Raw genomic sequence first — 144,179 nt, forward strand, 5'->3', positions numbered from 1 at the left:
CCCCCGCCTCACCCACCCCAGTCTTTTACTTTGGTGCAATACACCAACTCCAGTTCAGATTCTACATGTGTTTTCTGATCTTGTTTTTCAACTTCTGCCTGAGAGTGAGATCAGCCCATATTCATCCTTCTGTTTTTGACTTATTTCACTTCACATGATTTCTTCAAGCTTCATCCAAGATGGGCAGAAAATGGTGAAGTAATTTTTAATAGCTGAGTAGTATTCTATTGTGTAAACATACCACAACTTGCTAGCCACTCATCTGGTGTTGGACACCTGGGTTGCTCCAGGTTTTAGCTGCTATGAACATAGGTATACACAGCTCTCTTTGGATGAGTGTTGGGTTCCATAGGATATATCCCCAGGAGAGGAATTGCAGGATCATAGGGTAGGTCCATTGCTAGCCTTCTGAGAGTTCTCCAGACTGCTCTCCACAGAGGTTGGACCAATTTACATTCCCACCAGCAGTGTAGGAGGGTTCCTTTGTCCCAATAACCTCTCCAACATCTGTTGCTGCTACCTTTTCTGATGTATGATATTCTCACAGGAGTGAAGTGGTATCTCATTGTTGTCTTTATTTGCATTTCTCTGACAATCAAAGACTTGGAGCATTTCTTCATATGTTTCTTGGCCTTTTGGATCTCTTCTGTGGGGAATATTCTTTCCATGTCCTCTCCTCATTTTTGGATGGAGTTATTTGTTTTCTTCTGGTAGAGTTTGGCAAGCTCTTTGCATATTTTGGCTATTAGCCTCTTGTCTGATGTATGGCATGTAAAGATCTTCTCCCATTCTGTGAGGGGTCTCTTGGTTTGGGCACTGGTTTCTTTTGCTGTGCAGAAGCTTTTTAATTTTATGTAGTCCCATAGGTTTATATTTGCCTTAGTCTTCTTTTAATTGGATTCGTTTCATTGAAGATGTCTTTAAAATGTATGCGGAAAAGAGTTCTGCCAATATTTTCCTTTAAGTATCTGATAGTTTCTGGTCTAACATCCAAGTCCTTGATCTACTTGGAATTTACTTTTGTGTTTGGTGAAATATAGTGGTTCAGTTTCATTCTTCTGTATGTTTTACCCATTTTTTCAAACACTATTTGTTGAAGAGACTCATCTTTCCCCCATTTAATAGTCTGGGCATCTTTGTCAAAGATTAGATGTCCATAGGTGTGAGGGCTTACTTCTGGGCTCTCAATTCTATTCTACTGGTCAGTGTGTCTATTCATGTTCCATTACCAAGCAGTTTTAATTACAATGGCCCTATAATACAGTTTGAGATCTGGGAGTGTGATACCTCCAGTTCTGTTCTTTCTTCTTAAGATTGCTTTGGCAATTCTAGGTCTTTTCTGGTTCCAGATAAACATTTGTAGCATTTTTTCTATTCTCCTTAAAATGAGGCTGGGATCTTGATAGCATTAAATTTGTATATGGCTCTGGGTAGTATATTCATTTTAACGATATTAATTCTTCTAACCCATGAGCATGGAGTATCTTTCTACTTCTTTGTGTCTTTTTCTATTTCCTTGAGTAGTGATGCATAATTTTCAGTATACAAGTCTTTCACTTCTTTGGTTAGGTTTAATCCTAGATATTTTATTGTTTTTTTTGTTGTTGCTATAGTAAAAGGAGTTGATTTCTGGGTTTCAACTTCTTCTAACTTAGTGTTTGCATAGAGGAATGCCACAGACTTTTGAATGTTAATTTTGTAGCCTGACACCTTACTGTATTGCCTGATGATTTTTCAAAAGCTTCTTGCTGGATTCCTTAGGTTTTTCTATGTATACTATCATGTCATCTGCAAATAGAAAGAGTTTTACTTCTTCTCTTTCAATCCCTTTAATTCCTTGTTCCTGCCTGATTGCTATGGCAAGAACTTCCAACACTATGTTGAATAGTACCTTCTAATACCTGATCTTAGGGGAAATGCTTCCAGTTTTTCACCATTGAGTATGATATTGTCTGTAGGTTTGCTATATATAGACTCCGCTATCTTCAGGAATTTTCCCTCTATTCCCATATTTTGCAATGTTTTGATCATAAAGGGATGTTGTATTTTGTCAAAGGCTTTCTCTGCATCTATTGATATGACCATATGGTTTTTAGTCTTACTTTTATTGATGTGGTGGATCACGTTGATTGATTTACGTATATTAAACCAGACTTGCATCCCTGGGATAAACTCCACTTGGTCATGATGAACAATCTTTTTAATATACTTCTGTATCCGGTTGGCTAGAATTTTGCTCAATATTTTAGCATCTGTGTTCATCAGAGATATTGATCTGTAGTTTTCTTTTTTGGTTGTGTCCTTCTCTGCTTTTGGTATCAGAGTGATATAGGCTTCATAGAAGCTGGAAGGGAATATTCCAGTGTCTTCAATCTTCTGGAAGACTTTTAAAAGATGAGGTATTAGTTCTTCTTTGAAGGTTTTGTAGAATTCATTTGTAAAACCATCTGGTCCAGGACTTTTATTCTTGGGAAGTTCTTTGATAACTGTTTCAATTTCATTGGCTGTGATGGGCCTGTTCATATTATCTAGTTCCTCTTTACTTAATTTTGGAAGTTGGTAGGTATCTAGGAAATCGTTCATTTCTTCCAGGTTCTCTAGCTTGGTGGCATAGTTGTTTATAGAAGCCTTACATGATATGCTGAATTTCTGTGGTATCTGTTGTGATATCTCCTCTTTCATTTATGATCTGGTTTATTTGGGTCTTCTCCCTTTTTTGTTTTGTGAGTCTGGCTAAAGGTTTGTCAGTTTTGTTCACTCTTTCGAAGAACCAACATTTCCTTTCCTTGATCTTTCGTATGGCTTTCTTATTTTCTTTTTTTTACCTTTTTTTTTTTTTGCTATTTTATTGTTGTTGTTATTGTTGTTGTCATTGTTGGATAGGACAGAGATAAATGGAGAGAGGAGGGGAGACAGAGAGGGGGAGAGAAAGACAGACACCTGCAGACCTGCTTCACGACCTGTGAAGCGACTCCCCTGCAGGTGGGGAGCTGGGGGCTCAAACTGGGATCGTTAGGCCGGTCCTTGTGCTTTGTGCCACCTGCACTTAACCCGCTGCGCTACCGCCCAACTCCTGGCTTTCTTATTTTCAATGTTATTGATTTCTGCCCTAACTTTAGTGATTTCTGTCCTTCTGGTTGCTTTAGGGTTCCTTTGTTCTTATTCTTCTAGGTTATTAAGAGGTGCAATCAGGCTGTTTATTTGGGCTTTTTCTTCTTTCCTAATGTGTATTTTTATGGCTATGAACTTCCCTCTCAGTACTGCCTTAGCTGTGTCCCAAGTATTTTGAGAGCTTGTATCTTGATTTTCATTGAACTCTTGAAACATTTTTATTTTTTTGACCCAGTAGTTAGTTATTAAGTACTGTACTGTTGAGCTTCTACATTCTGGCAGTATTAGTAATCCTTTGTAGATTGTTAAGTGTTAGTTTCATTCCACTGTGGTCTGAGAAAATGCTTGGGATGATTTCAATACTCTTCAAGTTGCTGATGCTGTTTTTATGGCCTAACATATGGTCTATCCTTGAGAATGAACCATGTGGACTTGAGTATAATGTGTACTTCAGTTTCTTAGGTGAATGACTCTGAAATGTCCAATAGTTCTAGTTTATCTATCTTTGCATTTAGCTCCCTCATGTCCTTATTGATTTTCTACCTGGATGATCTGTCAAGTTGAGAGAGTGGTGTGTTAAAGTCCCCTACTGTTACTGTGTTGCTGTTAATATATTGCTGTAGCTCTTTTAGTCAATGTTTGATGTATTTAGATGGTTTCTCATTGGGTGCATAGATGTTAATAATTGTTAAGTCCTATTGATTGACTGATCCTCTGAGCACTAAGTAGTCTCCATCCCCATCTTTTTAAATTTTATTTATTTTAAAGTCTGTCATGTCAGATAGGAGAATATCTGTTCCTGCCCTTTTTTGTGGGCCATTGGCTTGTATGATAGTTTTCCATCCTTTCACTTTAAGCCTGTGTTTGTCTTGTTGTGTTAGGTGGGTTTCCTGTAGACAGCATATTGTTGGGTGGTGTTTTCTGATCCATTTTCCTACTCTGTGCCTTTTGATAGGTGAATTCCAGCCACGGACAGTTATTGATATCAAAGACTGAAGATATTTTAATGCCATTCTTGTATATTTTTAGAGTGTTCTGATATATGGCCTATTTATGGTGGTCTGGGAGTTTATATGAGAACTTTCTGAACTTCTTTCAGGTCAGGCTTGTTGATAGTTGATTCTTTCAACTGTTGCTTGTCTGAGAAGGTTTTTATGTCTCCATCTAGTCTGAATGACAGTCTATCAGGATACTTGTTTGAAAGCCTTTCTCACTGAGCACTCGATAGATATCTTGCCATTACCTTCTGGCCTGTAGTGTTTGTGTGGAGAAGTCTGCTGCAAATCTTATGGGTTTTCCTCTGTAGGTGACTCTTTGTTTTTCTCTTGCAGCCTTCAGGATCCTTTCTTTATCCTTATTCCTTTCCATTCTAAATATGATGTGTCTTGTTGTCGTTAAGTCTGGGTAAATTCTGTTTGGGACCCTCTAGGCTTCTTGAACCTTTATGTCTTTGATGTTGTCTAGACTAGAAAAGTTTTCAGCTATTATGTCCTAATGAATGCTTTCTTCCCCTCCCTCTTTGTCTTCCTCTGGTAAGCCAATAATGCATATATTATTTCTTTTGAAGTCATCCTATAGGTCTGTTGTTGTTTTCAGTATCTCTTAGTCTCTTTTTGAGATCTCTTACTACTTAGTTGACTCTAATTCATCCTCCATCTTGCTAATTCTATCTCCAGCTTCATTTATTCTATTCTCTCTTCCCTCTACTGTTTTCTGGAGTTCATCTCTTTTGTTCCCTGTTATCATACTGTTTTAGCTTCTTCAGCTAGTTATGTTCTTAGCTCAGCTATTTTAGCTCTCCAATTACCTTGAGATAATTAGTGTTTTTTTTTTTCCAGAGTCTCATTTATTGTTTCTGCATTTCTGATGACAAGTCTTTTAAGCTCTTTACTCACTTCTGTGACTATTTCCTTAGCAAGCCTTTGGATGTTTACCTCAGTATTTTGTGGTTCAACCTTTGGGGGGGGGCTTTTAACTGTATTTCTGTCCTGGTTCATTTCTCCAATATTTCTTCTTGTTGGTTTAACCATTCTATACAGTATATTATAAGGTCCCTTTCTCAGTACTTTTCAAATTCCTGATCACTCTTGCCTGGACTGACTTGTGTCTAAGTAAGGTACTTAAAGAATTCACAGTTGTGGAAATTGACAGTTGTTTCAATATTATTACAATCCCTCAGTTGGAGCACAGAGTCTGTTAAAAGACTCTTTTGTTTTTTTTTTCTTCCCTGTAGGCTATGGGAGCCTGAGGGCTTTTAAACTGTAAGTAGGCTTCTTAGCTAAATCACTCACTCCTGACCCAGAGATAAAGCAGGGTGGGGGGGAGATAATACAGTGGTTATGCAAAGAGACTCTCACACCACAAGGATCCAAATTTCCAGGCTCAATTCAGCTTCTCTGCTAAGCCGGGCAGCACTGGTGAGCCCTGTGAGTTTCTAAACACGTCCTGTTTATAATCTGTATGTTCTGAGGCAATTATTCACCACTTTCTCATCAGGAAAACAATGTGGAAAGGCTCCTTCTATACAGCCCCACTGCTAGGCCACCAAGGTGTAGCTCTTATCCTGCATTTCCTGGTCAGTTCTCTGTTCCCAGATGTCAGCACAGGGCCTTCCCCCTTCTCTCATTTACTGGGTTACAGGGTTGTCCTCTTGTAACTGGCTTCTGATGTGTAGAAGCTTTTTAGTTTGGTATAGTCTCATTCATTTACTCCTGTCTTTAAAAATTTTTTTTATATTTATTTATTCCCTTTGTTATTTATTTATTTACTAGATAGAGACAGCCAAAAATTAAGAGAGAAGGGGGAGACAGATAGGGAGAGAGACACCTGCATCACTGCTTCACAACTCGCAAAGCTTTCCCCCTGCAGGTGGGAACCAGGGGGCTCAAACCTGGGTTGTTGTACATTGTAACACATGCACTCAAGCAGGTGAACCACTACTGAACCCCTTCCTTTCTCAATTTCTGTCTGTCGTATCAAATAAAGGATGAATATATATATGTATATGAATTATACATATATTAAAAAATGGCCACTGGGAATGGTAGGTTCATCATGCAAACACCAAGGTCCAGCAACAAACCTGGTGGCACTTAAAAAAATAAAAAGTAGGCCAAAGAAATAGATAGTTTTATAAAGAAGAGATAGACATAACTCACAGACATAGAAGTGCTTCACTTCACTTATTATTACAGAAACACAGATTAAGTGGTCTGGGAGGTGGAGCAATGGATAAAGCATTGGACTCTCAAGCATGAAGCCCCAAGTTCGATCGCTGGCAGCTCATGTACCAGAGTGATGTCTGGTTCTTTCTCTCCTCCTCTCTTTCTCATTAATAAATAAGCTTTAATTAATAATTAATAATCAATAAATAATAATTAATTAATAATTTTAATTAATAAATAAGCTTTAAGAGAGAGAGGGAGAGAGAGAAATGCAAATTAAATCTACACTGAGATTCCATCTCACACCTGTGAGAGTGGCCTGCATCAACAAAACAAGAAATGACAAGTTTTGGCAAAGTTGTCATGCAAAAGGGATTCTGGTCCACTGTTTGTGGTGGGAATGAAAACTAAAGCAGCTCCTCTGGAAGTCCTTTAACAAATAAAAATGGAATTACCTTATGATCCAAGAGTACCACTCTTAAGCATGTATCCAAAGACTATGTAAAGACTATTTAGTAGTGATATATGCACCCCTATGTTCATAAATTGTTATTCACAATAAATAAAGAGTAGAAATAGCCAAAATACCCTTCAACAGATGATTTGGTAAAGAAGTTGTGGGGTATATATTCCATTTATTACTACTCTATAATAGAAGATAATACTGTGTTCTTTGGGACAAAATAGATGGAACTGAAGTAGGATCTGAGCGGGGATAAATTTTCAAAGGTACTCGGTCTCATAAATCAATTCCTTTGTGTGTTGGGAGGCGGGGACCTGTTTTTCAGCTCTTTACTTACTTCCCTAAGCATAACCTTCAGTTCCATCTATTTTGTCGGACACAATAGCCAGAAAGTGGAAGCAGCCTAGATACCCATCATAGGATGACTGGCTAGAGAAGTTAGGGGATATATATTCCATGGAATACTACTCTGTGATTAAATAAGATATAAGATAATAGTGCGTCCTTTGGGACAAATAGATGGAACTGGGTGTGATTATGTTTAGCAACATAAGTAAAGATATCAAGACAACTACCAGATGGTTTCACTCATAGGTTAAATCTAGAGACATTATTTACATGAACTTGCCAGAAAAAAAAAATCCAAAGAAAACAGAAGCAAGCAAACTGTAAGACTAATGAGAACTATGGTGGTTATCTTTGAGAGGTCAGAAGGTGAGGATACAGAACTTTGGTGGTGTAATCTTACAGTCTTATAACAAACTATTAATAACAAAAATTATTTTAAAACTGTGTGTGAGAAAGAAAATGGGGAGCAAAATTGGTGGAGAGGGGAGTCAGAGGTTGACTTAGGCCAGACAGATACTAAAAACCATGTCCTTTCCCCACCTGAAAGACATAAGCAAAGTCAACCCAAAGATACCCCAGGGGTTCTGATCACAGAACTGAAGTTACCAGAGAGACAGATATAAGGGGGTGGAGCCCCAAAGGATGGTGTGGGTCCTGGAGATGATGGGGGCATAGGGCACTTTGATGTTGGGCAGTGGTGTGACCATTAACTTTTTTTAAAGTTTTTTATTTATTTTCCCTTTTGTTTCCCCTGTTTTATTGTTGTAGTTATTGCTGTTGTTGTTGATGTAGTCATTGTTGGATAGGACAGAGAAAAATGGAGAGAGGAGGGGAAAACACAGATAGGGAGAGAAAGACAGAAAAAAAAAAGCTGAAAAACAACTACAAGACAGTTTCTCTCATATGTGAAATCTAAAGAACTGACACATGAACTTGAAAAAACAAAAACAAAACAAACAAAAAAACCAGAAGCAAACAAACTGTTTCTAAGACTTCGTGAGAACTATGATAGTTATATGTTGTTTTCGCCGGGCTGGCTTCACGGGCGGGTAACAGACGACCAGGGACTGATGGTTGAGCTGTAGGCAGTATCTCTTTATTCATGCAGGACACAGCACAATCTAAGCCGAGCTAACCCAAACTAAAGGTACCGTAAAACTCACAATGCTGTCTTTATATATACTTGCCAAGTAGGGTGGAAACAGGATGTGACATAGAGAGGGTGGAGAGAAAAGTGACTGGTGAAAATCAGAGTGTGACAAGGAGAAGGGGTGGAGCAGGTGAGAATTCTACCACTAAACCACCAATGCCCTGGAGGGAAGGTGGTGCTTGTTAACAGAGGTTATGTAAATAGAATGAAGTGGTTATGTAAATAGAATAGTGTTAAGCAGGGGAGATCTAAATCAAATGAAACAGAAGGAGTTTTTAAAAGCAGAATTAGAAGATACCAACAGTTATCTTTGGAAGGTGGGAGCATAAGAATACAGAACTTTGCTGGGGGGACTATAGACCCTTTAATCTTACAATCTTATAACCCATTATTAATCACAAATAAAAAAAAAGAAGAAAAACTAGTTGTATAAATTTAATTAAGGAGTGTTCCTTCCTCCTTATTTTTCCTTTTCCTTTCTTTTTTCCTCTCTTTTTTTCTTTCTGGAAGAAATTGTGTAAAAATGGTATTAATTCTCTAAGTGTTTTTTTCAGTGATGCCATCAAGACCTAGGGATTTATTTTCTGTGAATTTCCTAATTATAGAAGAAAACTGCTTCAGTATGATGATGTAGGGGTGTTCATGTAGGGGTGTTCAAATGACATTTCACATTGGGCAAATTGTAACAGTGTTTTTCAAAGAATTGGTCCAGTTTTTTTTTTCTCTAAATTGCTGAATCCATGTGTAGAGTTGTTCATAGTACAGTATTCCTTTCTTATTCTTTTGAAGTCTGTAGTGATGACTTTTTTCATTCCAGACATTTACAAGTTGTGATTTTCTCTTTTTCTTTGTCAGTTTTGCTAAAGGTGTGTCAATTTTATTGATCTTTTCAAAGAACCAGGGCTTTGTATCATTTATTTTTCTCTGTTATTTTTTATTTATTTTTTTTTTTGCTTTCAGTTTCTTTAACTTCTCCTCACAACTTTACTAATTTCCTTTTCTGTTTGATTTTTGTCTATTTTGCTTTCGAAATGGAAACCTACAACATTAATTTGAGACTTTTTTTCCTAAGGACTTTATTTAATGTTATAAACTTCCTTCTCAGCACCGGGTTAGCAGTTTCTCGTACATGTTACATACCGCGCCATCATTGTTTAGTTTAATCGTATTTTATCTCCTCAAAGCTTCTGGTTGAACTCATGGGCTATTTAAAAGTTTCAGATTTCCTATCTGAATATCAAAATATCTGCATATTTTCTGCTATCAACTCCTACTTTGTTTCCATTGTGATTAGAAAACACACTATAATTTTTTTTTCAAATTTGTTGAAGCTTGTTTTTTGCTTAGATTTGGCATATTTTAGAATATGTTTCATAATCACTTGAAAAGAATGTATACTTCACACTTATTTTGTTGTTGAATGAAGTGTTCTACAAATAGCAATTATATATATATTTTGTAATTTTTTTATTCTTCAATGGAAACGCAATTATATTTTTTTTAGCTGGTGATGGTGTTGAACTATCCTTGATGGTTTTCTGCGTTTTTATTTTTAAATATATTTAATTTGGATAGAGTCAGAAAGAAATGAAGAGAGGAGGGAGAGATAGAGTGGGAGAGAGGAAAGTGCCAGCACCACGGCTTCACCACTTTTGAAACTTTCCCCCTGCAGGTAGGGACCAGGCGCTTGAACAAGGCTCATCACACCCTGTATTGATATGCCAATGCCCAGCTCCTTTCTTTCTATTTTTGTCTGTCTTACTATTCTCTAGCTATATAAAACTTCGATACATTTTTAATGATTTCTAGGCTTCAGGTTTCTCCTTTGTAAAACAAGGCTAATAATTCTTCCAAGCTTATAGGATTGTTTGATACTTGTGTTACATAATGCTTATATAACCAACCAGCACAGTGCCTGGCCCACTGTGAAGGCTATATGCATGACTTTCTTTTCATTGTTGAGCAGAATCAAGCAGAAATTTAGTATATGACTACTATATTACCCTGGTGACATCTTTTATTGTACAGGAGAAAATCCTGTGATCACACGTCCCAGAGTTTACCGGCTTTGTTGATAGAGTTTGGGAATGTGGCCACAATAGTTGAGAACGTTGATGAGGGTTGGCAGCTCTGAGAATTGAGTTCATGCCAAGCTCTTGGGGTATAACTATTATCATGCCATTGTCCTTAAAAACTTGTGACTTACCTTCTGATAGTCTTTCAGAGGAGAAGAGAGAGAAGTAAGGGCATGGTTAAAGGCCCCACGTGGTTCACTCATCTGTCTTCCTTGGAATGATCAAAGTTACCTGCTTACCTGTCACCTGAGTAGGATTCACAATTCTGGAGCTGACAGGTATAAACAGGTTCAAGCCAGCACTCCACAAGTCACTCAACTGGAAGAGCCGGTGTCAGGAAAGAGAGAACTGCAAGCTCTCCAGAAAGGTCTAAATTCATGGAACTAAAGAGCTTCCCACATTACATTCATACCTTTTCAATTTAAATGTCTCTTCTCTGGCTCTCACCCACAAATTCTTACCCTGTTTTAATGTCCATTAACACTTACACTTAAATGTGTGTCTCCTTTAAATCTCTGAAATCCAGGAGGTCAGAGGTCACATCTGTTTAATTTACCAATAAGTATAGGGCCTTGCTCTACATGCATTTACATGGGTGTGTATGTTTTGTGCTGATTCATTGAGCTCTTGGTGCCATACCTGGCAGTCAATACATACATGCTCATTGAATAAATGAATGGACAAACCAGAGTCTAAGGTAGTTATCCAGGTCAGTCTCCCACTACATGCCTGAACCCTCCTTCAAAATTCCTACCAGATTTATGCTAGTACTAGTTCTACTGACAGACCTCTCTGTTACCCCAGGCTTCCAGTTCATTTTCTTTTTTAAAATTTTTAAAAAATATTTATTTATTTTCCCTTTTGTTGCCTCTGTTGTTTTTTATTGTTGTTGTTGTTATTGTTGTTGTTATTGATGTCATCATTGTTAGATAGGACAGAGAGAAATGGAGAGAGGAGGAGAAGACAAAGGGGGAGAGAAAGAGAGACACTTGCAGACCTGCTTCACTGCCTGTGAAGCAACTCCCTTACAGGTGGGGAGCCAGGTGCTCAAACTGGCATCCTTATGCCGGTCCTTGTGCTTTGCACCACATGCACTTAACCTGCTGCCCGACTCCGGACTCCCAGTTCATTTTCTTTTGACTTACAAGTTATTAATATTGAACTAAAATGTATCTCCTTGAGATTTCTAGTCAGTACTATTACTGTATTCTTTTAAATAATATTTATTTATTTATTTCCTTCCTTTTGTTACCCTTGTTTTATTGTTGTTGGATAAGACAGAGAGAAATGGAGAGAGGAGGGGAAGACAGAGAGGGGAGAGAAAGACAACTGCAGACCTGCTTCACCACTTGTGAAGTGACTCCCCTGCAGGTGGGGAGCTGGGGGCTTGAACCAAGATCCTTACATTGGCCCTTGTACTTTTAACCTGCTGCGTTACCGCACAACTCCCACTTACTGTATTTTTATGGTCACAAGAAATGAAGTCTAGGTCCAGCTTGTGAGAGAAAACCTTGAGATATTTGATGTTAGTTCTCATGCTCACCTTTTCTCCGAAAAGTAATCACAAAAATTAGATACATACTTGTTGAGTACTTGTTGCATGAAATAGACTAGAGAACACAAAAATGAAAATATTTAATGTTTGTCCTCAGCAAGTTACTGGACTTGCTGGAAGCCAAAAATATTAGAAGAGAATGTGGTAAGAACTAAGGTTAATGGAAATACAAGAAAGGGAGCCCCCAGCTTCACATAAGAGTGTTGGGAACTCTCCACAGATGATAGCTATAGAATGTGTTTCAAGCAGACTAAAGAAGATAATCTAATAAAAGGATTTATGCAAAAAAAAAAAAACAAACCTACAGATACAAGAGCATAGGGTGGGAATTCTAAGTAGCTCTTAAGAGACCATAAGTCTGGGGTTAACAAAGCAGTCTAGCTTATGTTTGTTGCCACAGAAAACATATGAATACATTCTCAGTCTCAAAAGTATGCCCATTTAGATGATAGATTATGTGGTTACTCTTAAGTATACCTAACACAGAGTCTGAGGGTGAGGTTAAAATGGAAGAGCTGAAGGTGGGAAGGTTACAGGTGCTTTATGAGCCAAATTCAACAAAGCATTGAGTTAATTTGATTCTTCATGGTGCCTTTCCTTTAAAGTCATCTCTAAACAGCTAATTCACAGATATATTACTACACCTATTGATCTATGATTAGTGTTATGTGTTATATACGGAAGACTTACCATGTTAAGTGCTTTGTACTTAGTATAGTCTACCCAACCTCTATGAATATATATATATATATATATATATATATATATATATATATATATATATAGTAACTGATAGGTACTATCTATGGAAAACTTACCATGCTAAGTGTTTTTCAGATAGCCCGGAGCATGGCCTAGCCAACCCAATGGTTAGTATTGTTTATATATGTCTGGTAACTGAGTTTTAGTCATCAGGTTTTGGATTTGATTTATTTGTATGTCTGTGAAGTTGTTACCAGAGATAGTACTGGGCAATTCCATTGGGGTATTCCCAAAAGATAAGCGTTTGGGGCCAGAAACAGCCCTGTTAACTATGAACAATTCTTTCACCTCCTCCTTTCTTCTTTTAATTTATTTTATCATCACCAGGGTTATTGCTGGGGCTTGGTGCTAACAATATATAAATCCACCATTCCCAGCAGACATTTTTTTCATTCTCTAATTTTTGACAGGGTAGAGAGAAATTGAGAGAGGATGGGGAGATGGAGAGAGGGAGAGAGAGAAAGATTTACATCTGCAGGCCTTCTTCACTGCTCATGAAGCAGACCCCCTGCAGGTGGAGAACAGGACCTCCAGCCAGCATCCTTGCACTAGGTAACAGGTGCTCTTCACCGGGTGCGCCACCACCCTGTCCCTGAACAACGTTCTTTAAAGGACTGGAATGAGTTCAGCATTGGAGGAGCTTGTAAAACTATTCAAATCAAATGATTTGAATAACCATTCAAATCTAAAATCCTGCAATAATCAGGAAGTGGTGAGTTAGATGTTTAAGTGGATAATCAGTGGAAATGGTTTAAACAATTAGGATACTTGAATCACATGAAAAATGGGTAGTAAGAGTGGGAAGCTGATATAGGTCCTAGCGGGTAGTTTCCTCTGCATTGACACCTGCAAGATCTGTCCCTGAGTGACAGGTAATGTGAGTTCCTCGTCTCTTCTTTCCCCTGCGACACAACCCGACAGTTTGAAAACCAAAACCAAACCTAACAGTTGTTTTTACACAGATTCAATAGGATAAGCTCCAGGCTGCTTTTGCCACTGGGAATCCAGTTGGCATTGGATCACAGGGCTTCTGGAGGGCTTCCTCACCCCAGCTACTGCTTTTTGACATTTCTCTGCTCAGAGGGGACATGAGGAATAGAATACTAGGAATGTTTATGCCATTCAGCCTATTTTGTGTCTCCTTGATCAACCACCTGAAATCTAGGGCTTGTTTGGGAATCTAGGTGGGCAGCATTCTAGAATCAAAAACTACACGACTTGAACAGTAGAGATTTATAGTGCCACAGTTATGGAGATTAGATGTCTTGAAGCTGATATGCTCAGTGCTGCAGAAAGGCAGACACTGTCAACGTCAACTTTTAAAGGAAGGGAAACACTCTTTCTTGCCAAATGAGTGCACCATATAGGCCAGAGCTCCTTCTTCAAATCTGCCTCCCTCTTCCTTTGCTTCAGGAATTATTTATAGAGGGAGAAGTGGGATTGGGATCAGGGTGAGTGCTAGGAAACCCTGAAGTAGGTTCTAAGGCAAACAGTGTCGAGATTTGAGGCCATCAAGTCCTCCTGTCAGTGGGATCATGATGAGTTTTCTGTGAATTTCCTCCTAAAACTAAGCTTGTAACTTTTCTGATAATTCTGAAGGACCAAGCAAGCAGGAACAGGGTTATGGTTAAGAGGCTCTAGTTGCAGTTCTTTTGTTTTCCTTATTTCAGTTTTAGCGCGCTAGTTTTTCTCTACAGAATGCTGACAATGATCTTTTCCGTAGCCTCATTTTCTCAGTCTCAGACAACCTGTTCTTCCAGGGCCATGCCAGCTAGCCCATGTCTTGGGGGCCATAGTTTTATTCTGAGAATAAGGAGGCGGCCGGACTGGTTCTCAATGAGCATGACAAGAAAGAATCTGTTACCTACCTCTACCCTAAGCTGCTGATTTGTTGACAATCTCCATGTTCTTTGGCTTATAAAAGCATTGTCTCCATCTATGCCTTTATCATCACATGGGATCCTCTGTATTCATGTGTCTATTCAAATTTCTCCCCTTTTCAAGAAATATATATCATTCTTAAATTATTTTATTGGGGGGGTAATGTTTATAGTACAGTTGTTGACACATGGGTAAAATTTCTCATCTCCCCACAAATTCCCCCTTTTATAAGACAGCATTTATTTTTGAATCGCTCCCATTCTAGTATTACTTTATGGTAACTACCCACACCTGCAGTGATCCCATTTCCAAATAATGTCACACTCCAAGATGCTGAGGATTAGGACTCCAACACATAAATTATTTGGTGGGACACAATTCAATCTACCAGCCAGGGTAGAGAGAAATAGCATTAGCATGAATGTCCCCATTCTGCTGTTTACTGCTATAACCCAATTGCAATGTTATGGGAAGCAATTAAGTCAGAGAGAATGACCCGACAATGGTGTCAAGGGAGGGGTGTCCCAATCCTTGTGTAAGAAGTTACAGATATAGCTCAATAGATATGGGTTAGTCAGCCTGGAGCTATGAAAGTAACCTTTGTCTTAGGGCTTCTAACATGTGATCATCCAGGGAAGGAGCCTATTGACCAGAATACAGGGTAACATAGGGTGGCTTTAAGAGTTTTAATCTGTTATCTCACTTTCCAACAGTCCCAAGTTTGTCACTGTCCTTCCTAAATTACCTTGTCTATTTATTGAAGAGTCCAGGCTTTGCATGTGCATGACCTCACCACTCCAGGCTATTTTTTCTTCTAGATGGAGAGGAGCACGAGGAAAGGATAGGGAGCGGTAGAGACAGTGCAGGACCAGAATCCCTCTGGTGTCAGGGCACCTCCCAAGTGCTCTCCGGGCTCAGACTCTGGCAGTGTGAGTGACAAGGTACTAGCACTCCCTGGTGATATGTCTTTTCAGTCTCTGTTGTTTTAGTTTAGGACCAACTTTTCATCTTTGTCTAGATAAGTACATAGGTCATGGAATTAGTTTCCAGACTTGGACTTCCCCCCAGCTGGTTCTCTGTAGCTTGCAGAAGGATTGCTTTCAAAACACAAGTGTGCAGCCTGACTGACGTCACAGCTCACATGGGAGGATGCCTGATTTGCCATGTGCACAACCTAGGCTTGAGACAGGCCCCACAACACCAGGGGGTGCTTCTATGCTATTGTGTTTCTCCTCTTTCTGTTTCTATCTGGAAAAGTCAATGCAATGCTTATTTAGTGCTTTTGGGTTTTGGCTAAAGATCAACATAGTACTATATCCTATAAGACCTGGAGAGTTTATAAAGGAGACTCACAATCTGCATCTGGACTTCAGTTACATTTCTTGAAATACAACTGAATTGGCAGTATGCTGTTTCTCTCTCTCTCTCTCTCTCTCTCTCTCTCTCTCTGTGTGTGTGTGTGTGTGTGTGTGTGTGTGTTTATGCACATGTGTATGTGTACTGGGCACTTTATATTTTTATTTTTTTAAGATTTATTTATTTATTTTATTTATTAGATAGATACAGAGAAATTGAGAAAGGGGAGGGGTAAGCTAGAGAGGGACAGAGAAAGATAGCTACCTGCAGCTCTGTTTCACTACTGGTGAAGTTTTTCCCCAGCAGGTGAGGGCCAAGGGCTTCAACCTGGGTCCTTGTGCACTGCACTGTGTGCACTTAACCAGGTGTGCCGTCACCAGACCCCTCTATTTTATATTTTTCCAGTAGTGATTTGGCAATGGTGTATAAGATTCTGAGGTTACAAGGGTTTAGTTCCACACTGCATCCAGTACCAAAGTATTTTGTTACCTCGTCTGGGTGGTGATCACTGGCATTCACTCCAAGAACACTCTTCAAGTTCTACTCTAAATGTGTGGAATTACCTATCCATGTGGTACATTTCAAATTAAAAAATAATTCAAAACTGAATGATTTACTTGGTCATATGCCCCTTGATGTCATTTTAAATCTCTGTACAGCCATTATAAGAAAAGATAGTAAAGATTACAGTATAGGGAGCTGGATGCGCACAGGTTAAGCGCACATAGCACAAAGTGCGAGAACCCATGCAAGGATCCCTGTTTGAGCCCCTGGCTCTCCACTTGCATGGGGGGCGGGGGGTTGCTCTATAAGTGGTGGAGCAAGTCTGCAGGTGTCTATCTTTCTCTCTCCCTCTCTGTCTTCCCCTCCCTTCTCAGTTTCTTTCTGTCTTATCAAAACAAACAAACAAACAACAACAACAACAAAAAACACTAAAAAAAAATGGCCACAGAAGCAGTGGATTCATAGTGCAGGCACTGAGCCCCAGTGATAACTCTAGAGGCTAAAGAAAAAAAAATTACGATATGCAGTTTAAATGGTTTTTGTCTCTGTGTTGGAGGGTGGGGGGAGATAGGATGGACAAAAAAAAAAAAAAGATTAATTTTACAAATTGCACCATAGCCACAAAATTGTTCAATTTGCAACAATAACATGGTTCTACAACTTTGGAAAATTTCTTATTTATTGCATAGAGACAGAGAGAAATGGAGAGGGGGTGGGGAGGTAGACAGATAGCTGCCGTACTGCTCTACCTCTTGTGAGGCTTCCCCCCTGCAGTTAGAGACTGGAGGCTTGAACCTGGGTACTTGCACATTGTGCCAAGTGTGCTCAGCCACTTGGTCCCTACAATTTCTTTCTTTCTTTCTCTCTTTCTTTCTTTCTTTCTTTCTTTCTTTCTTTCTTTCTTTCTTTCTTTCTATCTTTCTTAATTTTTAGCACCTTTTGTCCAGAAGTTGTACTGGCCTGCTGCTTTTGGCTATGAATGAAAAGTTAAGAGTAATTAATATGCTATCTCAGTCTCCAGGGCCCGGAAGAGCAAGAGGTGCTGCTGGGTTTCAACACTGAGCACCATCATTTCTGTTTTCAGGAGGGCGGCATTCCTTTCTGAAGCAATAGTTTTCCCAACATAGCTTGGGCAAACAGAGAGATGAAGGCAACTCTGTTCTGTGCCCAAAATGTGAATTATGAACAAGAGGGTAGATAGAAAGAGGAAAAGTTGGTCCAGGGAGACAGCATAATGGTATCACAAAAGACTTTATATCTGAGGCTCTAAGGTGCCAGGTTCAATTCCCAGCACTATCATAAACCACAGCTGAGTAGTGCTCTGGTGTCTCTCTCTCTCTCATTAAAATAAAATAAAATAAAATAAAATAAAGGAAAAGAAAAAAGGAGAGGAAGAGCTCTCTGTTGACAATGAAATGGAAAGTAGTTTCTATGAGGCAGTGACACTTCCCTTAAATAGGCTGTTTTTTGGGATGCTGAAGCTGTTTCCATTGGGAGGTGTTACAGACACTCTGTGTTCCCCATACTTAGCTTTACTTCTTCTTTCTCCATATCCCTAAACACCTTCTGATTCACCATGCAGTTTACTTAGTATGTTTGTCTTCTTCCTTCCACTAGAAAGCAAGTAGAGTGAAGGCAGGGGACTTTTGTCTTGCTTAGTGACACGATTCCATCCTGCCAGGCTAGCTTTGTGGGCGGAAGAGAGAGACGACCAGGGACTCATGGCTGAGTGGTACGCAGTTTAGTCTTTATTCATGTGGAACGCAGCACAATCTAAGCTCTCTCTAATCACAGTCCTGTCCTTATATATCCTGAGGCGGAAGAGTCAGGTCCCAAGAGGAAGTAAGTAGGATAGGGTGTGGGGAGAAGGAAAAAGCGTGTAAAATGGTGAGGATTAAACCAATGCCCTGGAGGCAGGGCGGTGCTTAGTTAACAGTGGTTATGTAAATAGAATACAGTGTTAAGCAGGGGGGATTAAACCAATGAAACAGAAGGGGTCTTAGAAACAGAATTTAGAAGCATACCAACACATCCACAAAATTTTGACTTAGCACGTGATAGCTGAATAAATGAAGAAATAAATGGATGAATGAACCTGAGGTCTACAGTGTCAGATGGAAACAGTCATTGCCTGCTTCACCCCCTGCAGACATGCGCCTTGATCCACCTGCCCCGCCAATCTGTCCTTACAGGATCACACATTAGCTTCTCCCTTCCATGCCCCTTACTGTCATCTCGTGGCTGTACTGACCTTTCAGCACCCACCTCGGGGTCTTGACTTGTACTGTGTTTACAGGCACAACATTATTCCTGCCCTTCTCAGCCTGGCTAACTTCTGCTTATCCTGCTTTCTCAGCACAAGCCACCCAGATATCTCTGCCTAGGTCAATGCCCATCCCCACCTCTCCAAGTGTAGAAACAACTGTCCTTGTCTAAAATACAATCAGACAAACAAAAAACATATTGGAATGTTAAATTCCATTTGTAGGGTGCTGAGTGGTGATGCAGCTAGTTAAGTGTACATGATCCATGCACCAGGACCCAGGTTCGAAACCCCTACTCTCCACCTGCAACAGGGAAGCTTCATGAGTGGTGAAGCAAGTATTGCAGGTGTCTATCTGTCCCTCTCCCTAGTTTCCCATCCTTTTTCAATTTCTCTCTGTTCTCTCAAATTAAAAAACAAAAAGTAAAAGTTTCCACTTGTAAAAAAAGAAAGAAAGAAAAAAATGCTTTTCAACTGTTTGTGGTGATAGGTGTCTTCTCTCCCTTCCTGAGCCATGAGCTCAGGGTACAGATGCTGCTCAATCATCAGAAGTTCAGCCCCTCAGAGTGAGTCAACTCCAGAAACCGGTTCTACAGGGCCACTCAAGGACCACAGCCTGAATTTGAGGTTACAAATTACCCACTTGGTCCTCTGTTTACACAGGACTTGTGTTACCCTAGGCCTTTTCATTGCAACCCATCTGTGTCAACACTGGGGGTGGTGGAAGGGAAAAAGGACACCAGACTCCCCTGGCATTCTGGCCACACCACTGATCCTCAGCACAGGACCAAGACAATCACCCTCTCCAATCAGACCGCCTTGTGACTGTGATCACAAGCCTTTTCAAGGAGCTAGGAACAAAGATTGAGTTTCCAAACAGAGACTTCTGGGAAGTGGACACTGTGGGGTATGGAGCTTTTAGACCAAGAGTTAGAGAGCTGCCTCTCAACTCTGCCCAAGCTTCAGGTAAGTAGATTAAAATTCAGACAGACAAATGGCACACCCAAAGCCACACTGCATGTGAGTCTTAAAGCTGGCACAGGAAGTCAGAGAATTTATCACCACCACTGTCCTTTCCCACCACTACTAACACTCATTTTCAATTAAAAAAATGTTAAGAAAGAAAGAAATCATACATTTCACTACATTCTCTTGGATCTGGGCTTCTGGAGTGAAATATCAGGAGTACTAGATTCAGGCTCCTCTCACTGTGGGAACAAGTCATCTAAATGAAAAGGAATGAATAGAGAACTAGAGGTGATGCGGTGGATAGTGCATTGGATTCTTAACATGATGCTCTGAGTTCAGGGCCCCAGCGTCACCTGAAACCAGAGCTGAGCAATACTCTGGTAACAACAACAATAATGGTATACTTAAATAGACAAAATTTATTTATTATTGTCACCAGGGTAACTGCTGGGGCTTGGTGGCAGGACTAAAAACCCACTGCTTCCAGGAGTATATTTTTCTTCCTTCCATCCTTCCTTCCTTCCTTCCTTCCTTTCTTTCATTCTTACTTTTTCCTTTTTTTCTTACTTGTTTCTTTCTAAGTTTTTATTAGATAGGACACTGAGAAATTGAGAGAAGATGTGGAGATAGAGAGAGGGCGAAGGGGCCAGGTGGTGGCACACCTGATTGAGCACACACATTACAGTGTGCAAGGACCCAGGTTCAAGACCCTGGTCCCCACCTGCAGGGGGGGAAAGCTCTGTGAGTGGTGAATCACAGATGCAGGTCTCTCTCTCTCTCTCTCTCTCTGTATATCCCCCTTCTCAATTTCTATCTGTATCCAACAAACAAAGAAAGAAAATTAAGGGGGGGCTTTCAGACCTACTTCACTGCTCATGAAGCAGACCCTTGCAGGTGGGGAGCAAAGGCTCAAGCCCAGGTCCTTGTGCTTGGTAATATGTGCACTGAACCCCCTCAGACAAAAGTTTTAGTAAGGACCTGGAACATAAAATGATAGTTATTCAAAAAAAATTGTGTGTTCCAAAGTCCCAGGTTAGTTCAGAGCAACACTGGTCTGGAGAGGGAGAGAAAGAGAGAGAGAGAGAGAATATGGAATTTAGCAGCTCTTTTCTAGTGGTGTTCAAAATGCAGATTCTGGGTCTTTCAGTTCCTAGGTGTGCAGGAGACAGTCCTGACATATGGATTTGAGCAGCTCCATGGAAATTCTAAGGTGCAACTCTAGTGCGGGAAGTATAGACCTAGATGACGATGCAGTCCCTGCTCATTTGAATACAGACATTAGCTCTAGAACTATCTAACTGTGCCGGAGTGTGTCCTGTTGTCAGTCCACAATGGCAGTTTTCAAAAAGACAGCTCAGCTACCTGGGCACACGGCAGGGCAGTGTGGGGGGTTATCCTGAAATAGTGTTTACGTTTTGGTTATCACACTGATGGGACTAGATGTCCTGGCACTGAGTCATGGGTGCTAGATATCCTTGCAAAGGAACCTCCTCACAGTGGAGGGCTGTCCTGCGTCCTACTGGTCTTTCTCAAATGCTATGGAGGCACTCTTGGAGGTGGGCAGTCAATGTGCTGTCACATGAAGAAACCTCAGTTTCACAATACATAGAGCAAATGTAGATTTCTTTTAAAACATGGTTTTATTCTACATTCTTCCTGGAGAGCAACTACCATGTTGAAAGTTCCATGTAAGTTGTTCTTCACTGGACCTTTACCATCTCTTAATTCACCTTTTTGGAAAATCACATCACCTCGAGCAATGCTGCTTGCATAGTAACTGAGTCACTAAGACAACAACTTTCTGTTTGTCTGTATTTGCAGCTGTCCTCTTTGCAATGAATGTACGCAACTATATAGAGATCCCAACAGCCCATATTTCGAAATGTCAAGGAAACTATGACAATCAAACCCACTAAATATTACGTTCTCTTATAAATGTTTACCCACTATATGTCTATGCACCTGCTAGTTTTATATGCAATTGCAAGATCTCATATTTCACTTTTTAAGTTAGAAAAGCTATAATGCTTTAGAGAAAAACATTATATAAGGGGTTGGGGAGACAGCATAATAGTTAAGCAAAAAAGACTCTCATGCCTGAGGCTTTGAAGTCCCAGGTTCAGTCCCCAGTACCATCATAAGCCAGAGCTGAGCAGTGTTCTGGTCTTTTTCTCTGTATCACTCTCATTAAAATAAAATATAATAAAAATATATAAAAGAATTATATGCATAGGTAGGTACATAGGTAGGTACATCCCCTGCTTATAGTAGATATATTTTTAACTCCCATAAAGAGAGAAAATCACATTTGGTTCCTTTGGGACACAATGATCAGCAAACAACAGAAGCTATAGGAAATCAGTAGATATGTAGTTCTTAGACAAATGTCAAAAAGGTGTAGGCTGCTATAGCTGGAGAAAGAGACACATAAGAAGGACGAATCATCTGTTAGGACCAGGCCCTGCTGGGGATCTGAGCCAAATGTAAAGCAACAAAGTGAGAGGGTTGGACTGGTCTTAGCCAGTCACAGAGCTCAGACTGTCATCTCAGCTGAACTCACCCAGAACACACAAGGAGGCTGGCCTATCCTGCTAGACCATGTACTGCAGATCTGCTCCTCAGAGTCCCTCATGCCCTCAGGGCCAGACCTATCAGTCTCCTGCAATTACGGTCACAGTCTTAGCATAGAAGCTATACACTCTCACGTGACAGAGGAGGAAGTCCAGGTTCACAGAGAGATGAGCTTGCCTGAGGCCAGCAGTGCTCCTTGAGGGATTCTGGTCCTTCTCCCTTCTAAGTGCTTTCACAGAATGATCCCATTAGGCTTCCTTCTGCCAGAGAAAGCTTGCATTTATATGTCTTTTTTCAACTGATTTAATAATGATCAACAAGATCATAGGATAAGAGGAGTACAGTTCCACAGAATTCCCACCACCAGAATTCCGCATCCCATCCCCACCCTTAGAGGATTTCCTATTCTTTATCCCAGGATCTTTATGTGGTGCAGACAGTGGGAGGTCTGGCTTCTGTAATTGCTTTTCTGTTGGACATGGGCATTGGCAGGTTGATCTATATACTCCCAGCCTGTTCCTATCTTTCCCTAGTGGGGTAGGGCTCTGGAGAGGTCAGGTTCCAGGATACATTAGTCAGGTTGGCGTTATGGTAGCATCTGCAACTTGGTGGCTGAAAAATATTAAGATATAAAGCAGAACAAATTGTTTAATAATCAGGAATTTAAAGATAAGAATATAGAAGATGAGATTTGGGGTCTCCATTTTAGAAAAAGCTAGTAAGTCTATTTTAGATATATTCCAAGGGGCCCATGACTTTGCTATTTTTTGCCTAAGCCTGACAGCTACATACAGGTGGGATAAAGGTATTGTCTAGGGAGCTGGTGTCAGAGTTGGAAATAGGACTAGATAGCTGGATCAGGGAAGAGAGTAGATCCCAAATATGGGAAAAGTATATAAATATTGTTAACTGTAAACCCCATTGATTTTATCTGGAGCTCATATTCAGTAGAGGAGCCTGTGTAACTTCTGTATCCTTGTAGGTTTGAGCTCACATTCTGTAGTCATGGCCAGGAACATTCTAGGTTGCACTCCTTTCAGGACCTGTCTTCCTTGAGTGGCAGAGTATGTTGACCCAACCTCCCTTCAGAGAATGGAACAGTCTCTACCACTGATGACCTACATTGAGGGTGAGGCCCTGTAGAGGCCCACAAGAGGGTCCACTATGTTGCTCCTCATGGCGATGACCAGTGACAGTTGAGAGGGATTTGTTAGAAGCCTAGGTCCAACACGCCTATGTGGGAATCCCAGGATTCCTTAACTAGGGCTCTGGATGATGGGGTGGCCTGGTAGGGACCAAAAGAGACATCATTAAAGTATGCTGGTCTCTTGTCCTTATCCAGCATTTGTATTCCTCACTTTGTCGAGGTTGGCTTTGGAGTAATTGAGGGAAGTGAAACAGGAAGTAGGTGAGGAGGGTATCCAGGTCTAAGCAGAAACTATTTGATTAAGTACTCTGGTGCTTAATATAGAAAAGTGACTTTTTTTTTTTTTTTTAGGTCTTTCTACTTGCTTGCTGCACATATTGAGTCACTGCAAACTGCTGTGCACTTTTACATTAGGTCTATATTCTCCCTTAACTTATGGATACATGTGCACATGTGTTCTGTCTCTTGGGCCCTGGTCTATATCTAGGTTCTGTGGCTTTGTTAGGAAGTGCACCACTGATATGGAATTGAGGAGTTCTTTGAGCTAGGTAGGAATGGCCTCACCACAGTACTGGAGCTGAAGGGCTGATATTCCATACCTGGTGTCTCTGGACACAGTCGAAAGTGAAATGTGTCGAAGTGGTGCTGGTTGCATTGGTTTGTTTGAGCTCAGCAGATGCAGGATCAAATGGTATGGATCGAGAGACGTGTGCAGGAAGATGAGCCATGCTCCGGAGGTTCCAGGACTGGGACAAATATGGGTTATATGGAGAATGGGGAAGGTTCCTGCTGGCTTAGAGTTTAAGAAGGCAATAGAGAGTTGGGAATTTGGTTTACTTTGAAAATCCCATGGTTAGGATTTGCTGTATCTTTCAAGACCTCACCATGATTTATGCCCTTTACTTCTATTTATATATAGCTGTATCATATACAGTACATAATCAGTTGTTTCTGGTCTCCCTGGTCTAAGATTATAGGTGATTTAATATTTCAAACAAATAGTCATTGTTAGAAAGGTAATTTAAGTCCACTGTTAAAATTCAATCAGGTTATCAATTTGAAACCTTAGGTGCTTAGATTGAAGGACTATATGCTCAGAACTGGAGTCTATGCATCAAAAAGTTCGAGACAGTCAATCTATTTTTCCCCTCTCATATTGAGTAAATAGCATTTTATAAGACTATATATTAATAGAAGTGTATATTAACATCACTCCTGCCACCAAAGGTCTGTGTCCCTACCACCACCACCCTATGGTGAATCTGAGAATCTAGCCTTACTTTCCACCCAGAGTTTTTAAAAAAAATTTTTTATATTTATTTATTTATTTATTCCCTTTTGTTGCCCTAGTCATTTTTTTATTGTTGTAGTTATTGTTGTTGTAGTAACTGATGTCATCGTTGTTAGGACAGAGAGATATGGAGAGAGGAAGGAAAGACAGAGAGGGGGAGAGAAAGACAGACACCTGCAGACTTGCTTCACTGCCTGTGAAGCGACTTCCCTACAGGTGGGAAGCCCGGGGCTCGAACCAGGATCCTTACGCCAGTCCTTGCACTTTGCGCCACCTGCGCTTAACCTGCTGCGCTACCGCCTGACTCCCCCACCCAGAGTTTTTTACTTTGGCACAATACTCCACACTCAGTCAAATTCTACTTTGCGTTTCCCTTTCTGTTCTTCTTTCTCAACGTCTGTTTACGAGTGGGATCTTTTTGGATGGGTATGGTTGAGTCCTTAGGATAAATTCCTAGGGAAGAAATTACTGGGTCGTAAGGAAGGTTCATTTGTAGCCTTCTGAGGGGTTTCCAGACTGCTCTCCACAGGGCTTGGACCAATTGACATTTCCATCAGCAGTGTAGGAGGGTTCCTTTGTCCCCACAACCTCTCTAGCATTTGTTGCTGCTGTCAATTTTGATGTATGACATTCACACAGGGGTGAGGTGGTTATCTCATTTTTGTCTTTATTTGCATCTCTCTGACAATCAGTGACCTGGAGCAATTTTTCATGTCTGTTGGCCTTTTGTATCTCTTCTGTAGTAGATATTCTGTTCATATTCTCTACCCACTTTTGGATTGGGTCGTTTGCTTTTACGATGCTGAGTTTGGTGAGCTCTTTTTATAGGTTATCAGCCTCGTATCTGATGTGTAGCACACTCTGTTTTGGATGCTTTGCTGGGACTGTGATTAAGCAACCTGGGTAGCAATAGGGTTCTTCTTCTAGCGTTTGCCCTTCTTCCGTAGCCAGTCAACAGCGTCAGGTTGAGCCTGATGTCTGCTTGTGGCTGGCTTTGAAAGTGACTGGGATCCATGTGGATTCAGTCGCCTAGGAAGGATCGTCAGTTTCCCCAATAAATGGGGACTCACGGGATGCACCACGAGAAGGTCGATCCAATGCATCCCAAGGGGTGAGAACTACCTTGGGAAAGGACGGTTCCCTGTAGGAGGTAACTCTTGCTTCTCTGAAGACTTGGCGACTGATTTTTGGCAGAAATGGCACTGGTTCCATGTGCCTCATGTCCCCCCTCTCCTCCCCCCGTAACACGAGCATCTCAGGGGTGTGTGCTGGGACCCGGGGCCACCTGTGCCTCCTCTCCTGCTGGCCTTGCTGCTCCCAGTCCAGGACTCTGTTGCAGAATTTAATATATGTGACTCACTGGACCTTGCAGTTCGTTTCAGGGAAGAACCTCAGGGAACCCGCTCCCTGGCCTGGGTCCCCCGTGTCTGGCATGCCCTTAGTCTCTTCTTGCCCTGGTGGCCAGTTGTGTTGTGTTGTGCTCAGTCTTGTCTGCTGCTGTGCACTGGCTTCCTGCTGCTTCTGAGCCAGGAAGCAGAGCAGTGCAGCCTTTAGGAGCCCTCTGCTTGCAGGGGCCTTCCCTGTGGACTTCTCTCTAGCTCACAGGCCTCTCTGAGGTGAGCTTCCCCCTGGGGGAGCGGGTGTTCAGTTCAGGAAGGGAAGAGTGTGCTCCCAGTGTTTAGTGTTGGGACTGTTGACTGGCTACGGAAGAAGGGCAAACGCTAGAAGAAGAAGTGTTGGGACTGTGTGTCTGTACTTGGGAGATGGGGTATGTGGGTTTCACTAACTTGGATAACAGCTACTTTAAGCAGAACCAGATTTGTGGCTATAGGATGCTTTATTTATTTATTTTACATTTTGTAAAAATATTTAATTCATTTTAATGAGAGAGAAAGATACAAAGATAGAGACAGACATACCAGAGCACTGCTCAGCTCTGGTGGTGCTAGGGACTTCAGCATTAAAACCTTTTGCATTAAAATGTCTCCTCAGCCTCTCAAATTGTTTTAAAAGAGGTCACATATGGGGGAAGATCACCCTTCCCCCCTCACCGCACCCCCCCCCCCCCCGTTCCTTTCATTTCTTTGCCACCCCAAGCTCCCAATTAGTGGAAATTTCAGTCTCTTGTTGGTTCCCTAGGGGCATTTTTAGTCTCTCCCAGTCTTTGGTTATCATGGAAGACAGCAAAATGGCACTAACAAGCAATTTGGGGAACATTAGTTCCCTGTTCCCGCCTCCCTGCACATCTACTCACCTACTGCCTCAAACCACTCCAAACGAACACACAATCTTTTCTAAATGAAAAAATTTATTTCAACTAGAGAGAGACTGACCGAGTACTGCTCAGCTCTGGTTTATGGTGGTGCTGGGATTGAACTTGGGACCTTAGAGCCCCAGCATGAATGTCTTTTGCATAATCACTATGCTTCCTCTCCAGCCCTGCAATCTTTTTTTTTTTTTAAAGAACTTATTTTATGTTTTTATTTTACTTTTACCATTATTTTCATTTTTTTATTTGTAACATGCTATCTTAATACAACGGCAGATTCTCTGCAAACAGTGTCCAGGAAAATGACTTTTCAAATTGATTGCATTGTGCACAAATATCACCCCAGAGATCTTCAAAAGTAGATTCAGATTCAGTAGAACTAGGGTGGGGCTCTAAGAACCTGCCTTTCTAGCAAGTTTGCAGGTAATGCTAATGTTGCTAACTAGGTAAGTTCATCTGGAGCCTAGGCGTGGCTGGCAAGGTCATAGCAGTCTCCCATCAGTCAGTGAAGCCTTTTATTCTTTGAACTCCTAAAAGCCCTATTGCCAGATTGTCTTGGGGAGAAAAAAGGGGGAGGTTAGTTTAGCCAAATTGTCTTCCTTTTTCATGCCCCTCTTCTCTCTAAATTGTAATTCTCTTTTTTACTTATGTGCCTTTTGCTCTCTGCTGTCCTGTTTTCTCCCTGGGGCCCATATATCTAGAATGTGAAAAACTGATAGTGAGGATTTAGTTTCAGTTTGGTGTAATGTAATTCCCCTATGATGACTGGAGTTTTCTCCCTGATTCCTTTTGCATGCTTTATCTCTTACTTCCTATTTGATGGTAATCCCTGAAGTTACTCTGTACACCAAGAGAGTGTAGCTAGAGGAACAAAGGGGTTTGAAGTCACACACACACACACACACACACACACACACACACACACACACACACACAGAGTTTCTGGGCTCTGTCATGAACTTCCAGGACTTAGGTCCCTCTCTGTCTCTCAGTTTCTTTGTGTATATATTGATGTGGATGAACTAGAAAATAGTCGAAGGCCCCCTTAGCTCTAACATGCTTTGAGTTTAGTTAACTAGTAAGAATGTTTTAGATTCTCTCTACAAAGTTTGAAGCCCCAATTCCCCACCTGTACTCTACCCTGCCCTGCTGTGTGTCTTCGGGATAACCAGTTACTTTCCTGGATCTTGGTACCCTTGCTTACAAATTGAGAAATAAATTTGCTCTGGACAAGTTATGACATAAGCAGAGCTTTGTGTGCAGACATGTTTACCATAGTTCTTGGCAGAGTAAGTCCCTTGTCATCTGGGGCTAGATACAGCAAAAGACTTCAGACTAAGGGACCTAGACAATGAGCATTTATTGGTCACAGTTCTTTGAGCTGGGAAGATGAAGAGCACAGTGCTGGCAGACTTTGTTTTTGATGATGAAACACTTCCTGGATTGCAGACAGCTGACACTTCCCTGTGAGCTCATAAAAGTTCTGTGTGTACAGTAAGAGACAAGAGAATCTGATCCCTCTTCCTTTTCTTGTCAGGTCACTAGCTGTATTATGAGGTGCTACCTTTGTGACTTCATCAAAACCTAACTATTTGTCAAAAGCCACACCATCACATTGGAGTTTAGACCTTCAACCTATGAACTAAGGGTATGGGGAAATAGCTCAGTGTTAGAACACAGGACTTAAATGTTTAAGGTTCCAGAGGCCTTGTTCAATTCTTAGCACCACATATGCCAGAGCTGAGTGGTGGTACTCCAATTGGTTTCTCTTAAAACTAAAGAAAGCTCAAAATAATAAAAGCCACAATTGACTTTAAAACAACAAAACATATGAATCTGAGGGGAAGATATTCAGATTATAGTCAGGTTTCGTTAATTGGCTTGTTCATTGGGAAGAGCGAACAGATTGCCTTCCATGAGTTAGGCGTGGTGAAACTGAACTGAAGAGGGAGTGAAGAGGAACCAGATGTGGACCCTGCCCTTTACTCAGCTGGCACAGAGATTGTAAAGTAAAGGTTGAGAGATAGCAGATAAGAAGTTTGGGAATTGGGCGGTAGCGCAGCGGGTTAAGCACACGTGACACAAAGCACAGGGACCTGCGTAAAGATCCCGGTTCGAGCCCCTGGCTCCCCACCTGCAGGGGAGTCTGAAGCAGGTCTGCAGGTGTCTTTCTCTCCCCCTCTCTGTCTTCCCCATCTCTCTCCATGTCTCTCTGTCCTATCCAACAATGACGACAACAATAACTACAACAGTAAAAAACAAGGGCAACAAAAGGGAATAAATAAAATAAATATTACAAAAAAAGAAGTCTAGGCAAAGGAATTCCTAGAATCTGGAGAAATGAAGAAGGGTGGGTGTGGGGGCAGGAAGGACACACCTGTGATCCCAAAACCAACTCTTGAGAAGCAGGCTTTGGCAGATGGTCCCTCACATTTTCTCACGTGCGCAATGAAAATGCTGGGGAACAGTGTAGGAGGGGTAAAAGTAGAAGTAGGGGTGTCTTGCCTGTTCTGGACAGCAAAAATATCCAGACTTCTCATCAGTAGAGTAGACGCAAGGAAGTCCAGAGACAAGCTGCTTGGCCTCCTTCAGGGTCAGTTTCCTGCTGGGAAGCTGGGAGCACAGCCATGACAAGGAATTTCATCCTGAGAGTACTGGATAGGGGTAGCAAACATCATACTGTAAAACTAGTGTCAGGGGCCGGGTGGTGGCACACCTGATTGAGCGCACATGTTACAGTATTCAAGGACACAGGTTCGAGCCTCCCAGTACCCACCTTCAGGGGGAAAGCTTCACAAGTGGTGAAGCAGGTCTGCAGGTGTCTCTCTTTCTCTCCCTTTCTATCTCCCCTAACCTCTCGATTTCTGCTGTCTCTATCCAATAAGTAAAGATTAAAAAAAAAAACAAACTAGTGTCATGACATTTTTTTCCCCCAAGGAAATAGAACAGTGTCACTTTTGCTCAGATTTAAAGATTTCACCTAGATGTCATTTAGAAAACTGTTTAAATTTACTTGATGTCGATCACTGACCCTCTGCCTTTCCTGAATTAGTGCCATGGCCACATGGGCAAGTGAAAGAGAACAGACTTGAAATCTGGTTTTTCCTCTGTAAATGAAGAGTGATCAAGGGTGGCCACTTTCACTTGAATGCTGGATGATCTCTATCAGTGCTCACTAAAATTGAGAAACTGATAGCATTTAACATTTTTTTATTTTTATGAATGCTTTAAAAGATACTGGTAGCGTCTACTAGCCTCCCACTACTATTCCAAAAGACCTGTTTAGAGACTCATCTTGGGTCACGGTTTTGAATCAACTTGTATCAGTGTTGTGCAAGTGTGCAAGTAACCAGATGCAGCTTGGGAAATTTTAGAAAGCTTGCGGTGAAGCCCACTTAAGTTGTTAGTGTCTCCCCGGCCGGCAGGCGGCGAGCGCGCGCCATGGAGCCCGAAGGGAGGCGAGCATCGCGCCAGGGCCCGGACATGCGCGCGGCCGGCGTCGGGGTCGCGCCTGCCCCGGGACTGCGAAGCCGAGTCTGCGCCGCAGGAGCCATTTCCGGGCCGGAGGGGCGGGGCGGCCGGCGGCTAGACCTGCAATCTCAGCAGCGGCAGGGGGAGCCCGCGGCCCGTGGGCCGTGCGGCGAGGAGGGACCGGAAAGGCGAGTGTGTGCGTCTGGAGGCTGGAGCAGGGCAGCCGGTGCGGGCCTGAGGAAGTAAAAGGGGTCGCGGTTGCACTGGGGAAGAGAAGAGGGCCGCGAAAGGAGGAATCGGGACGTGTGCGAGCGAGCCGGGCGGCGGGGTCGTGCTGAGGGAGGAGACGACGGCTGCGCCGGCTGAGCCGAGGAAGCCACGCCCCCAGTCTTGGTGGGCGTGGCCTATCAGCTTCGGGGGCGTGGCCCGGTGCTCGGCTCCCGCCGCCGAGGGGAGTGGGCGTGGCTTCAGGGGCGGGGCCCGGTACTCGGCTCCTGCCGCCGAGGGGGTGTGGACGTGAGGCCGCGGGGACCTGCTGACCCCTCGGAGCAGCCTGGCGGGGAGGTTGCAGCCCGGCGCGGAGCGGCAGGTCACTTCCCATCCTGCGCCCCCGGCGCTGAGCGGTTGGCCTTGGGGTGGAGGGGTCCTGCTGGAGGGCTGCTGGGGGTGCTGTGCTCTGTGGGGGGCCGGGTCTCCTTTGGAACCTCTGCTGGGCTGTGGCCAAGCGACCCCGGATGGATTCTGATTCGCTGGCTGGGGGGCGCTGGGGGTGGGGTGTGCTCTCCGCGTGTGAAATCTGAGCTCTCAAAGGAGCCAGCTCCATTTCTTTAGGGCCCGGGCGCATCGGGGCGGGCGGAGGCTACCAGTTGAAAGCTTTAGACGTCAACAAACCTTCGCTTCCCTTTTGCAGAGGGGAGACCCGGAAAGCACAGCCCGGAGAGGAAGATGCCGAGCTCGGACCTTTTGACGATGGTGAGCCTTTTCCAAACATCCTCCTAGTTGGAAAACACTTGTCCCTTAAATTTTGTTTTCCGGCCAGAGGGTCCGAGAGTGTAAGCTACATACACTTTGGATAGCTTGCTTTTGGGAGCCAAGGTTTGTCTGTCACCGTATAGTTTGGAGCTTCAAGATTTAAAGTGACTTGAATTCAGCACTTTTAAAACTTATGTTTCCATTTGCTTTTTGGTCCGCCATACACCAGTTACATTGTGAATGTTTTATCTGGCAGACTAGGGTGGTGTTTTCCTGGAAGACAGACATCGGGTCTTATTTAGAGATGAATGAACATCTACCGCAGTACGCTGTGTGTAGTCAGTGTAACAAGTGTATATTAAACTAGTTTGTATTTAAGTCATTTTGTTGGATGAGGAGGATGCCTGTATATGTAGAGGCTATTTTTTTTTCTTTTTTTTAAAAAATGTGTGCTTTAAAATTTTTTTTCTCTATTTGATAGACAGCTAGAAATTGAGAGGAAAAGGGGTAATAGGGAGAGAGACAGAGAGACACCTGCACCACTGCTTCACCACTCATGAAGCTTTCCTTCTGCAGGCGGAGATCCGGGACTCGAACCTGGGTTCTTCCGCACTGTAACATGTGTGCTTAACTGGGTGTGCCACCACCTGGCCTGGTAGTTTCTTTTTTTAACCCACCCTTCCTGAGATCTTTCTGTGCTGCTCTGCTGTCTCCCTCCCCCCCACCCCCACTCAATAGGGAGAATAGTATTGCCAAACTGAGTGTTTACCAAAGTGATGTTATAGTCTTGAGACCACTTGTTATTCCATAGAGGTTCTTTTGTGGGGTGGGGAGCTCCTAAGTTATTTCTTTCATTCTGCCGGCATTGCCTTTCCCCCCCGCCCAGAAATACTGATTTTAAAAAGTTTCTTCCTTTCTACCTTACTGTCCCAGATTTGGTTGCTGTTGCTGCGAAATGGGCTAAAACTAACCAGAAGATTTCATTATACCTGCTACTGACTTGCAGTGCCGCAACCTGTCAAGTCCTTAGGAATGACAAAGCAAAGGGAAGCAGGATTGTGTGTGCTTCTGTTTTGACACCAGGAGACAAGATGATTTTAGAGATAGTGATGAATAATTGGTTGATTCACAGATTCTTTTTTTCCCCTTTATTGGGAAATCAATGTTTTACATTTGACAGTAAATACAATAGTTTGTATATGCACAACATTTCTCAGTTTTTTTTAAAATAACAATACAACCACTACTAGGTCCTCTGTCATCGTTTTCCAGGACCTGTATTCTCCTCCCCCATTCACCCCAGAGTCTTTTACTTTGGTGCAATACACCAATTCACAGATTCTTGATGTAGAACTCACCTAGAATAGTTGCTTGCTTCAAATTCCTTGGTGTATTTTGTTTATTTCCTTTGCCAGAGCTCTGCTTATCTCTGGCTTTTGTTAGTGCTAGAGTTTGAACCATAACCAGCTCAGAGCCTCAGACATGGAAGTTGTTTGCATAACCATTATACTATCTTGCCTGCTCTGTATTCCCTTTAGTGATTGCTTTTATTCAAAATATTATTATGAATCTCTTGTTTTGGATCATTTCTTTAGCTGTTGCCACCGCCTTCCACTTCCTCTTCTAACACTCTAGAGATTTTAGGGTGTTGTACACCAGCTTTTTGTTGTTGTTGTTGTCAGTATAAGGAATTAATTCACATAAACAATGACAGATCCTCAGGACTGGACATCCCTCCCTGCACATGTTGCTTGTGGTGCTTTTACTGAAAAAGTTGTCATTTCTTCTTTGTTTAAGAATCAATGGCCATGGCTGGATTTTCAGTGGCACTAAACTGTTGCGATTTGAGTACACAGTGTTTCTCTGGCTACTTTGTGTGTTGACTAAGACATGGTTCTGGCCCTTTAACTGCAAAGAAAGAACCCCTGGTTAAAAACAGCCTCAGTGCAGAGCAGTGTATAGTAGAAACTCAGAGTGAGCAGCAATCTTGGAAGTCATGATGCAATGCTTACTTATTATTGTGCTTGAATCCTTTGTAGAATATCTGATGAATGGATACCCTGCCGTTTATCCATTCTACTGGGAGAATAAAGTGGGCATAGGCTAGGAACTAATAAAGGTGAAGTTAGAAACATCTTGTCTGATATCTAACATTTATTGAGTATATATTACATGTTAGTGTACAAATAGCCTACAAACTCATTAATTTTACACAGTTTTTAAAAAAAAATATGTTAGTAATCTCTTTTTGTAGACAAAAACTAGACTTAGAGAGGGTCTCACAATCTTGAGGCCATATCTTTGCCACAGTTGGTCTGACTTTAAATCCCTCCTTTTTAAAATCTATTTTGTGCTGCATCCTCAGAGCAGAAGTGGGATAGCTTTGCCTTTTTAGGGGACACTTTGGAAATGTCTATATTTAGAACAGTGGTGCTTTTGTCTTCTAGTACAGTCTTATTTACAGTATATCAAGATTTTAAAAGTTATGTCGGTGGGTATCACATAATCTTGGATGTTCCTTTTAGAATAAAAAGAGGACATTAATTCTGACAGAGCTAACAAGCACTTGCGCAGATATTATGAGGAGATTGCGAGTTGGCATCAGCTGGACCCCACATAGGATGACCCTTGCATTCCAGACTAAGGAGCTTGGGCTGCTGTGTTGCTGCTTGGGCCCAGCATTTAGGCCCCATTGATGAGGGTGACTTTTTCCATTAGTTCACATATGACTTGTCATGAACTGTAATAACCTGTGTCTCAGAGAGCAAAATGACTGTGTGTTCATCTACTGAGAATTGCAGTGCTTTCAGAGGGAATTCAAGTCAGGCAATTTTTAGCAACTTTGCTCCTCTTTCACAACCATTCTCTTCATTTATTTTGCCCTCCTCTGAAGAGCCAGGGCATGATGATGATGATGATGAGTGTGTCTATTTCATTTAAAATAAAAACAGAAACCAAGGTGGGAGGAGGGGAAGAGGAAGATACCATAGCACCAAAGTGCAGTGGGGCCTGACTCGAACCAGTGCATATGGAAAAGCAGCACACTAGCGGGGAAGAGAGGACTGAATCAGAAAAAGAAGGGGCAACTATGTGTCAATGTGGACAGATAGTTGTAGAGAAGATAGTTGGCCCTTGTCTACAACTTTAGGGGAATGTGGTGGATTGCAGTGGGGAAAGTGAAGATTCAGAACTCTGGAGGTGGGAATAGTGTGGATTCAACCTCTTGTTGACATGTAATTCTGTAATAATAAATAAATTAATTAAAATTTAGAAAAAAAAGGAAAGCAGCACACTATCCTAGTGGGTGGGCTCTTGTTGACAGTTTTTTTTTTCTCTTTACCAGAGTGCTGCTCAGCTCTAGTTTATGGTGGTGCAAGGGATTGAACCTGGGACTTTGGAGCCTCAGGGATAGGAGTCTTTTTGCATAACCATTATTAACCCTGCCCCCAAATGAGTTCTTTTTTTCCTGTCAAGAACTTTATATTTGATGAATTTATCCACTTGAATCCCATTTAGGATTTCAGCAATAAACTGAGATACTGACACTGAATTCATTTCTGTTATTTTAATCTGGCATGTCATTGGTAGACTTGTTAGAGGAAGGGGCAATTCATTGGGACTAGTCAAACTTACAAATTTCTTGACATTTTGGGTGCTATTCTAAGATGAACACTATATTTGGCCTTGCCCCCATCTTATGAATAAAGCAGAACTATAATAATAGGTATGATAATTTCTCTAGCCTTTACTCTGAAGGAAAAGGTGAGCTACGACTACCCCATGTCCTACTATGTGGCTTGACTTTGTAGTTGATGTGTTGGAATTTTTAGGAACATTTGCCATCTTACTTGGATTTTGCCCATTCTAATATTGTATACACTACACATTAGCAGCAGGATTGGGAATCAGCCTGGGATTATGAATTTTCCTTGGAGAACTGGGGTTTTTGTTTGTTTGGTTGTTTTTTTCTTTCTTGCCACCAGGGTTATCGCTGGGGCTTGGTGCCAGCAGTACAAATCCACTGCTCCTGGTGGTCATTTTTTCTTTAAGTCTTGGTTTAAGATTTTTTTTTTAATTATCTTTATTTATTTACTGGATAGATACAGCCGGAAATCGAGTGGGAAAGGGTGATAGGAGGGAGACAGAGATGCCAGGAACTCTCCTTCACCACTCTCAAGGCTTTCCCCCTGCAGGTGGGGACCAGGGGCTCAAACCCAGGTCCTTGTGCATTGTGACATGTGCACTCACCCAGGTGCACCACCACTTGCCTCCCTCCCCCCCCTTTTTTTTCTTTCTCTTTTTATATGACAGGACAGAGAAATTGAGATGGGATAGGAGGTAGAGAGGGAGAGAGAAAGATAGACACTTGCGGACCTGCTTCACCACTTATGAAGCTTTCCCTCTGCAGGTGGGGATTGGGGGCTCAAACTCGGATCCTTGCATATGCTGATATGTGCACTTAACCAGGTGTGCCACTACCCAGCCTCAAGAATTGGCCTACTAAATTAGATTCATGTCATTACTACTACTACTACTACTACTACTATGTCATTACTACTACTATGTCATTACTACTACTACTACTATGTCATTACTACTACGTCATTACTACTACTACTACTATGTCATTACTACTACTACTACTATGTCATTACTACTACTATGTCATTACTACTACTACTGCTATGTCATTACTACTACTATGTCATTACTACTACTACTACTATGTCATCACTACTACTACTACTACTACTATGTCATTACTACTACTACTACTATGTCATCACTACTACTACTACTACTGCTACTATGTCATTACTACTACTACTACTATGTCATTACTACTACTACTACTACTATGTCATTACTACTACTACTACTACTAGTACTATGTCATTACTACTACTACTACTACTATGTCATTACTACTGCTACTACTACTATGTCATTACTACTACTACTACTACTACTATATCATTACTACTACTACTATGTCATTATTACTACTACTACTACTATATCATTACTACTACTACTATGTCATTACTACTACTACTACTATTACTACTACTACATTTATTGAATAGATAGAGAGAGTAATTAAGGGGTGGGGGAGATGGAGACACCTACAGTCCTGCTTCACCACTTGTAAAGCTTTCCTTCTGCAGGTGGGGACTGGAGGCTTGAAGCTGGGTCCTTGTGCCTTGTAACACGTGTGCTCAACTTGGCCTTGAATCTGATTCATGTTTATAAACAAACAAACCCAAGTACTGAAAGACAATCTATGCTATGGGCTAGAGAGAGGAACTACCGGGGAGATGGGGTAGTGACTGAGGAGGTGAGATTGTTATCTGTAAAGGCCGGGCTGTGGTAAGGAAAAGGAGGCAAGCGGGAGTTGGTGAAAGCCTCACAGGCTAAAAGCCGCTGTTATTCTCAAGCTTGAAGATCAGTCTGGGGGGGGTTAGTTCTCTAAGCTTGGAAAGAGTAACTTGTAGAAATGGCCACTGCCCGCCATTTGCCTAGCAGAGAACAAATCGAAGGAGTATCTACACCACACTCTGTCCTTCCCACCCAGAGTGCCTTTGGGTGCCTAGTCAGTCAGACCTAACTGGAAACCATAGAATACGGGAGCCTGGGTGATGCACCTTATACAGCACAGCCCTTTGAGAAGGTGGACCAGAGGACCTGAAGTAGCAAGGGGAGGTTAGCCGGTATGCCAAGTTCAAGTTAGTTTTGAAAGGCACAAGGGAAAAGTGAGAACAGTCTTGAAGAATGGTTAGGACGTGAAATGTTGTAGGAAAAGAGTGTTCTTCCTGATGACGGAAGGATAGATTCGGAGGCAGAGTGTTGCCACTGCTTTGGCAAGTCCGGAGCAGCTCAGTTCTAGTGTAGTAGCCTTAGAATCTTAATTGCCTCAAGGGCCTTTAGAAATCCTGCAGTATGACTCCCCTTGCTGTTAGGAATCTTTTCCATTCCACAACGCCCTGCCAAGAATGGGTGCATAATCCTTCTCAGAGTTCTTTCCATCCTTGGACACCTTTGTTAGAAAGTTTTTCATTTGTCCAAGTCACTGAATGTATCCTAGGATTAGGTTCTAAATCTAAAGTAGTAGTATTCTAAAATAGTAAAATTTAAAGGATCTTTTTCCCCCTAAAGAGAAATCCAGAATAGACTGGTAGGTCTGTCTCTAAGTCCTCCTCTACTTTGGCATCAAGCTATCAGGTTCATGCTTACTCGGCAAGAAGAATGAGAAGGAGAGGGACTTGTCCTTAATCAAAACTGTTTTAATGTGAAAATTTTAATATGTAACTTTACTACATAAAAATTGTATATATATATATCTTTTAGAGAATAATTACAGGGGAAATATCTACTTCCTAGGTTAAGAAATAGGACATTTACCCTCAACTCCATATGCCCCACCCAGCCTGATTACATCACCTTCCTTCTCCTCTAGTGATTTTAGGAATAATTGTTTCTCTTTTTCTTTTTAAGATAGAGACAAAGAGTTAAAGAGATCACAGCACTGAAGCATCCTTTGATTCAGTGGAGGCTGGGCTCGAACCTGGGTCATGGTCTGATAGTGACTAAAGAGTCATCATTAAAGTATGCCAGTCTCTTGCCCTTATTCAGCTTTTGCAGTCCTTGCTTTGATGAGGTTAGCTTTGGAGTGAGTGAGTCAGAGAACTGGAATAGGAAGTAGGTGAGGAGGATTTCTAAGTCTAATTAGACAGTATTTCAAAAGGAACTTTATACTAACTCCCTGCAGGCTATTGTGTACTTTTGCTTTCAGGTATATATTTTGCCCTAATTTATGGATTCTTTAAAAAATTTTTTTTTTATTTATAAAAAGGAAACATTGACAAAACCATAGGATAAGAGGGGTACAACTTCGCACAGTTCCCACCACCAGAACGCCATATCCCATCTTCTCCCCTGATAGCTTTCCTATTCTTTATCCCTCTGGGAGTATGGACCCAAGGTCATTGTGGGATGCAGAAAGTGGAAGGTCTGGCTTCTGTAATTGCTTCCCTGCTGAACATGGGCCTTGACAGGTTGATCCATACTCCCAGCCTGTTTCTGCCTTCCCCTAGTGGGGAAGGGCTCTGGGGAAGCAGAGTTCCAGGACACATTGGTGGGGTTGTCTGTCCAGGGAAGTCTGGTCGGTATCATGCTAGCATCTGGAACCTGGTGGCTGAAAAGAGAGTTAACATATAAAGCCAAACAAATTGTTGACCAATCATGGACCTAAAGGCTGGAATAGTGCAGATGAAGAGTTGAGGGGGGTCCTCCATTTTTAGATAGTTAGTAGGCATATTAGTTATATTCCAAAGGGCCTGTGGCTATACTAGTTATTTTATTATTTTTTTTCTTTTTCCCCTGAGCCTGAAATCTGATATGCAGGTAGATCTAAGTTATTGTCTGGGGAGATGATGTCATGGCTGGAAAAAGGACCAGAAAGCTGAATCAGGGAAGAGAGTAGCTCCTTAATATGGGAAAGATGTATAAATATTGTTGACTGTAAACCCCATAGATTTGATGTCATCTGTAGCTTAGGAGCCTATGTGACCTCTGCATCCCTATAGATCTGAGCTCACATTCTGTGGTCATGAGTAGGAATATTCCAAGCTGCCCCAATATCAGGACCCATCTTCCTCAGGTGTAGCATAGAGTATATTGTCCAGCCTCCCTTCGGAGCATGGAACATTCTCTACCATTGTTGATCCAAGTTGAGAGCAAGGTCCTATGGGGGCCCACAAAGGGGTCTATTGTGTTGTTCCTGCTAGGAATGACTGGTAACAATGGGGAGAGGGATTTATTCGAGGTCTAGGCCCATCATATCTGGTTGGGAATCTCAGGACTCCCCGATTAGGGCCCCAGCTGGTGGGGTGGCCTGATAGTGACTAAAGAGTCATCATTAAAGCATGCCAGTCTCTTACACTTATTCAGCTTTTGCAGTCCTTGCTTTGATAAGGTTAGCTTTGGAGTGAGTGAGAGAACTGTAGTAGGAAGTGGGTGAGGAGGGTATCTAAGCCTAAGTAGACACTATTTCATTATGAACCTTATACTGACTCACTGCAGACTATTCTGTGCTTTTGCTTTCAGGTATATATTTTGCCCTAGTTTATGGATACATGTGAACATATGCTCTATCTCATGGGACCTGGTCTATATCTAGGTTTTGGGACTTTGTTAGGAAGTGAACCTCCTGGAATGGAATTAGAGAATACTCTGAAAGGAAAGGTCCCATTCCACCCCCCTGTCTGTAAAGCCGTTTTTTTTTTTCTTCTTTTTTTCCTTTAACATCTCTGTTGTGGCCAGGAGATAATCTATCCTGTAGTGCCTTACCAAGCAGGAAGTCATGGTTTGAGCCCTGAAATCACATGGCACCAGCACTGGGGGAAGCTTCATGGATGTTGGAGTAGTGCTATTGTGTGCGCCACCGCCCCCCCCCCCCCCCTTTGGTTCTATCTGAAAGAAAATGAAGAACAACAGATCTTTCTGGAACTGCATGAGGCCCAGATACCACAGAAAAATAATAACAACAACAACAAACAAACCAAAAAAAAAGGAAAAGAAAGACACCCAAATTGTGTTACCACTCCCTATGCCTTCAAGGGATCTTAGCTTTAGTTTGTTTTGCTAAATTAATGCAAATGGATTTCCCTGGGACTAGAGAATAGCTCGCCAGGTAGGGGGCTCTCCCTCCATCTCTTGCGGTCTCTCTTTGCCCCTCTCTCTGAATGGCAGAAGTGGTCTGAAGCAGTGAAATTGCACATGTGTGAGACAGACTCTAGCTCCACTGGAAAGTGTGTCATCTTGGGACTGAAGATAGCTCACCTGGGTACTGCGCCTGCTTGTTTGCTGTGTGCATGCCCCTCTAGATAATTTTGCCATTTCAAGGACTTTGCCCAGTGTCATAACTATAGGAACTGAAAATAACGTCTCTGGGTGATTGCAATCAAGTTTATTTAATCTTGTTCTGTAGGCATGTAGGGGACACTTGAAACCTGATTGAATTGGTATATTGTTAAAGGCTAAACGTAAACTTAACATCTGTCTCCCAAAACAGAAGGGTAGTAGTTTTGATTAACTTTTTTTTTCCTTCAGTATATAGTACCGTCAACTGTAAACGCATGCAACTTAGGCACAGGATTTAAGCTACTTAAATCCTCTCCCAAGTCTAGTTTGTGATTTTATCTCAGTAGTCACAGCAATACTGTGAATGCTGTCTTTTTTGTGTGTGTGTGTACTTTTTGTTAAATTATAACACTGACATCTGTTTTTGCAAATGAGTAAAAAAAATTAATAAATAAATAGAGGTTCAGTGATGTGCCAGAGGTCACTGACATAGCCTTTCAGTGAGATCGATAATTAGAATTGTTGTCTTTGATTACCAGTCCAAACTTTCTAGGACACCATAGCTACCTGTAGAATGACTGACTCTCAGTCCACAGGAATAGTGATAAGGTGTCAGTTCTAGCTAGTGTTCAGAGCTGGCTTGACTCTCATTTTCAGATACTGTGACTAGTAGTTTATATTTACAAATTGCCATATGAAAATAGTGTGTAAAACTGTTTTAGGTCATTATTTTGGAAACTGGTAATTCTTTTTATAGGCTCTTAAAAATAAGCCATTATACAATATGGCCCTCTTTATCTACTTCTGCACATAGTTTCCCTGTAAGTTCCTGAGTTAATTTTTATTTATTTATTTTTAAATTTTATTTATTATTGGATAGAGACAAAGAAATTGAAAGGGGAGAGAGAGATAGAGAAGGATAGAGAGAGATACCTGCAGCTCTACTTCACTGCTCACAAAGCTTTCCCCCTGCAGGTGGGAGTTGACTTAATTTTTTTTTTTTTTCCTCCTCCAGGGTTATTGTTGGGCTCGGTGCCTGAACCATGAATTCACCGCTCCTGGAGGCCATTTTTCCCCCCTTTTGTTGCCCTTGTAGCTTCGTTGTGGTTATTATTATTGCCCTTGTTGACGCAATTCGCTGTTGGATAGGACAGAGAGAAATGGAGAGAGGAGGGGAAGACAGAGAAGGGGAGAGAAAGATAGACACCTGCAGACCTGCTTCACTGCCTGTGAAGCGACTCCCCTGCAGGTGGGGAGCCGGGGGCTCGAACCGGGATCCTTACACCGGTCCCTGCACTTTGCGCCACGTGCGCTTAACCCACTGCACCACCGCCCGACCCCCGACTTAATTTTTATAGATACTCTATTTCTGGAGTCTCCGACCCATTTGGGGAACTTTTACTCAGAAATTTTTTTTTTTTGTCCAATAGGAATGAGTTATCTATTGCTATCTACAACTGTATGCATTAATAGCACAAATACAATATTGAGTTAAAGGAGGTGACAGTGTATATGGTCTGATTTCATTTATTTGAAGTTCAAAAGCTGTTGAAACAAACCTCTGGTGTTAGGTAACAAAATACTGATTGCTTTTGGGGAATGGTCACTGAAATGACACAAACTCAGTTTAGTTTATTTATTTATTTGTTTGTTTTTACTGAATAGAGATTGAGAACCTGAGAGGTAAGAGAGAGGTACAAAGGAAGAGAGAAAAGAAACATCTGCAGCACTGCTTCACGACTCATAAAGCTTCCCTCCTGCAGGTGGGCATGGGGGCTTGAACCCAGGTCCTTGTGCATGGTTAATATTTGCACTCAACCAAGTGTGCCACCACTCAGCCTCAGTATATAAGTTTTGTTTGTTTGTTGCTTTGGGGGAAAACTTGTGGTTGATTTTGCTGAGAGAACATTTGGTGAACATAAATGAAATTGCTGGAGTGTAGTAATTTTAAAAGTACACATTCAGTGTGCTTACTGTATTTATGGAGCTGTGCTTTTTTTATTACTTTTAAAAAATTTTTATCCGAGCACGGCTCAGTTCTGGCATATGGTGGTGCTAGGGATTGAATCTGGGTCCTTTGGTGTCTCGGATATGAAAGGCTCTTTGCAAAGCTGCTGTGCTGTCTGCCCAACCCAGAGTTGTGCAACTCTTAACAGTCAGTTTTAGAACATTTTCAGAAGAAACTCCATACTTAGTAGATTCACTGTTTTATATTTTCCTCATCCTTTAACCCTAGGCCACTGCTAAACTACTCTTTGGCACCAGCTTTCCGTATTCAGAAGGTTTTATATAGATAGAGTCATATAATGTGTAGCCTTTCTCATTTAGCATAATTTTTTTCAAAGTTGATTCATGTCATTGCATGTGTCATAATTCTTTCCCTTGTATTAAACTCATAGGTTTCTTGGGGAGAATGTTAAGCAGGGATTCATCCAGTGGTATTCTGGCTTGTTCTTACATGTAGAGAACATAGGTACATTGGGCTTACTTCCACATAAATAGGATAATTTGTAATATTTAGGCTTCTGTGATTCATTTTAGATAAGGGGTTATATCACTAGTTATTTACTTTCAGTCACTAGGCTTTAGTGTGTCCTTGTTAACTATTCGCAAGGTTTTGTATTTGCAGTATTATTTTGTTAAATTTGTATTTGCAGTATTTTTTTATATTATTATTGAGAAGTAGCTGGCATAAAGCACTGTGTAATTTTGGAAGGTGAAATAATGACCTCAGAAAGTTCAGTTAACATCTCTTTGCGGTGTTGTTAACGTCTATCATTTGTGGTTTATTCTTCTGAGCAGGATTTCATGTTTGCAGCCTCTAGAGAAGAAAGCCTTGGAGGTTATGCTTCTTGGCTCATATATTCAGTCTTTCTCACCTCTTACAGATTTCTTTTTCTTTTTTTAAATATTTATTCCCTTTTGTTGTCCTTGTTGTATTGTTGTTGTTGTTATTATTGATGTCATCCTTGTTGGATAGGACAGAGAGAAATGGAGAGAGGAGGGGAAGACAGAGAAGGGGAGAGAAAGACAGACACCTGCAGACCTACTTCACCGCCTGTGAAGTGACTCCCCTGCAGGTGGGGAGCCGGGGGCTCGTACCGGGATCCTTCAGCTGGTCCTTGCGCTTTGCATGAGAACAGATTTCAATAACCAGTTAGACTTTGAAAGTCTAGATGTCTTAACTCTGACAAAGATGCTTCTGTTAGTAAGAAGTATTGAAAGGGAGAGCCTTGGGTGACTTCTCCCCTAGTTACACTATGCTTAGGGAAGTAAAGACTTCCCCTTTATATGAGAAGACTCTGGGATCACTTCCACTCAGCCTTGTTTATTATCCAAGGAATTCTTACTTTTTAGCCATCAGAAGATAGTGCATTCTTTTGTATTTCTGAAAGGTACTTTATTTGTACATGCACTGGAACTCATTCGGCTTCTTATTGTAGGAGTTTATAGCATATTTGGCAGCATGTGTTTAGAGTTGCCATATATATATGTACACACACACACATATGTGTGTGTGTGTGTTAAAGTTTATTTTGGAAAGAGAGAGAAATTGAGAGGGAAAGGGAGATTGGGAGAGAAAGACACTTTGCAGCATCATCCATGAATCTTGCCCCCTGCAAGTGGAGGCGGGTGGGGGGTTGAACGTAGGTCCCTGCGCACTGTAATGTGTGTTCTTAGCCAGGCGCCCCACCAGCCAGCCTCCTCTCCTCACCTTAATTTTACGTTAATCTTTTTATTTACAAAACCCATGATTTGCCCTTATCTATACCTCCTTCAGCTTCTTCCTCTACTTACGAACTCAATTTTAGGCATTTTTAGTTTTTGCTATTAGTTTAACACCCATGGGGTATCTCTTTTGTATTTCAGAAGACTAATACTGACAGAATCAGCCCCATCTTCACACTTTTTATTTTTCGCCACTTGGCAATGTCTGTGATCTTTGCCTTTTACTAACTCAAAACCTTGGTTTCCCTCGAGTGCCTGCTAGTGATCTGAGCGCAGTGTATGCCTGCCTCCTTTCTGAGGTGAGTTTTATTTGAATATTCAATTCTCAGTATAGAGCAGTTAGATTTTATTAATCTCATAGAACAGCATTGCACATGTCAGTCTGATTCTTGAGACTTGTCTAGACAGGAATCATGGATGCCTTGACTCAGTGAAATCTGGGGGGAAGTGTATGGTTTGCTTTTTTACCTCCTAAGAAATGATGATTCATTCCCTTCAGATGTCCCTGTTTAGTAGTTTCTACTTGCTTGGTTAGATTGCTATTTGGCTTTGTTGCTCAATTCTTACTTCTTTAATGGCCCAAGGGACTTTTCCCTTTGGGCTTGTGATATGTTTTGGCTAATAAACTTTAGTACCATTGGAGACTCTCAAAACAGTACTATTTTTTTTTTCACCTGTTTACTTTACACTTTGAAGTTCTGCAGAGTGTGATGTGAAAGAGAGTCAGATTCAGTTAGCTTTGTTTTCTGTGTTTTTAGGGCAGAAGTAGTGAAAATAAACACATTGGATCTTTTTTGTAATTTAACTTCCTAACTAAAGTCATAATCTTTAGAGTACCACTTAATCTTTATACAGGCAATGGGTAAAAACTTGGGTAAAACAGGCTTTTCTTTTCATCAATAAAGCCCATTTTTGTTTCATAGTTTGGAATTCTGACTTCTCTGGAGTGTTGGATTGTGCTGTTGTGTTATCGGTGGAGAAAGTGGAGGGAAGATTAAAATAATCCATTTTTCTCTGTAGCATTGCAGGGTGTTAATTAGTAGTTAGCCAGAGAATCACCGATAGCCAGGAATAACCAGTTGACATGGGTTGCTTTGACTGGGCTCTTTCTAGGAGAGTTTGGCAGAATTTTTTTTTCCCACTCACTGTCTAAAAGATAGATAGCCACTCAGTTTGAGTAGCCTTTATAAAAGAAGGGAATGGGATGGATCTGGAGGACGGGTGGGCACATGTGTTCGCGTAGAGAAAAGGTGCCCCGGGATGCATTTTTCTTCACCATGAAGTTTTTCCAAATGCATATTTCCAGGCTCCTGTCTGTACTTTCTGAACCTCTGGATGTAGTATTATGAAAACAAGCAAACCAATCAGCCCATTCTCTTTGGATGAATTTGATGCATTCCACTGGTTTAGTAGAAAATACTGAGGGACTAGAAGCTAGCTCACCGAGCAGAGCGTGTGCCTTTACCATGTGTGAATAAATAAGTTTAGAGGTCCTGATGGGGACTCTGCCTTTCATTTGAACTCAGAGAAGGCAGATTGTTTTCTTTGAGCCTGTTTTTTTTTTTTTTTTTTAAATCTCTGAAATGGATTGGAGGTAGTCCGATCTTATAGACAGTTCTCTTGGAGTACTTTTAAGTGCTTTTTTTTGATCTTTTCAAAGACCCATGAATTTATTGTTCAGAAGAATGTTGTTTAGTCTCCAGACTTTGAGGCAGCTTCTTCTCTTTTCTTTTCTTTTCTTTTCTTTTCTTTTCTTTTCTTTTCTTTTCTTTTCTTTCTTTTCTTTCTTTCTTTCTTTTCATTGCCCTTGTAGTTTTTTTTTATTGTTATAGTTATTATTGTTGTCATTGTTGTTGGATAGGACAGAGAGAAATGGAGAGAGGAGGGGAAGACAGAGGGGAGAGAGAAAGATAGACAGATAGACACCTGCAGACTTGCTTCACCGCTTGTGAACTGACTCCCCTGCAGGTGGGGAGCCGGGGGCTTGAGCCGGGATCCTTCAGCTGGTCCTTTGTGCTTTGCGCCATGTGTGTTTAACCCGCTGCGCTACTGCCCAACTCCCGTTTCTTTTCTTTTTGTGGTTGATTTCTAGCTTCATACCATCATGGTCTGAGAAGGTGGCATTTTATAATTTTATTATTTACATATTTGCTTAGGCTGTCTTTGTGGTCCACCATAAGGTCAATCTTTGTGAATGTTGCATGTGTCCTTGAGAAGAATGTGTATTCATTTCTTTTGGGATGGAAAGTTCTGTATATATCTGTTAGGTTCGTTGCACCTATATTTTCATTTAAAACTGCTATTTCCCTATTGATTTCTTTGTCCTAAATTATTTCTTTGGAAGCAGATAATGTTTCTACATTTCTGGATGAGAGGAGAATGAGATTTGCAGCTTGAGAGAGCATAGTAGCAGTCAATACCCTGAAAGTATGTGGCATTTGTAGGACAGCATTTCGATTATTTGGCTGTGTTGTCTCTCTTACTTGGGAGAGTAGTGAAGTGTGGCTCTTAATTTAGCTTGTGAAGTAAACTTCATGATGCGACTATGAAAACTGTCTGTCTTGAACCTGCTGTTCTACTAGGAATTTGTGCCATTTATAGTTTGGCTCTGGGAACAACTGAGTAGTAGGAAAACAATACATTTTGAAGCAGAACATTTGAGTTCTGACTTTGCTGTTTTCAAGCTGTGTGACCTTTAGGTGTCGGTGTCTTTATCTGTGAAAGATGGAGTATTTATGAACTAATCTTTAACCTACCTCCCTTTGAGCTCCAGTGGCTTATGACATGATACATCTTGTGAACCCTTCCTAAGGGTGCTGGTATGTGCAGAGTCCACTTACATATAAGCAGCCATTCTCCTCTGCAGGGTCAGTCCACTGCCATCAAGAGATGTGGGGAATGGGGATGGGTGCTCAGTGGAGATGCACCTGGTAGAGCACACATGCTCCAAAGTGCCAGGATCTGGGTTCAAGCCCCCAGTCCCCAGCTGTAGGGGAAAAGCTTCATGAGTGGTGAGACAGCATTGCAGATCTCTCTCTCTCTGTCTCTCTGTCTCTCTCCCCCCCTTTCCTTCTCCCTCTCTTTTTCTTTCTCTATTTCTCCTTTTCTGTCTCTCCCTTCCCTCTATATTTCTTTTTTCTTTTTTGTTTTTGCCTCCAGTTTTATTGCTGGGGCTTGGTATCTTCATCACAAATCCACTGCTTCTGGAGACTTTTTTTTCCCTTTTTGTTGCTCTTGTTTTATCGTTGTTGTGGTTACTATTATTGTTATTGATGTCATTGTTGCTGGACAGGACAGAGAGAAATGGAGAGGGGGAGAGAAAGATAGCCACCTGCAGACCTGCTTCACTGCGCATGAAGTAACTCCCTTGCAGGTGGGAGCTGGGGCTTGAACTGGATCCTCAAGCTGGTCCTTGTGCTTTGTGCCATGTTTGCTTAATCCACTGTGCTACCGCCCAACTCCCACCCCCTATATTTCTGTCTCTATCCAATAAATAAATGAATGAAATGTCAAAAAGTGAGGTATGAAGGATGGGAAGACAGAAATTTCATAGGGCTTTACATCAAGCAAGCTATCCTAAGTAGTGATAGTACAGTAGTGATTTCACATTAACTGAGTAAGCGTTACATTCTTCCTAGTATTATAATTTAGTTCAATACATGTTGAGTTCTTACCATGTTGAAGATGCTGTTTTCTTTGGTATAGAAAATATAAAAAGTACATGTGTCCTCTCACTTGTATTCCTATCAGCATCTGGTGGTGTAAAAGAGTTGAGATGTTGAACAGTTATTTGGTGAGTTTCCTCACCAGTGTTGAATGCTTTGATAACTTAATACAGTTGACTCGTACATTGAGAGTCCCGACTGACTTATGAGAAGTAATTTAAGTTGTGGCATACTAGGGATCTGCAGTATTATAAATGTGAAGAAGACATTCTGCCCCTGTGAAGATGTGCCTTTTGTAGACAGGTAATTTTGGCTAGAAACCCATCAAAGTGACTGTATGAGGATATTATTGGGCATTACTGTTATGAAATTTCCCTCTAGAAAATGACAGACGTTCACTTGGAACCCAGGTCTGTTTGGTAGTCTACAGTCCATCTTGGACAAGCAAGCAATTTGAATGTTAAGGGAATGTTATTGGAGCTGAAGGAAGCCAACTTGTGCATTCTTTGTTTTTGATCATGCAACCTTAGCAAACTTTGTGCTTTGTAAAAATCAGCTGAGCATAATTCATGCATTTTCTTTTGGCAAGGAATGAATGTCTGTGGCAATTCAGAAATAGAGTGGATCGCTCTGCCCCTGAAAGTGTTGTCCTTTGATCTTTATCCCGACTTTCTTTTCGTTACTACGTGAGGGGCCGGAAGGAGAAGGCACATTGGAATTTATTGTTGGTTTCTCTGCTTGGTTTCACAGCTCTTGATTAGCTCTGAAACTCTTCTTTTTGGATGCTGTTCCTCTCGGTAATGTTTACATGTTTAAACTCTTTGGAAACTTTGAGAAATGGTTCTCAACATCCGAGAATCCAGTTCCTGAGTGTAGCTGAAGTCTGGGCTAAACACCTGATTGCCCCCTTTTCTTTTTTAATCAGTTTCCTATAGAGCAAATTGCTTAGCTGTTCTTGACTACAGTGTCTCCCATTTGTAACATGTGCGCTCAACCAGGGGTGCCACCACTGGCCCCAGTGTCTCCCATTTGTGAAATGAAACTGATGACCATTCTCAGCTTACAAGCGCCTTGAGGCTAAGTTGTATAAGTGCTAACCGATATTCTCTACAAGTTAACACTTTAAAATGCTTCCGCCTTTTCTGTGTGGGTTGTTATGGTCCCCCACCTCCCCACCCCCACCATTGCTTTAAAAATACAATATAGATGATAAGCCTTTTTGGAATTTGTGTAATACAATCTGGTATACCCAGCAAAAGAAAGATAAAAACCTAAAACTTCCAGAATAATACCTGATACCATACTGCTTATGATATATTTCTTTTCACACCTGAGGATCCAGTACTTTAGAGACTGTGCTACCTCTCTGATCACACAGCTTACTTCTTTGCTATTTCTTCCTTGTACTAGTGAATTAATAATGGTTTGTAGGATTATAAGATTACAGGGGTTTAATTCCACACAGACCCCAACATCAGAGTTCTGTGTTCCACTGCCCACATGGTAAGCATCATAGTTCTCACAAGTCTTAGATGCAGTTTGTACTTTTTTTTTTAATGTTCCTGTGTCTCTTCCTTTAAAAAAAAAGTTGGGAGCCAGGCAGTAGCGCAGCATGTTAAGCACACATGATGGAAAGTCCAGGGACTGGTGCAAGGATCCCGGTTCAAACCCTCGCTCCCTACCTGCAGGGGAGTCGATTCACAAGTGGTGAAGCAGGTCTGCAGGTGTCTGTCTTTCTCTCCCCTTCTCTGTCTTCCCCTCCTTTCTTGACTTTTCTCTGTCCTATCCAATAACAACAGCAATAACAATAATAACAACAACAAAGGCAACAAAAATGAGGGAAAAATGGCCTCCAGGAGCAGTGGATTTGTAGTGTAAGCATTGTGCCCCAGCAATGACCCTGGAGGCAAAAACAACAACAGCAACAACAACAACAAAAAACTGCTTGACTCACTAAATAAGTTCCACCTGCCTCTAAATGAGTAATGACCATGGATGGCCTTGGAGTGATTTTTATTTCCGGTTTCCTTAAATTTAAAATGTAGTTGAATAATACAATGAAGAAAATAAAACGAAACACTACTTTACACTCACACTTGGTACTTTTTTATACTTCTGATTCATTCTCTTAACATTTTTGAGACCAGGATTATTAACTGATGAAGAAATTAAATTAGTCAAAAAGATAAAAAATCCGGGAGTCGGGCAGTAGTGCAGCGGGTTAATCACACATGGCTCAGAGCACAAGGACCGGCATAGGGACCCCGGTTTGAGCCCCCGGCTCCCCACCTGCAGGGGAGTCGCTTCACAGGCGGTGAAGCAGGTCTGCAGGTGTCTATCTTTCTCTCCCCCATCTCTGTCTTCTCCTCCTCTCTCCATTTCTCTCTGTCCTATCCAACAACGATGACATCAACAACAACTACAACAGCAATGAAAAACAACAAGGGCAACACAAAAGGAAAATAAATATACATTTTTAAAAAAAAAAAAAAGATACAAAATCCTTTACTAACAAGTTACTTTTCTACAGGTGTTAGCCTACAATTAGCTTAGCTTGCTAGCAGACTAAGTCCTCAAATTACTTCAAGAAAACGAAAATACTCCCTAAGCAAACTCCGAAAGCCCATATGAGAGACGTTTAAAATTCATTGGTTGAATAAGTAACTTTTACAGAATTTGTAAGTTTCACTATCAGGTCACATTCACTTAACTGTCTTGCTCCCCTAAAGTGGTGTGTGTGTGTGTGTGTGTGTGTGAGAGAGAGAGAGAGAGAGAGAGAGAGATGTGTTCATTATAATAGTTGCCTGATAGTTGTTTAATAAGTTTACTATAGAATATGCACTGTCTTAAGTCTTTTTGGTATGAGAAAATCCAGAATAGCTAGATGAAAAATGTAACCACTGGGAGTCGGGCGGTAGCGCAGCAGATTAAGCGCACGTGGCGCAAAGCACGAGGACAGGTGCAAGGATCCTGGTTCAAGCCCCCGGCTCCCCACTTGCAGGGGAGTCGCTTCACAGGTGGTGAAGCAGGTCTGCAGGTGTCTAATGTTCTGTTAAGCTAGGGTTTGACATCAATATCCACACACACTCACAGACTCAAGCGATTTATTTTGTGACTATTTCGTGTCCCTTTTTCAGGATGAAGAAATGGAGGCATAGATTGATGAACTAATTGATCTGGTTGTACAGCAAACTAATGACTTTCAGAGATGACTATCCATAGTTCTACTATTTCCAGGGACACAGTATATAGATTGTTTTGAAATAAACATAATCCTAAGTGTTATAATTATAAATTTTTGTACAGGTGCATATGCACAGAAATATATTATGGTAAGCAAGAAAGCATAGTGAGAAATAGTAATTATAATTAGGTCACATCCTTGTGGCATCTCTGTCTAGCTGTTTGTCATTAGTCATCACCTAGTTACACACTTTGAGTATGTTCTATACTGTAATGCATATCCGAGAAAGAGTCTGCCAAGAGCATAAATTGTGAAAAGAAGACTCTTAGGATGAGACTGGATTGTAATGTGTTAAGTGACCCTCTGCTCTGAACACTGAGGATAAACTGAAAAAGTACTATGAAGTTGGGAAGACTGACTCCTAGTCTCCACTATGTTATTAGCATGTCTCTGTGAACTTAATGCACAGTTTTACTCCGGGACCTCTGTCCAGTCAAGATTTGTGGGCTTGACTCCTAGTTTCCTTCAGCACTTAAATTCTACACTTCCCAAGGGCTGGAGTATTGCATCAGGACCCAGCCTGGGGTTTGTGCTGTTTGCAAGGCCCCAAGGAACTGCCTCATCCCTTTTTTTCCCAAGGAGCTAGCATACCTTACCCCACAAGAGTCAGCAAAGTAGCCTGTTGCCAGTGTTACGAAGTGTTTTTTCATTGGGGACAGATTTTTTTTTTTTTTTGACACTAGAAAGACCTCAGGATAAGACCAGGAGATGTAACTTTTGTGACTGACAAGGTGCTTATTCATGAACCTTGCTAGGATCCATCCAAGTGCAGTTTCCGTCCTGACTTCGGAGTAGGAGACTATAGAAAGGCATTTTGAAGGTCTTTGACTTCAAAGATTCCTCTTAGCTCCTTAAAACTGTTACCAAGACATTTTTATTTTATTATTTAAAGATTTTATTTATTTATTCGTGAGAAACACAGGAGGAGAGAGAAAGAGCCAGACATCACTCTGGTACATGTGCTGCCGAGGATAGAACTCCAGACCTCATGCTTGAGAGTCCACTGCTTTATCCACTGTGCCACCTCCCAGACCAACCAAGACATTTTTACATTTTATTTTATTGCCAGAGCACTGTTCAACTCTGGTTTTAGTGGCAGTGGGGATTGAACCTGGAAGCCCAGAGCCTCCGGCATGAGAGTCATTTTGCATGACCAGTATGTTATCTCCAGTTCCTTGCTGAGAAAGTTCTGCTGGGCATAATCTCATAAATAGTAGAAAGTTGTATCTTAATAAACTAAAAATATAAATAGTTTGCATTTCTTGAATTTTTTTCTCTCTAATACTAACGATATACTACTACACCTTGATGTGAAGATTTGATACCTACAATTATCTTTTGACATCAGTAGCCTGTCTTTGCTCAGTGAATGAGGAAAAGCTGATCTGGGTGATTGTTTTCTCATCATTTCAGTCATAAAAACTGTGTAGCCATTTGATCACAGCCATTGCACTAGAAGAAGGAGAAGAGGAAGGAGAGCAAGGAGAGGAAGGAGGAGGAGGAGGAGGAGGGGGAGGAGGGGGAGAGGAGGGGAGAGGGGGAGGAGGAGGAGGAGGAGGAAGAGGAGGAGGAGGAGGAGGGGGAGGAGGGGGAGAGGAGGGGAGAGGGGGAGGAGGAGGAGGAGGAAGAGGAGGAGGGGGAGGAGGGGGAGAGGAGGGGAGAGGAGGGGAGAGGGGGAGGAGGAGGAGGAGGAGGAGGAGGAGAAGAAGAAGAAGAAGAAGAAGAAAGAAGAAGAAGATGATGATGATGATGATTGCCTGCAGGGTTATTGCTGGGGCCTGGTGCCAGCACTATAAATCCATTGCTCCTGAAGGCCTTTTTTTAAAAAAAATTTTTTAAAAATTGGATAGGACAGAGAGAAATCAAGAGGGGAAGGGAAGATAGAGAGACAGAGAGACACCTGCAGACCTACTTCACCACCTGTGAAGCTTCCCCCCTGCAGGTGGGGAACTGGGGGCTTGAACCAGGTTGGGCTTCATACTATGTGCGCTTAACTCAGTGTGCCACCGCCTAGCCCCTAGAAGATTCTTTATAATGATGGAAATGATGGCATACCTCTGATGACTTGATAGACTCTTCTGGTCTTTCCAAGCCCTATCTGGCATTGCTTTGCAGGCTTGAGGTTGTTGATAGCAACAGTGTACTCTGGGGAATGGGCTTTATAAACTATGAGGGGGTTGCAGATAAGCTGTGTTTAGTTTCTCTGAGTAGCCAGCCCTCTAGGGAACCCAGTATTGCCTAATGTTCATTACCTTATAGTGCAGCCTAATCGCTAAGGGTATATATGTTTGTAACAAACATTTATTGAGCACCTGCCTTCCTCCTAAGCTTTCCACTCTTACTAAAATATTGCATGTAGATATTACATGGGGGCATAATCTAAACCAATACTGTTATCTTAAACAACAACAACAACACTTTTTTGGGAGAAAGATAACTCTCTGGGTAGGTCACGCACCTTGCCGTGCGCGTGGTGTCCTGGCTCTCAGTCCCGACACCCCACGGGAGAGCCATGGCTTTGCAGGAACCTCAGGTACTGTGGTAGCTCTCCCCAACCCCCATCTCTTACTGAAATAAAAAAGGATTTGGAGCCAAGGAATGAACCCAGTGCCTTATGATACTGCTCAGCAGCTTCCCAGGCCCTAATTTTCTGCGTTTTTAATTTGGAAGATTTATTTATTTCTACGAGAACTACATAATCGGGGGAGGGGGCTAGGGGAGAAGAGAGACCCCCCCCCAGATTCTGTCAGCTCTGGAGCCTAAGGCACACAATATGGCAAAGTGACTGGCATACACTCATCTTTTTTTTTTTTTTATTTTATGAGAGCGAATACAAGGAGACATCAGAGTATCAGTTACATGCATTGCAGGGAACTGAACTTGGGGTCTCGACCATGCAAAGCATCTATTCTATCTGCTGAACTGTCTTCCCCCAGCTCTGAAGAGTCTTAGTTAAATGAGTTTATTAATATATATATATGCCTGTGTATGTACATATACATACAACACCTTCCCCATTAACCTGTAAGATCAGTAAGGACAAGGGTCTATCATAGCTCAGCGATACTGTGAGCTTGCTGCCTTAAACACTTGGGGATATTTAATATTGGTAAGCAATAGTTAAATTATCAGATAAACTCATCTTGGACAGGCAACTGTGGACAGTTGTAAATACGTGACTAAGAGCTGACTTGTCTTCAAGGACCTAATTGTATAGTCAAGGAGATTAAAAAAAAAAACAGATGAGAAGACCAAAAAGCAGATTATGATAAGATTTAACATGAATAGATACTTAGGGAGAATTTAATAGAAGAGATTGATTGATTCTTGTAGTGGGATCAGTTTTTTAGCTGAGGGCATTTTTTTCATGTTTTTGCTATGTATCATGGGGGGATGCACAGAATGAAAAAAAAAACAGAACTCCTGGTGTTAAGAGATTTCTAGTCAAATAGGGTCTTTAAGCAAAGTTGACTTGCTGATATAGACCAGTATGGCCTGCTGCCTTGTTTACATATAGCCCATGGGTGAAGAATGGTAAATTACTTTTTTAACTGTTACAAAAAGATTTTGTGTATATAGGATCACATGAAATGAAGACTTCAGTATCTGTAATTAAACTGTGTCGGATCAATGCTGCTTTCTTTTATTTGCTCAGCTGTGACAGCTCATTCCACAGTAGCAGAGTTGAGTTACTGTAACAGAGATTGGCCTCCAAGATTTTGAATACCTTCTCCCACCCCTTTATAGAAACAGTTTGCTGATCACCTTTGTGTTATAGGGTAGAAAACATTCAAATAAAGTAGAGAAGGAAAGACGTGCCGAGAGGATTATTGAGACAAATCGTTTCAGTTAAGAGAGTGGAGCGTCGAATACTGCATAGTGCAGAAACTTTAGAGCTGAAACAATGAACTTAGCATTCCAATCTATTTATTTTACTAAGTAGAGAGAAGACAAAAATGTCATCAAAGTCCCTGTGACTCACAGGGGGCAGCGAATACTGAAGTGCCTTGAACAGAAGTATAGAGGGCTTTAGGAGATGGTAAGAATATTGCTGGAGTAGGGTCACGTCAAGATTGGCCTTGCCCTGGAAAAATGAGAATGAAAAGCAAGCTGAGCACAGGTCTCCTTTCTTCCTCCGAATGCAATTTCTTTTTCTTTGGTTTCTTCTCCTATATTTCTAGAATGCCTTTGAGCCCTACTTTGAGATTTTGGAAGCATATTCCACAAAAGCCAAGAATTATGTAAACGGACATTGCACCAAGTATGAGCCCTGGCAACTGATTGCATGGAGTGTCCTGTGGACCCTGCTGATAGTATGGGCATATGACTTCGTCTTCCAGCCTGAGAGTAAGTGTATTGTCCCCACTTTAAAGATGCAGTGAAATTTTACTAGGCTTGCACCACTGACCGATTGCTGAATATTTGTGAATATTTTACCTTTTGATTTTACTCTGATTTCTATAATTTGTTTATGTGGAATGAAAAGACACTATCTTCTAACTTGTAAAATCTATCCCTCGTGTAGCTAGAATATTTTTTTTTGAGTTTGAAATACTAGAGAAGATAATAATTATCAAAATGCATATAATTTCAGAGTATGGTTTAAATCTTCTTAAGTTTAAACCATTCCCCAGGAGGGAATGTAAATGGCTTTTCTTTTGGCTTTTGTTTTAGTCTGTCCTTTTCAGTAAAGGTCATATAACACTGAAATAGCACTCATGCTAGGACCATCTGAGCACCTGCTATATGCCACACTGCACAAGGCTTTGGGATATCCACAGGTAGTACAAGGGTCCCTACCCTCTTGGAGTTGAACTTCCGATGACAGTATACTTTGAGCTTTCAGAGAGAATGAAAGATGACAAAACTGTTAGTAATCAGCTTGGAAATCCTCCATGTTTTGTAAGATACAAATTCCTGTTCTGCCCTTCTCTCTCCTCTCCCTAGCCTAGAAGCCTCATTGCTTGTTACTTCCACCTCCAAGTTGTGCTTGGTTAGTTTTGCCTAAATTCAAATGATAGGAATGGTGGTGGGTATTCGGCAACCTCCCCTGTGCCCCTGCTGCATTGTTAACTGGGCATATGCGTCAGTTTCCTTGGGATAAGAATCCTCTAACATTGAAGAGGACTGTTTGTTATTCTCATTTGTTTAAAATTTCTTTTTTTTTTCTTTTTTCTTTTTCTTTTTTTACCAGAGCACTGCTCAGCTCTGGCTTATGGTGGTGCGGGGGATTGAACCTGAAACTTGACGAAGCCTCAGGCAAGAGAGTCTGTTTGCATAACCATTACGCTGTCTACCCCCGCCCTTGTTTAAAATTTCTGTGACTATTTACTTCCCTGATAACATGTTTGAAGAGACACTTTATATTTCTTTCTGCTTTTCTTCTTCTCTAGGAAAAATTAATTTAAAAGCCAGATTTTGCTTTTATTTCTTTACTGTGTAGTTAACTAACCATAGAACCATTCTAGTGGCGTTGCAAAGTTATGACATAGTAAACATTTCATATTATCATATTATTATTATTGTTGTACTTAATTAAAGTGGAAATAAGACATGGCTGTCATGTCTGAATTTTAGTTCACTCCATCTTTAAGAAACCTTGTTTGCTGTTTCTACTCTTAGTCCTTGCCAAGATTTCTCATGCCAGGGGCTGAGTGTTGGTGCTCTTGGTTCAGTGCCCATGCTGCGGTGTGTGTGGGGCCCACGTTCAATCCCCTGACCCCCACATGGGGGGGGGGGAAACTATTTTTACACATGAGGTATGTTTAAACTGTAGTTTAGAACTGTAGTTTTTGTAGGTCAACAGTTGTCCATTGGATAAGAAGGTCTTTCCTCCTGGGATGCAAGATAATTGTGCTAAAGAGTTGTCACTGCTTCTAGCACTTTGCTCATGTAGAAGTACTCTATTTATCACTGTACAATCAAGTATTTATTAGTATATTGCCCTAGAGGAGTCTAAAGTCTGGACTAGTGAGAACTTTTGCTGATCCACAGGTGGGAGAGGATGTTTCTGGAACACAGGATGGGCTCGGACCTTGATAACAACTGGGGACAGGAGAGTGGGCAGGGATTAGCAGCTCTCTAAGGTGCACTCTCTTCTTCAGTTCTGCTTTGTGATTATCAGCTCATGTCTTTATTATCTGAATAATGACTTTCACTGTCCATAGTTCATCAACAGAAATCATACTACCCTGCAGGAGGAGGTGACAAACTCCCCTGGTTCCTGTTGATGGCACCTTTTGGGCAGCAACATCTATAAGCTGTCTTAACTTGATTCTTCACAATAAAACGGCGTAACAACAACTACCTTACCTAGGTGTAAGGTAAAGAGAGAATGGAGTAGCATCGATTCTGAACTCTAAAGAACTGTAACTTTTTTTTTTTCTTACTGTGGCATTTCCTTCTTTATCATCTTAAATAGTATAATTCCCTATTACTCTCTACCTTGTGACACTTGATTTTTGAGGTTATCTTTTTAGGACATTGACCATGTATATGACCTTTTCATTTTTAATTTTTCCATCTCTAATATTGTCTTTACCCTAGATCATTTTATTTTACAACTTTAACAAAACTATTTCTGTTTCTGCACCTAGCTACATTATTTGAACACCTGACTCAGTTTATTGATTATTAAATCTTTCTCTTTCTACCTCATTAATTCATTCATTCTTAAATAAAGACATAGTTCTGAATCACTATAGTTTTTAATATTGTTAGAAAATAGTAAAAAAAAAAAAAAAAGAAAAAAAAAGAAAATAGTCAAATAAGGGACCAGGCAGTGGCACACCTGGTTAAGTGCACATATTACAGTGCTCAGTGACCTGGGTGCAAGTCCCTGGTCCTCACCTACACGGGGGAAGGTTCACAAGTGGTGAAGCAGGGCTGCAGGTGTCAGTCTGTCTCTCTCCCTTTCTGTCTTCCCTCCCTTCTCAATTTCTGTCTCTCTCCAATAATAAATAAAAGTAAAAAAAAAATAGTCAAATAACAAGCAGCTTTTGAATATGTGCCATGGGTTGTACTCATTTAGTTGACTATTAAAATAATGTTTTTTTTAAATTTATTTTTATTATGTTTATTTATTGGATAGAAACAGCCAGAAATCTAGAGAGAAGGGGGAGATAGAGAGGGAGAGAGACAGAGAGACACCTGCAGCACTGCTTCACCACTTGTGAAGCTTTCCCCCTGCAGGTGGGGACCAGGGGCTTGAACCTGGGTCCTTGCACATTGTAATGTGTGCTCAACCAGGTGTGTAGCTACCAGTGGGCCCCACAATAATGTTTAAACTATGTTTAAGGACAATTTTTGATAATTGGAAGATGCTGTGAGAAGAGGATGTTATCATAAGTACAGAAAGATATCTATGTATGACAGTGTGTGTAGATCATAGGGCTGTAAATAAGTACTCCTGGGTCCATGCTCCTAGTGGGATAAAGAATAGGGAAGCTTCCACTGGAGGGGATGGGATACAGACCTCTGGTGGTGGGAATTGTGTGGAATTGTACCCCTCTTATCCTATGGTCTTGTCGATCATTATTAAATCAATTAAAAAAACATAATTCACACAGAATTTAAAGAGTGATTTTAAGTAATAGTTTTAGTCACTTTGCCATTTTATTGAGTTTGTGTTTTAGTGCCTGATCTTATCTTATCTTATCTTATCTTATCCTGTTTACAGAGTACCAGCTACAGTGCTAGGCAGCAAAGATGTAGTAGAAAGGCAAGGATAGAGACTCAGAAAAACTTGTGAAAATGCAAAGAATTATATGATAAATAGCAAAAGAAGGTATAGCAGAGAGAGTTTCTAACCAGAGAAGTTGGAATGTGTAGATCTACTACAAATACAGTGTAAGTTCATATTCAGCTCTTGTCAAGAGCTAGGTCTAGATTTCTCAACTAAAATAAGTGACATTTTCTACTGTGTACTTGAAGCATCATAGGGTCCTAGTAGTCTTGGACTAGAAAATGAAGAACAGTTAAGTCCCTGATGCAGCACTGATTTGAATTGGTAAATGGAGCAAATTATTAATGCTTTAACCCTTTAGATAGTATGTAGTGCCTCCTATGTCAGCCTCAAGTTCTTGCTGTTATAATTGTTTGAAGTTTAGTGAATATGAATGCATTAAAGGTATAATAGTCTGTTTAGATCCTATGTATATATAATCATTGTAACTAGTAAGATCAAATTTTTATATTTGTGCAGCATAAACTATCTGATAGCTATGGTAATTGGAGACCTTTAGGTTCATAAAATGTTAGAATGTGTGTGGAGGGGGGCTGGGCAGTAGTGCAGCGGGTTAAGTTCATGTGGTGCAAAGTGCAAGGGTCCCGGTTCAAGCCCTGGCTCCCCACCTGCAGGGGGGCGTCTCTTCACAGGCAGTGAAGCAGGTCTGCAGGTGTCTATCTTTCTCTTTCCCTTTGTCTTCCCTTCTCTCCATTTATCTCTGTCCTAGCCAACAACAACAGCAATAACAACAACAACAATGATAAACAAGGGCAACAAAAGGAAAAAAAAAAAAAGCCTCCAGGAGCAGTGGATTCGTAGTGCAGGCACGGATCCCCAGCAATAATGCTGGAGGAGGAAAAAAAAATGATGTGTGTTGAATGGCAGACTGGAGCATAGGTCTTGTAAAAACAGCATAGATTGGTCATTTGTGTTAGGGAAAGGAAGCCATTGAGCATCTAGAAACTTCAGAAAGGTCAAGACCTCTGGAATACGCATGTCTTTTTGCTCAGCAATTCTTTTACCTTAGAGGTACACTGTTAAAGATCCTACAAGCTATTTATTGTAACAGCAAATACTAGAAACCACAAATAATGCCCATTAGGACAGGACAAATTAAATCATGACTCATTCATGTGATGGAATATACTAAAGCTATAAAAATATAGGATCTCTAAGATTATATTCCTTTGTAGAACAGTAAGATCTAACATAGCACTAGAGTATGCTCTTTTGTATACAAGTATTGACAATTAAAAATAGATGTTGCTTGATATGCATAAAAAATTCTAGAAGGGCATAATAGAAACTAAAAGTTGTGTTTACCTAGGGCTATGATGAAATCTGGGTCATAAGAGAGAAAGAAACTTTTCACTCTTTGTGTTTATTTTTTGAAAAATTGAGTCATCCAATGAATTACTTATTAAAAATTAAATTTATCAGTTTTTTTTTTAAAGAAAAATACAAACTTTGTGATGTGAAGGCAAGTGAGGTTGTAGAGAGCATATTGAATAGTTCACAGATTGTGACCAAGAAGTTATAGCCTCAAAAATTTATTTGCTTAATAAATAAATTTATTTGCATAATAAAGCCATGCATTTCTTTTAGGTTTATGGTCAAGGATTAAAAAGAAGAGCTTTAAGCTTGTCCGGAAAATGCCTATTATTGGTCGCAAGGTAAGTAGAATCTGTTGATCTTCTTTCCTTCCCTTTCCTCCAGTAGAATCTGTTGATCTTCTTTCCTTCCCTTTCCTCCAGTAGAATCTCTTGATCTTCTTTCCTTCCCTTTCCTCCATGACGCTGTCTCTTTCATTCTTGTTTCTTAACCCAGTGATCTAGTGTCGCTGGATGACTTCGGTTGGCCAGCTGCGGAAGACATCTGACTGTGTTATAACAATTAGAGAGAAACAGTTGCTATTGCCATCTAGTAGGTAGTGACCAGGGATACTCCTGACTTTCGCACAAGGCATGGCACTCCAATTGTATAGCATAGAATATCAGAGGTGCCGAGGCTCTGAGAGATCTGATTTAACCCTTTCTATAACATATTTGATCAAAGAAGAAAAGAGCAATCTATTAAGGAAGAACTTGAAATTAGAAATCCTGATAGTAGTGACACAGTACTTTGATTCAGTATCTCACAGAGCTAAACTTAGCTATAGCAAGTCCTTGGACAGCATTTTGTTATAACACTGGAGGGGATGGGATGCGGAACTCTGGTGGTAGAGAAGATTGTGTGGAATTGTACCCCTCTTAACCCTAACCCTAACCCTAAAACCCTAAAACCCTAAAACCCTAACCCTTGGTGATCATTACTACATCAGGGAAGAGAGAGCAAGAGAGAGGGAGGGGAGAGAGGGAGAGGGAGAGGGAGAGGGAGAGGGAGAGGGAGAGGGAGAGGAAGGGGAGGGAAAGGAAGGGAAGGGAAGGGAAGGGAAGGGAAGGGAAGGGAAGGGAAGGGAAGGGAAGGGAAGGGAAGGGAAGGGAAGGGAAGGGAAGGGAAGGGAAGGGAAGGGAAGGGAAGGGAAGGGAAGGGAAGGGAAGGGAAGGGAAGGGGAGAAAGAAGTTGAAAAGACACTATTCAAGGACCTGCTTTTGTTACCTGTCATTTTGCCTGTAGTTGTAGTTTCCAAGAATCTTACCAACAGCTATAAATGAGTACTTCTTGTATGACTTAGATGCTTACATGGTTTAGATCAGGTTGGTAAAGGGCTAGATATGAAACATCTGAGAATTTGTTGTCTACATTGTATTTGTCCCACTCTGTATAGTGGGAAAGAAGCAACAGGGGGACAGGTAAAAGCATGAACCTGGCTGTGTTCCAGTGAGACTCTTTACAGATAGGTCAGACTGGAACTGTGGTTTGTTGATCCCAGGTTTAGAAACTTAAGTTAACAGAGCTAGACTCTTGTACTTTGTGCCTATCTGTAGTATAGTATATTCTATGTGGAGAGTGACAATCACCTCTGTACCATTCCCACTGAATCTTTATCTCTGTGAAGATAAACAGGGCAGGCCCCAGTGTAAGCTTTTTTTATCCCCCCTTCTTCCTTAATAAAAAGTTTTTTTTTTTTTCTTAGACACTGGGATTTTACTAGTGATTTAATAATGATTAACAAGATTGTAAGATAATGGATACAACTCAACACAGTTCCCACCCCCAGAGTTCTGTGTCTCATCTCCTCCTTTGGAAGCCTCCCTATTCTTTTTTCTTTTCTTTTTTTTTAAATTTTATTAGTGACTCAAGAGGGTAGATAGCGTAATAGTTATGCAAACAGACTCCCAGGTTCAATCCTCTGCACCACCATAAGCCAGAGCTGAGCAGTGCTCTGGTTTAAAAAAAAAAAAAATTAGCTTAGTGGTGTAATATTGATTCACAAAATTAGATGTCAACAGGGATATTATTCCACACCATTCCCACCTCTAGAGTTCTGAATCTTCAGTCTCCCCACTGCAAGCCACTGCAGCACCTTTAAGTTTATAGACATGGGCCAACCATCATTTCTACAACTATCTGTCTGCATGTGCACATAATTGCACCCATTTTTCACCCAGGTCCCTTATGATCCCCTCCAACTCAAGGTAAGTAAATGAGTCTTTGATGTTCTCAGCAATCCCAGTACAATACCACTCAGTTTTTCTTTTCACTTTTCAACTACCTGCCTTCAAGAATCCATTTTTTAAAAATTCACCTATTTGTGTGTGGTGGTGGAGGAGAGCACTGGGAATCAAATTTGTGAATTTGGTCACTGGGAGTCAAATTTGGGACTTCATATCTGAGAGCTTACTGCCATATCTCTGCAGCACATCCTACACAAGCTACTTCAGGCTTTCTCACTTCTGGATTTCAGTTCTCATTTCCCCTTCCTAATCAAATCAGAAAAGATGTCAATTATCATTAGCTTTTAACTAAGTCCGGTTCAGACCACTGTCCTGATCCAGGTTCCTTACCTCTGGGAGAGTGGAGTGGAGAGTGGGAATAGGATGGAGATTCAGAATAAGAGGAGGCATTTATTTGCTCTCCAAACCATATTCAACCTTTATTCCTCATTTAGTAAAGGATAGAGAAAGAGGGAAAGTGAAAACAGTGGGCTAGAGTACAGAGTATAGTGTTTTCCTCTTTTTCTAACCTTCACGATTTTCCCCTTCAGTATTAGATTTTGAGAAAAATAAATGCGAGGCTTTCAGAGACTATTCTTAAATCTATAAGATAATAATTAAGGTCTAGCAAATAACTCACCTGGATAGTGTGTTTGCTTTGGCATGCATATGACTTAAGTTTAAGTCCAAATCCCAGTGAAATGGAAGAAGCTTCCATGTTACAGTCTGTGTCTGTCTGCCCACCCTGTCTCTATTAATAGAATTTAAAGGTGTTTAAAACTATATAATGACCTTTTGTTTTTTAGAAGTTCAGAAGTTATTTGCTTTAAGTATCTGTGGATAGGCCTCTCTCACAATTCATATTTATTGAGCACCTTATCCAGTGTCAGTACTCTCTTGACTACTGGAGATATAGTGGAGAGAAAACTCTAGTCCTTCCTCTGTGGAGCTTACAGGAACTTGTAGAAAAGATGGGAAACATGTAAATAAGCAGATACATAAAGAATTATCATTCTGAATGCCAGGTAGATAGTTTAGTCTGTTAGAACACCAAACTGGGCAGTCCACTGGTCTGTGTGTATCCTCTTGTCTCTTTCCCACAGTAAGTAAATAAATAAATAAACAAACATAAATACTTTTCAAGAAGAATTATACTTTCAAATATATGCTATGAAGAGATTAAAATTATGTGCTGTGATAGAACTTCTGAAGCTAGCATTGGAGAGGTTCCTGCTGTTGTTTTCTGTTATACCTCTCGTTATTATTTCCTGTCTGTTTTATACAAATGCATGGAAACTCAGCTTTTATGATTTTTCCCCCTCTCCTGTGATTGTCATTAATGTGAAGCAGTTCTTTATTTGCAATTTTACAAACATTACCGTTTATAGCATGCTTTGACATTATTTAAGAATGTCAACTCTTCTGTCTGCCACTGTTAGATTATTGCAGTTGCGTAGAGATGAGAAAATCTGTATAGATTTCGAGTGATTTTAGACATCAAGCTTAAGCATGTGTGAATGAAGCTCTGTCACTAAAATACACATGTCATGACTTAAAATCATTCTAGAATTTCCCACCACTCTGTCTCTACACTGCTATTTTCCCCAGAACTTCTCATTAACAGACCTTTAGTTTCTGTCTGCTGCTAAAAAGTGACTCATGAGAGGGAAGGGTTTTTTTTTTTTTTTTTGGTGCTTTATTTTTTCCTTCCACCATGTACCCCACTACTCCATCTATAGTGTAGTATTTCTTTTATTTATTTATAAAATAAAAAGTATCGACAAGGCCATAGGACAAGAGGGGTACAGTTCCCACCGCTGGTGTTCTGTATCCCATCCCCTCCTTTGAAAAGCTTTCCTGTTCTTCATCTTTTTTTTTTTTTTTTTTTTTTTTGGAGAACCTAGAAGCTTCTTCATCTGTATTTTAATAGCTTTTATTTGTTCTTTGGGTAACCTCAGTTTACAACTCCATGTTGGTGTTTCTTGTTTTTGTTGTGGTTGTTGTTGTTTTTGCCTCCAGGGTTATTGCTGGGGCTTGGTGCCTGCACTACGAATTCACTGCTCCTGGAAGCCATTTTTCCCATTTTGTTGCCCTTGTTGTTGTTATTGCTGCCATTGCTGTTGTTGTATGGGACAGAGAGAAGTTGAGAGAGGAGGGTAAGACAGAGGGAGAGAAAGATAGACACCCACAGACCTACTTTGCTGCTAGTGAATTGACCCCATTGCAGGTGGGGAGCTGGGGCCTCAAACCAGGATCCTGCACCGGTCCTGGAGCTTTGCACCATGTGTGCTTAACCCGCTGGGCTACCATCCAGTCCCTACCTTTCCTATTCCTTGTCCTTCTGGGAGCATGGACCCAGGATCATTATGGGGTACAGAGGGTGGAACGTTTGGCTTCTGTAAATTTTTTCTCCACTGAGCATGTGTGTTGGCGGGTCAATCCATACTCCCAACCTGTTTCTATCTTTCCCTAGTGGGACAGGGCTCTGGAGAGGTGGGGTGCCAAGGTACATTGGTGAGGTCATCTGCCCAGGGAAGTCAGGTTGGCCTCTTGGTAGCATCTGCAACTTGGTGGCTGAAAAAGCATTAAGATATAAAGCAGAACAAATTGTTTAATAATCAGGAACCTAAAGGCAAGAATATAGCAGGTGAGATTTAGGGTCTCCATTTTGGAAAAAGCTAGTAGGTCTATTTTAGGTATATTCCAAGGGGCCCATAACTTTACTAGTTGTTACCTGAGTCTGACAGCTAACATGCAGGTGGACCGAAGGTATTATCTGGGGAGCTGGTGTCAGAGTTGGAAATAGGACTAGAAAGCTTTAGTGTAGTATTTCAACAGTTGTTTATTAAGTGAGTGAATGAATGAAAGAAAATGCCTTGGAAGCTGTTGCCATGGGGATAGAAAATAGTATAAGCAAAATTGATAAATTATGTAGCAGAAAGGATCTTCGTCCTTCCTAGCACTTAAATATTCAACAGTACTTTTGACAACCTAGGAAACTCCTGTTCCGTCATGTGCTTACACATGAGGAGTCATGGAGGACCCAGATTTCCATTGCGCCTTATGGAAGGAGCTTGTCTTGCACAAATGCCAGATTATCTTACTGCTTTGTGGCCTGTTTTCTGGCTACTGTTTATAGCTCTACCTTTGTTTACTAGCTCATAGGTAGTAGCTGCTGTCAGGACAGGAGCAAGGTCCTTCAGAGAAATGCTGACTGGAGCAACTGCGAATGCAAACCAAATAAAGCAATGGCGATGTCAACATCCTGTAGGGAAGTTGTGAGGGGCTGGGTGGAAATTGACCTTCTTCTTAGGCCTTCAGGCTTTTCAGGCTTCTAAATCAGTGTTGTACATGCCAGAAAGTAGCTGAACAAACAGAACAATACCGGATATCTTTAAGAAAAAAAAATGTCGGGGCCAGGTGGCGCACCTGGTTGAGCACACATGTAACGATGCAGAATGACCTGGGCTTCAAGCCCCTGGGCCCCACCTGCAGGGGAAAGCTTTGCAAGTGGTGAAACAGGACTGTGGGTTCTCTTTGTTTCTCTTCCTCTCTACCTCCCCTTCCCTATTTCTCTGTTTCAAATAAAATAATTTTAAAAATAATAAAAAGTATGTATATTAGAAAAAAAGAAGAAACACATCATTCTTCTCCTGTATTACTTATGGGGTGCCCAACCTTGACTTGGTCTCAGAACTGGTTCTTCTAGTTTCTGTATTTCATTTTTCCATTTCCTTGTTAACTTTATTTTTCTCACTTTTGCAGATCCAGACTAAGTTGAATAAGACCAAGGATGATATTAACAAGAGCATGTCATTCCTGAAAGTGGACAAGGAGTACGTGAAAGCCCTGCCATCTCAAGGTCTGAGCGCATCTGCCGTTCTGGAGAAGCTCAAGGAGTACAGCTCGATGGGTATGATTCTCAGTAAACGCATACTCGCTGATCTTTTTATTTATTTATTTACTTATTTATTTTTATTTATTAATGAGAAAGAAGGAGAGAGAGAAAGAACCAGACATCACTCTGGTACATGTGCTGCCGGGGATTGAACTCGGGACCTCATGCTTGAGAGTCCAAAGCCTTATCAGTGCGCCACTTCCCGGACCACTATTTTTTTTTTTTTTTTAATAAAAAGGAAACATTGACAAAACCATAGGATAAGAGGGGTACAACTCCACACAATTCCTACCACCAGAACTCCGTACCCCATCCCCTCCCTTGATAGCTTTCCTATTCTTTAACCTTCTGGGAGTATGGACCCAAAGTCTTTGTGGGATGCACAAGGTGGAAGGTCTGGCTTCTGTAATTGCTTCCCCGCTGAGCATGGGCATTGACAGGTCAATCCATACTCCCAGCCTATCTCTCTCTTTCCCTAGTAGGGTGGGACTCTGGGGAAGCAGAGCTCCAGGACACATTGGTGGGGTTGTCTGTCCAGGGAAGTCTGGTTGGCATCATGCTAGCATCTGGAACCTGGTGGCTGAAAAGAGAGTTAACATATAAAGCCAAACAGGTTGTTGACTAATTATAAACCTAAAGGCTAGAGTAGTGCAGATGAAGAGTTGGGGGGGGGGTCCTCCATTTTGTAGATAGCTAGTAGGCATATTTTAGTTATATTCCAAAGGGTCTGTGGCTATACTAGTTTTTTTTTTTCTTTTTCTTTCTTTTTTTTTTTTTTTTCCCTGAGCCTGAAATCTGATGTGCAGGTGGATCCAAGTTATTGTCTGGGGAGATAATGTCATGGCTGGAAAAAGGACCAGAAAGCTGGATCAGGGAAGAGAGTAGCTAATATGGGAAAGGGGTATAAATATTGTTGACTGTAAACCCCCATCAATTTGATTTGATCTGGGGTTCATATTCAGCTTAGGAGCCTATGTGACATCAGCATCCCTGTAGATCTGAGCTCATATTCTGTGGTTATGAGTAGAAACATTACAAGCTGCCCCTATATTGACCCATCTTCCTAAGGTGTAGCATAGGGTATGTTGTCCATCCTCCCTTCAGAAGCTGGAACATTCTCTACTGTTGTTGATCTAAGTTGAGGGAAAAGTCCTATGGGGGTCCACAAAGGGATCTATTGTGTTGTTCCTGATAGAAATGACTGGTAACAATGGAGAGAGGGATTTATTCGAGGTCTAGGCCCATCATCACTGTTGAACTTGCATCTTGAAGATGCCCATGACTATGAGGGACCTAGGTGGCTACCATATTCCCTTTCTCCCTGTTTTACAGTAACTGTCCATAGCCATACTCTGGAAGCAGTAAAATGAAAAGAAGCCACACATCCTATATTTGAAAGGCAAATGAGCTCTGGTCTGAAGACATTATTGGTATAGAGCAGTGCCTTAAGGAAAGAGGGAACTGAAACTATCAGCAGCCCAGAGTCTGACAGTCTGTGTAAAATGGAGTGATTTGTTTGGATAGTCACACGTAGGTTCTTTGTTTTGTTGTTGGAGTTAAATATCATTGCTTTGTAGAGCCCATGGCTGCGATTTTCAGTGTAGTTTCTAGTTAGTGTGTTCTGTATTAGCTTTCTCTTGACTTCAAATCGGACACAGCCATATTGTATGTAGCAAAGAAATCTGAGACCCCACATCAAACAGATGCCTTGATAGGATGTAGAATGTCTGTAGGGAACAACTTCAGGCAGGAAATGGAAAGCCAGATTGAACATTCTGGTCAGGAACCTTTCCTCTGAGCTTTCCCCTAGTGTTTCCTGTGTTCCCGATCCTGGATGCTGCAGCAGAAGCTGCTGGAAGGAGGTGGCTAATTCTGTGTGGGTTTCTGGTTTCCAGGCTCATCTCAAACAGGGGCCACTGAATCTAACATTTTATTTATTTATTCAGCTAGTTAGTGAAAGAGAGAGACAGAGATAAACATCTATATTAGAACACTACTCAGCTCTGGCTTATGGTGGTGCTAGGGGCTGATCTGGGACCTCAGAGCCTCAGGCATGAAAGTCTGTTGCATTTTCAGTAGAGTTGTCTGGTCCTGGATTTGCTTCTGTGACTCTGATGATAGTTTACCGAAATTTCACAACCCTGTTTTACTTGTTTCTGCTAACTCTGTTCATAATAGTTCTCACACTTCCTATATCTAGACCAGGAGACAAGACAAAAAAAAAAAAAAGAAAAGAAAAAAGCCACTGTATAAAATGATTAAAACTAAGCCATACAGAAAACATAAAATAGTATTGATAAAGAAGATTATCTTGCTGTTAGAAGGCAGTTTGGAATATGGATAGCAGTATTATTATTACTATTACACTGTTGTTGATAGTAATTGATGATTTCATTCTTTTGCTGTGATAGCCTTTTTTTTTTTTTTTTTACTACAGTACTGTGTATCTAACCCAGGGTCTCACACATGCATTCCACTGCTGAGTCAGTTACCCCCCTGGCCCCTGATTCATCTTTCTTAGACCCAACGACCCCATAGGTTCCTGCTTACTGACACACTGTCTTCACTTTCTCTCCAGATGTCGCATGGCATGAAGGGAAAGCGTCCGGAACAGTGTACAGTGGGGAGGAGAAACTCACGGAACTCCTGGTGAAGGTGAATGCCCACTATTTCAAGGGAATGTATATGGATTCTACCAGTTTATGTCACCTCATTTTTTTTTCTCCTTCCATTTGCAATTAAAAAATTACTTAATGAAAGTCTGTTTTAAAAATTCAAGAAGTTTAGGAAGTTTTTCTTTACCCAAACATAGGTGAATACCCACACTATCAATAAACGCATCTTTAGTCTATTAAACAGTAGCATGTGATTTAAGTTTCCAGGCTTTATAGATACCCATCATTCAAGATAACTGATTCCCATCATTTGAGATAGCTGATGCTATTACAAATGGAAAGGAGAGATAGAAGCTCTCTGTAAATGTTCTACACTAAGTCTCAAATCATATGATCTGAGAATGAACAGTAGTCTCATTGGTGATTTTCAATTTTTGATGACTTTTCCTGTCTTTAGTTCCCTCCATTTCTAGTGAGATTTATTTTTAGACCCTATTTTATCATATAAAGTTGACATTGTACTGATAGTCTCCTGCTTGATTGTAACTATGAGACATATATATTAAGGGGTGAGCCGTACTAAATAGTATGAGGTTTGCCTAGCTGTATCTTGCCATGTGCTGTAATCATTATTTCTGTGCTTTAAAATCTTTCAGTGAGGAGTCGGGTGGTAGTGCAGGTTAAGCGCAGGTGGCACAAAGCACAAGGACCGGCGTAAGAATCCTGGTTTGAGCCCCTGGCTCCCCACCTGCAGGGGAGTCACTTCACAGGTGGTGAAGCAGGTCTACAGATGTCTTATCTTTCTCTCCCCCTCTCTGTCTTCCCCTCCTCTCTCCATTTCTCTCTGTCCTATCCAACAATGGCAACAACAATAATAATAGCTACAACAATAAAACAACAAGGGCAACAAAAGGTCAAAAATAAATAAATATTTATAAAAAAAACATCTTTCAGTGGCTTCCTGTTATTTATAAGTTAGAACATAAGCCGGCCATGTTGCAGAAAACTGAAGTCCTTTCGTAAGCTAGCTCTCACCTAGTTTTTCCAACCACTTCTGTTACACAGACACCACATAGACCCACATCGTACTAAGTCCTACTGATCTGAATGGTGAATTCCTATTCATCTCAGAAGTTCCTCTCAAAATACGTCTCTTGACCATTTGGGATATTTTTTACTGCTCATTTATATACACCTGGTATTGTACTTTGCATGTGCAAAGCTGTATTAACTTATTGCCAGACTCTTATCAAATGATCCCATTTAACATATGATACCCAGAAAGGTTATTTGTTAGATTTCACAACTGGGAGTGAAGGTAAAGCTTGAGACTTCAAAGTAGCTCTGTTTCGTGTTTTAATCTCTGCTATTAGACCACATTTATCCTTTAAATATTATTATCTTTATTTATTTGATAGAGACAGTGAGAAATTGAGAGGAAGGGGGATATAGAGAGGGAAAAATAGAGACACCTGCAGCACTGCTTCACCACGCGGGAAGCTTTTCCCCTGCAGGTGGGGACCAGGGGCTTGAACCAGAGCCCTTGAGCACTGTAACATGTGCACATGTGTTCTCAGCCAGGTCCTCCACTGCTCGGCCCCCACATTTATACTTTTTTCTCGCCAAATTGCAAAATAACTTATTTTCATGTCTCTGCTACTGTATTGATTTTTTTTTTGGTTTTTGTGACATATCTTACATTTTTCTAGTTTCTAGAATTGTTGAAGTTTTGTTTTCTGTACAGGGTAATCACTTTATATCTGTTTGCCTTTCTATACAGGCTTATGGAGATTTTGCCTGGAGTAATCCACTGCATCCAGATGTCTTCCCAGGGCTGCGTAAAATAGAGGCAGAGATTGTAAGGATAGCTTGTTCCCTGTTCAACGGGGGGCCAGATTCTTGTGGATGTGTAAGTATAAGAAAGTGGCATTCAGTAAATCTTATTTTAATCTTGATATGGAAGAATTTAATGTTTATTACAAAAATGATATATGATCACCAGAGGAAGAACCAGATTAATAGCCATTTAAACATATTATAACTTTATAATCTGTAGGGTATCAACAATTTTGGTATATATTCATCTAGCTATATCTTTCCTTTAAAGCTTTGTTTTGAAAAATTTTAAACCTAGGTAGAGTTGCTGGTGTAAAGAACACCCTGGAGTCATTAACTATACATACTTTACTCCATCTATTCTCTATTTCTTTCTGTCCTTCTGCCTCCCCATCTAACCCATCTAAAGTGTAGCTTTGCCAAATTGTCGTAGTTGTTTTTTTTTCAATACATTATTAGTTTTACTTGAGCTAGAATTTTATTATTTTGCTATAAAGTGAATCTCGTTGAGTTGGTTTAAAAGTATAGAGAAGTTAGAGTTTTATTTTAAAGATAGATAGGGAGATTCTTTTCCTCCCTCCAGGGATTTTGCTGGGGCTTCCTGCCTATGGATTTCCACTGTTCCTTTAAAGATTTAGGGTGAGACACAGAGCAGGAGAGATAGAGACATAGAGGGGGGGGATAGAGGGAGAACCCTTTAGCGCTGCCTCTCTGCTCGTGAAGCTTCCCCCTGTTGGCCTCCCACGTGGTTGCCAAGGACTTGAATTGAACATCTGTTCTTACACAGTAAAATGTGTGCTTTATCATGTGAGCTGTCTCCTGGCCCCAACATGAGGATTCCTGTTCAATCTGCTTGGTAATTTTCCTAAATTGTGATTGGTAAAATTCTGGTTAGATTTGGTTTTTCAATACAGTTCTTTTCCTTGACTTGTGTATTGTTTATTTAAATTTATTATGAAGTGGTCTGGGAGGTGGCTCACTGGCTAGAGTACCAGACTTGCATGTGTGAGCTCACACTTGCCAGAACAGAGTGATGCTCTGGTCTGTGTGTCTGCTGTCTCATAAAAAGTGAAACACATCTTTAAAAAATATATTTCATAAGTTATACTGTAAATATGGTAATCCCTTTATTTATGAACCATATCTGTCTGTCTCTGCTGATTTCATGTATGCTGTCTTGTATCCATATATATATATATATTTTTTTTTTCTTTTCTACTATGTACCACTTACTTTCCTGGGAAAGCTTAACTTTGAGGCATAAATTGATTTTATAAGTTCTCCTAGAGATGATGTTTACTACTTTGACTACTTGCCAGAGAGTTGCCTGGAAGTATCGTCACACTGGAACTAATTGAAGTCAAATATTCAACCAGTAGTTTTGTAGTTTTGTACTACAGAATTAGTGTGGATTTGTATCACAAACTCACAGAAGTTACAGATTTTTGAGAGAGTCTTACTTTTCCTGAGTAAAAAAAAAAAAAAAAATGACTATCATGTCTTAGTTAATCCTCCATGTAATTCCTGAGCACTGAAATTTTCTTACCCAGTGGCATTTTAGTTTTCTATATGTGCATAATATTTCATTGACCACTGTCTCTTACTCTCTCTCATTTAAGCTATACTAGATATGGAAACATCGAGAGTTTTATTATCAATAGGTCCTAATGGATGACATTGGGTGAATCCCTTTAATCTCTCAGGGGCTTAAATTTCTGCCTGTAAAATGGAAAAGACATCTAAAATGTTAGGAATCTTTGGAAATGATAAACTTAAGAGAATCTCCACATAGTGCAGTGTTGTTTTCCTTACTTATTTTTGAAATACTCAATCTTAGGTGTTAACAAGAACAGCCAAGTGAGTATAATATGCCTATGTGCTGTTTCAGTCGTAGTTTACAGAGAGTGAAATCAGCCACTAAGAAAGGTTAGTTTACTGGCCAGAGAAATGACTGAGTGAGGAGAGCACAGGACTTAACATGCCTGAAGTGCTAGGTCTGACCCTGGCATCGCATATATACCAGAGCGGTTCTTTGTCTTTACCCTATCCTCCACCCCCATTACATAAATCAGTCTTGTAGCCAGGGAGGTTGTGCCCTGGCAAGAGCACCGGACTTGAGCATGTGGCCCCAAGCTGAACTACACACGCCAGAGTGATGCTCTGATGTTTTCTCTCGATCTCGCTCTCCCTCCCCCACCTCTCATGAAAACAGTGAACTTAACTAAAATCTTGTAATACACTGACAGATCGAGGGTCTGTTAGGTGTCAGTTACTAGGCTAGTTACTAGAAATATTGTCACAGTCAGATTGGCCCTGCCCTCTTGAGTTTGTATCTCAGTGAAGAAAACAGAATGAAGGAAAATGACTCTGGATTCTTTTTGTTTCAACTTTGGTAAATACATTTACTTATATCAAGGAGGCTAGAATATAAAATGGTGCAGAGAAAATGTTTTATTGCCTTTAAAAACTCAAGGATTTAGTTTCAGGTAAGAAAACAGACTTCTGTCTTAGTAAATAATTCTATTTTCCTCTCTTTCAAGCTTGTCAAAACCACAAGTTCACTTGGCAGAGAGTCTGAATGTCTCTTGTTGGCCTTATGATGTATTTGTGTAGTTTTCTAGAATTTTAACTTCACAGTTTCATGTTCCTCACTGAATACTGAACATTAAGACTCAATCCTAGGGGGCCAGGTGGTGGCTCTCTGGGTTAAGTACACACAGTAAAAGCGCAAAAACCCGTGCAAGGGTCCCAGCTTGAGCTCCCGGCTTCACAAGCAGTGAAGCAAGCCTGCAGGTGTTTTATCTTTTTCTCCCTCTCTCTATCTACCCTCCTCTCTCAATTTCTCTCTGTCCTATAGAATAAAAAACAAAGAAAAAGAACACTCAGTCTTGTATTCAGATGTATGAATCAGCACACGTGTTAATGAATTGTACACATCTGGGGTCTAGGCAGATGTGCTTACTCATAAACTGTTGTGCTTCTGCTCACTTTTTAAAACACTTTTTATTTTTGATAGACAAAGGGCCTTGCACATGCGCTATTTCCTTTCCTGAGTTGACTTTTTTCCCAGTTGAGATAGAGAGAAACCACAGCATCCAAGCTTCTCCCCGTGCTGTGCCATTGCCATGTAGTGCCAAGACTTGAGCCTGGTGAACTTTCTCTCTACCCCTGCTTATTCCTTCCCCCCTTTCCCCTTTTGTGCCCTTCCCCCTCTCCCTTCTCCTCCTTTTTTATAGAGCCATGGCCTTGAACATGTATGACTCCATTCCTGTCTGCTTTTTCTTTTCTTTTTTAAATTTCTTTTATTTTTATGAGAGATACAGAGAGAGAGACCAAGAGACCAGAGTATGATTTAAGGTAGTGCTGGGGTTTGAAGCTGAGACCTTAGAACCACAGGCATGAAAGTCTTTTGCATAACCATTATGCTGTCTCCCTGGCCCCCTCATCTGTTTTCTCGTTCAGCTAGAGAGAAAGGAGAAACACCACAGTGCCAGAGCTTCTTATAATCCTAAAGCACCACCCATGTGGTACTGGGGTTTGAACCTGGGCTGTGTACATAGCAAAGCACAGGCCCTACCCAGTAAACTAGCTCTCTGACCTCTGCTCATTCTTATTTAGCAGTTTTTACTCTTCTGAGCCAAGGTTGGGCTCAGGCAACATAATCCGATTTTTCTTTTGAAAGACAGAGCAGTGCCTGCTTTGCAGCATTCACGAGACCTTATCTGTGTCTGTAGCTGATACCATCAAGGTTAGTGCAGAAAGTACAGGCTGATGGCTATCCCTAACTCTGCTCCACAAATAGCTTCTCTCTTTTATTACAGGTAACGTCTGGAGGGACAGAAAGCATACTGATGGCTTGCAAAGCTTACCGGGATATGGCCTTAGACAATGGAATAAAAAATCCAGAAATGTATGTGTGTGTGCGGCTGTGGTGTCCTGCTCCCTGCCCCTTTTAGAGTAGTCTGTTTGGAATACCACCATATAAAACAACCTTGATCTGTTTTCTGCTTCTCTTCCTCTGGCAGTTTCAGCCCTTTTCCCTCCTGTCCTGTGCCCTTGACCCATATCCCTTTATTCAGCAACATCCCAAGTGGATCAGCCAATTAATTTTGAAGGTTATTCCTTCTTGCAATCTCCCAAGCTTACACAAGACTGAAATGAATGCAAAAGTGAAATTCTTATTCTAAAAGTGACAGAAGTTTGCATCTGTGAATTCTGTGGTACTTATAAATTATCTGGCTAACAACAGTCCCTCTGCTGAGTTCAGTGAAAGCTACTGGAATATAATTGCCAGCCTCAGGGTATTCCCTACAACAGTTTCAGCCTGAGGACTGTTTTCTAGAAAGAAAACTTTATAATCTTCTTTAAGATTTACCCATAATGCCACCTCATGGATCTAACTTTGATAATTGATTACATCCCTCCCGTGCAGAGTGTCCTTATATAGTATACTTATTGTTTTCTTTTTTCTTTCTTTCCTTTTGTTGCCTTTATTGTTTTATTGTTGTAGCTATTATTGATGTTGTTGTTGTTGTTGGATAGGACAGAGAGAAATGGAGAGAGGAGGGGAAGACAGAGAGGGGGAGAGAAAGACAGACACCTGCAGACCTGCTTCACTGCTTGTGATGTGACTCCCCTACAGGTGGGGAGCTGGAGGCTTGAACTGGGGTCCTTATGCCGGTCCTTGTGCTTAGCGCCACCTGCGCTTAACCCGCTGTGCTACCGCCCGACTCCCTAGTATGCTTATTTTACACACTTTTGGTTAATGCCTTTCCCACATTTGGCAGTGACACATGTTCATACATGTTCTCAGCTCAAGAAAATAAATCATGGAGCCAGCAAAATCACTTAACTTGGATAGTGTGCTTACTTTGTCATGGGCATGACCCAGGCTCACACCCAGTTTCCACTGCACTGAAGGCAGCTTCAGTGCTATGGGTCTTTCTGTCTGTCTCTCTATCTCTGTCTCTGCCTTTCTCTGTTTATCTGGAGGCAGAGAAAGAGAATGTGAAGAGACCACAGCAGTGAAGCTTCCCTCAGTGCCACGATGGACAGGCTTAAGCCTAGGCCGCACACATGGCAGAACAGCACTTTATCCAAGTGAGCTATTTCACCAGCTTGGTCTGTATTGAGAGAGAGAGATCTGAAATTTGACTTGGAGTGGTGAAGCACTTTATCCAAGTGAGCTATTTCGCCAGCTTGGTCTGTATTGAGAGAGAGAGATCTGAAATTTGACTTGGAGTGGTGAAGCCCCACTGAGGTTAAAAAAAAATTTTTTTTTTTTTGAAAAAGGAAAAGAAATCAGATTGCCATCTTTTTTTCATACATAAATCTCTGGTTCTTGATAGAAAAATTTTCCCCATAGATGGAACTGATTAATTTTAAGAGTGGAGTCATTTGAGGGGAGTCTGAAAGCAAATACTGAAGTATGGCTCAGTTTCCTTTTTCAGTACCACTTGAAATACGTTTCTAATTATGCAGGGAAATAAGGATTTAAAATATATATATATATATATATATATATATATATATATATATATATTTATGAGAAGTGGGGAGGGGAGCCAGAGCATCACTTTGGCATGTACAGTGCTGATGGTCAAACTCAAGACTTCATGCTTCAGAGTCCAGCGCTTTATCCACTTCTCTACCTCCCAGGCCATGAATTTTAGTCTCTTAGGGGACCATGGTCTTTCAGAATGGAGAGGATCACTTAGGGCCCCATTGCTTCTTTAGCATTCTGCCCACACAATCCTGTGTTCTCTGCTTGAGCATGTTCATTTCAGGAAGCACATGCCTTGTTGAGCTTCCTTTAGATAACCAGCCACTAGCAGGCGCTCCCCTATGACGTCCTGATCCAAATTTCCTGTCCTCTTTCTTGTACCTATCAGTTTTATGCTTTAGATTCCTCTGTGTGCGATAACTCCCCAGTTCTTCCTGTTGCTCAAATGATTTCATAATACTAGGTTTCTGTAGAAAGTAAGTTGATTTCTTTTTTTGTATTTACAAAGAAAATAATGCAAACACATTCAAAACTTGGGAGGAACAATAATTAGAAACTTGTGATGATTTAGATTCATATTGCTTTTATTGCTTTTAATCCCTGTCTTGTTCTGGATCTCATTAGTGTCTTCTTCCCTGTCATCCAGTGTGGCCCCCGCCAGTGCCCATGCTGCATTTGACAAAGCAGCCAATTATTTTGGAATGAGAATTGTAAGGGTTCCACTGAACAAAATGATGGAAGTGGATGTTCGGGTGAGTTCCTCTGAAGCTGTTCTGTGTTTTGGACTGTGAGAAGCAGGAAGTGCGCCTGATGGACTCTTTCCCCCCACCCCCAGAGTCACACACACACATACATTTGAAATGCCTTTGATTCTAGTAAGCAGAATTACAAAAACAGCTGATGTCAGTGGTGACTTATTGCACTTCAGTCTTTGCATAGATTCATAAATTCTTATAGGAAGATGGTGTTAGATTCATTTGAGTCTCTGAAGACCCAGATTTCACTTCAGCACCACTGCTTTCTTCAGCACGGATGAATTTGTCCTATGGGTCTTGCTGTGGTTTACCTGCCTCAATTAGTATCTTAGACATTATAACAGTAACTCTCTTTTTAGAAGAAAAGTATGCGATTTGTTAATACTAACATTTTATTGAGGTATAAATTGACAAGTTAATTATTGGAAACTAGAAATTGTTTTATTTAAGGTATACTACTTTGTTTATATATATATATATATATATACACACATATATACACATGCACAGTATTCATAAACTATTTAGTATAGCTCATCATGTTTGAAAGGCTACCTGTCAAACTCTAAGCAAATTTCAAGTAGACGTTGTAATATTATTAAGTATTGTCACATGACTATCCTTTAAAGTTTTAGGACTTACCTCACTTAACTAAAACTTGATATTCTTAGACCAGCATCTCCTGATTTCCCTCACCCTCCATCTCTTTATTTTTATTTTTTTCTGCTACTAGGGTTATATCTGAGGTTTGGTGCCCGCATGGCCGATCCACTGCTCTTGAGGCCTTTTTTTTCTCTTCTTCTCTTCCTCCTTGTCCTTCTCCTTCTTTGATAGAGACAGATATATTAACAGAGAAAGGAGGAATAGAGAAAGGTGGGGGAGAAAGAGAGAAAACTGCTCTACCTTTCTTGAAGCTTCCTCCCATATAGGTGGGGACCAGGTGCTTGAATCCGGGTCCTGGTTCATGGCAGCAAGTACACTTTCCTGAGGTTTCCTGTCCTCTGGCTCCTTGTAGCCACCGTTGTGCTCTCTGCTTCTGTGTATTTACATGACTCTTTCAGATTCCACATTTAAGTGAAATGCTGCACTTTTCATTTTTGGCAAAGTTAGGTTAACATGATATTCCCCAAGTCCATTGATAATGTTACAGATAGTAGTAGTTCTTTTTACAAGTCGAATGATATTCCTTTCATAACTGTCTTCATGTTTTCCATTTGAATGGAATATTTCAGTTCTCGGAGTGCTGTTAAGAGTCACGTTTGAGTTTTATCACTGCCTATTTAAAAGGAAAGGGGTTTTAAGTTTGTTATGCTTTGCTTTGCTTTGTCTTTGTCTTTTTCACCAGGCAACTGCTCAGCTTTGGCTTGTGGTGGTGCAGGGGATTGAATCTGGGTCCTGAGAAGCTCAGGCCTGAAAGTCTTTTTGCATAACCATCTGGCTGTCTCCCCGCCCTCTTCTAGTACTAGTGTTGTTTACGGATGAATAGACAAATGGGGAGAAGTGCAAGTAGTTTACTCAAGGCTTCACTGCTAGCAGGTGGGGCTGGAACTCGCCTTTGCCACACTCACCTCTGGGCCAGTGTCCTTTTTTTGTTTTTACCCTCACAGTGATGTTGCTGGGGGTTTGGGTTTTGTTTGCTTTGTACACTCAGAATGTGTTACCCTTGCATGTATTCTGTCAGCAGGGTGGTGAGGTCATCTCCTAAGCTAGAGTGTGCAGCGAGATGAAGGATGGGGCATGAGTAGAAATGGAGCTGTAAGCTAGTAGCCTAGCTTCTTCTTGCTGTAGAGAAGGATAGCTTCTCATTTTTCTTTCAACTTCAAACCCTCAGGCTATGAAAAGAGCCATCTCCAAGAATACTGCCATGCTCGTGTGCTCTACCCCACAGTTCCCTCACGGTGTGATAGATCCTGTCCCTGAAGTGGCCAAGGTATGTCAAAGAAACAGACTATTAGATGTTCAAGTTGAGATTTTAAAATAGAAGCTAATGGCACAGCACTTGGCAAATGGAAGTGAGTTGAGGTTTGAGCACGGCAAGGCAATGATGAATAGCTCTCATCAGCTCTATGGTGAGCTGTACAGCTGTGTTTGGAGCCTCTGGAAGTCACTCGCTTCTGCTGTCGATGGGGGGCTAAAAAAGTCTTTGTTTATTTTAGCTGTGTATTCTGAAGTAGTATTGATGCAGATGAAGAGATAATATGCATCAAGGGGCATGCCTGCCAGAGTGTACTCCAAGCCCCCCCTTTTCCATCTGCAGTTACTAAAGCAGCCCCCCCCCCCCCCAAGCAGCTCAAGTCAGTTTTGGAAAGCTTCCTGCTTGATTTTGCAGTGAATTTGAGACTGTGTATTTAAATAGCAAATAGACACTACATTTCAACTGAATTATTCTGAGGGCTAACTATGTTTGAAAGGTGAGCTTTATTAGGAATGCCAAGGGTAACTCGTTCTTTTTAACATGGGAGGCATAGGACACAGTGACCTTGTGGTAATAGTCCACCTTCTCATTTGTGCCTTGCAGTTTTTATCCTGTGGCTATAAATAAAATTCTCTGACAGTCTTTGTTTTTCTTTGTTCTTTTGGAACTAGCTGGCTGTTAAATACAAAATACCTCTTCATGTAGATGCTTGTTTGGGGGGCTTCCTCATTGTCTTTATGGAGAAAGCAGGATACCCACTGCAGCAACCATTTGACTTCCGAGTGAAAGGTGTGACCAGCATTTCAGCTGATACTCATAAGGTAAGCGGGGAAGAAACCAAATGCAGACAGCTGATATTTTTAGTCATTACAAACAAACTTGATGATTTCAAGCATTGGCTTCCCCCCTAAAATCTGCTCTCCTGCTCTCACGGGGGCATCTGACTCCGCTCCAGAGATAGAATCGACAAAGCTGGAACGAAATAGGATCTGTTATCTCTGTATCATGAGGCTAAGAGGATTTCTGTACCCGATGACTATAGCTGACTGTGATCTGCAAATGTTGTGGCCCTTCTGGGCACATACCCTGAAGCCTTGAGGCTGTTTAGGGTGGAGCGGGGTTGGTAGTGGAATTTCTGAAAGGATTATATATTGATGCTGCAGCTTCCATGCACCTGAGGCTCCAGCACCTAAGAGACAGGAGTGCCATGGGAGTCCTTTGGGGGGGGGGGGCGTAATATACTTACGAATGCCTGACTTGTAATGTGTGAAATGTCATGCTAGTCCCGCTGAACTGAGATAAAACCAAGATCAATTGAGAGCTCTTACAAACTTAAGTCCATACGTGAAGAAAGTAGGCACCTTAAGAATGTATGCCTTGGGAGTTGGGCTGTAGCGCAGCGGGTTAAGCGCAGGTGGCGCACAGCACAAGGACCGGCATAAGGATCCCGGTTCGAACCCTGGCTCCCCACCTGCAGGGGAGTCGCTTCACAGGCGGTGAAGCAGGTCTGCAGGTGTCTATCTTTCTCTCCTCCTCTCTGTCTTCCCCTCCTGTCTCCATTTCTCTCTGTCCTATCCAACAACGACAACAACAATAATAACTACAACAATAAAACAACAAGGGCAACAAAAGGGAATAAATAAATAAAATAAATTAAAAAAAAATAAATTAAAAAAAAAAAAGAATGTATGCCTTGCTTTGATTGTATTTCCAGAGTCTGTGGAATGAGCCCCAGAGCCTCACACACGTGTTAACTACTGAATGGCTTCCCTGGACCATTATCCCCCCATTATTTTAGTGAGGGGAGGGAGAGACAGAAAAGAGAGACTACAACACCATTGCAGTATCTGTGGAGTTCTCCCCCCACCCCTGTGCCTACAACACCATTGAAGTATCTGTGGAGTTCTCCCCCCACCCCTGTGCCTACAACACCATTGCAGTATCTGTGGAGTTCTCCCCCCACCCCTGTGCCTACAACACCATTGCAGTATCTGTGGAGTTCTCCCCCCACCCCTGTGCCTACAACACCATTGCAGTATCTGTGGAGTTCTCCCCTCACCCCTGTGCCACTCGTGGTGCTCCTGTGTGGTACTAGGGCTCAAACCTATGGCCTTCCACATGATAAGACATGTATGTGCTCAACTGAGTGAGCTACCTCCTACCCCCAGAGATTGTTTTAAACTAGAGTAAAGGCTTGCTTTTCCAAACTGTAGGTGAGTTAGATGATGAACAGGTGATCAACTAATCTTTAGTCTGGATATGACGCTACCTTGCCACTGACCCATCTCTGCCCTTCTACTTAACATCCTGCCTTGTGTGGTTCTGGTGATAAAATTCATACTGTGGGGACTAGAAAATAACTCACTAGGTAAGATATAAGCCTTGCAATACACACTGCCTGGCTTTGGAAGTGCCATGGCACCAGAGGAAGTCTTGGTATTATGGTGTTTCTCCTTGCGTCTCTGAAATAAAGAGAATGAAAAAGTTGACCCAGGAGCAATGGCATCCCACATCTGTGAAATCCCAAGAATAGAAGTGATAAAAACTCTGTGTTATCTTCAGTGAGAGAAAAGGGTGCATTTCCTATAAAGGAACAAAGTACATGTTTATCCCTTTGTTTATTTTATTAATGACGTAATAATGGTTTACAAGATCATAAGATTACAGGAGTACATACAGTCCCATATCACACCTACCACAACAGTTCTTCATGAGCTTGAAAGTGCTCTAGTGTAAGAAAGGGGAAAAAAATAGTTGGACCTGTTGGATACAGGGACAGCACTGCTCTGCCGTCCATTGAACTCCCCTGGGGGCTTGTTATAACAGCTAGGGCTCAAACCCAGGCCTTCACACATGGCACAGCAAATGCTCTTACTGGGTAAGCAGTCTCCCGCCAACCCCCTCAGGCCATTCTTCCAATAACTTGTTTCAAGAAAACCATCTCATTCAAATGTAAATGTAAATAATAGAAAAGTCAAGTCGAGCACATAACACTGAGGTATGATACTTATGTATTATAAGGAAAATGGCAACAGTCTCCAGTAAGTACACGATTTATTTTGAAGCTAGGCCAAGTCATTTCCAGATTCTGAGTACCTTTAATGTTCTTAGGAAATATTTTCTTTTGCTCCAAGTGACTTGAATTTCATCCTTTTCTGACTTCCAGTTGAAATTTGTCTTTAGTTTCCACCTCCTTCCATTCTATTCGTTTTGGAATATGTCAGCATGCCATCTGATGTCAATATTCTGACATTCTTCCCTGGAATAATTCTTCTAATAAGGAAAACTGTTGTGTTTCCTGAGAGATAAAGGAAATCTGTTAACTGTATATAAGACACCATTCCTCAGACTCCTTGTCCGTAAAATGAATGTCAGGCTCCATCCCTGAAGTTCCCTCTACTCTTTTGTATTCTAAATGTGAGTGAGAAATGTGTCCTAGAGAAACTGACACATGAAGGAGAAGTTTGCATGATGAGAATTCTGGGACAGGTCCGTCATATTGAACTGTACACTCACCTGTCTGCTTCTTCCCCCCTCAGTATGGCTACGCCCCCAAAGGCTCTTCAGTGGTGTTATACAGTGACAAGAAGTACAGGAGCTACCAGTTCTTTGTTGCTACAGACTGGCAGGGTGGCATCTATGCTTCTCCAACCATCGCGGGCTCACGGCCTGGTGGCATTAGTGCAGCCTGTTGGGCCGCCTTGATGTACTTTGGTGAGAACGGATATGTTGAAGCCACCAAACAGATCATCAAAACTACTCGCTTCCTCAAGTCAGAGTATGTGTGGAACACTGGGATTCTGGTTCATCTTTTTTATTTCTTTCTGTGCCAGTAGGTCCAAGACATCAACTTGGCCGAGTACCCCTAGTGCCAACCCCTTATCTGCCCCCTGAGGAACCAGGGGCTTAGGACAGCAGCTTAATAAGTGTGATACTGGCCCTGGAAAATAAACTCTCTGACACCTCAACAACCTAGACTGATATATACAACTGAGTAGCTAAGACCATGGTTCTCAAACTTGATTATGCATACGAATCATTGAGAAGGCTTATTAAAAATGCCAATTTTTGGATTCTACTCCCAGAACTCTTATTCAGTAAATCTAGAATTGGAATCTAAGATTTCCCATTCCTAGGACATTCCTAGTGTTCTCTGATGCTGTTAGCACAGAAATCACACTGGAATAAGATCACTGGAATAAGAAAAGAATGGAAAGAAGGGGCAGAAGGAAAGGGGGAGGGGGCATGTGTGATGAATTCTGGGCTTAATCTGAGGTTATTATTAAGCTACATGCATTGTCTGACACATGTCTGTGCCCCATCTGCTTGTCTCTTTTGGTGCCATTGTGGTGGGAGAGGCTTGTTCAGAACCTTCTGGGTGAATGGAAACAGCCAGCAGGCCTGAATATGGATTCTGAATATGCATGCTTATGAAGTCTTTGCTTTAGGACTTGCACAAATGACTTTAATAAGTTTTTTTTTTTTTTTTAACCAGAACACTGCTCAGCCCTGGTTTATGGTGGTTCAGGGGACTGAACCTGGGACTTTGGAGCCTTAAGCATGAGAGTCTCTTTGCATAACCATTATGCTGTCTACCCCCACCCACAAATGACTTTAAAACTGAATTGAAAGATTTTTTTTTTTAGGATTTTTAAAAAGTATTATGGTCTCTTTATGCCTCTGGGGGCATATCATAGTACAGAAGTTAAGACAGATAGGTTAGGGGGCAGTCATTCTGATCTACTAGAATTAGATGGAGCTTGGGGTTTTGAGTATTTAGGAACTACTAATCACAGACTAGCTGCCCAATTTTAAAGGATGAGTTAACCTAAAGCTCCCAGTTACATGATGTTGTAAGAGGTGGCATGGTTAAACATGATGACCAGAGGAATATATATGACTGAATTTCCTTTCAATTCTTTTGTTTGTTTAAGACTGGAAAATATCAAAGGCATCTTTGTTTTGGGGAACCCCCAGTTGTCAGTCATTGCTCTGGGCTCCCGTGATTTTGACATATTTCGACTGTTTAACCTGATGACTGCTAAGGGATGGAACTTGAACCACTTGCAATTCCCGCCCAGGTAAGTCTAAAAGTTTCTTCCCCCCTTTATTCGCTGCCTTTTGAAGAACTTTGAGGATAGCAAGGTGACTTGAATAGTAAAGATTGATGACCAGGACCCAGAATTTCATTGGCAATTATAGTATCTGTAGGATTTATGTCTTTCCATCTGGAATTACTCAGTTTTGGGATTCAAAAACATTTGCTTTAAAAAAAAAAAATCACAGAACTGAAGTGATAGCCACTTCACTCTAGTGATCTCTCTCCCCTCCCAGCTCCCCCCCAGCTCTATATTCTTTTTCTTGTAGACACTCATTGATTACTCTTATAAACAGAGTGGTCTGAATAATAATTAACTTAAAACCTTCTATCCCCCCCCCATTCTCCCCAAAAAAAGACTTTCTAGAGGGCCTCTAGTTTTTTAGGCCTATTACTGTTTCCTCAATTATGCTTTTCTTTTTTTTAAATTTTTTTTATATTTATTTTATTTATTTATTCCCTTTTGTTGCCCTTGTTGTTTTATTGTTGTAGTTATTATTGTTGTTGTCGTTGTTGGATAGGACAGAGAGAAATGGAGACAGGAGGGGAAGACAGAGAGGAGGAGAGAAAGATAGACACCTGCAGACCTGCTTCACCGCCTGTGAAGCGACTCCCCTGCAGGTGGGGAGCCGGGGTTCGAACCGGGATCCTTATGCCGGTCCTTGTGCTTTGCGCCACCTGCGCTTAACCCGCTGCGCAACAGCCCGACTCCCTAATTATGCTTTTCTAACTACCACTCTACAGACTAGATCTCTTCAGTCTCATTTCTGTACCCTGAATACTTTCATGGCACAACTGCCAACACCATGTGGACTCTGCTGTTTCCTCTTCATGACCCCTCTGTACCAGAAGTCAAAAGTTTCTTCTTTGTCCAGGAAGTGCATCCAGACCACAGTCATATGGCACCCATGAGAGTTTATCACCTAAAACAAAAGCATCCCACTGGTGGTCATGTGCTTGAAGAGATGACATTTGACATGGAGAGGTGGGACAGAATGGCTAGCAGCAGCACTCATTCTGTGGGAATGATTCTTGATTCCACTCAGCACCTCTCAAGCCAGCCTGTGCTTAACAAGTCATGTACTTGACAGCCTTGTTCCAGGACTGGGAACAACTTGACTGCTGCATTTGTCACAAAAACAAGTAACCATTATGTTCCTGTCTTGGGGGTTATCTTATTTTAGAACTTTTTTACCCCAATGTTTACCTCTTTTCTTTTTTTCTTTTTTAATTTTTATTATCTTTATTTATTTATTGGATAGAGATAGCCAGAAATTGAGAGGAGGAGGGGAGATAAAGAGAAAGACACAGACAGACAGACAGACACCTGCAAACTTGCTTCACCACTCGCAAAGCTTTCCCCCTGCAGGTGGGGACCAGGGGCTCAAACCCGGGTCCCTGTGCACTGTAATATGTGCGCTCAACCAGGTGCGCCCCCACCTAGCCCCTCTCTTTTCTTTTTCTCCCACAGTATTCACTTCTGCATCACATTAGTACACACCAGGAAACGGGTAGCCATACAGTTTCTAAAGGACATCCGGGAATCTGTCACTCAGATCATGAAGAATCCTAAAGCAAAGACAACAGGAATGGTAAGGATACCTGGAGTTTTTCTTCCTGTGAAAGTTGAAGTGTTGGTAGGAGATTTGAAAGAGTAGATGACCTTGAATCTATTCCCGGCTCTGCTCCTAATGCACAAGCTTCTTTCCTAATTTGCTAACTGGAGTTGATGCTTTCTGCCTTATCCATCCCCAGAGTTTATTTAGTGCCAAATGTGACATATGCCATTTAAAAGCCCCTGGTAAATTTGAAAATGCTACATATACAAAAGCATTTGATGTTGGTGTTTGAGAAAATTCTGACAAAGAAAAGGCAGTGAATATATTTTTTAAAGATTCATTTATTTCTTACTATTATTATTTTTAATAGCAATAGAGAAGTTGAGATAGTTGAGAGAGCAAACGAGACCACAGAACTGAAATTTTCTTCAGTATCGTGGGGGCCAGGCTTGAACCTGGCAAAGCAGCACATTGTCCAAGTGAGCTATTTTGCCAACCCAGTAAATGTATTTTTTTTTTAATTGGGCTAACCTTTTTTCAAATTTTATTATCTTTGTTTATTTATTGGATAGAGACAGCCAGAAATTCAGAGGAAAGGAGAGAAAGAGAGAGACAGGGAGACACCTGCAGCCCTGCTTCACCACTCATGAAGCTTTCCCCCTAAAGGTGGAGGCTGGGGGGTTTGAACCCGGGTCCTTGTTGTAACATGTGCACTCAACCAAGTGTGCCACCACCTGGCCCCGTAAATGTATTTTTAGAAAGATTTTTCTACAGCAAATCCCATAGATCCTTTGAAGCAGAAAGACAAGTATCTGTGGAAAAAAACATTTTATGCCAGCTGTTCTCCACACAGAATGGTGTCTGGGCTGGGAAGGAAATGAGGGTGTGTGGGAAGAATGGGGGGGGGGAGATGATTATTTAAAAAAAACTTTTATCTTTGCTCCTCTAGATCTTATCACTGATAAGTATTCTTTGTCTGGGTCTGTAGGGTGCGATCTACGGCATGGCCCAGACAACCGTCGACAGGAACCTGGTTGCAGAGCTGTCATCGGTCTACTTGGACAGTCTTTTCAGCACAGACAGCATATCTCAGGGCGACCAGATGAACGGCTCTCCAAGACCCCGCTGAGGCGGGACCCTGTCTAGCGCCAGATGCCTTCTGACGGCCTTCAGAAGGCTTTCTGGGTGTGGAACGGGCCATACACCTCCGTCATCTGGTCTTATTTCATAAGGGCACAAGACGGATCGCAAGACAGCTTGATCCTCAGGATTCTTATTTGTCTCTTTATTATCCTTCTGTGGTTGATATACATATATCATTTTTTAATGTGAAAAGTGCAAAGGATTCTATTACGTAATTATTTCACTCTTAATGTAAATGTTACTCTAGGAATTATTTTAACTCTTCTCTAACCTGTCTAACTTTCAGTTTTACTTAAAATGTTGTGTGGCAGCTCTGAGCTGTTCTGATCCTTGAAGGAAGCCAGTGTGCAGGTTATGAGAGAGAAGGTGTTTGTTTTAGGTTGTTAAGAGTCGTCAGAGGAGAAGCCTTTGTGTAACAGGCGTTTTTTTCTGGCTATGCATCACTGAGCAGGAGGCTTTCAGCTCCCCTGAGTAGTTTAGTTCTCTCTCTCAGAGTCACTTATTTCAACTGAACTTTTCCCAGAATGAAGTTTGACCAGATATTCTGGTTAAGAGTGGTTGAGTGCATTAGCTGTTCATTCTGCGACAAAGGGCCTGTGCTTTCAGTTCCGTTTGATACTCGGTTGCCATCAGCATTGAAGATTGTTGGTTTATTCATGTATCCATTGACCAGGGAGAGAATGCTTTCCAGAATACCTAGGACTTGGACTGGTTGAGGTGCCGCCATCTGAACTGGTAGTGTTCAAAGCATACCTAAACCCTCTCCCGGGCTGGTGATGGTAAAAAATCAGATCATCTTTATTTTTCTTGAGTATCACAGTAGGATGAGTACCCAAATAGTCGCCACAGATGGCTAGTGGCCCTTTCTTTACCCATCGCTTTAAGTCATTGTGAGGATTTGTTTGCTTGAAGGAACAGCCATGCCATCTTCACAGGTTGCCTTAGCTTCACCCTACGCAGGTGTGAGGAGACGTGAGAGAGCCTCCAAGGCAAGGAAACTTGCTCTGTTGGTTTGCATTTCCTTCATGGCCCCCTTACTCAGCTCTCAAAGGTACTATAGCAGTTTAGCTTCAGGTACTAGACGTGTTTCAACCCTGGCAAGGATAAGAGAGACTTTCTGGACCAGAAAAACATGAGAGTAAATGTCAGTGGTGATGTGGGGCCTGGGTTCCTTTATAAGACTATTTACTCAGGGTGGTACAGGGAAAGGCCAAACCCTGTGCCCATTTCCGACCCTCTTTCTCCTCTGCACAGCGCCCTGACCTCGGCTGCGCCACTGTCCTACCCTTAGTGATGACATAACCTTGTGCCTTTCTCCTCAGCAGTGAGCCGTGGAGGGCCGGTGATTCAGATCCAGACCCTACGGGAAATGAATCATGTCTTTGAGATTTGCATTTGAGTGAGGGAGTACTTGGGAAAAGTCAGCAGAAACTTTCATCTATTTCCTCTCCCTTCTCAGGGACTCTTGTATATTCCACCTCTTTAGGCTGATATCCTCTGGTCTCCCCCCCCCCCCCCAATGCTGTCCTAGAAAGCAGATAGCCAGAGATTCTCCGCAGGCTCCTTAGCACTGCACTTCTTACGTGATAGCTGTGACTAGCTGGCCATGTCATTTCAGGGCTCGTGGTGGTGGTGGTGGTGGTAGTGGTGGTGGTGGTGGTGCTGGTGGTGGTGGTGCTGCTGGTGGTGGTGGTGCTGCTGGTGGTGGTGCTGCTGGTGGTGGTAATGTTAGAAGGAGAGGCTGAGGCCCTTTGTTCATGGGAGTCACATTTCTTTCACTTGTTGAGCTGGTGAGCACTGTGGTTGGAATTGTGCCTGCTTCGTCTCCTGCTCCTCCAGGGCACTCACTGCATTATGCTGAAGGAAGTCCAGGGACCCAGAACCACCCAGCCTTCAGGCACCGCCATGACCTGTCGGAGGTGGCAGTGCAGATATACACTCCAGAGGGTACAGTTGCTTCCAGTGATCCCAGAGCCACTCTCTGTACTGTGACAAAACTGCTGGGGTGGGGGGTAGGGGCAATAGTATTTTTCAAAGGGACCTACTGTAGCCTTTTTAATTATGGTCGTGAGCCTTAGTTTGACTAAACACTTGTGGGCTTTGCATTCTGTACGTATCTGGTTGTAATTACACGTAGTCTGACACAGGTGGGCAGAATGTCTTAATAACACCATATTGCTAGCAGATGCCACATGGCGTCTGCAAAGACTGCACTGTCTTGTCTCTGCATTAGAAGTAGTTCTTACGCCACTTTCACTATGACCAGTTTTATACTTGAAAATGGTACTTGCCTGTTTTAAATCTTTTCGGTCTTTAACCCCCCCCCTTCCCAGCTCAATGCACCCTTACTAATTGCAGCAATAATCTCTCAAGAAGCAATGAAGTAAGTAAATGTCCCGAATTATAATTGTGGATTGTTGCATTCGTTTATTTAGGCAGATGGAAGATGCTAGATAGGGTGGTGGCCACTCTTGGACAGGCTGCTGGTGTGAGATTGCCCCCTTGTGGCGAAGTGGTTGTATGTGGCCGCTGATACATAAAGGCAGACCGGTGTCTGTGTCCTGCCCAGCTCCAAGCGCTATGTTAGAGAACACCCCTGGGAGTGGTCGTCATACCTGCTTTAAGTTGATCTGGAACTTGGGTCTTGCATTACTCATGCCCATGTCTTGCCTTATATTTTCTGTCACCACCATCCACTTTTGTTTACGCCTACCCAGGAGGGGTTGCTTCGTTAGGAGTGCTCTCTAGCCAGACAGCAGTGTGGCCTTCCCTCACCAAAGAACACTGCCTTCATGCCATGCATTACATTTGGAGGCTGGTAAAACCCCTTAGGCTGTCTTTACACATGCTACCCTTGGGTGTGCTGTGGCATTCTAAGAAGTGAAAAAGTCAGGGCCGAGTGGTGGCACACCTGGTTGAGTGCATCTGTTACAATGCGCAAGGATCCAGGTTCAAGGCCCTGGTCCCTACCTGCAGGGGGAAAGTTTTGCGAGTGGTGAAGCAAGGCTGAAGGTGTCTCTTTGTTTCTCCCCTTGCCTTTCCCTTCCTCTCAATTTCTGGATGTCTACCCAATAAGCAAAAAATAATAATTTAAAAAATTAAAAATAAAAGTGTAAAAGTCTTCCCAGAGGGCTGTCCAGTTTCTATAAGCTACCATTCTGGCAGGTAACTTTTATTTTATGTTATTTATTGGATAGAGACATAGATAAATGAAGTGGGGAAGGGAGAGATAACTCAGGTTTTTTTAAAAAAAAATTTAAATTATATTTCTTTGTTTATTGGATAGAGACAGCCCGAAATCATGAGGAGAGGGGATGATAGAGAGACAGACAGACACCTGCAGCCCTGCTTCATCACTCACAAAGCTTTCCCCCTGCAGGTGGAGACCAGGGGCTTGAACCTGGGATCTTGTGCAATGTAACATGTGCACTCAACCATGTGCGCCACCACCCAGCCCCAATAACTCAGTTTTTCATTCTGGCTTACGGCCCATTCAGATCAGCCAGATGTAAGGCTAGGGGTAATTATCTTCCTACTTACTTTGGAGTAAACCAGGAGAAAGAGGGAGCAGGTACACTTGGTAAGGAGGCCCAGCCCGTCTAGGAAGTGCTATCTGGAGGTTTCACCGGCTGCACGGAGCTTTGGATCCCTTCGTCTTGGGCTCTTGGTAACACTGAGCTGCCATTAGCTAGATCCATAGTGAGAGAGCTGTTGTCAGAGGTTTAATATGATAGCTACCAACCATTGCCTGGGTGAGTGTAAGTCAGGCTTCAGAGCCTTTTCTCAGTTAGGAGTTTTTAATTGCTTGCCTTTCCTTGTGCTTTGTTTTTCACAGTCCCTCCTCAACCTTTGCCCCATAACTTCAATTATCTGCATTGGTTTTAGAATAAACTTATTTATTTCTAAAGTGGTGCTTGTGTCTTTGTCCCACAAAGAAGGCTTCATGTGGCTGTAGAGCCTACCTTCTATGTTAATTTTCCACCTCTGATCCTTGAGAGTAAACAGAAGCAGGTCACACGACATATAGTTCATACCCTCATGGCCATTGGCTTCTGTGTTTAATCTGTATTCATCAGGCCAAAACACACTTAAATTAATTGAAGTCTGAAGTGGGCCAGGTAGGGAGCTAGTCTGTGGCTCTTGTGAGTGTTGATATGAAGCTTTGCTGATAACTTGTATCAACCTCTCCTCTTACCATCATGGTGTTTGTTTGTTTTGGAGTCGAAGCTAGAATTTAGGGGCAAGTAGGGAGGGGTCCCAGACCTTCAGATCTCCCTCTCTATTGGACTGAGCTCCCTCCTAGTGCAAAGGCGACATCAGCCTGAACTATTCTTTATTATTTCAAAAGGCCAAGGCCAGTGAGAACTTTCCAGATTCTGCTTTGGCATACTACCTACCTGCGGGTATCACCTGTAGTGACGATCATATTCGGAAAGAAGACCATCAACCTCAGGTCTTCTCCCCTGGGCCATATCCTATAACCCTGTCCTTCTGGGCCCTCATTTTCACTGTCACTGAAGCTGTGGTTTGTGCCATCTCCCTCTTAAGAGTAAAATGGAAGCCTTGAAATTTGGGCAGTTTCTAAGAAGTCATCAAGTTTGTCAATTTTCCCCATTAGACACTGTAGATAAGGGAGAAAATGTGCCCCAGACTGCCTTTCTAGTTGTCGGCCCCACCAGGCATACAAGTTGGGTGGCCCACACACCTTATTTCTGCATGACACTCCATCCACCATCTCTCTCAAGAGCACTGCTCAGGTCTTCTACCAGATGCAGCTCAGCTGAAGCCTCCAGATTCACCCTTGTTAATCACTGTACCCATATATCCTACCCTGTCTCTAAAGTGAACTCGATGCATCCTACTAGGAAGAATTCACTATTTAATGTCTCTCAATGATAATGAACTCTTTCAAGGCAGAGTGGTCTGGCCATCTTTTTGCCTTGCATACAGTAAGTGCTGTGAATGTCAGCTCACATTCAGATCAAGCTGTGAAAAAGAAGATTCTACAGCCTGAGTCCCAGTAAAGAATTAGTTTTATTGGAGGCATAAAAGCATATGTTTCTGTTCCTTGGGATGAGGTTGACTTTAGGGTCCTGATTTCTAAGATGAGACTTTGTTTATCTTAGACATGACTTCTATCACCTCTGGGGAAATGCAACAGAAAAGGATCAAGCAAGGCACAGCCTGGGAAGATGATCAGTGCTGTTGCTTGGGAATTGTAATCACCAGGAAGATCTTATTCAAATTAGTTGACATGTAACAGAGCCCCAAGGATGAAGAAAGTGGAAAACAAAGGTCTAAGTTCTTGACAGTGATGTTGGACAAGCAAAAACTGACTCCTAATCAGGCAGTAGGACGAACCTTGAAGTTTTGAACAGAGCAACATCCCGAAGCTCTCTAGTCCCCTCTCTAGATTCCCACTTCAGGCACCCACTTCCCTTGAATTCAAAGAAGAAGAGTAGACTTCAAGTCATGGACACTGCTACTTGTTCGATGAAGCTGGCCAGGTTTATATCCCGTTCTGAAAGGCCTGCACACTCATGGGTACTCAAGGTGATATGGACCTGAAACAAAACCATAGGTGATTCCACAACTTCTAGTAAGAGCAAGAGAGTCACTAGTAGTTGGGCTCAGCCGTGCCGAGAGGTCTGGGATGGTAGCCAATAACTATAGTCATTTCTCAGGGCTTTTTTTTTTTTTTTTTGCCTCCAGGTTTATCGCTGGGGCTCAGTGCCAACACTATGAATCCACTGCTCCTGCAGGCTTTTTTTTTTTTCTTGGATAAGATAGAAATTGATGGAGATGGGGGATATAGGGAGAGAGAAAGATAGACACCTGCTGACCTGCTTTGCCACTTGTAAAGCATCTTCCCTGTAGGTGGGGACCTGGGGGCTCAAACCTGGGGTTTTGCATGGGCTCTTGTGCTTAGTTCTATGTACACTTCACTGGATGTGCCACTACCCAGCCCCCTTGATGTGTCTCCAACAACAGTCCAAACTGTCATCCTCTACGTCTCCAAAAGTAATGCTGACTTCAGCTATAGGATAAAAAGGAAATATTCAGCTGTCAAGAGCAAGCTCAAAGCTAAACTAAACCAAATGCCAACTCCAATTTCAACTTCAAATGCTGTCTGCTCCCAGCATTCAGTCTCTTCCAGCCTTAATGTTTGCATAAAGAGTCAGCTTAGCTCTTGGCACAATGGTAGACATATAATGACTTCCAATTCATTAAGCAGACAATCTGATCTATTTGCTGTGTGTGGGTATTCTTAGTTCAAGTTGATTACAATTTTATTCTTTCATACCTCCAGAAAGAGTTAAGCCATTTAGAGCTATTAATAATGAATATGCCCAATTCCCACAGCTTTTCACTCCTTGGGTTTTGCCTTCTTAATGTCTATTTTAACCAAAAGTTATCTCAGGATTTTAATTTGCATGTCTTCTACTTGTAGTGTGACCGAATATTTTCCAGGATTGTTTATGTTGATTCTGTGAAGAGAACGAGTGGAACTGGGAGTGGCAGAGGATGTCAGTCAACCCTATGGGCAGAAAAGGCACACACATTGGTCCAAGGAAGAGACTTCAGAATGAACTGGAGTCCTCAGAGCTTGAACAGAGCCAAGCTCTACAAGCACATTCCACTCACCTTGTTGTACACGTTAAACCATTCAGGATGGTGGTCCAGTTTCTCGGCCTGCAAGGCCACTCTTGTCATGAAGCCAAAAGCCTGGTTAGCAAAGTGAGACACAGGTCAGTGTTGTGAGAGAAAGACTGGATACCTTTTTCTGACCAGAATAAAGCCTAGATGCATGCAAATAGACTCGCTTTCTGTGAGGAGACCTCTCTAGCACTAAAGATGACATCCTGGCACTGGCTCGAGGGCTGGAGCTAGCTGGTCTTTCTGCAGCAGGAAGAAAATCCTGTCATTGGAGTCACTGACAAGGTGGCAAAGGCAAGGCAGGCTTTTCTTTTATTGGCCCGTCTGGCTGTGGACTGTCTTCAGATGCACAGCTGTTTCCTACTTGAACTATCTCCTCTCGGGACTGTTTCTGTAATGTGTATGCTTAACCAGGTGTGTCACGGCCTGGCCCCTTTCTGAAAGTTCCAGCAGTGAGCAGTTCGAGACCCTCCTCCCCACTCTTTAGTCCCCCAAGGATGGATGCCACAGTCTGAGTAACTGTGCCTATGTCCTGCCTAAAAGGATTTCAAGGGAGAAAATAAGTTCTGGAGTGTGGCCCATCGGTCTCAGCCCCGAGGCCATACCCTATTAAAGTCTTTGAAATGGAATTGCTTGAAGATGGCATCTCGGCCTTCTAGCTCATTCCATCCCACAGCCCTCAGATTTGGCAGCAGCTGGTCCCTCTCCTCAGCACTTAGCCTGTGTGCTTTGCCAGCCTGGAAGAGAAAAACCAACAATAACAACAGACCCAAAGGCAATTTCTTATTTCACAGGACAAAAGAGAGTTCCAGACCTTTATGGGAATCTAATCAACTTCCACCAGCTGCTGTGGGGACAGTAAGGGTATGGTGAACAAGTACTTGCTTTAAGCAATGAGCAAGGAGGTCTTGAGAGTGATGCCTGCTTGGGCAGGAGGGAGACTTGCTCAGATTCTTAGGTTTGATCCGCCATTTAAAAAAAACCCTTCAGCATACTGAGAAATACCCCACCCATGTCCCCAAAGACTCCTTGCCTCCCCCTCAAAGAAAAAAATCTTAAATCTTTTTTTTTTTTGTTTTGCCTCCAGGGTGATCACTGGGTCTTGGTGCTGGTGCTACAAACCTACTGCTCCTGGAGGTCTTTATTTATGTATTTATGGATAGGACAGAGAAATTGAGAGGGATGGGGGAGACAGAGAGGGAGAGACACAGACACCTGCAGATAGTGCTTCACCACTCAGGAAGCATCCCCCCCTGCAGGTGGGGAGCTGGGGGCTTGAACCTAGATCCTTGCTCAGGTCCTTGTGCTTTGTACTATGGACGTTTAACTGGGTGTGCCGCCATCCGGCCCCCAAAATATTAAATCTCTTAATGGGGCAGTGAAAGCAAGTCAAGCCTAGCTAGGAATGCCAGAAAGTGCAACCCTGACTATCCAGTCATCCTTTTCCTATTATGGACCTTATTCAGATACACCCCCCCACACACACACTGATGGGAAAATGGGCCTGGAGAGGGGGGAATGACAGCTGTTCTCTCCATCACTGAAGCTGCAGGCATTGATTTTTTTTTTTAATCATTGCTTATTGGATAGAGACAGCCAGAAATTGAGAGGATGGGGAAGATAGAGATGGAGAGAGACACAGTGACACACGCAGCACTGCTTCACCACTCAAAAAGCTTTCCTCATGAAGGTGGGGGCCAGAAGCTCGAACCCAGGTCCTTGCACACTGTAAGGTGCTCAACCTGGTGCACCAATCACCCGGCCCCATCATCATTCTCAAAGTGGGTCTGTGCCTGGGCATCCCTGAGAGTTGACATAGGAACCTGCACTTAAACATGTTCTAGACGGTTCCCAATCATTGTGCAGTTGACAAAACTGTCACTACAGGCTGAAACTTCATCTTTCTTCCTGCCCACCCCCCTTTCTTTTCTGCCAGCTTGGTAAGTTTGGGCCAATGAGCTCAGTCCTTAAAGTGACTTGGCCAGAGACAACTGGCAGATCTCCTGCCATATTCTATTTACTTATGTAAAGTCACTCTCAAGGCAGCACAAATTGGCACGATTCAGTGCACGGGAACCCTCAGTGAATAGAGGGAAGCAAAGGTCAGTTCCATCCTCTAGAGGATCCAGATTTAAGAGCTTATGGGTTTCTAGAATTTAGCACAGAAAATAGTGCTAATTAAAAAAAAAAAAAGAACAAGGATTGGGGGCAGGGATAATGTAGCTTTTATAAGGAAGCCCAATAGCCTGAAAGTTACAGGTTCAAGCCCCAGTGCTGCTATTCCATCGCTGGGGAGCCAGAGACGACCCGAACTGCCCCTGCGGCTCCAGACAGACTATGACCCACATAGTCAACGACTGCCACCTCTCCAGATTCAAAGGAGGTCTCAAAACTACATCAGGCTCAACCTGACGCTGTTGACTGGCTACGGAAGAAGGGCAAACGCTAGAAGAAGAAGAAGCCAAGTGGCCCTATGGCCAGCATTTCCCTTGATTTCTAGAGTAAAAGGGAACAAGGGCTTCCACTTCCCAGACCAGCTAGAGAAACCAGGACATTCTAGCAAGCTCCATTCTTCATTGCTTTTACAGGGTCATCTTCTACATTTTTAAAAGGAGACCAACAGGGGCTGCCAGGTTTGGGGTGGAACTGGGAAAGTATTGCAATTCACTTATTAGCCAATTACTCTCTCTCTGATTAAAAAAAAAAAGAGTTCTCTCTAGACTAATCAGCCTTGGCCCAGCTTCTCTGCAGGGCACCAGAAGGCTAGAGGAGGCAGATCTGCCTCCTGTGCACAGCCCTGTCTCTTCCCAAGTCTGCCCTTTCTCAAAGGCTGATTAGCCAGGCTCACGTATCCTAGGCAACCAGATGACCACATGTCTGCCAAGGCATTAAAACCCACTGTTTATTTCTTTGAATCTGGAAGAAGTGGGTAGGTACTTGCGAGCTCCGAGGAGACACCCCCTCCCCCCAAAGAAGACTTCAGAGTCCCTCACAACACCCCCCAGGGGCTAAACTGACAAGCCTCTCTGAGGTCTGGGAAGGCAGAGGGGGCAGGGGTAGTGTTTGCTTAGTAATCACTGTTCAAGCCAAGGTTGGGCCTCTGCCTCCCAGGGATAATACTGATGGGGTTACTGATTACCCACACCCTGCACCCTTGGGGTCTCTGTGAACCTCACAACCTACTCACCTCCCTCAATCAACCTCAGTCACCATCTCCCTTTTGGCTAAACCACAATTTTCAAAATGCCTTCTCAGGTATCCCCAAGGTCCACACCAGTCCTAATGCTTTTGGACCAGCAATGGGTTGTCTGGTCAGGCTCCCACTTGTAGATGCTCCCTAGCCAAGGCCAGGGTATAGACACAGCTGAGCACATGGCCGAGACCTTCCTGAGGGAGCTTAGCCTGGAGGACAGTGATTCTGACCAGTCATGTCTCCACGCTGGGCCTGGGCCACAGGCTGGAGGTCAGGGTGCACAGACAGCTCTGCCAACCCCCTGTGCCCAGGGCTGCAAACCGGAAGGGCAGAGGCACACACTCCAACTTCCGTCTCCCTCCTCAAACTCACAGGGGTCTGCCCCCTTCACCCCCAACACAGAATAGAACCTGGCCACCAGCCTATCTGAGGGTTTACTAGGTGGCCCAACCTCAGGCCCAAGTCCTCAGTCAGGTCACTCAGCAGCACTGCGCCCTTGGGGCACCAAGCCAGGTGGCAGGGGGCAGGCCTGGGCTCCCGCCTACCTGTGTTTGGCTGTGTCTGGCCCTGCTATGGCCCCTCTCCCAACCGGGGCTCCCCGGGGCACCACGGAGGGACAGAAAGCTGGTCTTTCAGAGCCCAGCGCAGGGAGCCTGATGGGACCCTCCCCTCCTTTCTCCCGGCCCCCAAACCCCCCAGATCCATGGCCAGCCTGACGGGGACCCCGCGCGGGCTGCTTCCCCGCTCAGCCCCTCCCCAGCCTCCCTGATGGCAGCGGCTCGGGCCCTCACCATGTCGCGACAGCTGCGTGGACGCCGGCGAGCAGCAGGTGGCGGCTGAGCGGCTGCAGGGTGGCCGCAGCTCTGGGCGGGGTCGCGCTCCACCACCCAGAGGCGGAGAGGAGCCGCCCCCAGGCTAATCATTAACTTGGCGGGGCCTAGGCCTCTGCTTCCCTCTTTCCAGCTCTTTGTCCCTGCAGACACAGAACCGTGGTTAAAATTCCTGGGCTCCAGAGGTGGATTTTGCATTTGAATCAGTTTGAATTTTGTATTAACAGTGAACAATTTGGCGACCCTGGGTCCTAGATTCTCTCTCTCTCTCCCTCTCCATCTCTCTCTCTCTCTTCCCCACCCCTGTCTCTCTTTCCTTTTGTCCTTGCTGTGGCTTCAGTGCTTCTGAGGGTGACCTTTTCAGAGTGGACAGAGACAGAGACCAAAGGAAAGAGAAAAAGATATTCTAGTTCTGAATTCAGTTGAGCTGTTTTGTCAGGACCCAGATTATTATTACTTTTTTTTTAAATAGACAAAGACACGGCTGGTGAGATAACTCATCTGGAGTGTTGCGGCTTTGCCATGTGCATGACCCAAGGTTGAGCTCTGCCCTGGCCGCACTAGAGGAAGCTTCAATGCTGTGCTGACTCTTCTCTCTCTCTCTCTCTCTCTCTCTCGCCTTCAGTCACTAGGGCCTAGTGTGGGCACTATGAATCTACTGCTCCTGATGGCCCTTCCTTCCTTCCTTCCTTCCTTCCTTCCTTCTTTCCTTCCTTCCTTCCTTCCTTTTTAAATAGGACAAACAGAAATTAAGAGGGGAGAAGATAGAGAGGGGGAGAGAAAGACAGATACATACAGACCTGCTTTGCCACTTGTGGAGACTCCCCCGGGCGCTAGAATTTGGGTCCTTCCAAGTGGGGTTTATCCCAGGCATGCAAGGTTGGTTTAATATACGTAAATCAATCGATGTGATCCACCACATCAACAAAAGCAAGACCAAAAACCACATGGTCATATCAATAGATGCAGAGAAAGCCTTTGACAAAATACAACATCCCTTTATGATCAAAACCCTACAAAAAATGGGAATAGATGGAAAATTCCTGAAGATAGTGGAGTCTATATATAGCAAACCTACAGCCAACATCATACTCAATGGTGAAAAACTGGAAGCATTTCCACTCAGATCAGGTACTAGACAGGGCTGCCCACTATCACCATTACTACTCAACATAGTGTTGGAAGTTCTTGCCATAGCAATCAGGCAGGAGCAAGGAATTAAAGGGTTACAGATTGGAAGAGAAGTCAAACTCTCCTTATTTGCAGATGACATGATAATATACATGGAAAAACCTAAGGAATCCAGCAAGAAGCTTTTGGAAATTATCAGGCAATACAGTAAGGTGTCAGGCTATAAAATTAACATTCAAAAGTCAGTGGCATTCTTCTATGCAAACACTAAGTTAGAAGAAATTGAAATCCAGAAATCAATTCCTTTTACTATAGCAACAAAAATAATAAACTATCTAGGAATAAATCTAACCAAAGAAGTGACAGACTTGTATACTGAAAATTATGAGTCACTACTCAAAGAAATTGAAAAAGACACAAAGAAGTGGAAAGATATCCCATGTTCATGGGTTGAAAGAATTAACATCATCAAAATGAATATATTACTCAGAGTCATCTACAAATTTAATGCTATCCCCATCAAGATCCCAAGTACATTTTTTAGGAGAATAGAAAAAATGCTACAAATGTTTATCTGGAACCAGAAAAGACCTAGAATTGCCAAAACAATCTTGAGAAAAAAGAACAGAACTGGAGGCATCACACTCCCAGATTTCAAACTGTATTATAGGCCCATTGTCATCAAAACTGCTTGGTACTGGAACATGAAGAGACACATTGACCAGTGGAATAGAATTGAGAGCCCAGAAATGAGGCCCCACACCTATGGACATCTAATCTTTGACAAAGGTGCCCAGACTATTAAATGGGGAAAGCAGAGTCTCTTCAACAAATGGTGTTGGAAACAGTGGGTTGAAACATGCAGAAGAATGAAACTGAATCACTGTATTTCACCAAATACAAAAGTAAATTCCAAGTGGATCAAGGACTTGGATGTTAGACCAGAAACCATCAGATACTTAGAGGAAAATATTGGCAGAACTCTTTTCCGCATAAATTTTAAAGACATTTTCAATGAAACGAATCCAATTACAAGGAAGACTTAGGCAAGTATAAACCTATGGGACTACATCAAATTAAAATGCTTCTTCACAGCAAAAGAAACCACTACCCAAACCAAGAGACCCCTCACAGAATGGGAGAAGATCTTTACATGCCATACATCAGACAAGAGTTTAATAACCAACATATATAAAGTGTTTGCCAGACTCAACAAGACAACAAATAACCCCATCCAAAAATGGGGGGAGGACATGGACAGAATATTCACTACAGAAGAGATCCAAAAGGCCGAGAAACATATGAAAAAAATGCTCCAAATCACTGATTGTCAGAGAAATGCAAATAAAGACAACAATGAGATACCACTTCACTCCTGTGAGAATGTCATACATCAGAAAAGGTAACAGCAGCAAATGCTGGAGAGGGTGTGGGGTCAAAGGAACCCTCCTACACTGCTGGTGGGAATGTAAATTGGTCCAACCTCTGTGGAGAACAGTCCGGAGAACTCTCATAAGGCTAGAAATGGACCTACCCTATGACCCTGCAATTCCTCTCCTGGGGATATATCCTAAGGAACCTAACATATTCATCCAAAAAGATTTGTGTACACATATGTTCTTGGCAGCACAATTTGTAATAGCCAAAACCTGGAAGCAACCCAGGTGTCCAACAACAGATGGGTGGCTGAGTAAGTTGTGGTATATATACACAATGGAATACTACTCAGCTGTAAAAAATGGTGACTTCACCGTTTTCAGCTGATCTTGGATGGACTTTGAAAAATTCATGTTAAGGGAAATAAGTCAGAAACAGAAGGTTGAATATGGGATGATCTCACTCTCAGGCAGAAGTTGAAAAACAAGATCAGAAACGAAAACACAAGTAGAACCTGAAATGTAATTGGCATATCACACCAAAGTAAAAGACTCTGGGGTGGGTGGGTGGGTGGGGAGAATACAGGTCCATGAAGGATGATAGATGACATAGTGGGGGTTGTATTGTTAAATGGGAAACTGGGGAGTGTTATGCATGTACAAACTATTGTATTTACTGTTGAATGTAAAACATTAATTCCCCAATAAAGAAATAAAAAAAAATAAAGAATCCGGGTCCTTGCGCATAGTACTGTGTCCGCTTAAACAGGTGAACTGCAGCTCTCCCACCCCACCCCCATCTGAAAAGTTGGGCTGGAGAGGATACGCTCAGGTGACAACATGAAAATAAATAAATAAATAAAATCCACCCAGTGAAGTACTGACTTTAAGTATCACACATTCTTGGAGTGTATGATTTGGTGTGTTGTGACCTATGTGTGCTTCTGGGCAACTATATCTTCATGAACATACCAACCATGTCTATGGTTCCTCCCCTCTCCTCCTCAATCATTGATCTACTTATCGTTGTCTCTAGAGATCTGGTTGCATCTCCTAGAATTGTGTGTAAATGGAAATCATATACACTTTTTGCATCTGACTTGAACTCAACAGAATTACTTGTTTTTGTGTCTGTGAAACAATAATTCCTCCCCCCCCACCAAGGTAATTTCTGGGGCTCGGTTCCTGCACTATGAAGCCACTGCTCCTGGAGGCCATTTTTCCCATTTTTGTTGCACTTGTTGTTATTGCTTTTGGATAGGACAGAGAGAAATTGAGAGAGGAAAGGAAGACAGAGAGGAGGAGAGAAAGAAAGACACCTGCAGACCTGCTTCATTGCTTGATCATTAAGGGTGGTCCTTGCATGTCATGCCACTGTGCGCTTAACCTGCTGTGCTACCGCCCTGCCCCCGTTCCTTCCATTCTATGGCTAAGTAAATATACTTTCAAAATGTTTTATTTATTTATTTATTTATTTATTTATTTATTTATTTATTTTCCCTTTTGTTGCCCTTGTTGTTTTTTTATTGTTGTAGTAGTTATTATTGTTATTGATGTTGTTGTTGTTAGGACAGAGAGAAATGGAGAGAAGAGGGGAAGACATAGAAAGATAAACATCTGCAGACCTGCTTCACCACCTGTGAAGTGCCTCCCCTGCAGGTGGGGAGCCAGGAGCTTGAACCAGGATCCTTATACCTATCCTTGCACTTCATACCACCTGCGCTTAACCCGCTGTGCTACCACCTGACTCCCTGTTAAGTAAATATACTTTATATAGCATTGCATGATGTAGCTATGCTACAGTTTGTGTTTCCACTGCCTTGTTGATGGATGTTTGGTTGTTTCCAGGTTTTGACTATCACAAATAAAGCTGCCATGCAAGTCTTTGTATGGATTTATGCTTTCATTTTTCTTGGCTAAATAGCTAGGAGTGAAATGGCTAGGCCATATGAGGGGTATGTGTTTATAACTCTTCAGGAAGCTAAAGTGCTTGTACCTTTATATCCCCACCAGCAAGACAGGAGAATTCCTGTACTCTTGACACCCTCAGGAACATGCTACTTGGTGTGCTCGGTTAGCCTTTCTAATTGGTGTGATGTATCTGTGCACTGTCAATTTGCATTTCCTTAACAGCTAATGATATTGAACGCCTACACGTATACTGATTTGCCATTGTAACCCAAGACTGCAAATATTTGCTATGATTCTTCCCCTTTTATAGTCTTTGATTTTATATATAGGTCTATGGTTTACTTCAAGTTAATTTTTTTTTCTGTGTGTGTGTGTGAGTGTGTGTGTGTGTGTGTGTGTGTGTGTGTGTGTGAGTGTGTGTGTGTGTGTGAGTGTGATTAGTAGTGGGTTACAAGACTAAGTTTACAGGGTATAGTTCCACACTATACCCACCACCGTGGTTCTGTGTTTCCCACCTTCCCACCTCCCAAAGAGAACAGATAACATAGTTCTCACAAAATTCAAGCTAATTTTTCTGTGCTTAGCGTTTCTGCTTCAGATTCACTATTTGCATCTGCATATTTGATTCCTCCTTTCTCGTACTAATTGCCTTGAACCCAGCACCTTATGCAAAGCATTAATGTGTATTTCTGTTTGTACGTAGTCTAGTACACAGCTGTGTTGTTGTTTCATCTATTAATATATGTATTTATTGTTTTTGTAAATGGCATTCTTCTCCAGGGTGGTGAGGATCTGCTGTGGTTTATTGTTCTCCCAGCAAAGAAGCACCTAGGTTGCTTCCAACTGTCACTATCACCACCACCACCACTATCCCACCCCACCCCACCCCATCCCACCCCCCCACCCCCCACACACATAAGAGCCACTTCCTCAAACACAGGACAAAACAGCAAAGTAACAGCAAAGTATTGCTGCTGTGGACATCTCCTTCCAACTTAGTGACCTTGGTCTGTGGGACGTGTTTTAGGCAAACATATATTTGTCCTATAAATCCAGCACTTCTCTGTGGGGCGGTCCCGTGCTGTCCAGAATGGCTATGCCAGCAGGTACCCACCTCAGCTGCAATGTGTGAAGGTTCCCATGTCTCTCCATTGTACACACACGCACAGTGGAATTCGCCAAGGTAGTAGGTATAAAGTCACGGCTTACTGTTTCACTTTGCATTTTTTTCTTATTATTCATGATCCTAAGCACCTCTTCATATGCTTGTCAGCATTTGGGGCTTACTGTTTGTAAATGGCTTTTTAATATCCTTTGTCTCAGAACTCACCTCACCATTGCCTCTGCTCTCTTGGTACTGAACGGGTAGTGTCACTTACTTAACTACTTCACTGGTGTGTTAAGGCACGTTAAATTGAATTTTATGAAATGATTCTCAATCTCGTTAAAACACTGGGACAAGGGGCTGGATGGTGACGCACCTGGTTGAGCACACATATTACAGTGCACAAGGACCTGGCTTCAAGCCTCTGGTCCCCACCTGCAGGGGGAAAGCTTTGCGAGTGGTGAAGCAGTGCTGCAGGTATCTCTCTGTCTCTTTCTTTCGCCCTCTCCCCTCTTGATTTCTAGCTGTCACAATCCAATAAATAAAGATAATAATAAAAAAAATTTTTTTTAAAGCACTGGGACAAAATAGCCTTTGCCAGCATCTAAGGTTTATGATGCACTTTTTAAAGTTAATGTGCAGGCGTGTGTATCTATTAATTGCTTGTCAGCTTCCAATAGTGCGAATATCTCCTCCTAATCAGCCATCTGTGTACTAACTTCTCCCATGATTTCCTTTATTGGAAGGAAATCTTCCATTTCAATGTGATAAAGTTGATCTCCCCCGCCTTTCTTTTTAATTTTTTTGTATTATATTTTTATTATTATTGGATAGAGACAGTGAGAAAGTGAGAGGGAAGGGGAAGATAGAGAAGAAGAGAGACAGAGAGACACCTGCAGTACTGTTTCACCACTCACAAAGCTTTCCACCTGCAGGTGGGGATTGGGGGCTTGAACACGGGTCCTTGAGCATTGTAATGTGCACTCAACCAGGTGTGCCACCGCCTGCCCCCCCTTTTAAAAAATATTTTTGTGTTTTTGAAGATTTGATAAATACCCTCCCATTCTGTCACAGAAATATTGTCCCATTGATTCTGTGAACTTTATCTTTCGATTTACTTAAGACCTAAGTATGGAAAGTTCCCTTCAATATACAGTGGTGGGCAGAGTATTGGCTAGTCTTTACAGGTGGCCCTGCAGTGAACCTTGACTCCTGGTCTTCACACTGTGACTTTGTAATCATCCACCACCTAGGGAGTGGGGTGTCAAGACAGTCTAGGATGTCCAGTGACTTTTAACCCCCACAGAGATCTGACTGCAATCACATGAAAGACCTCAGTGAGAATATTGCCCAGATGAATTTGCATGCATCCAAGCAGCCTGAATTCCAACGCAGACAACTCTCCAAAGAGAGGCAGGAGCACAGATTGGCTCATCTACAGAGCCCTGGAAGGGGGAGGCACACTGTGTTCATCAAAGTGGGTAAGAGGAAACCCGCTAAACTTCCAGCATGTTGCTGGAATCCAGTTGTGTGCTGGCAAAACAGACTGGGGACCCCAGACACAGGGCAAATCTGCACATAGGAACAGCTTTTATTCACAGGCCTCAACTGGGTACTCAGGAGAAAGAGTGGGAGAAAAGCAAGGGATGGATGGACTCAAGAGCCCTTCAGCCCACCAGAGGCTTGAAGGGGGGTGGTGTGGAGAAAAGACCAAATCCCACTCTTTCACCAGTCCCTGGTCTCAAGGGATCAAAAGGCTTACATCACTGAGAAAGGGCCAACCTACACAGTCATTCCCGGGGCTCAGATGAAGATCCTTTATGGCTGTTTCCAGTTGCAGAAATAGCTTTCTGCCTTCTGGAAGGAGCAGAGCCCTCCCTGGTTCTGGGTCCTACACCAGTGGGGGCTGACTGCCTGGGGTTGGTTGCAGGAAAAGTCCCACACAAAACTGAAGGAGGCGACGAAGTGATGTGGCTGCCAGAGTGAGGTTCACTGAGGAAAACAACAGCACACAATGCATCAGAGTCCCCACAAGACACCCTTTTCCAATTCTAGTAGTGACTTGCTCTTTGAAATATTAAATCACCTATAAGCTTAGACCAGGGAGAGCAGAAGCAACTGGTGGCAGCACTTTATAAGATACAGCTATATGTAAATAACATAAAAGGACATAAATTATGGTAAGGCCTTTTATGATACAGCAAATACTCACAATGGGATTTTCAAAATTAACCCAATTGCCAAATAATTGGTTATAGCAATAACTATCTATTTTGCCTTCTTAAACCCTAAGGCAGCAGGAAACTTCCCTGTTCTCCAAAAAAAAAAAAACAAAAAACTTATTTCTCTTATTTCTCTCAGTCCTGGAACCTCTAGGGTGGGGCTCACTTTCCTGCATGCTTCTCTCAGTTCATACCAATTGATAATGCATCTTCTGACCCCAACCTAATCAATGCAACTAGTACCACCTCAGCATGTTTCATTTCAGACTGTCTCCAGAGACATCAGACATGGAACGTCAACCCTCCAGCTTCATTACTCTGTTGAGAGCTTTCCTAGCTCATAGGATTCCTTAATTCCATTTTGCATAGTGCACTTCCTAATAAAGCCTCAAATCCTAGATATAGAACAGGGCCCATGAGATAAGGCTACGTACACATGTCTCCATCAGTTAGGGCAAAATATATACCCTAAAGCAAAAGTGCACAACTATTTGCAATGAATCAATAAATGCAGCAAGCAAGTAGAAAGACCTAAAAAAGACACCATAAAGGACCTAATGAAATAGTTTCTACTTAGATCTAAGTACCCTCCTCACCTGCTTCCTATTTCACTTCCCTCAGTCACTCCAGAGCTAACCTTGTCAGACAAAGTAAGGACTACAAAAGCTAGATAAGGACAAGAGACCAGCATACTTTAACAATGACTCTTTGGTCACTACCAGGCCACCCCATCACCCAGGGCCCTAGTCAGGGAATCCTGGGATTCCCACACAGACATGATGGGCCTAGACCTCTAACAGATCCCTCTGTCCACTGTCACTGGTCATCTCCATCAGGAACAACATAATGGACCCCTTTGTGGGCCCCTATGGGACCTTGCCCTCAATGTGGATCAACAATGGTAGGGAATGTTCCATTCTCTGAAGGGAGGTTGGGTAACATACTCTTCTACTCGAGGAAGATAGGTCCTGAAATTAGTGCAGCCTGGAATGTTCCTAGAATGTTCCCACAGAATGCGAGCTCAGACCTACAGGAATACAGTCTACATAGGCTCCTCTGCTGAATATGACCACCAGATTAAATTGATGGGATTTACAGTTAAAAATATTTATATACTTTCCCCATATTTGGGAGCTGCTCTCTTCCCTGATCCAGCTTTCTAGTCCTTTTTCCAACTATGACAATATCTTCCCAGACAATACCTTGGGTCCACCTGCATGTTAGCTGTCAGACTCAGACAAAAATTAGTAAAGTCGTGGTCTTCTTGGAATATACCTAAAATAGACCCACTAACTTTTTCCAAAATGCAGACCCCAAATCTTCATCTGCAATATTCTTGCCTTTAGGTTCACAAATAATCAGCAGTTTGTTCTGCTTTATATCTTTTTTTTAATTGAGCAATATAACCTAAATTTTATTTCTTTTTGTGTGTGTGTTTCCTTTTTAAAAATTTTTATTTATAAAAGGAGACACTGACAAAAACCATAGGATAAGAGGGGTACAACTCCACACAATTCCCACCACTAGAACTCCGTATCCAATCCCCTCCCCTGATAGCTTTTCTATTCTTTATCCCTCTGGGAGTATGGACCCAGGGTCATTATGGGGTGCAGAAGGTGGAAGGTCTGGCTTCTATAATTGCTTCCCTGCTAAACATGGGCATTGACAGGTCAATCCATACTACTTTATATGTTAACTTTTTTTCAGCCACCAGTTCCAGATGCTACCATGATGCTAACCAGACTTCCCTGGGCAGATGACCCCACCAATGTGTCCTGGAGCCCTGTCTCCCCAGAGCCTAACCCCACTAGGGAAACAGAGATGCAGGCTGGTAGTATGGATCAATCTGTCAATGCCCTTGTTCAGTGGGGAAGCAATTACAGAAGACAGACCTTCCACCTTCTGAACCCCATAATGAACCTGGGTCCATACTCCCTGAGGGATAAAGAATAGTTGAAGGGAGGGAATTGGATATGGAACTCAGGTGGTGGGAAATGTATGGAATTGTACCACTCCTATCCTATGGTCTTGTCAATATTTCCATTTTACAAATAAAAATTTTTTAAAAAGCAGGAAAGGCCATAGGAAAAAAGGGCATATATTTACATGTATATGTTCTATATATAAATATAGATCAATATATAGATTGATAGATTATATATAGTGATCAAATATATACAGATCATTATAGAAATAATAGTCAACCCATGTCTGTGGCCTTAGGAGAACTATGGCAGCCTCTGGTGGTGGGAACAGTGTGGAATTATACCCGTGCTATCTCATAATTTGTAAATCAATATTAAAGCACTAGCAAAAAAATTAAAGAAAAGCAAAAGAAAATGTCAAACTAATATATATATATATATATATATATATATATATATATATATATACACCATCTTACACCTTATGAATCAGCATCCTCTTTAAAAGGAACAACGCACAGCTATGTAAAAGCCTCTGTGTCAATGTAGACAGCAGCTATGCTTGAAAATAATTGAAATGTCCACCAGAGGATGAATGAATAGACAAATATAGCCCCTTCATATGTTAGAATAAAGGAATGAGTTGCTGATCTTTTAAAGAGAATGGATGATTCTTACTTATTTATTTTGTATTATCTTTATTTATTTATTGGATACAGACAGGCAGAAATCAAGAGGGAAGGGGTGATAGAGAGGAAGAGAAATGGAGAGACACCTGCAGCCCTGCTTCACCACCTGCAAAGCTTTCTCCCTGCAGGTGGGAACTGGAGGCTCAAACCTGGGTCCTTGTGTGCTCAACCAGGTGTACCAGCACCTGGCCCCCAGCATGGATGAATCTTAAAAGCATTATGCTCAGTGACAGAAACCGCATTCAATGTTTAAAAGAAAGCAAATAAAATCTTCTACATACAAATGCCACATAGCTAGTGATGGGCAGAATTGTCTAGCAAGTAGATGACTGACTTGGCACATACAGTCTCATTTCCCCCTCCATGGCATAAATGCTTCTTTGTCTGGGGCCATGGGACACTTTCACATTTCTATTTTATTTTATTTTATTTTATTTTATTTTATTTTATTTTATTTTATTTTATTTTTATTGCAACCGAGTTTGTCTCTGGGGCTTGGTGCCACCACTATGAATTGACTGCTCCTGGCCAGCTTTTTGTTGTTGTTGTTGTTGTTGTTTTTGTTGTTGTTAGATAGAAGAGAGAAAAGCTGAGATGGAGGAGGAGATAGGAAGAGAGACAGGGAGACACCTGCAGCACTGTTTCACCACTTGTGAAGCTTCTCTCACACGGGTGCGTTCAGCCAGGTGCACCACCACTGGGGGTGTTCACGCTCATGTTTTGTAGTAACTGCTGACCCCTGCCTCTTTGTTTCAGCATGCATTGGGTGGGGAAACTGTCCTACAACCAGGACGATTAGTGATAACCAGTCAAGATGGGAACACAATTCTCACCTCTGTGTATCCCCCTAAGTCCATACTAAGTGTGCCCTAACTCAACTAACAGCCGTCATCCCAGTCTCCAAACCTGCGCAGAGCTCACTGTGTGGTTCTTCTAGCGTTTGCCCTTCTTCCGTAGCCAGTCAACAGCGTCAGGTTGAGCCTGATGTCTGCTTGTTGCTGGCTTTGAAAGTGACTGGGATCCATATGGATTCAGTCGGCTAGGAAGGATCGTCAGTTTCCCCAATAAATGGGTACTCAGGATGCACTATGAACACAGCACAACACAATGGATGTAGCATAGGGACAACTGGAATGACCAAAGACGGGATTACCTATTGCACCTAAAATAATTTTCCTTTGTTAAAAAGAAAAAAAAAAAAGCAAAGCAAAACATGACCTTGTTAGTTGTTCTTCAAGTGAAGGCTCTGAGGGGCCAGATCATTTGTTCCCTCCTGCCAGGGAGCTTCCCTGTGGAACCCAGCACCTTCCTCGACAGCCTTCTTCTGATCTCCTTCCTCCACTCTGTTCCTTTTCTTTTCCTTGCTCCTGAAGGATGCAAATTGGCATCTTGGAGTCCCCTGTGGTGCCTGGCACTCTGCCCTGTATTTAATATCCTTTCAAAATGGCTTTCCAAAATCCATGTTTGCGTGTTGTTTGTTGGTAGCTGAGATGGCTACTGAGCAACACATCAACTGAATTCAAGAAATATTGGCTAATGAGGACGAGTCCGACACTCTGCAATTTATGTAGCACTAATTATCTTTTGCCCAATTCTAGCAAAGGATATAAAAATAGTAGAACACACACATACACAGACTGACACAGAAAAAAACTCAAACAGCTAAACAGCAAAGAGAGAGATAATGTCACTGGGCATAGAAAGGGAGATGGAAATCACTGCCCCCCCCCCCCCCCAGGGTCCTGGTGCATATGCATTCACAGGCACCAAGGGCTGACTCTCTCTCTACTAGCTGCACTGTGGGTCCTGGAGCAAGTTATTTACCCTCCTTTGGGACCTCTGTTTCCTCACCTGTGGAGTGGAGATTGTGACAATAGCCACCAGGTAGCGTGTTTGTGATGACCAGGTAAGGCAGTCCATGTCAAGTTCCTGACATTTCCACCTGGGTCCCCTCACCTCCACCACAAGGCTATCTGCCTTTTGGAGGAAAATGGTCACATGGTTACTACATATGTTCTCCTCCTGTCGGAAGGGCCCTTCCTTCCCAGCTTTGCTGTCTCCTGATGGAAGATGTCTCTTGTCCTTAGAAGCACACTTGACTCTGGGCAGAATCAGTGAGAGGGAGTTCATGCTCCATCTCAGCCAGTGGGGGGCAGTAGTGGCCAATGATTCACTTTGATGGACTTGGCCTGTTCTCTGGGCTCTCAGGGTTCCCAGGGTTCCCCTGGCTCCCAAGGTTCCCCAGGCTTTACTGAGCTGCCCTCAGTGATCCCTGCTCCTTATCACCTGCTTTGGGCTTTGCTCCTGGAATCTCCAGCCCACTGACCTGCCTTGTTGTACATTTGGAGGATACTGATCTCAATGCTTACTCTAGAGGTTCTAAATACTTTCTCTAAACCGTGGTCATTGTTATGCTTAGTAACAAAGAAATGTTGAATGTGGGCCAGCAAAGTCCCTCATTTGGACAGTGCCCTGCTTTACCGTGTACACAACCTAGGTTTGAGCCTGTCCCCCACCAGCCTGGGTAAAGCTTTACTGCTGTGATGTCTTTCCTTTGTGTCTTTGTTCCTCTGCCTTGATCTGAAAAAACCTAGGCTGGAGTTGTAAATCCCCAGGGATGACTGAAATAAAGTTTAATTTTTAGCCTGTTAAATTTGAGCGTCTTTTCCTACATGGCTCTAAATTTTATCTTACTTAGCAAGAAGGATTTCTTCACTTAAGATTAACAAGTATTTGTGTCTATTTCTGTCAAATACTTTGGCAGTTGGTAAAAATAGTGTTTAGATTATGAATCTCTCTGGAATTTACTTTTCATATCATGTGAAGTATACAACTGCTAACTTATAATCATAAGCAGTAGAACTTATTACTTCATTTTCCAAATGGATAAGCGACCATCTCAAAATACTTTCAGTACACTGACTAGTCCATTCATTTTTTTTAAACCCACTGCCTGAATATTAATTTTTCTCTGTGCTAAATTCCTCCCTAGTTTGGCTTTTGGATTCCTTGGTACATACTTTTGATCCTACAACCCCACCCTGTTTCAATTACTCTGGCTTTAGACTGCACTTTGATACTTAGCAAGTCAAGACTCATCTCACTTTTCTTCTTTCTCAAAGTGTTCTTGACTACTCTTGCTTGTTTGCTCTTTCAGATGAGCTTGAAAATCAGCTTGTCAAGTTCTATAAAAATCCCCTTAGAATTATGATTGGGAATGCTCTGAATTTATAGATTTAATTTGGGAAGAATTGACATCTGTGTATTATTGAGTCTTTTCATCCAGAAGTGTGATATATCACTCCATTTATTCAGGTCTTCTTTATGTCCTTCAGTAAAGTTTTATTGTGTTCCTCATATAGGGCTGGGACATTTTTCATTACTTGTATTGTTAGGTAGTTTATAGAGTGCCAGTGTGTGTTGGTTACTGTGCATGGGCTACTTTTTTTTCCCATTACATTTCTAATTGGCTGTTACTGGGGGTAGAGGAGAGGTGTGAATTTTGACCCTATTTTGTCTGCAGTCAATCTGATGAGTTCGCTATTTAGTTTTAGTGTTTTCCTATGGCTTACAAGGACTTTGGGCCAGCCATGCCTGTTCCACATGGGCAAGGCCCCCCCTTAAGAGGAGAGAGTTTGTTGCACCTCCGTTGCAGTGCAGTGCCTGCACCAGTGGGAGAATTTTGTCGGTCATCCATAGGGTTGAGGATGGGCACACCGACCTTTGGTGATGGGAGTAGTGAAAAAATAAATTAACTAAAAAGATAATAATGGTGGCACAGGGTGACAATAGGTGGGGACAATAAATGACTGCATGGAGGTGTTTGGTGTACACCTGGAAGGGTGAAGATACATGTGGCATTGGCCAGGCAGAGACATGTGTGTGTGTGTGTGTGTGTGTGTGTGTGTGTGTGTGTGTGTGTGTGTGTAATCTGGGTATATGCACTCTAGCAAAGAAGATGGTGAACCAAGGTCCATGGCCTAAGTGAGAACAGCCCTCAGGGAAGCTGCCATAACAGCTTTACCAAAGCTCAGCCTGGAGGGGCTGGAAGAAGTGAGAGGCCACTTGTTTCTCTGGTGGACTTCCTTGCTCAGAGAACTCCACTCAGTGAGGGAGTGTGTGCATATGTGGGGTGTTCCATCCAGTCATCTTTGCAATTCCTTTTTTGACCAACAGTCACAAGAACAACCCCTGAAATTATACCCATTCTTTGGAATTAAGGACTTCTGGTAGAAGTCCTGCTTTGGGTGAGACCTTTCATTACTCCATTGACATTTCCTGATCTCCCAGCTTTCTGCTGGACTCTGGGGGTGTTGAGATGAACCCCACACTTTGTAGCCTAGGCCCCAACATTCATGAATTGAAGGGACTACCACGAAACCACAGACCACCTCTCAGGGGCAGATCTTAAAATCCAACTTAGACTGGACTTATTTTGTCCAGTGTGGGAAGGGGGAGATAGAGAGCAAGAGAGACAGAGAGACACCTGCTTCACCACTTGTGGAGCTTTTCCCCTTCTGGCCTCACTGACAGATGACCTCGTGGCAAGTCCTTAGGAGACCATTTCCCATAATTTACTCTTCTCCCGGACCCTCCACACACAGACCCCAGCCTCTACCTGCCAGCTGGGTGGGTGAGACAGGGCTGGCACTTCTGTTGAAACCCCTCTTTCCAGGGCTGGAAGCTGTGAGGAGGGCTGGGACCACATATCTTCTGCAGACTTGGCTCACAGATGGGGAACCAGGTAGAGGAGAACCTTCGGGGCTTCGAGTCAGTGAGTCCAAAGTCAAGTACTGCAGTGTGAGTCACGGGCTCTTCCTAGGCCTCAGTTTCACTGGGATATCCTCATCAGGGGATGGTGACTGCCTCGTGCCATGGCCACGAGGCTGCAAGGGGCAAACCGCAGTGCTGTGCCCATTGATGAGGGCACTTCGGTTAGATTTACTCTTCCATTGCTTCTGGGTCTTCTGGTAGAGATTAAGCCTGCTGGCCCCTCAGCCCCAAGCTCAGATGGGAGTGGTCCCATCCCCCAGGGACCTCCTGTCCAGAGACTGCAAAACCTGTGGGGAGGTTTGGGGAATATCCTCCATACCTTGTTCCCTTTCTTCCTCTTTCTCCATGATTTATTGCTTCTTCCCCTTCAACTCCTGCTCATTTAAAAAAAATTATTTATTATTTGTTTATTTATGTATTTGATAGAGACAGAGAGAAACTGAGATGGGAGGGGGAGCAAGAGAGGGAAAGAGACAGAGAGACACCTGTAGCCCTCATTCAACACATGTGAAGCTTTCCCCCTGAAGGTCCTTGAACTCTGTAATGTGTGTATCAGCCAGGTGCACCTCCCCCATCTCCATTTTTAATAATTTTAAAATTATTTTTATTTACTTATTGGATAGAGACGGCCAGAAATCAAGAGGGAAGGGAGAGATAGAGCAAGAGAGACACAGAGACACCTGAAGACCTGCTTCACCACTTGTGAAGGTTTTCCCCGACAGGTGGGGGCTGGGGGCTGGAACCTGGGTCCTTTGCTCATTATAACATGGGTGCCTAACCAAGTGTACCAACACCTGGTCCTCACTCCTGCCCATTCACAGCTTCTAGAAGTCTCAGCATTGCCTACCTGCACCCCCCTGCATCTGGGGTGAGCCCATCATCTCCATCAATCTGGAACTGACTGACTGTGAGATCCAGAGCTGGCTGGGGTCTGGGAGCAGCCTGCCCTCCTCCTGTGAGCCCCAGCACCCAAGGCTGAGCTCTCATACCAGGGACTCCGCAGGAAGAACAACACACCTCGCCAGTGTATTTCTGTAGTCTAGGGGCAGGGCGGGGGAGGCGGGGCAGAAGGCCAGGCACTGGGCATTTATCCATGTCTGAATCTAGAGCTCTGTACTCATCAGCTAGCCTGCCTGTGAGGGCTGCACACCCAAAAACCCAGGTCATGGCCAGCTCTGGGCCAGAAAAGGCACTAAAAAGAGTCCCTTGTTTTGTAGATGAGGAGATAGACTACCAGAGGATGAGGGATTTGCTTCATGTCACTGACAGCCATGGCCCAGGGGGACCCACCAGCTTCTCTCAGCAGCTGGCCACCCAGTCATGTGAGACCAGGCTTCTGCTAAGCCACTTTCTACCCAGAGATCCTGGAGGGACTTCAGGGCCTGGGCCCTGCTGGCAGATTTTGGTGACTGTTGGGCCTTAAAGCCAGCTCCCCCCAACCCCACTCCCCTGCTCTGCTCCATGCTCCATTGCTGACACTATGGTCTATTTACATATCATTGTTTTGCCTGAAAGATCCCCACTTTTGATCTATCTTCTTTCTACCTCGAGACCCACCCTGCCTGCAGGGTATTAATGAATCCCACCAGGTAAAACCATCACAACAGTTGCTAAGGACACCTCCACCTTCCCAGCATGCCTTTTGCCTCTCTCCACCCCCTTTCCTAGCCATTTCCGTTTCCGACTTGCCACTTCCGGTTTTATCTCATAAAACCCACTTCTGTTCCTTTCTCTCCCGAGTCCCGACCTGGAGAAGGGCTGGTGTGCAGAGCAGGGAGGCGGCCATTGAGGTTTGGTGCCATGTGAGGTTTGGTGCCACGTGGCTTAACCCTCTGTGCTCACACCTGCAGCCCCAGTCTCACTCCCGTAGGAAGCACTGAGGCACATCTTCCTCCCTCCTGCAGGTCATGGACCCTTCCAGAGGCCCCCAACACAGCTTTGGGTAGATGGGAGTTGTCACTGCCCTGATGAGAGCACAGACAGGGAGCCCAGAAACCTAGATTCAAGTCATTCTCCTGCCCACTGGTGTGTGACCTTGACTATTACTTCTCAGAGTCTTTATGTCCCCACCTGTACAATGGTAACAATTTCACCAGCCCTGCAGTCATCCAACGGGTCAAATCTAAAATTAAGTACTAGATAATGAGCAAGAGACCAGACTTTTTAAGGCTGTCTAGAGAGAGCTTAAAAGAATCAATGAGGGGAGTCTGGTGGTGGCACACCTGGTTCAGTGCACATGGTACAGTGCTCAAGGACCTGGGTTCAAGCCCCTGGTTCCTACTTGCAAGGGGAAAGCTTTGTGAGTGGTAAAGCAAGGTTACAGGTGTCTCTCTATCTTTCTCCCTTTTTATCTCTCCCTTCCCTCTCAATTTCTGGCTGTCTCTAATAAATAAAAATAATAAATGAATAATAATGAGAAGAATAATCAATGAGGGAACCAGGTGGTGCCACACTGGGTTGAGCACACACGTTATCATGCACAAGGACTGGGTCTGAGCCCCTGCTTCCTATCAGCAAGGGGGAAAGTTTCACAAGTGGTGACGCAGATCTGCAGGTACCTATCTTTCTCTTCCCTCTCTATCTTCCCCTCTCCTCTCAATTTCTCTGTCCAAACAAATAGGAAATAGAGAGAAAGGGGAAAAAAAAAAAAAGAAGAAAATGATCACTGGGAGTAATGGATTTGTAGTCCTGGCACCAAGCCCCAGTGATAACCCTGGGGGCAAAACAAACAAACAGACAGAACCAATCAGTGAATGTTCAGAAGGCGGGGGCCCTTCACTGAGCAGCTGTAGCTACTTTGCTGTGTGGCCCTAGGCAAGTGTTGTAACCTCTCTGTACCTCATAAAAATGGACAGAACAAAGCTTCTCCAAACCTTGCTACTGGACTGCTGGTAACAAGGGGAAGTATATGTGAAAGAGCTTTAAGGTCCTTGGAAGAAGGGCCATCTGTAAACCTAAGAGATTTTTAACCACATCCAATAATCACGCTGTCTACTAACCAAAGTAATGACACCCTAAAGCCGGGCTGGGAAAGCAGCCCCGTCAGCACAGAGGCAGCTCCTGGCTGGCCTTCCTCTGGGCTCTGAGGGCTAATAATCCTCTATGTTTGTTTATGGGAGGCTTTGCTGCTGCAAACCAACCACTAATTAGTTCCTCCACAGGCGTGCCCGGAAGGAGAAGGGAGGCAGAGCAAGGAAGGAGGGAGGGAGAGAAGGAGGGAAAGAGGAAGGGGATCTAGCCTGGCCACCCAGCAGGGCAGGGGTGGGGCTGGGCTGGGAACAGAAAGTTCTCCTGGCTCTCAGCACCTCCTTCCACTGTTGGAGCAGCTGGGCTCAGAGTTTGCCCTGTGGGCTCTCAGTTTCCCCACCAGGGCTGTCAGCACAGGAAGCTGGGGAGGCATGGTGTACCTATGGCCCCATCACCTTCTGACTGGCCCTCCCACTCTCTCCTATCCATAGTCCTGCATCACTTATTCTCTGCGAGGGGAATCCCAGGACCAAGTCCTGCAGGTGGTTCCCAGAACTCAGGAGACCTGTCCTGTGGCTCAGGGAGCTTCGGTTTCCTCATTTTTGCAGAGGCACTGTGGTTCCCGTCCTGCCCCGTGTCCAGGCTGCAGGCCTCAGTGAGGCTTGCACATTGGGGCTGCTGTCACAGAGCCCTGGCACAGAGTCTCACCCCCTGCTCCAGTGAAACCATGGCTGAGTCTCTGCCTGAACAGGAGGACAGACGCTGCAATCTCTGCTTTCTCTTCCTGGGAGCCTGCAGGGACTGGCCCCCAGCTCACCGTTCCTGCCAGATGACTGCTCTCATTCTGTCTCCCTTCTCACCACACAACCTATTTTTAACTTTTGGCATTGGGGAGGGGAAGAGGGCCCTGGGCATTTTTTGCTGCTTCTCTTCCTTTATCTCACCCCCACTCCTTTCTGTCTGTTCTGTCCTCTTTCCCTGAGCTCCCACAGCCCTCCAGTCCCAAGCAAGGCCTTTGCTCCCCTATGTCCCCATGTCCCTAGTCCCTCCTACTGCAGACCTGCTAGGATTCCCTGAGCATCTCTTAGGGTGGGGTGAGGGTGGGGTGAGGGTGGGGTAGGAGCACATGGTCTGGGGCAGTTCTTGCTCTTCTATTTTTAATTAAATTAACTTAAATTATTGATTTTTTTTTTTACCAGGGTTATTGCCAGGGCTCAGTGACAGCACTATGAATCCAGGGCTTCTAATGGCCTTTTTTTTTTTTAAATAGAGACAGAGGGATATTGGGAGGAGAGGAGGAGATAGAGTGGGAAAGATTAGACAGACCCTGGCAGCACTACTTCACTACTGGTGAACGGACCCCTGAAGGACTCAGGTCCTTGGTCATGGGCATGTGTGCGCTTAACCAGATGAGCCGCTGCCCAGCTCCCTTGTTTGTTTGTTTTTTCCTGGTATTATGAAGAGTTATTAGCACTGTACTTTCTTTTTTTAAAATTTACTTATTTATTTATTGGATAGGGACAGAGAGAAATTGAGAGAGGAGGGGGAGCTAGTGAGGGAGAGAGACAGACAGACACCTGCAGCCCTGCCCCACTGCTTGTGAAGCTTTCCCTCTGCTTGAACCTGCGTTCTTGCATGCTGTAGTGTGTGCGCTTAACAAGGTGCACCACCACCTGACCCCTCACCACTGTACTTTCAACATCAAACTTAATCTCTTGGTCCTTCTTCTTGCCTTTATATGAAGGAGAAGGGCAGAGGGCAGCAAATGGGTAGCCCACACTCCCCAGCCTGTCAGATTCAGTGCCACTCAGCCCTTAACCTCTCTGTTGACAAATAACCTGCCCAGCCCCCCTCTCCCCTGCTGCTTGGCAACCTTGGGCCACCTTCCCACACCTCTTGATCCTGACAGACTGACAGAATGTCAGGACACCTACATTTGCAGAGAAGCCGAGCTAAAGAAGTTAGGCAAGTCACCTAAACGCACAAAGTAAGCCTGAAGCAGACTAGGCAAGGGCCATGACTTCTTGATGGCTGGTTTGAAGCTCGGTGACTCCCTGGAACCTCAAGTCAAACCAAAGGGTCCTGGATCCTAAGGTCCTGAGTTCTGGAAGGGGTGGGTAGTGTAACCTAACATCCCCTCCTCCCCCAAATTCCAGGGTCCAGACTCTCTCCCTGACTATCTTGACTCTGCTAATGAACCACCCTAAGCCCTGCCCCTGATCTCAAGGGCTGTCTCCCTTTGCTGGTGGCAAGCCTGCCCTTAGCCCTCTGAGCCCTTGGCTTCAGCGTCTTGCTCAGCATCTGTCAGAGTGCATCCTTGGGCAGTGGTTTCTGTGGCCACTCAGGCTTAGGCAATCCTGAGCTGTCTCTCCCTTCCCTTTCACTCCCCTCCCTGCCTCAGAATCTGGCTCAGGGCTGTGCACCAGATTCTGTTTAAAGTCAGGTGTGTAAAGTGGAGAAAAGGGGGGGGGGTTGCTGCCTGGGAGGGTTCTGCTGGGGGAGATGATGATACTTACTGCAGATCACAACTGCACAGAGAAACACCGATTCAGCACTGGCTTCTGAGTGAAACTCGGCAGGGTGGTCTGATTGTGTGTGGGGGTTGCAGGGAGGGGGGTAAGGGGTGGAGTTGGGAAGTAGTAGGGGTGAGGGGAAGAAGCTACAGAGACAAAGGGGAACCGGAGAAGGAGATCAGAGATGCAGAAAGAGACAGGAGGGGAGGCTGGCAGAAAATGAAACACAAAATATAGAGACAAATTCAGAGATGAGAGAAAGGAGAGAGAGAGAGATAGAGATAGGGAGAGAGAGAGAGAGAGAGAGAGAGAGAGAGATCAGGCCAGGTGTTCTGCCCCTGAATGGTGACTCCCCACAAGGCAGATGGGGAGATTTATTTTTCTCCTGAACTCGAGTCACACTGAAGCATGATCTTACCACCCCCAGATGACTTTCTCATTCAGACAGAGACAGGGAACTAGAGAGATAGTGAATGATAGATACTAGACAGATATTAGAGTATCTCTCCCCTCCCCATGACAAGTTCTACCCAGTGTCTGGGCTTGAACTTGCTCATATGACAAGGCAGGCAGACCCCCTACCCAGTGAGATACCTTTTTGGACTGTGGAGATGGTCTCAGCTGACCAATAGCCTGAGCCCTGACTAGGACTCTTATAACTGGGTGTTGGCAGTCAAGGAGCCAGCTGGAGCCTGGCTGTTGGGGGACCCTGGAGCTCTGTGCCCAGTAGGGCAGTCAGACCCTAAGAGAGGCTGCTCCTGCCCATGTTCTAAGTCACTCAGGGTCCACCCCAAGTGCCAGAGCCCTAGTCATCCTTCAGGGTTAACAGAGGAAGAGGAGGAGGAGTTAGAGAAGGAGGAGGCAGCGGCAGCTAGGGACTGCCTGTCAGATTCTCCCTGGAGAGGAGAAATCCCCTCCTATTATCCGTCATCTGTCAGAAAACTAGCCAGCCCTGGGAAGGAGACTCTAGTTCTGAGATGGCCCTGGCTAGGATGGCACTTACATTCTGACCTTGACTGTGGCGTGTGTGCATATGAACCTGTGCACGTGTGTGTGCACATGTGTGCACATGTGTGCTGGGGACAGACTGTACACCAGGGCATGAAGACATAGGCTTACTTGGGGTGAGAGAAACTGGCGAGTCCTCTCTGTACCCTGAAATGAAGCAGAGGTATTTCTCTCTGGGTCCCTATTTGTTCTCAGATCCCCACTGCCCTGGGGAAGGATGTCTGATGAATTCATTTATCCTGAGCTGCTGGGAAACGACATGGTAACTTCCTCTGAAGAGGGTGATCTTTAACACAAAGTGATGCTTCCCTTGTGCTGGAATGACAGGGTGTGGGAGCTACAGAAAGACACTTCAGGAAGGGTGTTTTCTCTGGCTCCCGTTTACCACTAGAGTCTCTTCCTGTTGACTTCATTGGGAGATCTAGGCCAGTGGTGGGGAGGAGGGCAATTTCTTCTATTCTCTCATCCCCACAATATCAAGATCCAGAGAGCCTGCACCCCAGGCTGCTCCCTGTGAGAGCTGGGATGAAACAGGAAGCATAGTCTTCTTCCCAAGAGCCACACCACCTGGCTGGTTTGCTATGTGGCCTTGAGCAAGTCACTGCCTCCTTGCCCCCCAGGCTTCCTCTACCCACATGGCAAAGGTAGAGTTTGGACCACATGAGTTTTGATGACTGCTCCAGCTTGGTGTCCTGAGAACCTGTGTCTTTGGGCCTCCTCTGGTCAGCCTTAGGGACAAGGTGGGTAGACTTCAGGTGACCCAGCTGTCCTCAGCCAGCCACCAACACTCCTCTATGCTACACTGTAGCAGAGTTCTTACACTCACAGGCTCTCTTACTAGACATCCTTGAAGACATGCAGAAACCCAGGCCAGGGTAGAGGGGCAGCACAGGGCCCAAGTCCCTCAGCATGTCAGCTTGGGTAGCAACTGGGAACAGAGCTGCCACTCTGTAGCTGATGGGTCCTTGGGAAGCAAGCCTAGCAAGTGCCCTTCTTCTTCTTCTAGCGTTTGCCCTTCTTCCGTAGCCAGTCAACAGCGTCAGGTTGAGCCTGATGTAAAGTTTTGAGACCTCCTTTGAATCTGGAGAGGTGGCAGTCGTTGACTATGTGACATATATATGACATAGTCTGTCTGTAGCCGCAGGGGCAGTTCGGGTCGTCTCTGGCTCCCCAGCGATGGAACATAGCGGCGCACCGGCCATGGCCTGTTTGATAGCGATTGAGGAGGGCTCAATCTTAACGTGCCAGGTCAAAGCCGGGTTGACGCTTGCAGTGGTCTGTGATGAGGTATTTGTTCTTTACCTCAGCTGACTGTCAACTCTGTTTCCAAGAGTCTGGAACAGAGAAGTTCAGTGTAGGCGTAGGGGACCAGATTGGGTGACGAGACGTCAAGCGTTGGACAGGGTGGGCGAAGATATACGCGTATATTGGCAGGTCCGGTCGAGCGTAGACGTGGGAAATGAACTTAGATGATGCCACATCCTGACGAATATCTGGCAGGGCGATGTTGCTAAGAACTGGCAGCCATGGAACCGGGGTGGAATGGATGGTTCCAGAAATTATCCTCATGGAGGAGTATAATTTGGAATCGACCAAGTGGACATGGGGGCTACGGAACCATACTGGGGCACAGTATTCTGCAGTGGAATAGCATAATGCCAGAGAGGATGATCGTAGTGTGCAAGCACTCGCGCCCCATGAGGAGCTGGCCAGTCTTGCAATGATGTGATTCCTCGAGCCCACCTTTGCTGCAGTTTTTATGAGATGTTCGTGAAATGACAGAGTGCGATCGAGAGTAACGCCAAGATAGACTGGCTGGGCTTCATGCCGGATTCTCGCATCGCCAAGCTGCACATTAAGCTCACTCGAGGCCGAGGCATGGTGTAGGTGGAAAACAGATGATACCGTTTTTGCAGTGCTAGGGATTAGTCGCCATTTTTTACAGTAATCAGATATCAGAGACATGTCTTTCGTGAGTGTTTCCTCGAGGATGTCGAACTTGGATGCCTGAGTTGCACAGCAGATGTCATCGGCGTAGATGAACTTCCTTGAAGAAGTTTCTGGGAGGTCATTGATGTAAATATTAAATAGTGTAGGAGCCAGAACAGAGCCCTGGGGGAGGCCACTTGAGACAAGTCTCCATCTGCTAGACTTGTCACCCAGATGCACCCAGAATCTTCTGTTTTGGAGAAGAAACGATATAGTGTTGGCCACCCATGGAGGCAGGCATCTTGAGATGTTGACTAGGAGATCACGATGCCAGACCGTGTCATAGGCTGCTGTGAGATCAACAAAGACAGCACCCATCTTTAACTTCTTCTGGAATCCATTTTCAATGTAAGTTGAGAGGGCCAGGACTTGTTCGCAGGTAGATCTTCCTGGGCAGAAACCAGCTTGGGCGGGTGATAGGAATTTCTCTGTAAGAGGAGAAACTCGTGACAGAAGCAGCCTCTCAAGGAGTTTGTAACACATGGAGAGGAGAGAAATTGGTCTATAGCTGGTGGCCAGTGTTGGGTCTTTCTTTGGTTTCAAAACGGCTATTATCTTCGCACGACGCCAACATTTGGGCATAGATTCGGATTCCAAGATGTGGGACAGGAATGAAGTGAGCCACTTACTTCTTTGCCACTGGGCCCAAGTTAAGAAAGAGTTCTGGGGTGATGTTATCATAGCCAGCAGCCGTTCCCGGTTTAACCCTCTTCAAAGCGTCTTCCAGTTCAGACAGTGTAAAGGGAGAGAGTTTTGGAGATGGACAAGATAACCGGAAGTGGAATGACCACTCATGGGAAATTTCTCTTTTCCAGACTGGGTCGATCTTAGCACGTCCAACTTGAGTTAGGTGACTGGCCACTGAGTTTGGAGATACGGGAGGATGGGAGACGGGAGAGGGTTGGCTACCGGCACCCAGACTATGAAGAAGCTTCCAGGCCTTCCTACTTGAGTGGGTGAAGTCCAGACTTTCTGTGAGTTGTTGCCAGCAGGCTTGGCGTGCTGCATCCAGGGAGGCAATGAGATGGTCAGCCACATCTGGGTCACCCAACTCATCATACTGCTTTAGCAGTTGCTCGCATTCAGCATCAAGACAAGGCGTATAGTTAGCACATCTCCCACGAGGAATAGCTTGGGAAGCTGCTTTGAAAATGGCTTGGTGGAAGCGCCTGTAGGACTCTTCAGAGGGGATAGAGTTAATTGGAATTGCAGGAATAGATTTGTTGGTAAGATCACTGAACAGACACCAGTTTGCTTTCCGAAAGTTCCATCTTAGTTTCTCCGAGCACAGAATCAGTGGGAGCTGGAGACCAATGTGGATGATAGCTGGGCGGTGATGACTGTGCGGGAAGATCTTGAGAACGTGTCTCGTAGCGGGAAAGGCTTGGCCGTTGACTGTGCTAATCCAGCACAGGTCGGGTGACGAGTCTTTATTCCATCTAGCACTGTGAAAAGAGCCTGGCTGTTTGGGATCGGATAATAGGGAGAGGTCATTCGCTGAAGCCCAGTCGGCTAAGATAGAGCCGTCAGCACGAGTGGAGGAATATCCCCAGTCTTGGTGATGACTATTAAAGTCTCCAACGCAAACGGCTGGGTGATTCAGGCTAGGCAGGACCTCATTATCCCATGAGGCACTGGGAGGCTTATATACGTTGACGAGCTGAATAGTTCCAATAGTAATGGAGTCGTAGAAGGTCGAAGAGGCCGTATGGTAAACGTCCGCAAGATACAATTTGGCGTAGATGGCTCGGCCGTGTTTAGGATGGAGATTATAGCATATTAAATCGAATCCACTGATGGTGAATCGAGCAGCTTCATTGACTGCTATATGTGTTTCTTGTAGGCAAATGACATCTGCCAGATGCTGTATTGCCAATTGACCAATAAGAACGTGTTTGGCAAAGGACAGCCCCTCAACATTAAGTTGGAGGACTCAAAGAGCAGGACCAACAGCTTGAAAGCTGTCAGGAGCTGCTTGTTGCTGGCTTTGAAAGTGACTGGGATCCATGTGGATTCAGTCGGCTAGGAAGGATTGTCAGTTTCCCCAATGAATGGGTACTCACGGGATGCACTACAGGAAGGTCGATCCAATGCATCCCAGCAGGTGCCCTAATAGAAGTGGAAACTAGATCTTCTCAAGGGAAGCATATGTCACCTAGCAAGGAGCCCATAGGAAGGGAAAGGGATACGACTGTGCACCTGCACATGTGTCCTTGTATCCAGCGTCTCTGGAACCAGACAGGGAAGAGGATGGCTCCTGAGCTGACTGTCCTACTTTTGGTTCCTGGAGAGCAGTGAGAGTGGCTGGACAGGGCCAGCATGGTCATGAAGCACCCAAGAGACCAACCTGGTAGGGCTGGCTTATGTCTCCCTACCTGGATCCTACCAGGAAGCTGGGTGCAGGCAGCCATATGTAATTAAAACATATTTACTTATTCATTTATTTGAGACAAAGAGAAATTGAGAGGGGAGATGAGATAGCACCTACAGCCCTGCTTCACCACTTGTGAAGCTTTACCCTTGCAAGTGGGGACTGGGGGCTTGAACCAGGGCCTTTAAAATTGTTATTGATTATTTAATAATTTTAATATCAATTTTATTAATGGTTTAACAGTTTAATTTTATAGATTAATTTTTATTAATGATTTAATAGTTTACTTTTATATAATGATTTAATATTGGTTTACAAAATTATAAGACAGGGGAACAATTCCACACCATTCCTACCACCAGAGTTCTGTGTCCCCATTCCCTCCATTGGAAGTTGCAGTGGTTCTCTGGTCACTGATATGGGCTGACTATTATGTGTATGATTATCTATCTATCTATCTATCTACCTATCTATCTATCTATCTACCTATCTACCCATTTTTCTATGGTACTGCCTTCTCTTCCTTTCTAAATCATACCTATACCCATCAATATTACTGGGTGTCTTTCCTTTTTTCCTCTTCTCTCTCTGCGTCCTGATGGAGTTGGGTTTCAGAGCCCTCTAGTCATTTTCCCCTAACATTTCTCCCTCTCTGGGAGTATGGACCAAAATTCTTTTTGAGGTGCAGAAGGCTGGGATTCTGGCTTCTGTAATTGATTCTCTGCTGCACATGGGCGCTGGCAGGGCAATTCATACCCTGGTCCCGTTTCTGTTTTTCCCTAGTGTGGTGGGGCTATGGATAGGTGAGGTCCTGGGACACATTGGTGAGATTGTCTGCCCAGGGAGTTCAGGATGGAATCATAGGAGCACTTATAACTTGGTGTCTGGAAGGCAGTAAAGATATGAAGCAGGAAAAAAAATGTTTAATAAAGAGGAATAGAAAGTAGAAATAGAACAGGTGAGAATAGGGATGTTAGGGTGGTATGAAGCTGGGAATTCTATTTTAGGTATGTTCTTAGGGGTCCATGACGTTAGTAATTTTTGCTTGAGCTTGATAGTAAACATGTAAATGGACTCAGAATATTGTCTGGAACAGTGGTGTCGGAGTTGAGAATAGAACTAGAAAGCTGGATTTGGGCAGAGAGTAGATCCCAAACTTGAAGAAAGTATTAATACAATTAGCTGTTTACCATATCCATCTTATCCAGGGCCCATGTATATTCATATTCAGCACAGGAGCCGCCTGTATAACCCCCACGTCTCTGTCAGTCAGAGCTTGCAGTTTTGGTCACAGCTGGGAACATTCTAGGCTGCACTCATTTTAGGACCAGTCTTCCTTGAATGGCAGAGTATGTTGATCCAGCCTCCCTTCAGAGAGTGGTATGGTCTCTACCATTGTTGCTTTATAGTGAGGGCAGGGTCCTGGAGAGGCCCTCAGAAGGACTTACGATGATGTTCCTGATGGAAGTGACCTGTGATGGAGAGAGGGTCTGTTAGAGGTCTAGGCCCATTGTATCTATGGGGAAATCCTAGAATTCTCTGACTTAGGGCCCCAGGTAGTGGGTGGCCTGACGGTGACCACGAAAAGTGAACCAGGGACTTTGCACATGGTGACATGTGCACTCCACTGGGTGCACCACCATCTCACCTGGGCCATCTGTCATTTTAGTAAGGCAGCAGAGTTCCTTGTATCACACTACTGACCCTAGTCACTCCACACTCCCCCTAATTTGGGGGTGAGTACAGAAACTAATGGGATTGTGGAGTTAGTCTCCCAGACCTGGGAGAGGGGTGGTCTTGACCTTGGTCTCTGGCTTTGGGTATCTCACTCTACCTCCACTCTGCTCCCTCTACTCCCAGGACATCCCTGATCTCTGGTAGCTTTGTCCTCTGTCCTTGGATTCTCCACCTCAGACCCTCACCCACCCTCCTTGTGCCCAATCTGGCCCCCAACACCCAGTACTCTCACCTCTCCTTTCAACTGTTCAGGTTTTTCTTAGGAAGCCTAGGCCTGCTGTCTGTGGCCCTTGCAGGGCAGGCAAGTCCCATTTTTTCTTGCTAATCCTCAGCCATCAATCTAGGGGATTCCTGGAGCTCTGTGACAAAAGGAGCAAGAAGGTTGTAGCAGGCTCAGCTGGAAAGAATTGGTAATTGATTACTGATGTCTGCCTGGGTCAGGGAACGGAAGAGCATGTTTCCTTCTGCTTTTCCTGCTGGGGAGAGACTTGATGTGTGGGTGGGTAAGACAAGGAATTATTTTCTCAAGGTCCCAATGGGAGCGAGTACAGAGATAGACCTTAGTTCTACTAGGATAGGAGGCTGCTGTGTTTCTCAGGCCTGTGAAGCTGGGCCCAGAGTCCAGCCAGGCATCACTAGTCCTACCCCGCCAACCCCATTTCTCATCTCAGACTCTGAAGGCATTCATTAGTGCATTGTCCTCCCACATGCAAGACGAACACCTGTCATTACACCTACTATCCTGGAGGGAGAGTGCAGGGAGTGCCAGGCTCAGGTTTGACCTCAGGACCCAGGCAGTGGGTTGGCAGTGGTGGGGCTGATACTTGGCTCCTGGTGTGGGCTGGCTTGACTTGGCTAAGCCAGGCCCAGTCTTGTCACATAGGTAGGTGTCCCTTTGGGGACATGGATGCAGAGAGTGTCTAAGTCAGAAAGCCACTCGGTATCAGTTATGAGTCTCTGGTGATCAGATACTGAAAACAAGGACCAGAAATGGCCAGGGTGTGACCCCCAAGACACACAGCCTCCCCTTGCAGATAGGTTTCCTGACAGGTCCCCCAGAGGAATGCAAAATAGAGGGCAAGTTGGACTCTTATTCTGGGCCCTTGCTGGGGCTCCACTCTGCCCAGGTCTAAGAAGAGACTCCGGCTCTGGTAAACTGCCCAGGCCAGCATGGTGCTAGGTCAGCCCTTCTACCAAGTTCTACCAAGTCAGATATTCTCACTTCCTGTCCCCATTGTGAGACTAGGGACAGCAAGACTTAACCACGGGGACACTGTGCAGCCCGAGGGTCACAACTCAGGTGTGGGGTGTAGAAGTTTTCAGAGTAATCACTGAGCCTCAGCTGCCTCACCTTCCTAATGCAATGGGATTAGGTCTTCCCTTCAGTCTTGTCCAGCTTCAGGATCTCACCATGGTGTAAATGACTGCTAGTAGACTTTTCCTGGTGTGAGAGTGTGAAGGACTGGACAACTGGGGGCGCTGCAGATCTCAGTCCTGATGTGACAGAGAGGGCCTCGGGGTACCCAGCCATTCAGCCTGCTCCTGGACCCCCTCCCACTTTGGCCATTCTCTTCTTCCACCTCTTCCTCCTCTGCCTCTCCTTCATGCTCTTGTTCTATTGCAGCTGTTAACTCAGTCCTCTTCTCAGTGTGGAGTGCTGTAAAGGGCTGGCCCTAGGCCAGAGTTGCGTTGGTAGTTTATTGACTTAATTAAACAGGGACTGCAAGCCATGTCCCCTCCTTGGTGTGAGGCTGGGTAGGGCCTGGCATCCTTGGGGCAGCTGGCTGGCTGGTATTCCAGGCCCAAAGAGGACCCCTGACCTCAGGAGCAGACTGCTTCTGGCACCTGTGGTTCCTCTGACCTCTGTCCTTCTCTGTCCCTCTGGGAATCTATCAGAAGTGACAATGCAGCTGTCAGTGACAACTTCATCAAGCCTGGAGCCTGTGTCAGGGAGAGGAGGTCTTGGTGATCAGCAGGCAGTGGTGGTGCTTGCCCTACCCAATCCGGCCCCTCCTCACTGTGCCTCCTCTAGCAGGCGCAGCGCCTACCCTCCTGCCCCTCCTGGAAGCCTGTTCTTTTGTCCTCACAGTGGAGTTGGAAACCTGAGTACTCTCCCGTGCCCACTCTTGCCTGGCATCTCCAGATGCCACCATGGAGCAGGTGTTTGCTGCGTCTGCAGAAATGGCCAGAGTGACTTTAGGTGACCTCCACACTCCCTGTCTCCTCCAGGGCCAGGAAGCACTGGCCTGGAAGATGGAGACTTGGGCTCCGTGCCACCCTGGCTTTCAGGGCTGCAGGGCCTGTCTGCCAGCTTCACTCTCTGGGTTTTTATCTTTCTGGGTGTAAGCCAGTGCTCAAGGCCTTCCTGAAATATCTTCTTTGGCCCATTGGTTTGAGGGCATCATCAGACTTCTATTGCCAGTTCTTGCACCAACTTTGCAAAGCAACCTTATCCCACCTTTGGACATGGGGGACTCAGAGAGGTTCAGCCATCTGCCTCAGGTCACATGGTTTTTAACGGGGCAGAGCTTGATTTGTACCATCTAGTTCTAAGAGAGGTGACAATGACGCTGATGAAGCCCCCATCACTGACCCCTCCTGTCAGCACCAGACACCTCCCTCCTGTCCAGCTTAGAGAAGAAGTCTGCTTCCTGAGGACAGGGATGGCAATAGGGCACAGAGGTGCTGCAGGCAGTGTCTGTTTGGTTCTTTTGACATCTGGAGTAGAAAAACCGAGGTTCCAGGGTGGTGGAGCTGAGTTGCCACACCTCCCAGGGAGAGCTAAGAGGCTGGGGGTGGGGGGTAGAAAGTGCTGGCAGGTGACATCTTTGCAGGAGAGGAGCTGGGTGCAAGGGACATTGCTTAAGGGAGCAGGTGCACTTAAGGTCAGTCACCCAGATGAAAGTAGGAGGTTGAGGTCACTCATCTGGGGGGTGTGAGCCCCCAGGAGGGTTTGACTTGGCTTCTGCTGACTCTCCCCAGTTTACATTGCCAGTTGCCTGGACTGTGGTGGGCACTGAGCAGGCGCAGGGGTGCAGGGGGAGGGCTGCCCCCCAAGCCTGTGTCAGCAGTCTGCCTCGTGAGTTCGCAGCTGCTGGCTCACATCTGCTCCGTCTCCCACCTCAACATCACCTGCCTCCCCGCCCCACACTGGCCCGGCTTCTCTCTACCCATCTGAATTTCTTTGTCTCCTTCCTGGGTAATCTTCTGGAGCTCTCAGATGGGTTCACTTCTGCCACACCCTCTGGCCAGTGCAATCCCTCCAGTGCCCAGGAACCCAGGGAAGCGGGTGGCAGTGTGAGAGGCTGGTCTCAGGTCTGCATGGCAGGGGCCCTGGCCACACTCTGGCCAGCTGCTTGGAGTTGCCCTCATCTGTCCAATAGGGAGAACAGCCTCACTTCTAAGACCACTGCTGGGCCGAGGCCAGACCCCATGTCTTACAAACCCCACTTTGCTCCTTGTCCAGGCTCAGTTTCCACCACTGTCATCAGCAGACCTGGCCATGTTCAGGACTCCCAGAGGCCCAGAGAAGGTACAGACCCCTCACACTCCCAGTTGACTCCGCCCTTTTGTACCCTTCTCCCCACTATATTGACCCTGCTACATGCTCATCCATTTGGGTGGGCCACAATTCTCAACACGGTGGACTCAACAACTGGGCTCTGGCTCCTTCACTCAGCTCACCCAGGCTCAGTTTGCACATCTGTAAAGTGAGGTGGGGGCAGGCCTCCTTCAGTGGCTTTCTGGGAGAGCTCCCATAAAGCCCTGGACATGGGGCCTTCTGTGGATGTCAGAGGCCTCAGCAAACAGGTCTTGTTTATGCCCTACCTCATCCAGGTCAGGGAATTCACCTGGCTTGGGATGGGCCAATAGGGCTGCCAGTTAGGGATGACATCGGGCTGTGTTGACATACTTCTATGATCCAGGGACTCCTGTCTCTGCCTGCTCTGCTTCAGTTCCAATTCTAGAACCTTCTCCACCTGCCCACGTGATTGTCATCTTCCTCTGGCCTGCTGCAGTGTGACTCGCTGAGCCCACCTCACCTGTTTCCTGCTGGCCTGCTCACTCCCCCTCACCTGGGTGTAACGAAGCCTCCCCAGTGGCTGCCCTGTCCTTCCTTTACCTTCTCAATCCCCTTCTCTGTCTTCATCGGGAGGGATTTTATTTGGGAGTAAGTCTTAGTATAAAATGCTCAGGTGTTACGTGCATAGCTTGATAGATTTCTCCAATGTGGACACACCTGTGTGCATCTGCCTCATTAGCCAGGAAGCAGCTTGGGAGTTTTCCCCCAAGTTCCCTCTTAGTCAATAATCTCCCTAGGGGAAACCAGTATTTTGACTTTAATCTCTTAAGTGAATATTTCTACCCTCGTAGGCATATACCCATTTCATTAGCACCATGACTGTGAGATACATTCACACAGTTGCATGTAATGTTCTTCTCTTCTGTGTAATGTTTCACCAAACGCCCCTGGCTTCACTCACTTATCTTCACCAGACTAGATGGATATTAGAGCTGGTTTTGGATGTTGGCTGTTATGAACACAGCTGTGATGACTCATTTTTCCCCCCTCAAAAAATGTGCTGACTTAACACTGGTTTACAATACTATAAGATTTTAGGAGTATAGTTTCATGTGCACAACTCATTTCACCTACCACAAGCTCCTGTGGCATCTCACGTAAAGGAAGCCTGACCTATCTCCTTCCTACCCACCCCACCCCCTCTGCTAACTACCATAGGCTTCACAGAGTCTAAAAGTCAGTTCAATTAGTATTATTTTGCAAGTTTGTTTGTTTGTTTTAGTTACCAGTATTCCACACATGAGTGAAACCATCTGCTCATTATCTTTAATTTTACTTATCACAATCACCTTTTGTTCCAACAGTACAATGTCATCTGTTTTTAATTTTATCTAATTTTAATTTTTATTGCCATCAAGGTTATTAACACTGTGGCTTGGTGCCTGCACAATGAATTCACCATTCCTGGAATTTCCTCCCTTCCTCCTTTTCTGGTTTTCTTTTCTTTTGGTAGGACAGAGAGAAATTGAGAGGGTAGGGAGAGACAAAAAGAGACATTTACAGCCCCGATTCTCCACTTGTTAAACTTTCACCCTGCAGTTGGGCCCAGAGGATAGAACCCGGGTCCTTGGCCCTCAAGGAGGTGCACCACCACCAGGCACCACTGCGTCTTCTTTTTTAATGGCCAAGTAGTATTCCATTGAGCATGTCTAATAAGTTTCACATCCAGTCACTGTCGAGCATTTAGGAGGATTCCCTGTATAATGTACTGTGAATAGTGCCGCTGTGAATGTGGATGGGAGAGTTGTCCTCTTGCGTTAGTGTTTTCATGCCCTTTGGATAAATGCCTGTGAGTGGTAATGCAGGGTCATAAGCTATTTCCACTTTTCCATTCTCACCAGCACTTGTGTTCAATCTTTTTTGAAGTAGACCAACCTCACAGGTGTGGGATGCTATCTCATTATGGTTCTCATGTGCATTTCTCTGATAACTGGCGACTGGGGTAAAAGCTATAGAGAGAGCAAGATGAACATGCCTGATACCACATGTGTTGAAGTGGTGCTCTCCCTCCTCTCTCTCTCTCTCTGTCTCTCTCTCTCTCTCTCTCTCTCCATCTCATATAATGCCGGGCTGGGCTAGTTTCACAGGTGGTAGAGAGACGACCAGGGACTCATGGCTGAGCTGGGAAGCAGTATCTCATTTATTAATCAGATACATCGCCTTTTATGCATCTTTTCACCAGAAGTGTCAAGGGAAAGGAAATGACTAGGAGAGGGGGCAGAACACAAAAAGAGTGCAAAAAGAACATAGAAAGCTTCCATCTAACCAATGGGGATTAAACCAATACCCTGCAGGCAGGGCGGGACCCAGGTAAAATAGTGATTATGTAAATAGACCACATTGTAAGTAATACAAGCGAACCTAATGTGATGATCAAAACAGAAGGTCTTATAAGCAGAATTTAGAAGCATACCAACAATATAAAATAAATAAAATCAATATTTTAAGAAAATAAGTGATGTATAAGTGAAGTTGAACATTTTTTTATGTCTGAGAGTCACCTATATGTCTTCATTTTTTTTAAAAGGATTAATTTTAACAAGGGCAACAAAAAGGAATAAATAAATAAACAGGATTTATTTGTATAGGTGGGGAAGGTAGAACAGTGGTTATACAAAGAGACTCTCAAGTCTGAGGCTCTGGAGTCCCAGGTTCAATTTTGTGCACTATTGTAAGCCAGAGCTGAGCAGTGTTCTGGGGAGGAAAAAGAAAAAAAAATGATTTCTTTATTTCAAATGAAGTAGAGAGAATTTCACGTGACAGAGAAGCCAGATCATCTGGTGCTGGGGAGTGAACCAGGAACGTCAGGTATACTGGTTCTGTGCTCTATCTCCCCAGTCTTCTCTGGAGACATGTCGATTCAGATTTTTATCCACTCTTATTAGGTTGCTTATTTTTGTTGTTGAGTTGTGTGATTTCTTGATATGTTTTAGATATTTAACTCTTGTCAGATATATGATGTGTAATTATCTTCTTTCATTTGCTAGGTTACTCCCCCCACCCTCTGTGTATATGTGTTTATGTATCTTTTGATGTGTAAAGTATTTTAATTTGATGTGATCCCATTTCCTTATTATTATCTTAGTTTCTCTTGTCAGTAGGATCGAATCTCCAAATACATTTCTGATGGTAAGGTCCTAGGATCTATCACCAATATAGTTTATAGTTTCAGGTTGAATATTCAAGTCTTTAATCCATTTTGAGTAAATTTTTGTATATAGTGTTAATTGATGATCTAGTTTCATTTTTTTTTATGTGTGACTGTCCAGTTTTCCCCAGCATCATTTATTAAAGAGACTTTCTTTCCCCCAGTGGATAGTTTTAGCTCCTTTGTAATATATTAAATGCCTATATATGTGTGGGTTTATTTCTGGTTTCTTTGTTTAATTCCATTGGTCTGAGTGCCTGCTTTTGTTCCAATATCCTTCCACTTTAATTATTATTGCTTCGTAGTATAGTTTGAACTTGGGGACCATGATGCCTCATTTTCTTTCCTTCTCTCTCTCTTTTTTCTTTTTATAATTTTTAAAAATATTTATTTTATTTATTTATTCCCTTTTGTTGCCCTTGTTGTTTTATTGTTGTAGTTATTATTGTTGTTGTCGTTGTTGGATAGGACAGAGAGAAATGGAGAGAGGAGGGGAAGACAGAGAGGAGGAGAGAAAGATACACACCTGCAGACCTGCTCCACCGCCTGTGAAGCGACTCCCTGCAGGTGGGGAGCCGGGGTTCGAACCGGGATCCTTATGCCGGTCCTTGTGCTTTGCGCCACCTGCGCTTAGCCCACTGCACTACAGCCCGACTCCCTCTTTTTATAATTTTTATATTTACTTATTTATTTTCCCTTTTGTTGCCCTTGTTTTTTCATTGTTGCTGTAGTCATTATTGCTGTTGTTATTGATGTCGTCATTCTTAGGGCAGAGAGAAATGGAGAGAAGAGGGAAAGACAGAAAGGGGGAGAGAAAGATAGACACCTGCAGACCTGCTTTACTGCTTGTGAATCGACTCCCCTGCAGGTGGGGAGCCGGGGGCTCGAAACGGGATCCTTACTCCGGTCCTTGCCTTTTGTGCCATGTGCGCTTAACCCGCTGCGCTACCGCCTGACTCACTCTTTCTCTGTTTCCTTCCAGGATTATCTCTGTGGTTCGGTGCTGGCACTATGAAGCCACAGCTCTTGGCAGTTATTTTCCTTTTTCCCTCCATTTTTAAAAATTCCATAGGACAGAGAGAATTGAGAGACGAGGGGGGAAAAGAAAGGGAGAAAGACAGACAGCTGTAGACCTGCTTCAACACTTGTAAACGTCCCCCCTCAGGTGGGGAGCAGGGTCTTGAACCTGGGTCCTTGTGCATATTGTGTATTAGCTGGGTGAGCCACTTGCCCGGTCTCCATCTTTTTTATTTTTATTTTTGTTTTCCTCTCAGACTTGCTTTGACTATGAGCTTTTGTGGTTACATGTAAATTTTTGAATTGTTCTATTTCCTTGAAGAATGCTATTGGGATTTTGATAATTACTGTATTGAATCTATACATTAATTTAAGTAAGATGGTCATTTTAATAAAATTTACTCTTCTTATTAATAAACAGAATATTCTTCCATTTCTTTGTGTCTCCTTATTTCTTTTAACGATGTCTTTGAGTTTTCATTGTAGAGGTCTTTCACCTCTTGTGCTGAATATACTCCAAAGTATTTCACTTTTTTTTTTTTTTGGTGGAATTATGAGTGTGATTTCTTCCTTTATTTCTTTTCCCTCCAACTGACTGTGTATAAAAATGCCACAGATTTATGTATATTGATTTTGTATCCTTCCACTTTGCTGAATTCATTGATTGCTTCTTGTAATTTTTTGGTCATGTTTTTAGGATTCCCCGTCCCTGCCCCCAACCCCAGAGCACTGTTCAGCTCTGGCTCCTGGTGGTTCAGGACATTGAATCTGGGACTTTAGAGCCTCAGGCATGAGAGGCTCTTTGCATAACCACTGTGCTGTCTCCTCTACCACAGGATTTCCTATGTATATTATGTCGTCTGCAAACAGGGAAAGCTTAACATCTTCTCTTTCAATTTGGATTCTGTTCTGAATTTGTCTTGCCTGATTGCTCTGACTAGGACTCCCAGATCTGTGCTGAACGGTAGTGGTGACAGCTGACCCCCTTGTCCATGCCCATTTTTGTGCGTCTCCTTTCATACACATTTGTGAGTGGAACTGCAGAATCCTACAGATTTATACTTTATTTTTTGTGAATACCACCACCTTTCCAAGTGAGTTCTCATTCTTAGCCTGGTGAGTTACCATTCCAAATTTTAGCCATTTTGATGGGAGTGTAGTAGTATTTCACTGTGGTTGAAATTTGCATTTGACTTTGGTGATGGTAAGACATTTTCAAGTTTATCTGATAATTGGATATCATCTTTTGTAGAGTGCCTGTTTTGCCAAAGCCACTCCCTCCCCCACTCCACCCCACTTTTTTATTCTTTTTTTTTTTAAGTATTTTATTTATTTTATTTTTGAGAGAGAGAAAGACAGAGAGAAACACCAAGAGCACTGCTCAGCTCTGGCTTATGGTGGTGCGGGTGATTGAACCTGGGACTTTGGAGCCTCAGGCATGAGAGTCTCTTTGCATAACCATTATACTATCTACCCTTGCCCCCCACCCCACTTTTTTTATTGATGCCAGGTGATGGTTTGATGCTGGCACTACAAATCCAGTGGCCATTTTTTAAAAATTTCTTTTTCTTTTTCTCCTTCTATTATACTTCACAGGACAGAGAGAAATTGAGAGAGGAGAGTATGAGTGAAAGAGAGACACCTGCAGACCTGCCTCACTGCTCGTGAAGCAATACCTTGCAGGTGGGGAGTGGGGAGCCGGGGTTCACATCTGGGTTCTTGCACTTGGTAATGTGTGCACTTTGTCAGGTGCACCAATGCCCAGCCTAGAACTTTTTTTTTTTTCCAATTGATATGTCTTATTCTCTTGATGTGAAGTTTTTAATTTTTTTTCTCTTTTCCACATTGATCTGTCTGCTGAATTGGCAATCTATTTTTCTATCTTCCCCGCTCACTTGCCCACCCTCTTAAAACTCCTCACTCAGTCTAAACAGGCAGCGTGGTTTGCCCTCACCTTCTTCTCTACTTGACCAAGACTTGCTTCTCAAGACCTAAATGCAGCCCCACCTCCTTCAGAAGGCTTCCTGCTCCTTTTTCTCTCTTTATAGAGGCAGAAGAGAAGCATGCAGGTAGAGATTGAGACCAAGATAGAGAAAGATCACAGCACTGAAGTTTCTTCCAATGTAGTGGGAAGGCTCAGACCTGGATCACATACATGGCAATGCAGTGCACCATCTTAGGGAACTATTCACTGGCCTCACCTGCTTCCCACTTCAGTTGCTACTGCCTGTGCTTTGTAGGCATCACTAGACCAAGCCCTTTGGGTGAACAGAGCTACCTGAGGGGCACCTCGGCTCCCACATGGCCTCTGGGGTAGATCAGAACCTTCCTGCCACACCTGCCTGTACCTCTCACGCTGTTGGTTCTCACCCAAGTCGGACGATGGCTTTCTTTCTTTTTTTTTAATTAATTAATTTATTTTTCCCTTTTGTTGCCCTTGTTTTTATTGTTGTTGTAGTTATTATTGTTGCCATCATTGTTAGATAGGACAGGGAGAAATGGAGAGATGAGGGGAAGACAGAGAGGGGGAGAGAAAGCTAGACACCTGCAGACCTGCTTCACCGCCTGTGAAGCGACTCCCCTGCAGGTGGGGAGCTGGGGGCTCGAACTGGGATCCTTAATCAGGTCCTTGCGCTTTGTGCCACATGCGCTTAACCCACTGCGCTACAGCCCGACTCCCCAGATGATGACTTTCAAAGGTGCAGGCTGAGGAGTGGTCCACTTTGCTGGGCAGTGTTCTCCCCGAGTGGTCATTACAGCCCCTCCTGAAGGCTCCTGCAGGAGAGGACATCTGGAGACAGGTGGGGAAGAGAAGTCCTGCTTCAGGGACTGCCCCAGGCCCAGTAGTGTCACACAGTCCGAGTGTTGGGTGCTCGCCTGACCATCCCTCACCTTCTGGGCCTCAGTTTCCTGCTCTGTGAAGGGAGGAGACATCTTCCTCCACCTGCGTCCCACCTGGCAGTCAGAAGTGTAGCACAGGTGTTTGATCAGTAAGTGACAGGAGCACATGGAGGAGGCACAGAGAAGCAGAATGTCAGCTAAATCAGCTGGTGGCTACAATACAAGCTTTGTCCTGAAGAATCAAGATCATAATGAAAGGGGCCACGCAGTGGGGCACATAGTCCTCAGCACAAAGACCCGTGCAAGGATCTGTGTTCGAGCCCCTGTTGGTCTGCTTCTAAATTCTGCTTCTAAGCCCCCTTCTGTTGCATTGCTTGAGGCTGTGGTCTATTTACATGATCATTGTTTTTATTGGTTTAATCCCCACTAGTTCCAGGGCTATTTTCCTTCTCCCCACCCCCTATCCTAAGTACTTTCTCTTCCTGACACTTCCGCCTCAGGAGACATAAAAGACAGGGCTTTCCAATGAAGAAAGATTAGATTAGATTGTTGAACTGCTCATCAATAAAGATTGAACTGCGTTCCCAGCTCAGCCATGAGTCCTTGGTCGTCTCTCTACTGCCTGTGAAGCTAGCCCAGCCCAGCAAGCCCCCAGCTCCCCGCCTTCAGGGGGAAGCTTCACAAATGGTAAAGGAGGTCTGGAGGTGTCTCTCTTTCTCTCGTTCTCTATCTCCCCTCCCTCTCTCAATTTCTCATTGTCCTATCCAATAAAATTGTAAAAATAGGTGCCAGGGGCAGTGGGTTTATAGTGCCAACATTGAGCCCCAGAGATAACCCTAGAGGCAAAAAATTTCTAATTAAAAATGTTTTAATTAAACACTGAAAGTGCAGGCTGGGTGCACTTGCAATGCTCTCGGGTGTTGGTTAGGGGCTGCCCTGCTGCTGCTCATTCTAGTGCTGAGTGTTGGTGGATTCAGGCCTGGGGCGGGGGTGGGGGTCAGGGGAGGAGGCTGTAGCTGCACCACTCGTGGGACTCAGCTCTGCCCAGAGTGATGCACATCCAAAGACAGCTCTGTCTCCTGGCTCTTATGCCAGCAGGCTGCACGCAGGTGTGCCTGGGGGTGAGCGAACGTATGTGACTTAGTGCTGGGGCTCTGCTGATGGAAGGGTGCTAGGCCTGGGAGGGAAGGGTGGAGACGGAGCCTCTTTGAGGTGGCAGCCCTCAGGTCGCCAGTGTGCAGATGCCGGCACTGAGCCCTACAGGAGAAAAAGAGCCATGTGGGAAATTTTTGGAAACAAATCTTCCCATTGACTTCTCTTCCTATGTGTCCCACACATGCTAGGGCTCAGGAAGTGTTTCCATGGCTTTGTCTGGATCTCAGAAGTCGGAAGCTGCCTAGAAGCCCTCTGGGTGTGGATTGATCTGTGGGTCTTGGACCCAGGCTCCTGGTGGGGAGCTCTTGAGCCTAGAGGAGTCCCTTGGAGAGCCAAGGCTGAGTAGGTCTCTCAGAGCAATGTTTCTGGTTCTCCTGACCACACTGTCAAGTCTGCATGTGTCTTCTCAGCTCTGGGGTCAGAGACAAGAAGTTGGTAGCCTGAAATCAGCTGCCACAGGAGTGTTTGCAACATGCAAAGTGGCAGATAGTACAAAGCAGAGCTGTATCCTGGGCTGGTGAGTACCTCAATTTCACCCAAGTATTCTAAGATACTCTGGGCTCTCCTGGACTAGTTTGTGTGTTTTGAATTAATGTATGAGCCTGGGCTTATCTGGGAGCTAATTCCAGGCTAGCCTGGGCTAAACTAGCTGTGGCGAAATAACATGCACATGGAGATATCCTCTTGGTGCTGGACTACCGGAGGGACTGGTCCAAGCTGGTCTGTATGGCCCGAAGAAGTCCCCTCCCTGTTCCTTGCCTAGAGACAAACCAGGGCAACCTACTCCCAATATCCTCTTAGTTCTTTAGTGGCAAAAAAATATAGGTTCTTATGACAGTTGAGAACAGAGAGAAGCTTCCAGAAAACTTGTTGTCCTTAAGGGTGGGCCCACAGGACAGCCTCAGCTGCTGACAGTGAGCTTCCTCTGCGTTCCCAGGGAAATAGAAGACAGAAGCAGCGTCACGAACAGGTCTTCAGGTGTCTATCTTTCTCTCTCCCTGTCAGTCTCTTTCTGTCCATTCCTATCAAGTTTAAGAAAGAAAGAAGACAAACAAAACAAAAGCAAAAATAAAACAAACCAAAATCACAAGACTGGTGAATGTTCTAGAAGGTGGAAACAAAAGAGAGTACTCCTCATATATTATTATGGTCTTGTCAATATTTACATTTTATAAATAAATTAAAAGCATTATTAAAAAAGGACGTGGAGAGAATCTGGGAAATGACGTTCAGGCTCTGAACATCAGCACTGAGGGGAGTTGCCTTATTCTACGCAATAGGGTTGAGGACGGGGCCTACTTAGTGGTTGTGAATGAAGAGGGGAGGAACTTGGATGTGGGGGAATTTTCATGCTGAAGTCTGGACACAGAGCTAGCTAGGTTTGGGGGGTAACCTTAGGCTTCAGTGTCCTAATTTCACTTGAAGAGACTGAAGCTATAGCCACCTTCTCTGGGCCCCATGGACCGCCATTCTGATGATGGCCACTAGGTGGCAGCCAGATCCCAGCAGCCCCATAGGTTGGGCTAGGAGGGCTTTTCCTGTCAATAGGTTCAGAGTGACCCATTCCAGCTGGCAGTTTCTGGGCAGAATCTTCTCTCCATGCCCACTCACTAGCTCCAGTCCAGTCAGAGTCTAAGGGCCCCAGGGCTCATGGATGAGAAGAAGGGGTGTCAACAAGATATTCATAATCTACCCAGTCTTTGTCTGGGGTGACTGAGCTGGACAAAGGGGGACAGTGGGCAGGCAGCCTGTGTGGGGTTCCCAGGTGCAGCAAATACACACACCATTTTGAATGTAATTATTCTAAAAAGCTAGTCATCACTTCATCTGAAATTCACATTTATGTGGCAACTCTGACCCTGTGCTACTGGTCCTTCCTGGAGACAAGGCAGCACCCACATGTCTGCACGGAGCACACGGGGTGGATAGCATTGGCACTGTCAGAGAAGAAGCTGGTGTGGGGTGATCTGGACTCAGATTCTCCTCTACCAGATGCTTGTCTGTCCATTCTTCCATATAGCCACCTGGCCAGCCTTCACCCAACACCCCATCCATCCATCTCTCCATCCATCCATCTTTGAGCTCAGTACTTTGTGTGTTTAATTGGGTGTGCCACCACCCAGCCCCTACCATTCATCCGTCAATCCATCCACCATTAACCCACCTACCTATCCATTCATACACCCATCCAACTGTCCATCTTTTCACCCATCCATGCATGCATGCATCCATCCATTCACTCCTCTACCCACCCATCCACCCACCCACACTTCCACTCACTCTTCTACTCACCCGTCCACTCAACCGGAGCACTCAATCATCCACCTGTCCACCCACTCCTTCATTCATCTACCTGGCTGACTAGTTCAGTCTCTGAGGACACAGAGGTCACCAGCTCCTGTCCTCATGGGCTTCTTCCATGCCCGGTCTACCCAGCTTCTCCCAAGAAAGTTTGCAGAGGCTGGTGGTAGAGTCAGATGGGATCCAGGGTTCCTGCATGCTCTCAGGGCTCTGTGCTACCTGGTGAATTCTGCCTGGATGCATACACTCAACCTACCAGCTCCCTGGACTAGAGATTCCAGAGGGTTGAGGTGGCTTCATGGTCCTAAGAATGTCAAAAGCTGCACCTTGGCTAGTTATTCATGTGCATGAGTGAGACCAAAAAGGGCAGAAAAGTACAATGGGAAACCAGGCTTGGGGTGGCCAGTGCTGGGGGTGGGGGGATCCAGGAGAGAGGACTTCTCTTGTGCCTGTCTCTCCTTAGCTCCCCCCAGAGCATGCGGCTTGGGACCTAAGATATTGGTGGCTCTGCAGTGCCTCCCTGAGGCCAGATGATCTCATCTCTTACTCCCCAGATGTTATATGTGAAAAATGAATCACAAAGAGGGGCAGTGAGTGACCCAAAGACTTAGGAATCTCACTCCCTACCTGAGCCTCTTGGCCACATCTTCCACGCTTACGTTCTCTAGCTCTTAGTGCTTGTGAGGTACCTATTGTTCCCTTGCAGTCAGCTCTTGTCAGCCTCAGGTCCTGAAGACAAGACCTTGTCCGCCCTCTTCACCAGGAAGAAGATTCACGAGACAGGTGAGTTAGTTTAAAGGAACCTGCAGTCTTTTTATCACCTTGATGGCTCCAATGGATTTTGTTTCGGGGCGTATCTGGAAGACTTTAATTAAATCAGGAACTTGGGCCCCACCAGCTTCCCTGCTGCTTATCAGCTTCTTAAGGCATGATTCATTACCCAGGATTATTTTTTTCCCCATCCCTGAAATAATCTTTAAAGGCCTTCTATCAGGGAGATTAAAGCCATAAGTCATACATGCCCAGCTGGATACTTTGTTTCCTCTGCACATGGGTGTAGGGGCCACAAAAAGGACAGGGTCTGGGTGCTGCCTGGGGCTCCCTGTCCCTTGCGCCCTTTGGTCACCTGGACCTGGAGGAGGGGCAGGTAGATGTGGGTCCTGGGCTAGGCAGAGGTCTGGCTGGAGAGGTGGGTGCTAGGGTGGCCTGGGTGGTGGGCAGAGGCTGAGACAAGGAGGTGGGTCTGCTTTCCCCTTCCCCACACACAGCTCAGGCCCTGCGCTCAGAAGGCCAGGCCTGTGTGACTTCCTGCCTCTACTCTCAGCCCATGTACAAGGACACACAGAGAGGGGAGACACGTGGCTCATCTCCTTTCCTTCATGCAGTGGCCCCTGGGGCCTTGGCAGAGCAAGATGGGAAGACACCCTTCTGGGAACACACTGACCACTCACAAGTAGGGCCAGGCCATTTATTTCTGGCTGTCTCCAAGTCTCTGCATGTTTCTGCCTCCCTGCTCTCTCCTCTTTCTCCCTCTAGCTTTCTCTGTGTGTCACACCCCAGAGGCTTTCATTCCCAAGCAAGTGGCAGGATTGCTTCTTAGAGGGGGTGTTCTTGACACTTACCTTGAATTGTTTGTCATGACTTTCTCTGGTGCCTCGGTGGCAGGGTGGTCTTGGTCCAGATTTCCAGGCCCTTGAGGATCAAGCCTTGGAGGGAGACAAGGGCAACCAAAGACATGGTGAGAGGGAGGGTGGCCTGCCTGTAGGAGGTGGCAGTGGGTGCCCAGGGTGGACTACTCTGGCTCTAGGAGATGCCAAAGTGGACCCCAAGTGTCTGTCTCACCCCTTTTATGGATGAGCTACAAGCTGCTGAGGTTCAGCGCCTGACATGTGCTTCTCATCCTAGTCCTGTGTCCCCCGCCAAGTTCAGTAAGTCACTGCTCACACTGTAAGTGCCCTTGACTTGCCTTTGGGGATGTCACTGCTCAGAGTTGGGGACGGCTGAGAAGTGGGCTCCACTGCAGGCACTTGAGACAGACAGGGGCTGTGTATCCGGGGGGTGCCAAGGGCAGGTGTCCAGGGACACCTCCAAGGGGGCTTAGTTAGAATCACCATGCTTGCTTGCTGCTTGCTGAGACCAGGAGTCACTCAGGCACTTGTCTCATTAGTTGCTCTATAAGGGGGAATGAATGAGTCTGCAGAGAGAAATTCCACGCACAATTGTGGATGTTGAACCGTAGGCTGATGGAAAGTGGGGAGCTGGGAACCTGGTGTCAGTCTCAGGACTGGTTCCCCAGCCTTGTCCTGCAGGTGACTCTGTGCTCCAATGGCAGCTGCCTTTCCCTCCCTGCAGTGTGTGAGCTGTTCCCTTCCCTTCCACCTCCAGGCCACAGCACACACTCGTTCCCCACCACCTTACCCCACCCCATGGCACCTGGAGTCCCCACTGCCCGAGTGAGGTCAGGTCCTTGGTTTTGCCGTGTCAGCTGTGTGCACCCTGCAGAGCCCTGAGCATAACTGGAGTGGTCCTGGTGGGGCGGGCTCCCCTAGAGGTGGTCACTCTTACTGGTAGCTCTGTAGCTGTTTCCAGGCAACCTCTGCTCAGCACAGAACACACACTGAGTGTGTGTCAAAGGGAAAGGCGAACAGAGGGCAGGCGGCTGGCCACACTTTAGGTCCTGGGAGATGCGCATGGGCTCAAGGAGGGCTGCTGCAGATCTGACGGTTGAGCGTGGCCCAGACCTGGGGAGACACACCCCTGAGGCCTCTTGTGCCCTGAATACAAGAGTCTCCATCATGCAGACCACCCAGCAAGTGAGAAGGTTTCAGAGGGGTCATCTCAGCCTCTCTTTCTCGAAAGCCTCGTAGTGGACTGGGCAGGAGCATGGAGGAAGGCCCCCTCCCCTCCTCAGTGTCCCACATCCTCCTGGGGTGGGGTGTGGGCGGCAGCTCTGCAGGTGCAGGTGGCCAGCAGTTGCCAGGTGGGGGCTGGCGCCCCCTGACCTCCTTTACTGCAGGCTGGCAGACAATGTTATTGATGTTGATTTGTGTCACACGTGATGCCTTTATTTTCTGAAACAAAGTTCAGAAATAGATGCGAAATGTTTGAAATCCAGGCCACCCCAGTTCTCTCTGGCATCTGCTCCCCAAACAGGCCTGATGTCACAGTCAGTGACAGACTGCACCCACCTTGGTGGTCCCAAGACCGTGCAGCCTCTAGGTAGCCCTTGATTCCACCTAAGTTCTCAGGTTTGTGTGATCCCATCGCTCACACTTGCCCTGTTATCATCTCATAGTGTGTTTCTCAGGACGTTTCCCCATTGATGTTCAATGGCACAACTGGTGTGTGTGTGTGTGTGTGTGTGTGTGTGTGTGTGTGTGTGTACCAAGCCCCTGGGTTATCAGACAGTGATTGAGTTGCAGGGAGTTGTGGGCTGACCAGTGGTTGCTCCACTGGTTTGGAAATGAAGATGGCCATAAAGAGACAATTAACTTGGGGGCCGGTGGTGATTGAGCACATGATACTGTGTTCAAATACCTGAGTTCGAGTCCCCAGTCCCCACCTTCATCTTCCTATTTCCTTTGAGCCCTGGTCCCCCCAAACCCTTGCAGCAGCAGGCCAGCCCCCACCCTCCCCGTGTCGTGGACACAGCACACTGAGGACTCTGACTCCATTTACTGTCCTGTGTGACATCAGCATAGCAGCAGGAGTAGGAAGGCTGATGAAATAACCACACTGCTTACTTGTTTCAGGCCGCGTTTCACATCCACGCTCTCATTTACTTAGTAATTGCAGGAGGCAGTGTTTTCATTTGTACATCCACGTTCAGGAGATTGAGTGATTTTCTCTGCCCTGTGGGTATTTCTACACCTGAATCTAGTCATTGCAGAAGTTTCATGGGTCACTTTTTAAGTTGTTTAAAGAGAGCAAGAGAGCAAGAGAAGGAGAGGGAGAATGAGAGACAAAGAGAGAGAACCAGAACATCACCCTGGCAGATGTGGTGCCAAGGATGGAACTCAGAACCTTAGGTGTGCAAGTCCTATGCTTTGCCTACTGCACAACCCCCTGGGCGTCCTTCCTTGGCTTGATGTAGGTGGGAGTGGACTTCCAGAAAGACCCAAAGTAGCAGAGGCTTAGAGCTTTGAGGAAGAGCAGACTTTTGTGCTCACAGCCCTGGGGCTGAACTCTCAGTTGCCTCTTCTGTACAGTGGGGTGCAGAGAGATTTCCCCATCTGTGTGCCTTTTGTGGGGGTTAAGTCACATAGTATGTACAATGTCAAAAGGTGGTGATGAGGGGGAGGGGAGTGTAGTGGGGAGGGAAAATGACTCCTTTCTCCAGGAGACAAACCGAGAGGCACAGAGTGTCCCTGCAGGTGCATGCCTCATACTTCTTTCTCCAGTGGAAAACAATGTCAGGACAGGGGGCTGGCTGACCTTAGGTCAGGCCCCTGCCATCTCCCTGGGCCTCCTTTCTCTCCTCCTGAAAGGGAACGCCTCTTGCTTTTTGAGATGCTGGAGTCTAGTCTGATGGCTCTTGGGAGCCCTGATGCTGCCAGCTTGCTCTGTAACTGCCCTCACCCCAGAGCTTTTGTCTAATCTCTGGGGTTATACGGGAGGACTCAGTGAGATGGGATGTGGACAAGGCGAGTGACTTTAGCACACACCACACCTGTGTCTTAAGGAAATATCAGCCTCCTTTCCCTGCCTTTCCCATTCAAAGTCTTCCTATTTTTGAATGTCAGCTTCCCCTTCTTCTTCTCCTTCTTCTTCCTCTTCTCCTCCCTCCTCCTCCTTCTCCTTCTTTTTGCCAGAGCACTGATCAGCTCTAGCTTATGGCCATGTGGGGGACTGAACCTGGGACTTCAAATCCTCAGGCACAAGAGTCTCTTTGCATAACCACTATGCTATATACCCCTGAATGTCAGCTTCTTCATCTATAAGGTGGGGATTTGAAAGAATGGGATTTGAAAGAATGGCCAAGCTATACTTGCAGCTATGCCACACACTCACGGCCAGTGTGGATCAGCCAGAAGCAGCCTCAGAATCCTTCTAGATCCCAGGAACTTCAACCAGTCACATCAGGGACGGCTAAAACTTCTAAGGGCTGGACTTCTAAGGGCTGGAACAGTCTTGATGTGGGGAGGTTCAAAGACCCTGTGAGGAGAGGATCTAAAACTGTGTGGGAAGAGAAGGGAGAGGGAGAAGCAGGTATAAGTGGAGGAGGTGACCTCCTCACTGCACACAAGTCTGTGCACTCAAGGGTGCCTTGTG

At 43.7% G+C, this 144,179-nt stretch overlaps 2 protein-coding genes across 5 annotated transcripts; one reads left to right on the forward strand and one right to left on the reverse strand.

Annotated features, from left to right (window-relative positions):
* Positions 1 to 30,409: 30,409 nt before the first annotated feature.
* SGPL1 (sphingosine-1-phosphate lyase 1) lies at positions 30,410 to 88,873 on the forward strand. Of its 4 annotated transcripts, XM_060200992.1 has the most exons (16): positions 30,863 to 30,939; positions 31,261 to 31,322; positions 50,716 to 50,910; positions 55,004 to 55,169; positions 60,154 to 60,221; positions 65,910 to 66,057; positions 68,621 to 68,697; positions 70,438 to 70,566; positions 74,315 to 74,403; positions 76,643 to 76,748; positions 78,583 to 78,681; positions 79,338 to 79,487; positions 82,206 to 82,444; positions 83,601 to 83,747; positions 85,236 to 85,356; positions 86,312 to 88,873. In XM_060200992.1, the coding sequence occupies exons 3-16, from the start codon at positions 50,908 to 50,910 to the stop codon at positions 86,450 to 86,452; spliced, it is 1,683 nt and encodes a 560-aa protein (XP_060056975.1). In that variant the 5' UTR covers positions 30,863 to 30,939; positions 31,261 to 31,322; positions 50,716 to 50,907; the 3' UTR covers positions 86,453 to 88,873. The 4 variants fall into 4 exon arrangements, with proteins under 4 accessions (XP_060056956.1, XP_016044061.1, XP_007524201.1 ...); XM_060200973.1 differs by lacking the exons at positions 30,863 to 30,939; positions 50,716 to 50,910 and adding an exon at positions 30,410 to 30,538; XM_016188575.2 differs by lacking the exons at positions 30,863 to 30,939; positions 50,716 to 50,910 and adding an exon at positions 30,460 to 30,576.
* Positions 88,874 to 91,481: 2,608 nt separating this feature from the next.
* Positions 91,482 to 95,250, reverse strand: PCBD1 (pterin-4 alpha-carbinolamine dehydratase 1). The gene is made up of 4 exons (XM_016188595.2): positions 95,145 to 95,250; positions 93,729 to 93,860; positions 93,112 to 93,192; positions 91,482 to 92,030 (listed from the first exon to the last, which is right to left on the reverse strand). Exons 3-4 carry the CDS (start codon positions 93,178 to 93,180, stop codon positions 91,932 to 91,934), a joined length of 168 nt encoding a protein of 55 aa, XP_016044081.1. The 5' UTR covers positions 93,181 to 93,192; positions 93,729 to 93,860; positions 95,145 to 95,250; the 3' UTR covers positions 91,482 to 91,931.
* Between the last annotated feature and the right edge of the window lie 48,929 nt (positions 95,251 to 144,179).

The sequence above is a fragment of the Erinaceus europaeus genome, chromosome 1 (genome assembly GCF_950295315.1).
Source record: "Erinaceus europaeus chromosome 1, mEriEur2.1, whole genome shotgun sequence".
Classification (NCBI taxonomy): Eukaryota; Metazoa; Chordata; class Mammalia; order Eulipotyphla; family Erinaceidae; genus Erinaceus; species Erinaceus europaeus.

Bases quoted from the DNA above. Each gene is read 5' to 3' on its own strand.
- PCBD1 (XM_016188595.2), bottom strand. From the start codon at position 93,180: ATGACAAGAGTGGCCTTGCAGGCCGAGAAACTGGACCACCATCCTGAA. The intron at 92,031-93,111 runs GTGAGTGGAATG...GTTTTGTTTCAG, and splicing joins GGTTTAACGTGTACAACAAG to GTCCATATCACCTTGAGTAC.
- SGPL1 (XM_060200973.1), top strand. From the start codon at position 31,296: ATGCCGAGCTCGGACCTTTTGACGATG. The intron at 70,567-74,314 runs GTAAGTATAAGA...CTTTTATTACAG, and splicing joins GGCCAGATTCTTGTGGATGT to GTAACGTCTGGAGGGACAGA. The intron at 78,682-79,337 runs GTATGTCAAAGA...TTTTGGAACTAG, and splicing joins CTGTCCCTGAAGTGGCCAAG to CTGGCTGTTAAATACAAAAT.